Source organism: Rhodnius prolixus, unplaced genomic scaffold (genome assembly GCF_049639745.1).
Source record: "Rhodnius prolixus isolate KJV_2025 unplaced genomic scaffold, Rpr scaffold_5, whole genome shotgun sequence".
Classification (NCBI taxonomy): Eukaryota; Metazoa; Arthropoda; class Insecta; order Hemiptera; family Reduviidae; genus Rhodnius; species Rhodnius prolixus.
The window spans coordinates 36,055,552-36,199,730 of NW_027411624.1; the positions used below are offsets into that span (position 1 = coordinate 36,055,552).

At 31.2% G+C, this 144,179-nt stretch overlaps 6 protein-coding genes and 4 long non-coding RNA genes across 16 annotated transcripts; 7 read left to right on the top strand and 3 right to left on the bottom strand.

Moving 5' to 3' along the window:
* Nucleotides 1-2,956: 2,956 nt before the first annotated feature.
* LOC141457669 (RING finger protein 207-like) lies at nucleotides 2,957-21,737 on the bottom strand. Of its 4 annotated transcripts, none has more exons than XM_074134877.1 (18): nucleotides 21,134-21,737; nucleotides 19,027-19,175; nucleotides 18,440-18,546; nucleotides 16,382-16,543; nucleotides 16,124-16,296; nucleotides 15,851-16,042; nucleotides 14,940-15,055; nucleotides 14,735-14,865; nucleotides 14,330-14,581; nucleotides 13,798-13,964; nucleotides 13,626-13,714; nucleotides 12,423-12,511; nucleotides 12,148-12,310; nucleotides 11,953-12,062; nucleotides 10,813-10,960; nucleotides 9,313-9,457; nucleotides 8,984-9,224; nucleotides 2,957-8,418 (listed from the first exon to the last, which is right to left on the bottom strand). In XM_074134877.1, exons 1-18 carry the CDS (start codon nucleotides 21,430-21,432, stop codon nucleotides 8,299-8,301), a joined length of 2,853 nt encoding a protein of 950 aa, XP_073990978.1. In that variant the 5' UTR covers nucleotides 21,433-21,737; the 3' UTR covers nucleotides 2,957-8,298. The 4 variants fall into 4 exon arrangements, with proteins under 4 accessions (XP_073990978.1, XP_073990980.1, XP_073990981.1 ...); XM_074134879.1 differs by lacking the exon at nucleotides 21,134-21,737 and adding an exon at nucleotides 18,751-18,811 and having other exon boundaries at nucleotides 19,027-19,167; XM_074134880.1 differs by lacking the exons at nucleotides 19,027-19,175; nucleotides 21,134-21,737 and adding exons at nucleotides 18,751-18,811; nucleotides 18,956-19,003.
* Nucleotides 21,738-21,847: 110 nt separating this feature from the next.
* PrBP (Prenyl-binding protein) lies at nucleotides 21,848-26,034 on the top strand. Its single transcript, XM_074134891.1, has 5 exons — nucleotides 21,848-21,988; nucleotides 22,909-22,971; nucleotides 23,825-23,960; nucleotides 24,076-24,197; nucleotides 24,342-26,034. The coding sequence occupies exons 1-5, from the start codon at nucleotides 21,912-21,914 to the stop codon at nucleotides 24,421-24,423; spliced, it is 480 nt and encodes a 159-aa protein (XP_073990992.1). The 5' UTR covers nucleotides 21,848-21,911; the 3' UTR covers nucleotides 24,424-26,034.
* A 2,450-nt stretch (nucleotides 26,035-28,484) lies between these two features.
* On the top strand, nucleotides 28,485-33,022 carry LOC141457677 (homeobox ARX homolog alr-1-like). Its single transcript, XM_074134889.1, has 6 exons — nucleotides 28,485-29,028; nucleotides 29,479-29,590; nucleotides 31,225-31,348; nucleotides 31,531-31,678; nucleotides 31,775-31,822; nucleotides 32,415-33,022. The coding sequence occupies exons 1-6, from the start codon at nucleotides 28,959-28,961 to the stop codon at nucleotides 32,582-32,584; spliced, it is 672 nt and encodes a 223-aa protein (XP_073990990.1). The 5' UTR covers nucleotides 28,485-28,958; the 3' UTR covers nucleotides 32,585-33,022.
* Nucleotides 33,023-34,891: 1,869 nt separating this feature from the next.
* Cul2 (cullin 2) lies at nucleotides 34,892-45,364 on the bottom strand. 2 transcript variants are annotated; one of them, XM_074134882.1, is made up of 16 exons: nucleotides 45,117-45,364; nucleotides 44,806-44,933; nucleotides 42,831-42,936; nucleotides 42,645-42,739; nucleotides 42,398-42,504; nucleotides 41,203-41,384; nucleotides 40,927-41,093; nucleotides 39,890-40,121; nucleotides 39,619-39,789; nucleotides 39,280-39,495; nucleotides 39,043-39,189; nucleotides 38,306-38,383; nucleotides 38,042-38,108; nucleotides 37,680-37,879; nucleotides 37,148-37,363; nucleotides 34,892-36,600 (listed from the first exon to the last, which is right to left on the bottom strand). In XM_074134882.1, exons 2-16 carry the CDS (start codon nucleotides 44,922-44,924, stop codon nucleotides 36,472-36,474), a joined length of 2,232 nt encoding a protein of 743 aa, XP_073990983.1. In that variant the 5' UTR covers nucleotides 44,925-44,933; nucleotides 45,117-45,364; the 3' UTR covers nucleotides 34,892-36,471. The 2 variants fall into 2 exon arrangements, with proteins under 2 accessions (XP_073990983.1, XP_073990982.1); XM_074134881.1 differs by having other exon boundaries at nucleotides 44,806-44,955.
* A 435-nt stretch (nucleotides 45,365-45,799) lies between these two features.
* On the top strand, nucleotides 45,800-57,188 carry vas (ATP-dependent RNA helicase vasa). Its single transcript, XM_074137627.1, has 10 exons — nucleotides 45,800-45,960; nucleotides 47,717-48,465; nucleotides 48,587-48,772; nucleotides 48,885-49,106; nucleotides 49,221-49,397; nucleotides 52,191-52,389; nucleotides 53,889-54,086; nucleotides 55,457-55,629; nucleotides 55,721-55,846; nucleotides 56,311-57,188. The coding sequence occupies exons 1-10, from the start codon at nucleotides 45,954-45,956 to the stop codon at nucleotides 56,365-56,367; spliced, it is 2,094 nt and encodes a 697-aa protein (XP_073993728.1). The 5' UTR covers nucleotides 45,800-45,953; the 3' UTR covers nucleotides 56,368-57,188.
* A 787-nt stretch (nucleotides 57,189-57,975) lies between these two features.
* Nucleotides 57,976-66,554, top strand: LOC141458984 (uncharacterized). Its single transcript, XR_012461326.1, has 4 exons — nucleotides 57,976-59,384; nucleotides 60,674-63,766; nucleotides 64,536-64,596; nucleotides 66,472-66,554. It is a non-coding gene; the product is annotated as an uncharacterized lncRNA (long non-coding RNA).
* A 19,435-nt stretch (nucleotides 66,555-85,989) lies between these two features.
* LOC141458140 (uncharacterized) lies at nucleotides 85,990-92,251 on the top strand. Its single transcript, XM_074135732.1, has 2 exons — nucleotides 85,990-86,593; nucleotides 87,469-92,251. Exon 2 carries the CDS (start codon nucleotides 87,548-87,550, stop codon nucleotides 92,249-92,251), a length of 4,704 nt encoding a protein of 1,567 aa, XP_073991833.1. The 5' UTR covers nucleotides 85,990-86,593; nucleotides 87,469-87,547.
* Nucleotides 92,252-93,908: 1,657 nt separating this feature from the next.
* Nucleotides 93,909-98,077, top strand: LOC141458987 (uncharacterized). Its single transcript, XR_012461328.1, has 2 exons — nucleotides 93,909-96,967; nucleotides 97,805-98,077. It is a non-coding gene; the product is annotated as an uncharacterized lncRNA (long non-coding RNA).
* Nucleotides 98,078-105,404: 7,327 nt separating this feature from the next.
* Nucleotides 105,405-113,498, top strand: LOC141457752 (uncharacterized). Of its 3 annotated transcripts, XR_012460520.1 has the most exons (5): nucleotides 105,407-105,908; nucleotides 107,290-108,194; nucleotides 109,049-109,297; nucleotides 111,086-111,232; nucleotides 111,867-113,405. It is a non-coding gene; the product is annotated as an uncharacterized lncRNA (long non-coding RNA). The 3 variants fall into 3 exon arrangements; XR_012460519.1 differs by having other exon boundaries at nucleotides 105,405-105,908; nucleotides 111,086-113,405; XR_012460521.1 differs by having other exon boundaries at nucleotides 105,412-105,908; nucleotides 107,290-107,378; nucleotides 111,086-113,498.
* Nucleotides 113,499-113,526: 28 nt separating this feature from the next.
* Nucleotides 113,527-118,298, bottom strand: LOC141457751 (uncharacterized). Its single transcript, XR_012460518.1, has 4 exons — nucleotides 117,650-118,298; nucleotides 117,524-117,556; nucleotides 117,306-117,439; nucleotides 113,527-116,622 (listed from the first exon to the last, which is right to left on the bottom strand). It is a non-coding gene; the product is annotated as an uncharacterized lncRNA (long non-coding RNA).
* Nucleotides 118,299-144,179: the final 25,881 nt, after the last annotated feature.

Consider the following 144,179-nt stretch of genomic DNA (forward strand, 5'->3'; position numbering starts at 1 on the left):
ACACTTACGCACACACACTCACAGAGAGATATGACCAATAAACTATTTGACATAAGCTAAAGTAACGATAGCCAATCTTACCATTAAGCAGAATAGATTCACAGGATAAATTCTTTAATAAATTATTTAATAACATCAATTACGGCAGGGCCGTAGACGAGAAGACTCGCAGGTCAACAAGAGGTAACACAGGGTTTTCCAAACAGTTTTGTCCTTGTCTTACTTCCAGCAAGTCCCAACTCAGAATGAATCAAAAATAAATAAAATCCTTTTTTTTCCAAATAAAATACACAGCTGTAACCATAAGCATAGCAACTAGTTCCAGTGCCCCGTTACACCTCCGTCCACGACACCTAATTTGGTAGTTGGACGTAAAGACTGCCTGAAAAAAGTAGGTATATATTTTTGTTATTATTTTATTTGTGTGGTCTTGATGGTATTTTGGTAATAGTACATTAATTTTACAGTAAATTTTACAGAAGTTTGTACCCGAATTCAAAGGTTGATTTTAAGCTTCCACTACTCTTCAACTGAATTGTATTGGTTGATAGCACTAATTATACGGCCTATCATAAAATAGAGCATTAACATAATAGGCTATTTCTGAAACTATTTTGTCTATAAAATTAATTTTTTTCCCTGCTTACATGGAAAGAATCACGTAGGATTTTATATTTTTAGCTAATTCGCCAGTAAACAGATATGTATTTTCAGATGTCAACAAAATTAATAGTTTAGATTGTTCTTTGCATAACATTCACATTTAGCATATACATATCGTTTATCACTGTGATTATCATTAATATAGAAACCACAAAATTTGGTAAACAAATTCTCACAATATCCATCATTAACTTAAAAGTTGTCTATGATAACAAAAGTTTTATTTATTTTTTTCCTTTCTAAGAAAAGAATTTAAGAGAATTTTCATTTACCAAAATATATTTGGCTTAAACGGTGGAAATGTGGGGCAAAAAATAAATACATTTTGGCTTACCTTAAAATATTAATATTAAAAATAAATTAAATTATTATAAGATTTAACCGCAGTTCTCTTGTCTTTTTTAAATATGTGTTTGAACTAGATTTGTTTCATTTAGTAGGGCTGTTCTGAAGAAGGAAAAGCTTTCCTCAAAAATATCATTTCACTGTGTTACATGGTTTTACAGACTGTTCAATGTTAATATGAATTAAATATGTCTCAGAAATTTGGAGGGTGATAAATTTAAAAAGATAAAACCTTAATAATTTATGGACTCTTGAGAATAATCAAAGACAAAGTCGTGTAAGTAATCTTGCCATTTTTTTTTTTTTTTTGGAATAGAATTATTTTAATAGAATCTTTCCTTCACTTCTAATATCTAAAAGTCTTCAGAAAAAACACAGATTTGAGAGAGAAGCGTTGAACAGGTTAAGTAGAAGCCGTGCTATATTTAAATCTTTACTCGAGCACACGAATTGAAGTAACAGTCGCTATCGACTACTTAAAAGATAACTCGTCGACCACGATCTATCTCTCACTTATTAAGAGCCAACTGATAGTAATATACGTATCCGGTATTGAATTGAAACGAAACGCTCCAATCTTCAAAGAATTTTATCTCTTCGGTTTATAAATTTCCGCATTATCATTTAAGCTCCATTTTAGGTTTCAAATCAAACCATCCATACTAATTGACGAATGGTACCCAAACTACTTACCAAATTCGGAGGTGTCTGTGACTTTTTTTTTGTTTTGAGGCCAAAAAAAACATTCTTTAAATTTATGTAATATTCGTGGAAATCTCATTTTCAAAAAACTTTATCTTACGTGCGGTAGTATGCCAGCTGTAGATAATAAGGAACTAAAACTAGGTCATTGTTCTTTAAATAGAAAGTGCACTGAGTTGCAAGTATCTAAGGTTCATTGGACAAACCTTCAATTTTTTTTGTTTGTTTGTTCTGTCTAGGTTGTTCTGTGTAGGTCATTCTGATGAATTTATTTTACAATCTTTTGTTTATTGTTAATTAGACAATGCAACATTGTTAGGCAGATGGATGGGGTCTTCACAAAAGATTTCTGTAGGTATGTTCATTTACCGAGAGAAATCTGTGCTTGCATTGTCTATGTTTTTGGAAGTACCTAATGCTTAGTTGTTTTAATTGAACCGCTATTAAAATTAAATGCTTGTCTGAGGAATAAAAGAATGTAAAATTATGGTCTCAATCACTTTTGATCAGGAAAAATGTTAGGAATATGACCCCGACCGGTCACAATGCTTAATATAATTGTCAGGTATTAGACCATTAAATTTCATGGCAGAATTTTTCAAGATAGTGAAGTCTTCTCAACCATGCTGACATTTCTTTGGCAGAAATACTGGCAAATTTTCCCTCTCTTTTATTAAATAACTGATTAAGAACGCCGGTGATTTGCTAAGACAATCGCAGATGATGCTGCGATTCTCTCACGAAAACTTGAAACCAGTCTCAGGAACCAGTTATCTGCAAGCTTATCTTAAACCTTTTAAAATGGAAAATTAACAAAGTGAGTAAATTTAAATATAAAACGATTCCTTTAAATCACAAAACATACAATGAATTCTCAGACGACATATAAATGAACTGAACTCAAAAAAAAAAAACATCGTACAGGCGTTTTTCTTAACTGTTCTGTGACCATTTATTTTTGCTCGCTAAAGAAATAGAAGCTGCAGTTTATACATTAGGAGAGTCTCTGGTTCATGACACGAAAATCTTTCAGCCGAAAAAGTTTAAAACGCCCTCGTATCCCTCATGTAACTATCATCACTGAAGTGATACTTCGTTCTGGTAATCAAGCCACTTATTAATCAAGTTAGCTTTTGAATTTCTAATTGAATCGTGTGACTTGATATGCTTTTCATTTCTGATTTCTTTATATTTAGTGTTTAAAACGATAAACACACCAGCTTTAGGAAAGGTAAATTAAAACACATTTTAACAGTAAAAGATTTATTTATTCAATGTGTAGGTTAGTGGCAGTATTACAGTATAGATCATTCAGAGCATTTCACAATTTCATATAATATAGATATCTAACAAAAAAAAAATAAACTGAAAGATAATCTATAAATATTTGAGTATTATTACATGAGTAACATAGTAGGCCGCAATTAACAATATAACAATGCACAATGATAGTGGATTAGGAAATTTGTTAGTCGTTACAATGTAAAAAATGTTTTTATCAAAAATTAAATCACTATTTTATAAAATGAAGATTAAAATAAGACAGTTTTTCAAAACACTCGAGCACTATATCTTCAATGATTCCTTTTCAATTATCTGTTTTCAAAATATCCAATAAATAGTTTGAATAAAACTTAAGGGCAGAAAAGGGTGTTGTTAAAATGTGACTTTTATCTCAAGTTATTACTTTTTTCTACTTCAAGGCAATCATACTAAGTATTAACTATTATTTCTTCTGACTTAAATAATGCAATAAATAAAAAACTTATTTTTATAAATATCGAATGAATATTTCAGCCAATATTTACTATTTAATTGACAGGAAAATACTTGTTTTTGTTTTTTCTATATAAACAGGTAATTTCTCTATTTGTCAAATGTTTCGGCATTTATGTGGGTTATCATCTTTACTGGCTCTGTTTGAATACAAAAAGTAGACACAATTGTACAATCTCAGATTCAAAACTCAATCAAAAAGTCAGCCGGACAACATGCCGGCAATTTCAAACACCTGGATGTAACCATAAACTAGCACTACATCCAAAGGGATGATACTTCTCTCATGTAGCTTGCCCTAACATAATCTTATCAGTTTCACTGAGAGGATCACAAAGCCACACCGAAACGTTAAGCAAACGGAGAAAAATGCTTCTGTAAGACCCACTTCTATCAAACCAGTGGTCAAAAATAAAATATCACTGAATAATTTCAATTAAATAGAATTTAAAAGAAGAAAAATTAACAGAATTAACTTAATTTTTAATTTAACCATTATAACTTAATAACAAATCCTGTTTTGCGTAAGTAACTGGGTGTTTTTGAAAAAATTACTTCGCCTTCTCAATAATATTAATCAATTTATTAATGTTTCTTCATTCAACTTTCAAATTTCTTTTAGCATTCAATATTTTTTTTTTCTTAATTTATTTGAAAGGTGATAATATTTAGGTAAAATTTTTATTTTTGGCACTTATCTACTAAATAATTTGAATTAGATTCCTTTTTTGGGAAGTTTATTAGCTCAATAAACAACTCTATTGTTTCATATTATTCATTACACAACCTTAATTATATTTGTAACCTAATTATGAATTATTTGAAGAGAGTATTTTAAATTATAAAATCTTATATTTGTTACGATTAGTTAATATATAAATTGTAAGAACGTGGGAAAAAGAGTCCTCGATTTTATTTATTTATTTTAAAGATAAACAAATCAATGGTTACCACTCAATTAATTATCACAAAGCTTCAATTTCAATATTATTCCTTCCATTATTAAGCATTACCAAGAAACACTAAAAGTCTTTTTAGCAAAAAATCTTTCTAATAATCAACTACGAGAACTAGGGAAGCCATTTGTTGACAATTAAAGAGTATCAAGAGAAAATTGAATTGAGAGTCAAAAGAAGAGTGCAAGAGCTGAGATGCTTTTACTAGAATTATCAATTTCTACAGCTAACAAGAGCCGAGAGTATCACGAATGAATAAATAAATAAGACTTCTGCCAGTAAACTATTAATGAAGACAAAACGTGATAAGAGAGAAATGGAAGGTAGTCTAGCCTGACTTTGGTTGTCAGGCTGTCTTTCCGTTTACAACTTGGAGTTAAAACATAAATACGTACATGGATTCAGATCGAGGTAGGTAATGATTTAAAGGATCGTATTACCGTATTACTATCGCGTTAATGTCTTGCTCATATAAATATCAGATTCAGAAAAGGCTTATAAAGAAAAAAAGGCGGTGGAGGTTCAAGATTTAGAATTAGTGGTTTTTTTTCCTCGTATTACAAAGCGAATATGAACAAAACGAAACCTTTTTTGCTGGGAAACTTCGATACAACATTTTGAATGTATACTTTGAAAGCTGGAAACTATTTGCAAGTTTTTTTTGTGGAATTAGTGATAATTATGTAAACACAAAAAAAGGAAAGAATAAAAAGGTAGAACGAAGCCATAGAAAAATCAAAGAAATGGTTGGTTTTGGAAGATATAATTAGTAAAACATTACGACAAAGTGACTATATTTGTTATCGTCGGCCAAGAATATGAGGAATGCCAATCAAGGAAGATAGAAGAAAATAATCAGCGCTTTTTTATATTATACAGATTAATTAATTTTCCAATTTAAGCATTGATCAAAATTGCAACACAATGGAAGCACTCTTCTTTTTCTTGTTGACTTCTATCATTTACAAAGTGGTTTTGTAATATTAGATTAAGAAAAAAAAAATACAAACGACACTTCAGAGGACTCTTGGAGTACATATTTTAGAAGTAAAGATTGCACAACTTAACAAAAAAAAAAATAAATAAATAGAATAAAAATGTTTGTTTCTCACAAACATATTTTTTCAAATGTATACATATTTATTGTTGTTGCCTTTTTTTTAATTTCGTCTTATTTTTTTATTGTCTACTATGCACACATTCGTACCACTTTTTTTTTTTTTTTAATTTAATTGCACACTACGTATGACAGGAACTAAATTGTTTTTTAAATTATAATTTCATTAAAAGTTTATTTAAAATTCGGTCCTAGTCTTTAAATTTCCCTTTTTAAGATCGATATTTAACAGTAATTGTTTATAGGGCAAAAATTATTATCTTCTACGGCCATCGCCAACGTAAAACATAGAGGAACTTCTGAGTCTTTGGGTCAGAACCGTATAAAAGGTTTGTTATAAACTGACGCTTTTTCTGGATGAGATTCTATATCTAAGTAATTTTAGGGAAGAAGAATAAATGCAATATTCTGATTCTTGTTGACGAACAAATAGCAAAAAGCAACAGGAGAGTAGAGAAGAGCTTAATTCCTTCGACATTTATTTGCCAACACTTTTCGGGCAGTTCCTGGGCATATGATACCCCACATGTTTGATGGTTTACGGAGTCAGAAGAATTGATAGATAAAATAAAATGAAAAAACGTGAAAGACAATCATTTTTGACTGTTCATACAAAAAATAATGAAATAATACTGGCACGTAAAAATTCAAAATTTCTTAATGGGCACATTCAGTGCGTTTGTTCTCAGCTTGTTGGGCAAATTCAACTTGTAACTACAATTGAACTCTTCTAATATGAATATGAAGGCTTCGTGACCGTAAATTATTAAACTAAGGATTCCTCGCCAATCGTGAATCCTTAGTCTTGTAATACATTTCTCCGTTATTCAAAAAATTTTCCAAATAAATCCTTGATATAATGTGACTCGTGAAGAGGTATATAAAAATTGACTGACATTATAAATACACAAAACTGACTTATAATTAGGAGGTCCGTATGGCTTTTATGAATTCCGCAAATGGATTAGTTACAATGTCCCTTTAATTGCGCTCCGGCAAGCTTGAGCAATCTCGTTAAAGAAAATAAATCCTATAAATGTTTTACATTAGAACTGAAGCCCAAGATAGGATCGATTTAATGGGTTAATTTCGATTATTGAAGAACTTGAAGAAGGAAGGAGGAAAAAAAAAAATGAAAAATCGTAAAGTGGTACTTTCCGTTTTGCTGAGTTAGTCCAAAAACTTTGTAACCAGGCCTCACAATGGGATGCAATGAACGTATCAAATTTGAATTTTCTACGGTTTTCCCGATTTTGTGAGTGAGAGCAGAGTAAAAAAAAAAAATATATATCTAGCCAAAAGCTGTGTCTTCTTCAAAATACATCAACGATCCAAAGACTCAGTGTTACATAAAATAAAATTCAGGCGCCCAGATAATTTTTCAGTGCACTACCGACCTCCGGAAAATGAACTGAAGAGGCTTCTAGGATAAGAACATCTAAGGGGAGCCAGTGTTCATAATTAATTTAGCTAAATCTATTTAAATTTTCATGAATCAAAGAGTAGTGTGTATTGATGATTACAATCTTAGGATATGTAATATTCATTTTTAAATTTAATAAATATTAAATCGGTTACAATCACAAACAAGAGTATCTTGCTGATTACAAAATTAAGCAGATTTAACTTTCAGCTTGTCAATAAATACTTTTTGGTTTGTTCTAATGGAAAAGTATTTCAAAAATTTGAGCAATTTCCCACTGATTCAAGTTATTTGTTTTCTTTGATTACAAGTAATATTTCTTTTGCAGTCCCCAAAACAAAAGAATTACACATAATAATTAGAAAAAATAATTCTGGATGGATTGATCGGTTCCTCATCGAGTTTTTTCCTCTTTATAAAGAAATAATAATATCAAGTTTCAAAAAATCGCATCTATAAATTATTTTTCGATTTATTAATTTTCTTTTTTTAAATATTTATTAATTTATTTAATTATAGAAGACACAATATATCTTTTTCTTTTTTTTTTAATAGACAACCTTCATGTGTTCATAAAATTTTCCACATTCGAAAAAAGGTTTCAGCTAAAACCAATGAGATCAATTATATTTATACGTAGTAATAGTTCATATATCTTTTTTTCCTTTTTTTAACGACATATTCCTTATTGACTAATATATAATTGATGTAAACAACTTATATTTTTACGATAAATTTTTTCCAATAATAATAATACTGCAATATCTAAATCTACTTTTAATAATTTTTCTTCAAGAAATAATTTTCTTCTTGTTTTTGATATAATTATTAATGAATTCTAATGTTCTATTTAAATTTTTAACATCTTATTTGAAAATGTAAGATGCAGCGTTCAAACTAGGGCCTCTACAGAACTAATTTTTCTCATCTTAAAAAAAATTAAAGTAAATTAAAATTAAACAAAAAAAAACATGCTTAAAATGATTATTTTCCAAGGTTCCAAGATGTGGTTTTAGGTAACATTATTCTGTTATCTCAGTAATTCAACATGCAGAAACCAATACTAACTCGTGAAATAACGTTCATTAAATATCCAAAAAATTATATTAGCTTTTTTTAAACATTTAAATTAATTAAAATTAATGAGATCATTAAAACAATTTCAAAATCAAAAATAAAAAACAAAACAAAAAAATCTGTGCAGCTTTACCCATTAATCTCTTGAAACATCAATGATCTAAAACGTAAAATTTTCTAGATAAAATTAACATATATAAAAAAATATAATAACTAGCTACATAACGAATTGTATAATTTCAGGCAGAACCATGATCCGGTAGTGAAGGTGGGGGTTTTGGTTTTCTCATTGTTCGAGTTTCTTGTACGGCAGCCACTAAGGTACGAACAGCTTCTTCGTGTCCTTCAAAACTGTCAGCCTAAGACATTAAATTGGCATGCAAACATTACGAAGGTTGTACCAATCTTTTTAGAACCATATAAATAAAAAAGAAGGCATTGACAAAAACGATTTAATTAAAATTTATAAATAGAAATGGTTATTAATGGTGCGGTTATTCAGTTTCAAACAAACTTAAGAGATGTTATTATCCTCACATAAGAATAAAAAATTAAAAGTGACAAACTTACTAAATACGCAACCTTATTGAAGGAAGTCATAATCTTTTACAAAATTTGGAAAAGAAACATTAGTTAAAGAACAACCTAATTGACAAATGTGTGAATTACCCATAATAATTGTACTAAATGATTCAAAATATGGGTTCAATGTCAATTCTCATTTAGAGAATTACTTATAGAGGTGACTACTTGGTTTATTACCCATAAAAATGTTAGGTTTAAGAGAAACGTTGTCTAAATTGGCCTAACGAGGTATTAAGTTCATTAAATGGAGCTTCAATATACTGTTCATAATACTGAGGTTGAAAAAGATATAATTTGATGTAGAAAATGTAGGAATCAGAACAAAATCTAACGACTAACCTTTTTTAGGCCGTTCAAATCGAATGCGCCTCTAAACGATTCTGGATCTCTGCAAAATTTTGTCTGCTGTGAAGCAGCATGATGATGGTGATGATGTCTTCTTTTTGGTGGAAATGTCTCCCAAGATCTTTGCTTTTGCATTGCACCACCACGACCTCCTTTTCCTTTAATACCACCACCATGACCTATCACTACCACTAATGTCTTTCGACGATCTAATAGATCGGTTGACGAACGTCGTCTACAGAAAAAGAAAATAATGTTTAAGAGGCAGCAACAAAAAAAATGAATATTTATTGTTTAATTATATCAAAGATGGGTATATTTACCCTGAAGAAGGTGTATCCGGATAGAATACTGAATCCTCTGTATCTGAATGAGGATATACAGCTGGCGGGGTGGCAGATTTATGAACATGCGCTCTTGTATGAACCGTAGTAGCCTCAGATATATGTTGATAATCACTATCTTCATCTGAAAACAACATAACTTAGTGAATTAAGTGACTAGCGATGCTTTATATTTACTTTCGTAGATGTAAAAATAGCAACAGTAGGTAAATCATGCTAAATCCGGGTGGTATATCTATTTCGAAATAGGAGCAACAACTAGGTCTACTATATATTAAACGCCTTATGGGTCGACAAATCAGAAGCCATTCTTGCAACAATTCAACAATAAAAGGAATTCATAAGTGATACGATTAAACATTTTTTAATATTAATACTCTATTTATTAAGAATATTGGATTAATATAAATCTGATTACATCAAATTAAAATTCCACGTCAGTGCTACGTGATGTGTGGTTGAACACAAAAAAATATATTTTCATAAAAGTTTTCAACATTCGCAAAAAAATGTTCAGGCATGATTTATTTTTTAAATAATAATTTTTGCATTAACAGCCAAGTTAATTTATTTAATACACATTAATTACTTTTTAAAATTTATCATTTAGTTGAACATAGGTTTCCAAACTTTATTCTCATTTTGACAATTTAGAATGAGGGAGGTGTACAGCAATCTTTGATTATGTAAAAGGGGTTTTAGGGGAAACAAAAACGATGTCGTCTTAACTAATCCAACTCCTCTTCATCCATGTTGATGGATTTTGGTAAATATAAATGTTGATGATTCATGCTTGAATGAATGATTCTGTGTATGTATGGAACATTTTTCGTGAAACCGTCTGTAAGAATAATAACAATTTATATGAAATAATTAACAGGATTTTTAAAAAAAAAAATAAAAATGAAAAGATTGAGCTGTAATGGAAAAATGCCCAGTTGTGAAGACACGACCACAAATTTGTCTTACAGCTATTAGTTTTCTTCATAGTATTTTCCTATACAAATTATTTAAAAGAAAATTGTTAATTGTGAAAACAGTTAAGTCCTATGCTGTCCCGTTATCGTGCCCAATCTAAATTCAATGCGAGATTGCAATGATTTTTTGAGCACCTCAATTCAGGCTATTTTCTAACAACCTCTTTATTGAACCCAGGATAAAAATATTATCTAGAATACAGGAAATTTTGTCATCATCCAATATTTTTTTTGCCGATGTGTGTGTGTGTGTCTGTAAGACAGAGTGAATTCACTTATGTGCCCAAAAAATGAAATACAACAAATAATACCTCTCAATTTCCATGTGAAACGGTACGCGCTTCAAGTTATTTTTTTATTAATTTGGAATATTTGTTTTCGAACTTAATTTTTTTCGAAATTTTATTTATTTTTTTTGTTATGCTATAGAAACCAAAACGTTTCAAATGAAACTCAATTTGGAACATGTCACGGCAATCGCAGTAGAATAATTAAGACAAACCTTGATATTCCTTATGCTTCCCAGAAGATTTGGCTCTAGTTTGTGTCATTCTTTGCTTCGCTTGTTCTTCTAAATGTTCCTGAATACACTTTTTCAAAAGGGCTGCTTCATCGGCGGAAACAGGAGTTGTTTGGCGTTCCACCTGGCGCTAGAATAAAACAAATAATGATGTAAAATAAGCATTGGTTTCTTAACTAATAATATACAACATATAATGGCAAGTGGGTGTATTTATAATATCTTTAACGGTTTATTTGAATGGCCTTTACAACTTTTTTTGAATTTCCTATTCTGAAAATTTTCGGTGTACGAAAATAACCTTCAACGCAAACAATCTTGCTTCTTCTAATCGCAGTACCAGGAATTGCCAGTTCAAAACTGTGATACGAAACATTCACTGAATACGATAGAAAGCACTCTTACAACAATGGCCGGAACATGCAAATTGGTTCCAGTTTAAATACATTCTTCATACTTCGGGTTTTTATGCAAATTGTTAGTTGGCTCCAATGCAGGTTATCTAATAAACAACGGCTCTTTTTTGAGGGAAGATATCGTAGTGCAAGATATCTTAAGTGCTTTTTTAAATAAAAATTACTGGTCTTTGTCAGGCTAGAATGAAGTGAAAAAATAACGAGATTTACCCTTCGGTATAGCGCTTTCTGCAAACTCAGAATTTGTGCAAAATATTAAAATATTACGGGAAACCTTTCAAGAAATCGTTCTTTCGATTAAACTATACTCTTTAAACTTGGTATTTGAATAACTCAGTTACACTGAAAAAAGAGAGACTCTTCAGAGAGATGCGTATAAATAACTTTTCTAAAAATCCCCATAACTGAATTTTGCTGGAAAAAATTTGGTTGTAATCTCAAAATCAGTAAGATGTTTACTTTCAGTTAAATAATTTCGGCCAAAATTAGTCAGAACCATTGAGATAAGAACTAATTATTTGAGACTATCCGTCATTAAGTTACGCTGACAACAAATGGATATTACATTCACATTGACTAAGTAAAAAAAACTTTTTCTTATGAGATAACAAATCGCAAGACTTAGAGATACTCGTATTATCAAGGGTGAGATAATTTTTCTCTGAGATTCTAAAATATGTCAGATTATTTTTTCCATTTAATTTACCTGCACTTGAGCTTGCAGAGCTTTCCCACTCAGGGTGTGATAGATTGAACAACTTTTACCGGCTCCATGGCTACTGCTTACACCGGCACCAACACTTTCTCCACACTTGCCTAAAAATGCGTTTATACCAAACTTCATCATATTCATACGCAAAATGTGTACTACATTTCGGAGTGTAAGAAGTAGAAACAATACTTTGAGTAGATATACTTTTCGTAGATACAACAGATTCCTTTCTTTCTGGCTTTGTAATAACGTGTTGTTGTTGTGAAACTTGTGACAATGGTACGGCAGTTATCATTGGTCTATCCTCTTGAATTGGTGACTTTTTGCGATGATCTTGATCTTTTGTACGGACCTGAGGTTATTGTTTAAAGTTTTTGTTTTTTTAAAAAAAAGTTACATTACCAATATTTTTTGTTTTGTTTTAACAATGGAATATATGAAAAAGCGTGGATATCTCTACTTACTTTGTCCATTATGTGACTAATAACACCTCGAATTCTATGATCTTGTGCTCTGACATATTCGCTTTTAGTTGATATGTCTGTGGCACTATCTGTTAATAAATAAATATTAAAAAGTAATTTAGGATTTGTAAATAGTTTACAAAATGTTTCTGTTTCAAATGTACTGCTAATAAATATTAATTTAGCTAGGGGTACTGAAAATAGTAAGCATCTGAAAGTTGATTTACAGAAAATGATGCGAGTTGAGGCAGCTGTAAAACTAGATGAGAATAGTTTAGTTAATGAGGTTAATGAAACAAACTATCATGATAACGATCTCGACACAATACTAGTTGCCACTCTGAAAAATAGATCATCCGTACAAGAACTAGAACTAAGCAAAAATTTGGAAATAATTCAATACAAAATAGCTCTAACGTTAGACGATTCTGTAGTTCCAGAATGATGATAAGCTCAGCCTGTGACCTACAAGGATTTAACGAAAACCCAAAGATGATTATCCAACTGTCACTAATTTGACAACCAGAGTTGCCACAAGTGCTGTCGAAAGTAATTACTACATAGCAAATGCAACCCTCTAACTAGCAAGATAAAACTTTGAAGGTAATTACACCTTACAAACTAAGGCCACATCTTTTTACTAATTCTGAATGTATTTATAGCTCCCAAAATTAATTTAACTTATAAGAATTATCATTATTTTTTAAATAGCTCTTAATAGAACCCGCAAAAAATATAAGTTCTGCATGGACAAATATTTTTTTTTATTTTTCTTCCAATTATTTTAGCATTTTTACTTTGTGATAAAATAAAGAGCCATAATTTCGTTTTACACAAAGAAACTTTTGGGAATCGAGAAACCGATCTTTTGTGCAAATCGTGGACAGTTGTAATTAAAATTTAAAGGAGCCTGTTGGTATTGTGCATAAATTAGCTAACCGAATAATTTTGTAAAATTATTCACTTCATACATACACACTTATAAACTTCGAAAATTTTAATGATGATTCAATTTCTTTGTTTAAAAATATTATTTCATGATTAATCTTTTAAACATAAATAATTAATATCATGCCGATTTCTTTTACGAGAAAATTAATGAGATTCGCAGCTAGGAAGGGCTTTTTGAAAAAAAGCACCGACGAAAATTTTTTTTATAACTTTTTAAAAATAAATATTAAAATAATATAAAATAATCATTGCCTTTAATATCTTTTTCCGGAGGTTGTGGAGTGGTCGCTTGCGAATGGAGAGTTGAACCTTTTTGGGAATCTTGATCTTGCAATAAGTACCTAAAGTAATAAATTAAAGAACCAAATAAATAAGTGATTATCTAATGTCATAAAATTCAAAATTTCTTAGTAAATCACCATACTTGATGTCAGGTGAATGAATATTCGCAATTTGATCAATTAAGGTGTTGATGTTCACCATATCATCTAAATTATGTTGGGAAGAAAGTCGTTTGACACATGGCTCTAACTCTTGCGCCACTGATGCTAACTGTTTAACTTCACAACGTACCCGTACAACTTCACTTATCTTTAACAAGAATATAAACAATTAAATTAATAACATACTAAGGATTGTAGGATTGCACAAAATAAGAGGATTTTATTGAAAAATATGGGAAAGATATGTTATAGTTAAAACTAGAAGAGACAAAAAAAGGATACTAGGGTTAGGAAGCACAGGTTAGGATCCACAGACATAAATAAATTATGAAAAGAAAATGGAAACGAGAGATAGTCTACGAGATTAATAGAATGGTTATTAAGAGAGTGGAAAAGAGACCAGGATGAGGAAATGAGGAAAATCTGACATGGCATCAGCGGCAAGTAACATTATGTTTCAAAGTAAACTGAATTGTAAATGAATTAGAACATAATAAATCACTTTAAGTTAACCTGCGACTGTAGTATATCCTGCTCCAATCTGACTCTAGTTAATTGTCCTTGCCATATCGATTCAAACATAGTTCTTGTTCTATCAAGTTCGGCATGCAATCGATGTAGAGAAGTACCAAGCCTTATACAATCCTTTGCTATAGAAGATTGTCGTTTAGCTAATGGTTGCATTGCAGTACGCTTTAATATAGCAACATCTCTCTGCAGTTGTGTTAAACGTTCTTTAACTCCTGTAACTTCTGAACTTAATTCCTAAAGGAAGATAAGAATTTCGTTTTCCCTTTTTTTAAAAAAATGAAGTTCATTGAATATTAATAATAAAATAAATTAATTGATTTAACCAAGTTTTTACTTACAATTATTTATCTTACGATTTTTTTTTTTTTCAATTTTAAAAGTAGATACCTTCATTTGATTTTCAAAAGTACGGCAGTGATTAGTAAACTGTCCTTCATCTAAGGTCTTCAATTTTGCCATTTGTTGTTTCTTAGCAGCAGTAACGGAACTTATTCCACCGTCTTGACCTTCTTCATGTCCTTTATCCATCAAAAGTTGTAGAATAATTTCATTTAATTTCAATAAAAATGATAAATAAAGACTGTAAAACTACCTTGTCCAGTCTGTTGAGCATTTGGAATAGGTGGTAAGGGTTTCCCAATCCATGGTTCAAGGCTCTGAGCAAATTCCGACTTATAATTCGTTTTTATCTGACTAGACTGTAAAGGCCTAGAATTAATAACATGAAATCAATTATAAATCATTAAAAAAAGTTAGTAAAAAAAAAATGTCCGGCAAATAAATCTCAGATTTTATTCCCCACAGAATTTTCATTATTATAAGAAAATGTTTTTTAAAAATCCATCGTCTCAATTAGGCAGAGCGGACAGAAAAGTTACAAGTTTGATAAGCGTTTTTTTTGTCGTGTAAAATTATGACCGTTATATATGTTGTAGTGCAATGGTTTTCAAAATTTCTAAATCGCCTCTTCTTGTTCACCATAAATTGTCGCGTCCACCACTGCATTTTTGGAAACAATTTAATTTGTAAATACTATTGTGTTACTATAATTAAATGGATCAATATTCTATATTTTGTACAATTCTGAAATGAAAAGTAACGTATGAACTCATACGACTTTCTCGTACATTAAGTTCCAAAGTTCTGACGTTTAATTTCCTTTAAACAGGGAATTTTAAAACATATTGAACTCCATTTGTGTTTTGTAGTTCGCAAAAGTAGTCCATCATAGTAATCTAATAATGTAGACTAGAGACTGTAGAGTTATCTCCATCCCACCCATAAATGCCACAAAATAAATTATCCTAGAAAAATTATTCAATAAAAGTTATAGATCAATGAGCATGCTACATAATTAGGAAGTTTAGTCGAAATCGTTGAAGCCATTTTCGAGAAATACAAAGGAAATGAAAAAATATTAAATTTACTACTTTAAGTAATAGTATTTATTAGTATTACTCTAGTTATAAACTTTTGAATTAAAACAACAATTGAAGTTATTACCTTAGTGGCTGCGACATTTGCGATATACTATTCAAACGATCAACCATAGGATAAACAAGGTCTAAAAACTGGAACTTTGTAGTCATGCTTGAGAACTGGTGGCAAAGAACTAGATGAGCCTGTAATACCGGTATCACACTACTCAGTGATACTAATTGCGAATGAAGTACTCGTTCTTTGCTTTCATATTGCCTGAAAGAAAATAAAGAGGTTATGGTCATTCACAAACTTTTTTTCTTGCAAATAACTTTTAAAAAACTTTAAAGTTGATACCTTTGAACTTCCAGAAGCATAGCCGCCTGTGTCTTAGAAATTGCATCTTGCATTCCTTGGCAAAATGAATGAATAGTTGATTTCTCTGTATTTGTGTTGTGGTGCAATTCATCTAATAATGTTCTACAGGCAACTACACCAGCTCGTACTAAGCCTTGCATTTCTCGGACACTCTACACGTAAATAAATAAATCAATTTCAAAAATGGTTTGAATATGCATAACCTAAGAAGTAAATTTAACAACAAGAGAGGCTTACCAATAGAGATCTCTCCAAATTCTTACAACCTTGCGTGTAAGCTGTGTCAATATCCACACAATGTAATCTTGCTTCTGGTGGTGTATCTCTGAAGCAGTTCACACAAAGCATGCTTCTTTGTGAGTTAGAAAACATTATATACTGCTCTCCATGCGCCACACACTATAAACGAACCCAAAAGAAGCATTAAAAAAAAAAAAAATCGTCTAAACAGAAAACTACCATATCGATTCAGTAAATATATCTCTCGGAAACCGTTGATAAATAATTTAGAAACTGAAAAAGTAAGACTCAGAAAGATCACACGCCCAAGAAATTAAGACATAACCACAAAAAACAAATAGACCGACGCAATAGATTAACTTCAACTTCACAGACAAGGATACTAAGGAGATTTCACCAAATTTGGAGTATAAAAAGTTCTGAGATAGATGTGATAGAAAACGACACACTCATTATCTCTCGCCACTTCTCCCCACACCAGTAATCCTAATTTAACAGACCAAGTAAATGAAAAATACAATAAATAAATAAATGTACTAGAGATGATTGGGCAGTTTGTCTGTAACGAGAGAACACTGTCAAATCAAGAAGGCAGCAGCAACTGACCGCCATTACACTCTCTGATGGTAACCACAAGAGAGTGTTACCTCTACAGTAGGATCATAAAGAAGCCACTCAGAGCACACTCCCATATTGAAATATTTGACAGAGAGAAATGCTTAATCATGTCCTGCATCTATAAATCAGAGTTCAAAATGGAGCAAAATGTCTGATACAACACTCCGACTTTCTCACGAAACAATATTATAACTTTGTTTGTACGAATCTTTTTAAAATTAAACCTAAATGTTTACATTACAGAAAAAAGGCTGGTGTAGAATGGTAGTTACACGTTTCTGGCTAAAATAGACATGAAATAGAACTTTGGTCTACTTTCTTAACTTGGAATTTGTGCTTAAACCAATCACGAAATGAACTATCAGGTTCTCAATATTTTCTCAAAAATCAAAAATAATTATTTATACAGTTAGTATAGGTTTGTGAAAAAAATGGTCGAACCGTTTTCCACGTAAGAAAATGTTAAAAATCCATTTAGTAAGGTCACATCACCAGTTTTCAATCAGACCTTAGTATCTGAAGCCACGATTAAATTAAAGCGAAATGTCAGTTTGAACTTTCTACGACCTTTCGACACAAAATACGCCGTTCATACACATAAACACTCACAAAAGCTCCTACTAAAACCGACGTTTAGCGTTTAGAGGTCGCAAATTTCTAATGCTGATAAAAACTTAGAATTTAGAACATTTAATTCGTTAGCAATAATTACAAAACTTAAAAATAGTGAGCAATGAAACTGCTCAGTGAATAGCAGTAAGACTCGCAGTGTTTATGCATTTTCCTCTTGCAGCCATTAAAAAAAAATCCGTATACACTGCAGAAAACAAAAAATCATTATAGAAATCTCACGGGAATTGCATTCTTAGAAGAGAGCAATTAGCAACTATCTTCCTAAATTTTTGGAATTCTTTAGGCATATCGTCATCAACCTCTCAATGGTAAAATGTGTTCTATTAAAGACAAATTCCAACTGTGTAACATCATTTATTATACTCTTTTGGTAAGGAATGTAAATAAGACTCCAGAAAAAGTTTCAGTTCAAATAACTTGAAAGCAATTCAAAGAGTTTTTTAAGAACTATTTTTTCAACTCTTCTGTCAGGTAGATCTTGCTTTCCTGATGAAGAATAGAAAGTACCTGATTGTTGTTCAGTTAGAGAGCTATGGATTTTGTTTTTTACTGGAAGGCAACACCCCATATTAAAGAAGCGTTTTTGTTTTATTTTAAAATCAATATAATTTTACGAATTTAAAGTTCTCACTCAGACATTTATATCTTTGATTGATCCTTAATAGAATTCACAACAAAAACCAAGGTGAAGTTAGGTTTGCATTAAGGGTTGTGGCTTTTTTAAGAGGAACATAAACACAGACGACTAAAGGAACTAACAATCTTGTTTGTCAATTCGTTCTTTAAATTATCAGTAAAACTTACTCTTCTATGGCCATCCTTTGCACACTTGGACATGTGTACTACTTCATGGGTTGAAAACATTTTCGCTCTGTGAGTATTTTCTCTGCAATGGGTACATAATGCCTGCCCTAAAATTGAAAACACATAGATCATTAAATACTTTTTTTTTTAAATAAAAGTTTATAAAATGATGAAAAAGATAGGTATACAGCGTCGAAAAAAATTGATTAATTAATTTTTTAAAAAAAGACAAGTGCCAAAAAATGTAACTTGGAAGTGAAAATGTAGAATTTTACATAAAAATTGTTTGTCTATTCATTTAAAACATTCACCTCCAGATTGTAGAAATCCATTAAATGAGGCATAATTCAAATCTTGACATTACACATGCTCCTACGCAAATTAATTAAAAAATAAATTTAAAGAAACAAAACAAAAAATGCACATAAAATAAACATTGAAATGTAGTAGAAACAAAATATAGTAAAGTACAAAATGTATTTAAAATTTTACTTTAAATAAGAAAATAAAACATACATAATTATAAACAGGTGAAATATAGAAAATTGAAATGGCTGCAGGCAAACAAGCTAAATGAAGTTACAAACCACAGGTACTGCAGAAGAACATGGAAGGTCTATCTCTTTTGTCGCAATTCGAGCAAGGAGGATTATCAGTGTTCGCTAGATCAATCAAATGACGCATTAATGTATCCGGAGGAGGCAACTGGCAGTTATCTTTCAACAGTGTCACAGATCTGCAATGTTTAGATTTTAAGGTTTCAGTGAACGCTTTAGAAGAATCAAGTTAAGTTACATACTACTTTATTTTCTTAAGTTGATCTGTAACGTAAAGGCTGCCACAAACAAAAGTTTTCTCTTTCTTAAAATTGGTCTTATTTTATAGACAAATATTTTGGAAATGCCAAGTAATATATTGTTTTCCTTCAATTGCTGTAGAAAGGTTGCTAGACAGAAAAGCCACAAAAAGAGTACAAGGTGTTTCAGTGAGATACATTTTGAGAAGGAAAATCGTTCGAAATACTGCTGAAGTTGACATCTAATTATTCGCTGAGAGCCATCAAGTAATTGCAATGCATTACCTTTCATCTTGAATTCTACTATCCGTGTTTTAACTTTTAAACAACACACTTTTACAGAAACCAATAATGAATCGAAAAGTTCGGAAGGTTTATACATTTCTATCCAGAATATATTCAAGTACTTTCCCTGGTCTGATAGCTAAGGACGGAAGATTGCAGTGAAGAAAAGGCTAGAAAAGTTCTGAAACTTTACTGTCACAGTAGCTAGTCCGGCCCAAGAGCACCACTCCCAAAGCAAATTCTGGAAGTGATGATGTAGTTTTTTTTTAGTTAATAATGGCTCGATGGAAGCAACATGTAGATTAGCCTGCACATGCAATTTGCAAATATATAACTAAAGAGGTTGTGAAAATTTTGGGGGTCTTGGGAAGACCCCTGAGCAGTGCTTGGAAGAAGATCTAATTAACCTAATCTGGACCTCGTTTCTATGTGATATGCCTCTTTATGTTTGGTCTCATGTCAATAAGAGGTGGACCTTATACCCTACGGTCAAGTCCAAGAGAAAGAATGAGAATGAGGCAGGTGTACATAAAAGCTTCAGGATCAATGTTGGGAGTAATCAATGTAAGAGTTAGCATTTTCAGAAGTATGTCGTTCTGCCATCAGCACATCTCTTAATACGATCTCAAATAAATTCCTTAGTCTCTCCCTTGTAAGGTCCTTGACTCAATTGTACAAATCTATTCAGAATTGATAATTTCAAAATATTATGAATAATGAAAAGATATTAACAGGTTTGCATTCTTTAAATCGGCCTATCGTAATAATGAACATAAAATAATAAATAATCTCAAATTATGAGATTGAATAATTTGAAATAGTCAAATAACTTTTAAATTGCAAACTTGGTCGTAGTTTTTGCAGCAAAAATGAAAATTTCAATTTGGCTATTTTTGACATTTCATTTTACTTATATTTCTCTATACTTCTCAGATACGAAGCTATTTGCAACGGTTCCTAGGAGGGTGCCTAATTAGCGAAGGTTGTTAATTTCATTGATTTTCTGGTAGGAAACAGTTATGTGTGTGGTCGAAACATACATTCTTCATGGTGATTCACCGTTCGACTGGCAGTTAAGAAACAACTGTTATGAGGTAACTTATACTCTTTCCTCGAAGGAGGTACGGAGCCATTGAGGGTCTGAGGAGTTTTTGAGACTTTAAGATGTATATATTTTTAGCGTTCAATTTAATCAAACTTTTTTGTTTAGGTTGTAATTCAGAATCATGTGAATCTTTTGGGAACAAAACAAATCTTTGCCGAAAAGTGATCCCCTTAATTTCGTGTTGAAGCTGTTTTTTTGTCTTCTCTATCAGCAACATTACAGTGTAAAATTATTTTGCGATTCCTATGTACTAAAAGAGGTTTTAGCCCTTCTTTTACAGGCGCGAAACGCAAAATATTAAAACTACCCAAATGGGATAGAGTTTTCCAAAACTTTTATATACCTAAAGCGAATATATCTTCTTAATTTGGATCTAATTGAACAAGGGAATAAATTCGCCGAAACGTTTAATTTTTTTTTATTCCCAAAACACTTTTAGACAGCTGACTCAATTTTCCTATTCAATTATGTTACAGTAACATTAATATTCTTAAATCTAAAAGCTTACCCACAAATAGGACAACTCAATTTGTTGTCGGTCACTTTGTTCTGAAGGCACCTGGCGCAAAAAGTATGATAGCAAGCAAGGAGACATGGTTCCGAGAAGTAGTCCTTACAAACGTAGCATAAAAGAGGATTTCGGCTCTGAGTAGTACTTGTAGTTCCAGCTTCCGATGGCACAGACGTACCTTCTGTTCCTCCTCCAACACCGTCCCCGCAATGGTACATACTTCCAGGGATCATCTCAGTTCCCGGTATTAATAGTACCCTGATAAAGTCACACAAGCTCTGATAATTTCCGCACATAAACTACATTTTTCGCCTATATATTATGTATATATACAATAACGTGGAAGGACCTAACGCAGACAAAAGAGACCCCACTTCCCCCCTAATTTGTTTTGTTTATTTTCCTTCTGACCCACTTTCCGATATCGACAAAAACATATGATGGCTCGTACAAGCAAAAAAATGTCACTTTTATATCTCTCAGAATATTTTGTACAATCTTAATTATTTATGCATTTCAGTTACAGTAAAAAAAATAATATTCTCAATTTTTCAGCATCTTATTATATGGTTTCTCTTAACTGTTTTGCATCTACAGATTCTGTTACAGATGGTTGAAACCTTTGAATAAATAAAGGTAGAGATTGCTGTTAAGGCGCTAAGTAAGGTTATTAAGGTTGGTGTTTGGAGGTTAACTAGTTGTCCACTGTGTCTCCCAAAGATCGTAGCAAGTGAGTTTATCCTTTTTTCGCTTTATCTCTGTTAAATCCTGAAATATGGAAGCTGAGCGAGAGTTAGAAGTTGATCCCGAAAGAGAACACAGAGCTCAAGAAATTTTAAATGGTTTTCAAGTGTATCCTTTTGAGTCAATACTGTAAAATGTTCTAAAGAGTTCTTTGTAACGGACGTTTAAAAACATTGTGCTTTTCATCACTTTTTTATTTTTATTACTGGTTGTATTGAGTAATTGTTTTCATTTTCATTTTTGTGAAGTTCTTTTGCTGCTATTCAATATTCATTGATATTTACTTAATGACGTGGAATAAATTCTGGTGTTTATTGATCAACATTTTTATACCGAAATATCTTGTCAGTAGTCAAATATTGTTTCAAATAGTTTATTGTTTAACAAAAATAATGATTAAATTCACAAGTTTCAAATGCTTTAGTTTCAGAGAAACTCAGTTTTACAAATAATCAATTTTTTTTTCGAAGAGCTTTGCACTGTTAATTTTTATATTTAATACTTGTTACTAATTCCATTCTATTATTTTAATAAAAACATTTTACCATAACGTTCTATAAAAGCTAAAGGCTCGATCATTATATTGAAGTTAATAATTGCTAAAGAGAGGATTCACTTTCAAGTTCTTGATTGATATATAAGAAGATTGTCTGTTTAGATTCATTTTCTGATGCAGTCTTGACAAGGTTCAGTGACTTTTTATCACATTGTCAAATAACGTTTTTGGAAGTGAATTATGAAAAAGATAAATGTAAATTAATGTTTACTGAAAATAACTCGGATCATTTTGTTCCCCAAAGAATGGCCACGATATTTCAGAGAGCCTATAATCTTATAATAAACCAGGTGCTGCAGACATTCCATAATCAATGAACTAATATAACTCTCCGGCTTACCATTAAAGTTTTCTCAAGATATTCGATGTAACAGTTAGGACTCTGGAAATTTTGTACATGCTACATGTTTCCACAGTGTACGTATTATATAAATTATGTATTTTTGTTGTCCTTAATTCGAAATATTCACAGCAATTGGATGAATTTAAGAGACGCTGATACTGGAAAAATTCTTTGGCAAGGAAATGAAGATTTGTAAGTTTATTACATTTATATTTATGTCTTCTGTTCCCTCTTCCCTCTTTCACTGTATTTAATTAGAAAATAAGAGAAAGTGTAGAATATGTCTAGAAGTTAGAATTTATCTGCAGTCGATATTCCTGATTGGCCTCTGAAAACCGTAAATACTCAAGGTACCACACTCATTCTATAGACTAGCAATAAGTTACTATTTTACCAAACAACAAGCCGCGTATCCAATGAAATACGGTGCCTGCAAACTTTTTATAGGTAAAAAATATATTTTCTCATTTTCTAGCAGCGTATGAGAATTATCTTTTAAAAACTAGCACAAGCATTCTGAAATGATGTGTTCGCGTTTTCCTTTTCGTTACGAATAAACGACCATCTCTTGGTCACTTCAAAGCCTCTTTGCACAAGCGTGAGAGAAATAGCGTATCTTTATAGCTAAAACTATTTCCGCTGACTATTATACGCTCAGTTGAAGCAAATTCATTCTTTAGAGATTTCCCGCAGTGTCAGAAGCCTTGAAACTATATTTTTCTCAAACATGCAAAGCCTGCAATAACAACTGTCGGCTGGAGCTATGTAAACTATGTGTTTCATAAAGCCTTCAATACTGGGTCGCTATGTTTCTGGGATTTTCTCCCAATACTCCTTCGCTTGCTTTTGGAAGTGGTATTAAGCTAATAGACCGTAATTTCAGTACATTCCTAGGGGCACGCTGCAAGTAGGATTTTGGTGCCTTAAAAAAAAAAAATTATTTGAGTTTCTGAAAGACTGTAGATGAAATAAAAGGTCAAACCAGTTTTACATGCCTTATTTTTTAAATAGTTGGTTTCTCTAAGATTTTTTTGTTTTTTTAAAGGTCTTTACCTGATAAAGAGCACGAAGCAAGGGTTCCAAAACAAATCCTTAAATGTCGAGCCGTTTCAAGGGAGATAAATTTTTCATCAATTGAACCAATGGAAAAATTTAGACTTCAGCAGAAAGTTCTGTTTAAGGTTGGCACTGTTTTTACACGCATTTTTATGGCGTCTGTTTAAGTCACGATGGCTGTGTTAAATAGTGCCTGGATTAAATACGTAATTAAGCCTGTTAAATTCATTCTTTTTATAGGGTCGTTGCTTAGAAGAATGGTTTTTTGAATTTGGTTTCGTGATACCGAATTCGACAAATACTTGGCAGTCCTTGATTGAAGCAGCTCCTGAATCTCAGATGATGCCAGCGAACGTACTTAAGTGAGTTTCTTCATAATTTACTTATAGTTCTGAAATAATAATTATTTTAAAGAATTAGAACAAAGTTGAGATAAATACCCTTTTAAAGTAAGCGAGTTGCATCATCATTGGCAACAGAATAAAAAGCATATTTTTATTTTCCAGTGGCAATATATTAATTGAGACAAGCTTTTTCGATGATGATCTATTGGTATCAAAATCTAAATTGAGACTGTATTATATCTGATCTCCTTGAAAAACAAAATATTAAGGCTTGTATATCTAGTCACTAGAAAAGTCGGATATATTAAATAATTGGTTTACTCTAAGAACATTTATAATTGTGGCTTTCCTCACAACTGATTGTTTCTGAACGTTGGAGGAAGTAGCAGAAATGTGTTTAAAAACCTGCTATCACATAATGTCTTCTAGTATACTTAAATTCAGTATTGATTAAAATAGCAAGACAAAACATTGAAATAAAAATACATTCACTTTTTGCACTGGTTGGAGAATTGAAAGAATAATGTTTATTTTATTAGTAAAGGGAATGTAGTCTTAATTTTTTTTCAATTGTAGTTCCTTACAAATTTGCACTACATTCCTTGTGAGTAGTAATTTGCTTATTCATTAATTATTTTCTCAGCGGTGACGTACTTTAAAGTTTTGTAGTAATTTGGTAAATAATTTAAACACTGTGATTTATATAAATAGTACAAATTATTGCATATTGCACAGAAACATGTTATTTAGCAGATAGTTAGTTTTTAATAGCTTAGGAATGCAATTTTGGAAAACTATGTGAATTATTCAAATTATTTGAAAATGCTGAACTATCCTTCTTCAAAAAAGAAAATTATTTAGGTTAACTGTTTCCATTTTTATTGGTATGTATGCTAAATAACTAGAATTTATCAAAGACAAACGAAGAAGTTTTGTCATTAAAAAAGTAGCAACGAAGCATCAATTAGTTTAGTGTGTTCATAGTTTAAAATCATTCTGTCATAACTTTTGATGAATAGGCGATTACTTTACTGTCTCTTATCGGTTTTAATGCAACTAATTTTGCTCTTGGATTCTGAGAAGCATTCATATCTTACGCTTCCTCTAGTGTATTTACATAAAGCTACAGACTGTTAGGGATTTAGAAAAATGTGTATGTAATTTTATGGTTTACTTACATCTTTTTTTATAATGAAATTTAAATCTATGATGCAGTTAGCCTTTTCTTCTAATAACAATGACCAAACTTGATTTGACAACCAATACAGATGCCATACTTTTTTTTATAATTCAAGAGCCTTTGTTAGGTCACTTAGTTTTTTTCTAATGGTTTATACAAAATATCATTTTCGCTGTCCATTCATCAATTCTGAATTCTGCTGTTTGAATCCAGCATTTTGACCAATTTACCTTTATTTTGAAGCATATTTAAATAGGTTCCATTACAATTATTAGTTTTAAAAGTACCAAGTACCTCTGTTTGATATCTGATGTCAATAATTTTCGATGGTGTTCTGGCTTTATCATATTATTTAAAGTTAGTTCAACTTTTATTGCCTAGATTTAAACGAACATTCATGCAATAATCTATTCATAGAGGAACCAAAAACATCATTTTGAGTTGACATTCCAACATATTTATATAAAATTCCACTGTGATATAGTTACTTGATGGTTTGTTTTGGCTCATGCGAACTCGAAAATGTTTTTATGTTGTGAAAGACATATCATTAGAGCGATTATAAACAACAATAATAGTTGTAATTTCACACAAGAAATGATTATTACTATTTTTAACTGTTAGTTAATTATCAAATGATTCAAATAACAATAGTTGAATCTAACAAAGCACCAATTTTTTGAGATTTTGGATTTCTTAATTGCCAAAATGATGACTAAATTTGTTAATAGACAAAAATCGAGTATTTGTCCATTTCGTCTTTTTATTTAATTTTTTTTTTTCTTAACCCTTTATTTGGGATTAGAAAGAAACAAAAAAGGACTTCTAAATGAAATTGTATTTCTCCATAGATCTGCTGATAATTCAATGCAATTCCCCAAGTAAAAACTAACCAAATAGGAGTTCTCTTATGGATGATGGTCTTCAGTATTGCACATGTTCACTATATTATTAAAATGATACTGTTGATAGAAGTGTGATGTTATGTAGTAGATGTAGCTCCCCCAATTCGCTTAAGAAATGCTTCTTGAGGGATAAGTGTCCAACCGAAATGCTGGCCCAACACAAATTAAGTCGAAGTTCGAATGTAAATCTTTGATGGCAGTCTTGAAAATTGCAGAAAAATTTAAAAATCCATCCATACAATTGCACTCTTCAAACTATCAATTTTAGTAAGAAATATCATACTTCTACTAACTACCAACATATTAACTTGGTAAAGATTCCTTCTCAAACACCTTTAAGAAATATAAAATTTAATTTTCCGTTTTTGAATTACGATAGATATAGACTGGAGGACACATAAAATTAATAAAAACATATTTCTTAATATATTTCTGGTCCAATCTCAAAATAAGAAATCCGCACAATTAAAAGAAAATAGAGAAATAGAAATATATAATTTTATTAAAAGGCATTCATTGTTCAGCATTTTCATTTTATGCTATTATTAATTAGATAAACTATTTTTGAATAAGTTCTCTTCAATTAAGATTCCAAAAAATGGAGATATTTAAAAAAAAAACCTATATAAATAGAATTTTTATTTATTCGTGCAATGAATTATTTTTTAGGACAATTATATTCACATTAAATTTTTGAAGATTTGGTTTAGGTTGTACATATTTATATATTGAATGGATTGTTGTGCCTTAAAAATTATATAATGGCACTTAAACATTGACCTAAACAAAATTTGCTGTAAACAAATTAATTTTATTAAGATTTAGGTATTACGTGGTCCAAAAATAAAAAACAAAACAAATATAAAGGATATATTTATTTAAAAAACTAATAAATAAACAAATTTATTATGCTTTTGAATTTAAATACGTAAGAGAAGTAAATATTGTGTTAAGCACAAAAGTTGTACAACTGATACTTTTTCATTATTCAAAAAATAATTCAGTGATTTGTTAGTGGCGTCATTAAGGTTTTTCTTTTAAAACAATTACCATTCTAACACTATCCAAGTACTTACAACAGTACTTTACAGTTATGAATTTGTTATCCGAAAGTAAATTCTTTAGCATAACTTTTTGCTCTCTAGACGAAATTTACATGTTTAAAATTAATTTTATGCATTGTTTATTCTTGAAACTAGATTTTATTTTTGTAAATAGTACCCTTCTAATAATGGACATTTTTCTAGTTGCCCATGTTTGCTTGAAATTCAGAAATAGTCCAGTATTTATTAAAGAGAAATAAATTTGTGGTTCCCCATAAATAGAATAAAAAAAAAAAAAGTTACTGTACATTCAGAATGAAAACGTACGCTTGGCCTAAATATATTTCTTTTGTTATTAATTTAAGCTCATTTTTTAGAAGATGATTTTCTCAATTCTGAAATAAGTTATTTGTGTATAAGTGATACTTCATCACAAGCAATCGGAAATGTCAATTATGTTTTGTATTGTGTGTTGGACATCATCTATCAGAAAAGCTCCTTTGAAGGTACTGATCAGCAACTCTTCTACTTATCTTTCCTAAACTCTCTCGCGCTGTAACCTAGAATTTCGGGTCTACAATTACTCCTTCTCGATAAGTTTCCGCATGCTATATTTTCACCATAGCATGATTCTGCCCACATTTCGTTAACATAGATGTTAAACATGCTGCCTTCTCTTAATAGTTTTCAGACAAAATAAAAGCCATTTACAACAAAAAAAAAAAGAAGTTCTATTTCATTGATGAAAGTGAAAAATTAGGAAATAACTTAGTGTTCCCAAATTGAAGCATACCATATCCCCGGCATTGAGACGCCATATATAAATAAAGTTAAGATGTAGACTTTTGTGCTGAACAATCAGGGTAATTTTATTTAATTTTTGAACTTGTTTATTTATTTGTACAAAGAATTATGGTTAAAACTAAAACAAAACAAAAAAATATTTTGTAATACAACGTTTCACTATCAATCTTCATATAAGTTCAATTTGTGTACATAATATAAAAGCTGAAAATAGTTTAAATATTGTATGCATTACAAAACTAAACTGCATTAATTTATTGTAATTACTTACGCAAGGTATGCAGTATCTGCAAATATAATTTATATTAAAAAAAAAAATATTTAGGCAAATTCAGCAAAAATCTAATTGAAAACAAATTTTTGTCTGAAATAAATAGATTTTAAATTTTAAAAAAATTTAATGTTTTTATGTTTTAAAATATTTATTTTATTTTTTATTTTTATTTTTGTATAAAATCAATTTTTTTACTTATGCAACTAACTTATTTTCTTTTTTTATGGTTTCACATCCCCAACTGGTCTAACGTTTCACACTCAATCCCTATTCTGTTATATTTATATTTTCAAAGGTTTCTGAAACATTTAGTCTCTCTAGACCATAGTTAATAGAAATTCGTTTGAAACTATTTTTTTGTGTGCGTGTATGTATCCATTATATTAGTTCGTGATCTATTTACAATGAGTAGTTTAGAATTAAATATTAAACATTTTTTGAGATATTGGGTGGGGTTTAATTTATTTTTTAAGGATTCAATAAGTTAAAAAATCGAACTAATTAAATTTAACTAAGTTTTATTAAAAATAAAAAATTAAAATGTATAAAATTCAATGAAAAATAATTTAAATTATGAGTGAAATGGATAATGAATTTGACAGTGATCATCTTTTAAATGGAATTCTATCGCCCGATAAATTGAGTAAGTATTATTTTCTAATCTACTTTCGTTCATGATTTACATGATAAATCATTTTCGCGTTTATTTCAAAATCTATAATTATCAAAAAATCAACATTTTAAAGCATTATGTTCACACTTCATTTTATAAAACATCGTTGATAACGTTTGATTAAAAAAAAGTCATTACTCTTACAGAAAATCATTCTCCACTCTGATGGTCACTACTTTTCCTTCTTACTGGTTTATAATATGATGCGAGAAAACATTTTTAAAGTAGGGATAGTTATTAAATTAGTAGTAAATGCATTAGTATAAAACAAAACAAAATCCAAATTTAATTTAAAACTTGTATAATACAATTTAACTGGATTTCGTTAAATTAGTGGTCTCTCTTTTATTTTATTAGATTTAACATTTTTTTATTCTTTACCCCCTTAATTTGTAATTTAAAAAATTTAAAAAAATTTAGGTTACCAGTGTGAACAAATTGATGAAAGTTTACCCAGCACTAGTGGTTTAGACGTATCACCTTATGGAACTGAATCGTCACAAGGTGGAAAAAGAAAACAAAGACGTTATAGGTATTGTTAAACTTGAAATATGATTTCAACTACAATATAGCGATATAAATATAAATTTGCTTCATTATTTATTTCTTATTCTTCGTGAGATTTGCAAATAGCACATTAAAGATGACTTTGTTGCATTATGTAAGCGAAACTGCACGTATTTATTGTAATAAGTTCACTTGGTATGCAGTATATACGAGTACACATACTGTTAGTTAAAAATGCCCTTTTTTTTATTCTTTAGTTCTTACATTTCTCTAAGGTATACAGGAGTTTACCTCTGAATACATTTGCATTCAGTACTTGCTTGCTCGTTTTAAAGCATAAACAATAAATGTAAGTCTTGTTAATTCAGTTCCTTAAAAAAACTTCTTATCTGGAAGTGTCCCTTTTTTAATTCATAATTAGCTTTTATACCATAGGGATATTAGAACAACTCACACAATTTCTGATCCTTATAAAAAAATATTTAAATAACATTTTTTCGTAATCACCATTATTCGAAACATCATTTCTTTGGAAACATGATGATCGTGAAATAATTCTTGCTAAAAGGAAATTACTTAAAACGGAAACTAGGGGTCTTGAAGATACTGCATGGTCAAGAGATTAAAACTTTCTGCATCAGATTCATCAAATTTCTTTCAGCGTAAGTTTTAAGTGAATTCTTTTAACATAATTGCTTAAAGGTTTATTATAATGTTTATTAAAACGAACATTTGATGAATACAAAATTGGTGACAAATTCCTTCTTTGAAATAATTTAGCGTAATTCTTTCCACGATTATTTAATATAGGTGCCGTTTTTATGCATAAAATTTACTAATTTGTTTTAGTATTGTGTTCCATTTCATTTTCAAGGCGGTCTAAAGTACCTGGAGAAGTTGATCTCGCATTTATCATCCAGTTCTTTTCAAGTAACTCCATCCGTTTGAGATTTGATAATAATGGTGACCAATTAGAATCGCGGTGTATCTAGTTTGCCAAATAATTTCACTGATTTTTTTCTTGTAGATAAATATTCTTGCAAATAAAAAATACACCGCTTACCAGAAGTTTTGAGATCTAGCTTGGATACCTCTTTCCCAAGTTCGTTCCTCCTTAGTTGGTGACCCGATCTCGATGTTTAAGAGTCCCATTTAAACTGTTCTGCTTTTTATTTTATGAACTGAACAAAAATTTGATTTAGAGCGACTAGTCTAAGGTAATACGTACATATTTCTGTACAAAATATAAAACATAATTATAGTGTAGATTCATATGTGCCTCATACTTTCTGTTAATAGTGTTCATATTAGCATTAAGTTCTTTCAAATGTTATATAAAAATTCCTAATTTTGAAGAGGATTCACAATTGGAAAGATAAAAGCGGTAGCATTGTTTCAAAGCGAAGATGGGCTGCAATAAGTTACGGGCTGTACAAAGCTCCTTTCTAATAAATAAAACGCCTGGGCAGGCTTAACTTTCATGCATAATATCGCACTAGTGTGAAATCATTTTAATATTTTGAGTATAAAAAAATTGGAACCATTGTAATTATAAAAGAAAGCATTTTGGTTATATGTCACTAAATTTTTCTTTTATTTGATAAAAAATGTAAATACATGATTTTTACAAAAAAGTTACAAATTTTGTTTTGTTTTCAGAACAACTTTTAGTAATTTTCAGTTAGAAGAATTGGAAAGAGCCTTTCATAAAACGCACTATCCAGACGTCTTCTTCAGGGAAGAATTAGCTATGCGGATAGATTTGACAGAAGCAAGAGTTCAGGTAATTATTATCTGGATTTTTGAAAGTTTACTGTAATTATTAAAAAATAATTTATTAGAAGACAGTAACAATTAATAAGTAGAAAATGTAAATTAATTTTAAGGTTATTAATAATGAAATTTATTATAATAGATACATTGTCTAGAAAAAAAACTAGCTTCTTACTTCTATATATTTTTCAGGTTTGGTTTCAGAATCGGAGGGCTAAATGGAGGAAGCAAGAAAAGATTCTAGCAAAGCAAGAACTGCAGCAAATTATTCCAAATTCACATCAAGCAGCATCTTTCTCTATTAGTGGGCAACCGACTGTTGGTATAGTCAATATGCCAGGTAAAAACATTTTCCAAATTTCTCTTTAAAGCTTTGTTGAGTACATCCCTTCTTATCATATTTCTAATTACATCTATTTATAATTTTTTTTTTTAGTTTGTAGCAGTTCTAATAACGTGTCTGATGTAAACCCTTCTCTATCAGGTATGTTCTACGTCTGTTGATTTAAATTTCCAAGTTTCTGCTTTTCATTATTATTTTATTCCATTAAGACAAATCTAAGTTTGAGTTCATTGGTGTTAGACCCTTCTTTCCGCACTCCCGGCCTTATGCCCAGATGCCTAAAAAAATAGTAGTCGGTAGTTGAGAGGTCTGAGGAGTAGGGTAGCTGACGCAGAATCTCATATCCAAGCTTCCGTAATTTTTCAAAGTAGGTTTCTTAGCAGACTCAAGGTCGAGCGCTGTCGTACAAAATAATAATTATTTAATTATTTATTGGTCCTTTCCGCTTCACCAAAGATAGTTTCAGTACAATCAGTACTGATGCATTGATCAATTTGAGTGCAATACTTCACGGCATTTATGTTTTCGCCAGGATTTAAAAAGTGGAAATGAATATTCCCAAACAGTAAGCATTACCTTTTCTGGTAACTTGCAATCAGTTCACCCAAAAACAACTATATTTTTCTGAATCTATTTTGAAATTTCTTTTTTCGAAGAAAATCATTACTGAATAAAGTCTTGCATCTTGGGTGATCGATCACACTAGATTTATTTAATTATTTTTATTTTTTAGTGAGAAGCTTCAGCCCTGATAGTGTTGGATCATTATTTTTGGGTATGGAATGGGGAGGTATGTCAATGGGCAATACTTCAGTGAATAAGCCTTTACCAAATATTGATCCGGAACTATTACGTCTAAAACCATCAAATAAACAAGATGATGTGCTAATGTCACCAGAATAATTTTTGCCACTACCTATGGTAAGAATTTTGTTTGGTATAAAAGAACAGATTCGTTAGTGATGGATTTACATTTTCTCGCGAATTAGAGAAAGTTATCATGAAATTTGGTTCTATTTCACGAAAAACCTTTTTATAGATAATTTTACATAATTAAAATTATGGTACTAATTATGTAGTTCAAATTATTTTACGAAAAAAATTGTTATTTTTTTCTTATTAGAAAATTATTAATACAGATAAATTAAGTGCATTAATCAAAAGAATCAAAGTTTGTTTAATGACAGTTTATTGAAGAAAAGTGCCTCAAAGGATGCGTTGTTTCTTTAAAATCATGTATCAGATTGTATAGTGACAAATTTTGTATAGTTTTTTTTTGTTTTTCTTCAGCTTAAAATATGTAATTTCTAGCTAAATAAAAGCAATTTATTGTTCATCGTTTTTGGTGACTGATTCATTAATCCAGAAGGAAGATGGAATATTGCCAATTACAGTCTTATTTTTTTTGCAAGCTCTCGACCTAGGAACTACGTCATCTTCTTCAGGGTTATGAAACATACGCTACCCCTTATTTATTAGAACCGATTTAATGAACAAAACAATTTAGCAAATAGCAACAGATGAAGTTGTGAATAATGGAACAAAAAAATATGGTGGGCAAATAATTTTGAGGATTAGGTAATTTGCAACAGTTATCGTGTTCGTACATAAATTTGATAATAATTAAATACCGTATGATATTGACGATTATATTTTTTTGATTATTGGCAACACAGTCCCCAGGCAAAAACTTGGAATAAAAATTAATGACTGAAATTGGTAATATTTTTTCTTTCTTCTGGAAAAGTAATTTAATTTTTATGCTGTTTATTCAGAAGCGATTTTGCCCATCTTTTCAAATAATGCAATGTTTATAACATTTAATGAAAGCTATTGCTTCTATTGCCCTCTAAAATGAACAGAGTGCAGATCCTGCAGAATTTCAAACTGCATTGATCCATCATCAACTTCCAAGTTTTAAAATGGATGGCCACAAGAACGAAAGTCATTTCCGACGTAATAGTCTAATGGTCTAAATAGTGCTAATTTAGACCATTCATAAGGATAAATTTATAAAAACATCATTGCATCGTAGAAATCTCAGAAAGAAGTACAACATACTCTCCAAGGTTGTCCTCTACCCGTGCCCTACTAGGCTAGAAACGTACTCTTTTTTTAAAAAATGTAAGCAACTAAAAAACATCTTAATACATTTATCTCTTATTTTGGCTTTGTCATTAGGATCATTAATGAGTGTAGTTTCAGTTACTTAAAACGGTTTTCATACCCAAAAGTATTAATTTTATACTCTACCTCACCATTTTTCTTCAAACCTTCCCTTCTGCTCAGGTTTCCGCTCGTGTTTATTAGCACGATTTGTAAAGTATTACTTTCAAAGTCCGTTGTTGCTGCTGCTATTCGTGCACCAGCATTTAATATCAACGAGTTTTTCCATACACTTTTCCTATCGATGCGATCATGTTTATTGACCTGTTCGTTCTACGTTTCAGTAATTTTCAATTCTAATTTAACTTCTAGGGCAATCGTTCACCCAGACATCTCTACACACGCTATTGCTTTTGCACACGTTGTTGGTTGGCTATTCTATCTTTTAAACTTGGTCACATCATTTAATTCAAGGTACAGAGTCGAAAGGAATGTTAACTCCCTAATTTTGGCCTTCATCTTCAGTATTGGCGCCTGAGATTTTACCAAGCAGTATCTCTCACTAAGTGATCAAAGAGTCAGCGAACTGAATAAGTTCCTAAAATGCACTATTCCTAGATTCGAGTTCTTTCTCAACTAAACAGCGTTCTGCATTGAGAAGTATTTAGCCTTAATTATGCACACTACAACAGAATTATGCAGGACAGTAGAAGAAAGATACAAAATAAGTGAGTCTATTGAGTAAGTACTTTATCTTGTTCTTTTTTATCTTTGATTTTATCCGCCAAAGTAATCATGTTTATTGTATCCCTACCTGGTTTCGGTCTTTCATCCATCATGAGAGGTAGATTAGCCAGTTTGACAAGAGATTTAGTTGAGTCAACAAATTGTAATGCGGGACAGAATTTTTTTTTAATTCCGAACGGTTTTGGATTAATTTTTCACATCTTTCAAAAATTAGGATTACAATTTCCATGTTTACAGAAACTGTTAGAAACCAAAGTGTTTTTTGTTTTCGATCCCTTTTAGTAAAATTTATATTAAAGGAAAAGTATTTTATTAGAAAAATTTCAAGTGACTTTTCAATATATTGAAAAAAAATAATTCGGTACTTTTTTTTTTAATTGGCAAATACTCTGGTACATCTTTGAAAACAAATAAATGGATTTTTACTTCTTAATTATTACATTTGTTTTTTTAAATAGTTGATTTCACTTCTTTGTTTTTCATACACTAAAAGTTTTATTAGGAATCTTAATTAATGTAACAAAGCCCTTTTTTTTACTACTACTTTACTTTTCTGAGAACGTCATTTTATGGAATAAAAAATATATATTTGTTTTTATATATATTTTGATTATATATATAATAAGAAATTTACAGTTTATTTTTTATTTTTAGTATTTTTATTGAACAATTATTAATTAAGCTTTCTTTTTTTTTTAATAACAAATATTTACATAAGATAAATATATAATTAATTATAGAATGAAGGAAGTAACGCGTACACCTACTATGAAATATTTTTATCCTAAGTGTAGGTATAATAATGCAATGTCTTAATTCTTTTTTTACATTTAAAAAAGCAAATTTTTGTAAAAACTAGGCCATTGAAAATACAATGATTGTATTTGATTACATCTAGTCCACTATATTTATTTTAGTCCATCCCCCCCCCCCCCCCCAAGAAATTAATATCTAAAAAAATAGTACCCAATAAATTGCGCCACCAGGAAGAAGTAAAATTACAGGCTTAGAACTTTTATTTTATTGAGATTGAAAGTAAATAATTTTAATGTTTTCGTGAAGATTTAAGACAGGGTTTCTTTGCGAGTAAGTTATACTGCAACGTTCAATCTTCACGCCTACCGAACATGTCGTAGGGCCATTCACATGAATTCAAGTATGCCACGTTCCATCCATTGAATTAATTTATTTCCTAGAATGTAAGTTAAATATCTCAGTTTCAAGCCTATTACTTACTCCTTCTTGGTGGAGCAATTTCTTTGGCACGCAGTGTAATGTGTACATTCATTTAATCACTAATTTAATCACAATTGCTGGCGATAATTTCTTAAGAATTCCAATTTCTCTTACAAAATAAAATAAAAGTATTTATTTTACACTTTCAAAAAAAGAAACAAAAATATTTACTTTAATAATCTACAAGGATAATAATAGTAGTCCCTTTTTGGCATTATTTACTAATTGTTTTTCTTTTCTTGGTTTTGTGTTAACTCACACAAACAACATCAACACAAAAAAAGATAGTAAGTGGCCTCATTTCCATGTAGTACATTTAAATCGCTTCACTTAGATAATTAAACAACTTTATTGAAAAGTTATACGCAATACTTCCTTCAATGTTCTAAAAGTCGTAAAACGAGTAAAACGCCAATCACAACTTGTAATTTTAATATATATTAAAATATATATATAAATCATGGTAAATTCGTAGTCATTGTTCTGGATTACGTTCCACATTTACAAAATAGAGAGAGAAAAAAAAATGCGTTAACTGATTTTCTGGAATAGCGACTTTTCCTTTGTTCACAAAATTAAAAAAAGAAATAAAAATAATCTCGAAACTAGGAAGTAAAAAGATCGAATATACGGTACGCTCTTCAAACGTTTCCTAAATAAATTAAAATAAAAAAAAAACCTTATTTTTGTTTTTGGCTCATTTACGCTACATAACTGTATTCGTCTGACGAATTTGGCGTCCTCTCGATATACTGTTTATCTATTAATGCTTCGATGCACTTTTTTATCATACTAATTGCGGGGGCAAAGGCTTTTGATTGACTCAAAACCTAAAAAAAAGAAAAGCAATAAATTATTAAAAATGGTTCATAGAAAACACAACATTTTAGACTTCTGTAGACAGGCATATCGCAAACTGTTGACGATCCCTTTGAACTTTTCCGCAGTGTAACTTATTCGCTGGATAGTGTCAGATTACAGTTATGTTACTAGCAAAGTTTACTTTTGTAGATTCGTTAGTATCTTCTCCAATTGTAAAAAAAAAAAAAATTAAAATTAAGTTTATTCTACATCTCAGACTGCTGGCAGACATTTTAGACTGGCTAAACGATGCAGCTGTATATTTACTTTACATGGCAAGGTACTAGGGGTCCGTAAGTTCTCTTTATGTTAAGAAGTGATTCTTCTCATTGCAGACGCATGTAATTGAGAGGGAAGTCACTTCCAGTAGACAAGAGACCTTTATACTTCAGAATTAATATTTAAAATGGCATCATCACCATACACGAACAATTTAAACATATTGAAGCGATACGCCTGTGGGCAGAAGGAAGGAGAAATAGGAAATTTTCAACAAATATTCTAAAAGAAATTTACCTCCTGTATTAAAGCATTATGTCTAAGTATTTTTCTAGATTTCATGATTCGTACTATCGCTGCTTGTAGATATAATTTCCTATCCTCATCCACGGCAGTTACGGTTTGTTCCAGTTCTTGCGGGCTTTCTTTTTGCATGGCAGTGCTTATACGAAGTCTTGTCCTTTTGTTACTATATTCCGTGTTTAATGACAGTACTGATTCAGCGGATAGAGTCTGATAAATTTAAGAAAGAAATTATAAAAAGCGTACGTATTCATTGACAAAAAGTGAAATTATATAGTAATTCATAGTTAGTAATTAGAAACAAAAATTAAGATGTATATGATTATGATAGATCATAATCATATACATCTTAATTGAGATACCTTTAAAGCACGTCACTGAATAACAACTTAGAAGTATTAGTGCTTTCTTTAACAATTAACACTTATTGTCATTTCTTCAGGGTGACAATTCTTACAAATTTCGAAAGAAGTAATTTTTCCACTTCCTCATTTAGTTAATTCCTTATTTATAAAAGTAATCTTACCTCTGTAGAACATATTAATAATTTGCAATCCACTAGGCTGGCTGCATGTTTATTGAACTGTTCATTATTTAATTGTAAATTCGACTGTATTTCGGTACATGTAAGTGAATCAGAATGTTCAAACATTAATAATATTGCCATCTGGAATAATTGCATTGTTACTATATAGGTCTTCTTTAAATAACCAAGTTTCAGTTCACCTAGTATAAAGAAAAATAAGCGTACAGACAAATTTGTATAACATTAGTTAAAAAAAGTTAACTATTTAAATATTACAAAATTTAATATTTATAAATTCATTGACTAGTCAAAACAAGTTATATGAACTTTTCTTTAATATTTTAATAAATTTTGTAAGATACCTTGACAAAGATGATGTAGCCAAGTCAATTTTCTACCGCTGAAATGACTATGATAGAACTTTTCAAACTGAAAACATAATATTTTATCAACCAAAAATTCCATTTCTAAAAAATTTCATTTTTATAAATCCCCACTTAAAAGAATTAAATTGGTAATAATTATATTTTGCAACTCTATTATACACAGGCTAAATATATTAAAAATTATTCATAAATATATGTAATTTTTATTATAAAGCGAATTAATAACCAAAAAATACTTACCATTTGGACAGATTTGACTAATTCCTGAGGTAAAGCAAATGATGTTAAATTTGTCTGTCCAAGAGGCCAAGCACCAGCCTATGTGAGTAAATGAAATATAAGTTAAATAGTGACGTTACAAAGTGAAATTACAAAGAATGTGATAAAATATTTGAAAAATATTCAGATATAAACTGATTCACAATTTAAAAATTGCCTTGAAGCGTAAGATATAACAAAATTAAGAGACAGTAAAAAAAATAACACTTTAAATTTTCCACCTAAGTTAATTCTGTATTTAATTACTACTTTAATCTATTTGTTTAAAATCTTATTATTATTCAATTTTTATATTGATCTTTAATTGTAACCTGATTCTAGAGAAAAGAAACAGTTAAATCTTATAAACCTTCAACGGATTGATGAGAGTTTTGATAAACCATATTAAACACAATCCGTTTCCGATACAATGCTCAATTTACTAAACAAAAAAAAACAAAAAAAAAGAAAAACTGGCTTGTAAGAGTAATAGCATTCTTGTAATATTCGACCGTAGGGGGGCAGTGGACTACAAACCACTTCCACAGGGATCAAGGCGTCTCTGCGGGTACCCCAGCCGAACGAAATCATTACTGCCATCTCTAATACTCATACAATACTTATGGCCAGTGTGACAGTTAATGTAAACCCACGGGCAAACACGTACACATACATCTCACATATCACATAAGACTGTATAAAACAAACAGCCAGTTTACCTGCAGCACATAAATTGAAAAATTTATTCCTAAATCAATGTTATCCTGTTTGAGAAAAGTAGTAAATTTATTGTTGAGATCATTTGACACAGAAATATCAGTGAACATACGATGAAGTTTATTTGTAAACTCATAACCACACGCTTGCTGAAAAGAAAAAAAAAAGAAGGAATCACAAAAAACTGAAGCTATGAGAAATATCTTCAAATTGTTGGAAGTGAAATTAAAGTAGCTTACCTTGAGCCTGTTGATCATAGCTTCTTCGGCATCCATAGACTGTGATTGTTGATGTATTAATCTTCTTGCCAACATTCTAGAATAAAATTTTTGAAATACATCTTTATCATCAATATATTTAAATATTGTGATTGAATTGGCCAAACGATCATCAATTTCCGATTCACTGGAACCTTTAGAAGATTTCTTCAACAGAGTATCACAGTATTTAGCTAGCTAAGATAAAAAACAAAATACAAAGATCTCAAAAGTAACAAGTTTCAAGATTTTACAGATAAATTAAATACCACACTATTTTCGTGTAACTATTGTTTATTTTACGAGCATAAAAACTGTTACCAATTCTGGAGAACGACAAGGTAATTTAGGATTGATTTTGTAGTTGATAACTGACGAACAAGCCTTATCTAAGGCGCCCATAAAGGCCTGATCAGATTTGAATACATCTTGAATGAGCTCCTTGTATTTCTTATGGACATCTAACATACTTTCAACAAACTGTATGTGCATCTGTGTATAGAGTAAAAACAATTTAAGAAGAAATTAATTAAAAAAGTGATATACAATTTGAATTATTTAAAATTATTGCAAAAGCCTACAACGCACGCACATTTTCTCCAGTCAACCTTTGTACTGCTTCAAGCCCTTTTTGAGTAATATGTGATAAAATATGTTGAACCAATACTCCTAGACCATTTTGTACGGCATGTAGAAGAGGATACATGTTTGCCAAATCTGTTCTTCGTTCTTCGCGTACCATTGCTTCACATTCACTATGTAAAAATTCCAAATGACCAGCTACCATTTCTTGTTCACATTTTGCTCTTACTGCGTTATACGAACTGCAATTATGTTTAGTTATCTTAAAGTGCAGTCTTTTTTTTTTTCTTAATATTTGTAAAAGCAAAGTAATCTAAAAGATTATATATTAAGAGTGACGTTTCTTCTTAGATACACATTCAATGACCTAGAAACTAGATATTCATAAAAATTTTACAAATAGAAACGAGAAAGAAATCAGTTTGTTAAAGAAAAAGTTATTATTGCTTTGAAGAAAATTTGATAAACGGAGAAATCTAAAGTAACTGCACTTTTTTTTTTTTGTTTAGAGAGAGAAAGAGAATTCAGAAATTTTGTCATAAATACACATCATTTTTTAGATTTAAAATGTAGGAGCCCTAATTTAAGAAGTAGACTAAATAGGTAATTAGGTAAATTCATGTTAAAAAACTAAACAATAACTGATGTGAATGCACACTATTTTATCTTAAGCTCAATAATTACGATTCTAATAGCCAAACTTCGTAAAAACACTGAATTTTACACAGCTTAAGCTTCAGTTATGACATAAATTAAACGTAACCATACAGTACACTGAAGATGTCTCTCGAGAAAAGAGCGATAGGTTAGTAGTTATCTCAGAATCCATCAAAAAATACATTTTTTTTTAAAGGAAAATACTAGTAATAAAGTGTTGGGCCTTCATCTGTATCTTCAGTACACGAAGATTTGGAGAGATCAGATTGAGTATTCTGCAACTTTTTATTGCAATACTTCTCTTATTAATGAAAATGAAAGTAAAAAAGATAGTGGTAGACATTTTTTTTTCTCTGTCAATTGAGTAAAAGAAATGAATATATTATCCACCTGTAATGTAGAAAATGATGACCTCTCATTGTCTCTTCGCTGAGCCTTTGCGTGACTTTTTCAACATACTGACTAACATTACACTCTTGAAGATATCGACTTGCTTCTCTTTTATAATACTCTCCAGTTGCCACTAGAAAAGGACCTTCGAAAACTCTTTTGTAGAGCTAGAATAACAATAACAAAAAGAAATAAAATAAAATACCGTTATCTATCAGTCTCACAAATAATGTAAGTAATCATAAAAATAAAAAATAAATAGGAATATATACTAACATCTAAAGTTCCCTTTTTCTTGTACTCCTGCATGCCAACGAAAGAATGAATTACTCCTTTTATAATCTCCGTCGAGGTATTTTGGGATTCACCAACCCTATCCTGATGAATACCTTCCAACAGTAAAGTCACTAGGCTCGCCTGTAGTGGTTCTATCATGTTCCGCTTCCAGATTTCCAACCCTTAACCCAAAATAGGTATTTTCATTGTGCACTTCATAACTTCCCTCCCATTTTTCATCATAAAAACCTACCACAAAAAATTAATTTATTTCGTACTTCCTCAAAATAGGAAGTTTAGGTGGGTTAATGGTAAACGAAAAAAAACTAAGTTTCTTTTAAAAACCGGAACCCAAATAGATTTTAAGTTAGATACCGCAATTATTGTTTTGGGAGAGAGCTTTAACTGTTGAGGTCATTAACGCTATTGTTACTATTATTATTACTGTAATCTTAGAATATAAAAGGAACAAAAATTTTTTTTTATAATTATTTTAACCTTTTTTCATTAAACCAATAATTAAGAGAACATCCTACATTAATTTTATACTTGACGAAGGTCACGTTTAAATATGTGTCTCCTAAAAAGTAAGATACATTTTCTTGAAATATACTGCCCTAAGAATAGTAAAAAGTTATCACTTATTATGTCAGATTAGGTGTCGTGGACGGGGGCGAAAGCACATACTTTTCTTAAAAATTAGTTACACACGGGATCGTAGTAAGGATCTCCCACTTACAAATCCTCGTTCGTAACCACTACACCACCCACCCCTAGCCCTAAGAATATCATGAACTATTCTAAGTAAAAAAAAAAAATTCATTTGATACATTTCATCATAAAAAAAAATATGAATTTGGTATTTTGAGGAGTCATCGGAATTAAGTCTAATTAAACTTGAGCTAAAAATACATTTTACGTTTACACTTGGACGTAAACCGAAAATAACATGACTTAGGACAATTGTGCCAAGGTGAATTCACACATATAAATATGAAAACAAAACAAATGATTTGCATTTGATTTTGAGACAAGTTTTGAAAATTTTTATAAACCATCTTTCTTCGAAAATCGAATATACGGTATTTTCAGAGGAACAAATTAGAACATCTTGGTTAAACATTTTAAATCTGTAAGTAACATTTAACTGAAGGCAAGTTACAAAAATGAAAATAAATCTTGGGAAAATTCTCACCTAGCTCTCCTATTTCCATTTGTTCTTCTGCATCTGGTGTCATGTTGCCATAAACTATTTCGGCTTCAGATAATTTATGCTTTTTAATGTGCTGCTGGTTCAAATATCTGAAATAAGAGGTGAAAATAGTTCTTAACTTATATTTATTTATTTTTTATCACACTGGGAATACAATTTTTAGACATTACTAAATTTTAAATAGAAAATAGTTTCAAAATACTATTCTAACAAAATCCACTATTCTTACAGATAAAGCCGATGTAGATAATTTATTCCTTGGCTGTATTCATTCCAGGCATTATAATAATTTTTTAATAAGTTACTTTCCCCAGCAGAGACAACCTGAAACGACCATAAATTAAGCGAAATAGTACTTCTCTGTTCTGGAAATGATATTCATTAATGAAACATTAGTGTTGAAAAAAAATCTAACCTTTTCTAATAGATTTTTCACATGGTTAATCAGAAAGCGTCGGGTTTCTTGATACAAACGATCTGCAAGAGGTTCTGGGTAAGCCACACACAACGAGTACACATCACTATAAGGGGGAAAAATAATAATATTAGATGACCAGAATCAGTTGACAGATGCAAATAATATGGAGTTAGGATAGAAGTTTTAAACAAGTTAAGCTATTTTACACATAGTAGCATAACATACACACATAATTCATTAAACACATGGAAAACCAATGAAAAATTAAAGCAAGCTAAAAATTGATAATTTAGTTTAGATTCGACCGGGACCCATCAAGAAGCTTTAGGTCAAAACCTACATATAAACAAAATAAATAAATAAAGGACGCTTTACAAAATAGATTTTCCTGTTACAGATTTTTCTTGAAAGTGACCTTCTTCAAACTTTGTATAACTTACTACACACATACTTGAAAAGTAGTAGAAACACTACTAGGGCTTTTCTCAGTTTCAGTTTAGAATCTTGTACGGTTTTAATAAAAAATTAACTATGCAACCTAATTTCAAAATTTTTAGAAAATCTTTAAAGTTGAAGTCAACTTTACTGTTTTTTAATATCAAAAATGGTTCCCATGATTTACTTCAAACTTTGAATACACATTAGATAGAAATATGTAGTCGTATTGAACTTAAACGTTCTTGCAGGAACTTAGCTTCAAGGAGGTTTTACAGTAAAGTGGAGTCAAGCTTTCCTCTAATGTTCGATCTAAGCGAATTTTATGGGTCTAAGTAATATTTATAACTATCAAACGTGTTCAGAGTTTAAAAAAAAAAAAAACTGAGTGGAAGCTCGATTATATTAAACATCTTTTTTTCTCGAATTTTGTTTGATTTTTTTACAAGATAATAAAGATAACCCAAATTATATGAACTTGAACCATATATTATTAGGCACAAAAGAATCTTTTCCAGAAAGTGTGTAACTGCATTTCTGTACGGGCTGAGACGTCTACTTCCTCTATTTCGTTTTGTTTGTTGTAGCATGCAACAATTATTTTCAATTACTTCTTCAATTCTAATTCTTAATTTTTAGAAATCCTAATTACTTAGGCAAAAGTGAGAAAATAGTTTGTTGTTTTCGCCATAAGAGTAGCCATTTTTACTATTTCTTACACTTTCATAACAATAACCAACAACTTTGCTCGAATGAGACATTTGAGAAAAAAAACAAAAAAAAATAGGGGCGCTGATTTTGAAGAGGATGCGGTAAAAGATAAAAAAAAACAAGTAACTTTCTAATCTAATCAGGGGATGAGGGCAAAGAGAAAAAATAACCAACTTTCTAATCTAATAATTAGTTATTTCACAAATGTGAACGATCTCTAGAACGGGTTCAAAACATTTTTTGGCACAAAACTCAGAATTAAATTGCTTGAGTCATGCTAACACGAACATCATTGCACATTAAATTTTAGAAATCTCATATAGAAAATGAGTCATTCACTAAATTGCGTTATAATCTAAAAGGAAAAAAAAGTTTAGTTATCCTTGATTCAGCTATTTATAATATGACCTAGATAATATCGGACAGATTTACTCATATTGAATTTAATTATGTTAACAGGGAATTTCCTGATCCAAACAACTATATGTTACAAAAATAAACGCCAAATATTCTGTATATTTCTACAGTCACATACATAAATAATAAATTGAAAATAAAATTCTTAGAAGAAAACGAATTTTAAAACTGTCTTGTAACCTTGTAAAGGTTCTTTTCTTTGTTTTGTATACTATTTGTGACAAGGGGTAGAAGTCCTCTGCAAGACAAACATGAAATTTGGCACAGACAAATTATCTATAATTTCTTCTTCAATTTAAACCTTTCTCAACTATTGTAACAATAATAAAATCAAAAGTAAGTTGAGCATAATGATTTTTTTTAATTAGGCAAAATCAAATAGACCAAGAAAATAAAAAAATCTGACTACCTGAATCGATCATTCCATGTAGATCGTGGGACATTACCAAGTGTAATAACACCTTTAACAGTTTCTTGTAGTACGTCCCATGTTTCATCAAAATCTACTTTCCTTGGTTTTAATGACATTTTTTATTCCTACAAAGATATGTCATACTATCTAAAAACATACACAAAATAGTTTTTTTTATTCCGCAAAAATCCAAAAAACCAGAAGAAAAATAACAGCTTGAGAATAAAATGATTGTAAATAATCGTTTTCAAATAACTACCATAAGTATATATGAAACCCGAAATATAATTTTAAAAAACTATAGTTACCATGAGTGGTCGTTTACTTGTAAAAAAAATAAAACTAAAAGATTTAAAACGAATTGATATTCCTCTATTTTCCTTTGAGGTGCAGAATGAACACGCACAGAACGTAATATTCGTGAATGACTTTACACCTTAGCTATCAACTTTAGTGACTATTTTCGACTCAGTTATACTTTCAGCTCTACTTTTTGTCACCTCACTTTACTTCCAAACAGCTAAGCTAGCAAGCCATCATACTACAGGTTCAGCAATGTAGTAATAAAAAACTAATTTCCCCATTTAATTTAATTTTTAATTAAAAATAATAATAATTAGTTATCTCCAACCTAAGACTTTTCGGTACCTTACAATTAATAGCAACTTGTAAACATTTATTCCTTGAAGTATGAAATTTACTAATTTCTGAAGTAGCATTTTTTGTTAGTAAACAGTTTTTATAAATCCTTATTACATTATTACATTAAGATTTTCTAAATTATTATCCTTTTATAAAAATTTAAAAAAATGCTAGAAAATCAACATTAGATTAAAAACTTTTGTATTTATTTTGTGTAATATAATTTACTAAAGGCGTTTGAAAAAATCTTTACTTTTTGGTAACTAATAATTTAATTAATAGTTTTTTTATTAACAAAAGTTGGAAACTAAAGATGTTATAAATCTCCCCTCCACATGTTAAAAAAGGCTCCATAAATGCTGTTACAGAATACAATGGAGTTAGCGGTTGCCATTTTAACATTTTAAGTTTATCACGGTAAGCACGTGTGAAACTGAATTCGGAATTAGAACTTGTCTTATGTTACCAGAGAATTGTTAATAAGTAGCATTCAAATTTCAATTATGTCAGGTATTTGAACATTTCTTTTTTTAAATAAAATTATACACAGCATATCTTGTTACTTCTGGACATGTAAACCAGTACCGGCTTTGTGGTTTCAGTGATAAATGAACCATGTTTTCACTTATTTAATTATTTTTTATTTTTTCAAGGCAGATAGAACTAATAAAAGGAATATAGAAATTATTGTATGATTTCTTACGGTTTTTGGGGTTCTTAGCTGTGAAGAGAAACATAAATTTGATTGCGTTAACAAACGATTTGTGTATGTAATAGAAAGAAAAAGTTACGTTCAGGTCTCTCTGTGTTTGCTATTTTTTAAGGAGTCCTTGGCTTGAAGTTGGCTATGTATGGTATTTCGTAAAGAAATTTTGGTTCCGAAATTATGTCTCAGAAATAATAATACCGTCTTATAAATAAGTGTCATTCCTCAGAGATTTATTGTTACCCGATATTTGGCATCCCAGGCTAAGAAGCTACCTCATTCCACTAATCCACAATTGTAACAATAATTATGCTTCATGCCTTTGCGTGGTGAAAACTATATTAGTACAGCAACTTACGAGAAATTATTTGTTATCTGATCTTAAATTTAGTGTTTGGTGGTATACTTAGGCGTAACATTTTAGAGAAATTAGTGACTTGTTAACTATTTGATTCCCAAGAGGTTAACAATGCCACATTTTTTAAATATCAAATTTCAGTAAAACTTGTTCGTATCTTAATTTTTTATGAGATGCAGTAAAAGCTACCTAAGATTCTTAAAATTAAGAAATTTAATAAATTCTGTTTCTGCAGAAGAAATTTTCAGAATGGCTCTTATTGAGCATTTTTTTTTTACTAAAAACTGATTAATTTGAATATATGATTAAATTACTTTAAAAAAAATAAATGATACGGGTTTGTTTTCTATTTATTTAGCAAAGTTTCAAATTGTTTTTGCTCAAGGTAGACATAGCAGTCAAAATGTATGATTACTGAAAACGGGCTTTTAAACTTAACTATAATTAACTTCGAAATGGGTTGTTTGAATAACAAGTTTACTTTTCCTCTAATGAGAACTCTACGTCTATATAAATCATCAAATGTTTCCAGTTCTTCTCTATTACATATTCTTGAAACCATTCTAGCACATTTCTTTTTGTTGGAATGTTGGTAAGTTCAGTTTTTCAACATTTATTTTGTTGGTGTCACGAGTCAACATAAATTGTACTCTCCCAGCAATCTATTGTATTTTCTTTGCCGCTCTGACGAGGACTATTTATTTTTTACTCTTACTTTTTTTGCTATTCCCCGTTTAAGTTAATGATCCTTACGCGTTTATACAGTATTTTATACTGTCATTGAAGATATTGTATCCAGTGAACATTAGATTAGGTATGGAATTACTTTCTTAACTGTTTTAACCCTTGGTCGTTGAGGAATTTCCATGATGTGTCAGATATATTCTGCGATAAGTGAGAATCAATGACTTCTAGTGCAGGATTATATCAATAGGAACGATTATTTTGGTTTCTTTCATACCACTTTCTGTTGCGCCTATTGTTGTTGACTTTTCTGAAGTTCACTTTTTAATATAATAATTTAAATAAGAATGAATAATAAAAAATTTCCATACAGTTTGGTGACTTTAATTAATTTGTGAACCTAACAATAATTGACTGTCTATTTCTCGAACTTGCTATATTATTAAGCGCATTACTAAGTAATATAATCATTTATTTTGAATTTTGAGATTTGATATTAAAAAGTCATGCTATTTCAGACGATTATGGAGGTAATCGCTTTGGGAGAGGTGGAGGAAGAGGAAGAGGTAACCGAGGAGGAAGTTTTAGTGGTGGAAGAGGTCGTGGGAGAAATGACCATGAATCTGCTGAAACTCCAAGTAATTTCTATAATTCTGCCAAGTATGAAAATAACGACGATGATTGGGAGGAAAACCCTAGAGACAGTGATCGTGTGAAGTCCAGCACCTTCAGAAGTGGCGGAAAAGGGTATGGTGGCTATGGTAGACAAGACCGTAATGTCACTTTTGATAATGATGATGATCAAGATAACCAGAGCGATGATGGTAACAGACAAAGAGGAGGTGGAGGTAGAGGATCTGTGTCACATGACAGGAGAAATTTCGGTAACGATTGGGACAGTGGTAGTAAAAGTTACAGCAGAGGTGTGGACAGATTTGGTGGTGGTGATGGTGGTGATTATCGAAAAGCTCGAAATGAAGATAGTCAAAGAGGTCGTGGGCGTGGTAGGTGGGGAGGTAAAAATGATAATAATGATTCAGGTAATTATTATTCGAGAAAAAGAAACGAAGATAATTCACCTAGCAGGAGTGATGATGGAGATAGACGTAGAGGTGGTCAAAGAGGTGAAGGAACGGCAGAAGAGAAAGATGAGAAAAAAAAAGAACGATATATTCCTCCGGATCCGACTGATGATGAAGAAGTAATGTTTGGCACTGGAATTACATCCGGAATAAATTTTTCTAAATATGACAACATTAGAGTGAAGGTTAGATTTTATATAAACTATTTTCTAAATTTGTAGTTTTCAATTATAAAATCAAGTATTCAGTTTGAGAGAAAAAAAACTTGATTTTTTTTAATTTTTTTATTTATTTTTTTTTTTTTAGGTTTCTGGTGAAAACTCCGTACCGCCGATAAATAAATTTGAAGAAGCCGGTCTAAGAGATCTAGTTTATAAAAATGTCAAGAAATCCGGATACATCACTCCTACACCTATACAGAAGTATGCTTTGCCAACAATCATGATGGGTCGAGATTTAATGGCTTGTGCCCAGACTGGGTCCGGCAAAACGGTAAGTTTACTTTCTGTTACTTTCACTTAATATGATTGCGGAAGAGAAAGAATTACTTCTCACTCAAAGTTTATAGAGATTTGTTTATTTTAAATCATTGTATTTATTCCAGGCTGCGTTTCTCATCCCTATAATTCATACACTTTTGGAAAGTCCATCCGAGTTGATTATCACATCAACTTCTGTGGAACCTCAAGCGGTTATCATGAGTCCAACAAGAGAACTTACTATTCAAATTTTTAATGAAGCTAGAAAGTTCGCCCATGGCTCCATTATCAAAGTGGCTATGGCATACGGCGGAACTGCTAGTTTCCACCAAGCTTCAGTCTTAATGGTAACTCTTATTTGATTTATTGTTATAGTTCAGTAGCTTTAATGGACCTATTCCTTCTAATAAACCACATTCGTACATATTAATCTACCTTTCTTATTTTCTTAAAATATCCAGAGAGGCTGCCATATTCTAGTTGCCACTCCTGGCCGACTAAATGACTTTGTATCACGTGATAAAGTCAAGTTTTCTTCTGTAAGATATTTTGTTTTGGATGAAGCTGACCGAATGTTGGATATGGGTTTCAAACCGGAAATTGAAAAAATGTTACTTCACGAAAGTATGGTACCTGTGGTAAGTGAATTTATTAACTAATTTATTTTATTTTTTGTTGTTAGTCATATTTATTATTAATTTAAGAACGTTCAAAATAATTCTATAGAAAGCAAGAGTTTCTAATGATTGTATAAGTCTTCCATTTTCATGTTGCCTCTTCGACTTATAAATATCTTTTTATAACCTCGTTAAATCGTCTGTCATTGAGGTTTCATTTTATTCTACCCATACAATTCTTGTTTAGATTAAATTTTTTCCATTGTCGGGTCAAGATTCAGGCCTTACTGTGGCTAACAATTTATTAGTATACAGGGTGTTCATTTTAAGACGGCTCAAATGCATTTCATGCTTAAACGGTTAATCTGAGCGAAAAATGGTAGAGGAAAAATTTGTTGCCCGTCACCTCTAGTTTCAGAATATGTGACTTGATTTTAGATTCCTACCGCATACGCGACTGACGCGCGACCAAAAGTGAGGGTTTGCAGTTGACCCCTATTTTCATATACACCGTTTTAAAGAGTATAAAAAGTTACGAAAGAAACCGGAAACCACAATTCGATATCTTTAAAATTAAAGCTGTAGGTCATTTCAAAATCTGGTATTTATATTTCAATTTTTTAACTTGTTATCAAAGAGAAAGAAGAGCACGCGATAGGTCATTTTTATGTATTTTTTCATCCCCTTTCTACTAAAAATATTGCCAATGCAGTAAAGCTAGTATTTTTCTTAATATCGGGAAATAAGTCGTTTTCCGAGTTATTTTTCTAAGAAAAATCAAATGTTAAGAGCTTTAAATGTTATCAAGCAGTACACAAAATGGCTAAAAATGAATTTTACATCTGTTACAAACAATAAGGTTTAATAATTATTTGGTAATTTTGGGAGAGTTGCGTTTAATTACCAAAAAAATTGGAAACCACCTGCCTCATATTTAAGTAATCATTATCTTTCATGTAAAGGATCAAATTTATTCCTTAATTTATCAAATAATGCACTTTACACAACTTCTGAAGCATGTACTGTGCCTTCAAAGGTGCCTCCTCTGGCTCGCAAGCCAGGTTAGCCAGGAGGTTATCAACTGTTCTCTGTATCTGAGGAGGCATCTTTGAAGGCACAGTACATGCTTCAGAAGTTGTGTGAAGTGCATTATTTGATAAATTAAGGAATAGGTTTGATCCTTTACATGAAAAGCCATTTTGTGTATGCTTGAGAACATCTAAAGCTCTTAACATTTGATTTTTCTTAGAAAAATCACCCGGAAATCGACTTATTTCACGATATTAAGAAAAATACTAGCTTTACTGCCTTGGCAATATTTTTAGTAGAAAAGGGATGAAAAAATACATAAAAATGACCTATTGCGTGCTCTTCTTTCTCTTTGATAACAAGTTAAAAAATTGAAATATGATTAGTAAATACCAGATTTTAAAATGGCCTAGCACCTTTAATTTTGAAGATATCGAATTGCGGTTTCCGGTTTCTTTCATTACTTTTTATACTCTTTAAACCTGTGTATATGAAAATGAGGGTCAACTGCGAACCCTCACTTTTGGTCGCGCGTCAGCCGTGTATGCGGGCAGGAATCTAAAATCAAGTCACATATTCTGAAACTAGAGGTGATGGGCAACAGAATTTTTTCTCTACCATTTTTTGCTCAGATTAACCGTTTAAGCATGAAATGCATTTGAGCCGTCTTAAAATAAACACCCTGTATAATGTTGCGACCATTTTTGGCTACGCTTGTAAGAGCTGGTACTCTACATGTGGAAGTATACATGCTGGTACTCTACAAATTATGATACGTGTTTTTCAAATTACAGTTTGATGCTACAAGATGTACTAAAATAGATGGTCTACATGGCTACTAGATCTTGCTAGTATTAAGCATTTTATCATTGTTAAATAAAACGTTTTATTTTTTTATACATGTTTATGCAGCATCAATCCTGAAATAAGATAAATCTCGATTCATGACTTCATACCCACATGCCAAATATTAATCAAATACAATTTAATTTAAGGCATTTTTGGAATAAGGTTTTTGTTTCAATATTTCCTTGCAAATGAAGGTTTTCTAATTCAAGTTAAGGTACATACAATAAGGAATGGATAATTGTATTACCCGGTTAAAACATCTAATGTTGCAAATGTTTATTTATGGGTAAATAAAATTCTATGTTAATCTGTAAATAGGCTTTAATTGAAAATAACGCTTCTGTATTATTAATATTAGGCACTCATCCGTGAATCATGGTTCGCATGATTTTCTTATCCTATCTGGTTTCATATTTTCGTCCACCTACAGAGGTGTACATCAGATCCCATGTCAAAAGTTTTGTCAAGAGATCAGTCATGTAATTGTGGCAAAAACTAGATATTTTTTAAGTTGAAATTGGAATTCAGATCAAAATTTTGTTTTCCATAACCCATCGGGAAAAAAACCCTAATCATAATATATTAGTACATTAGTAATAAATATGTTTCTTTTCCACTCCATTTTGTATGTAGTGCAAATCTCGTGCAAAAAGTAAAAAGTGTCATGAGTGTCGGTAGAGTTATTTCCCAATGGTAACTTAAAGCTTGTATACTTATTTCTTGGAATTTGAGTAATGATAGGTAATATTCACTCCAACTTATAATTATTAATTACTTAAGTTGGATCTTTTCTTTGGATTACACTTGGGTTCTTTTCATAATTTATAAACTTAACAAAATTTTACTTCATTGTTATTCTTATTTAACTTTAAAGGTGATTTTCATATTGCAGGTTATTATCACATAACACTTATATTATCTGCTATTCTCCTGCAGGGTCAACGACAAACAATGATGTTTTCGGCCACATTTCCTGAAGACATACAACGTTTAGCTCAAGATTATCTGAATAATTATCTCTTCATAGTTGTGGGCATTGTTGGAGGCGCTTGTACCGATGTACAACAAATATTTGAAGAGGTGGCACGCTTTGATAAAAAAGAGAAATTAAAGGAGATTCTGTCCCAGACAGATGGTTAGTTTTAATATGAGCACTTAATAAAAGCAAAAAAAAAAACAAAAATCTAATTTAAAAGGACCTTGAATAAGCTCTCGCAGTTTTTTGTTTTTGAAAATTAATCCTTTATTTTTAAAATTTGTGAAAAACAAATTATTGAAAAACATTTAATTTCATTAAAACATTTATTTTATATATTGTCCCTCGCTAGCCACTACTTTTTACCATCTTTCTGGCAGCATTTGAATGACACTTCTTTTGAGGAAATGCAAGAGTCGGTCCATTTTTGGATGGATTTTTTTTTGAATGGAGTGCTGCTCAGCCAAGCCATGTGCCATCGAGCGGAACAAGTAGTAATCAGAAGGGGCGGTGTCAGGTTTCCATTTAAGTGTTTCCAAATAGTTTTTCATCGGATGTGCGACATGTGGCCAAGCGTTGCGATGTAGCAACATCACTTTGTCGGATCTCTGCTGGTATAGTGGCCGCTTTTCTTTCAATGCGTGGCTCAAACGCATTAATTGTAAACGATAGCGATTTTCCGTGATGGTTTCCTTCGGTTTTAGCAGTTCGTAATGCCGAGTAAAATCTTAGAATCATGGATATTTGGCTTTGCTTTGATACATGCATGCTAGGTTTACCCCACGATCTTCTACGCCTAGGGTTATCATATTCTATCTACTCTTCATCGCCAGTCACAATGCGATGCAAAAAACTTTTACTTTTCAGCCGTTGACGCAGCAGTTCACACGTGATAAGACATCTCTCGTTTGGCACCCAATGTCCTTGCTTTTAAATCATTCCTACATGCTTTTAAACGTTTCGAAACCGTTGTGTGATCAACTCCTAATGAACCTGCAAGTACAGCTAGCGTCTGACATGAGTCTTCGTGAAGTAATGCTTCCAATTCTACACACTTAAATTCAAGTTTGGTTATAGGGATAAATTTTCACTATAAATATCCGTTTGAGCTACTCTTAGCCCAAAAAAGTGGTTATAAGAAAATGGTCCAGTTTTGTTTAAACAGTAGATCAGAAAAACTCCTAAATCTCAGTAATATTAATATTTCGTTTTGAGTACCGTCAAGGGATCTGACAGAATTTGACAAAGAAAGAAAAAATCCAAGTAGAAGTACTATACTGCTTTATAGAATTTATTCCTCAATGAGTATCCCTTAATTCTAAGGTTTAATTCCTGTAAAATGTACTGCTTACTAATAGTATAGGTTTTTGAAATTCGATGTTCGAAAAAATAAGTAACTGAGAATTGTAAGGAAAAGACGTGCGTTTTCACGCCTCCACAAAAAAAAAAAAAAAAACATGCAAGAGGGTTTTTTTGTTTTATTGACACGTGCTCAACTATAAAGCTTTCACTTAGAAAATTTTTTATTTTCTCATAAGTTTGAAGAAAATTTATTTAAAACTGTGAGTATGTACAATAGTTTGAGCAATTTGTATGTATTTCACGTAATTTTGTTTTAAAGATAACATCTAAAAATAATAAATTGTATTTATGAATAGATAAGGAAAAAACGTTGGTGTTTGTGGAGCAGAAACGAACAGCCGATTTCATTGCGGCATTTCTTTCGGAAAATAATTTTCCAACTACATCAATTCATGGCGATAGACTTCAGAGTCAGCGAGAATCTGCGCTTAATGATTTTAAAACTGGGCGTATGCCAACTCTTGTGGCAACAGCGGTCGCAGCAAGAGGTTTAGGTAATAAAATATTTGTTTATTTTTCTTAAATGTAATTGTTTTAATGGATGAACAATATTAAATGAAATCCACTTTTTGTTAATAAATCGAATTATTAGACTCCTGTGTTTAGGGATTAAAACGTTTTTGCTGTTTAACAAAACTATTGAACTTCATGTGCTTGTAACTTTAAAGTTACGTATTCACAACTGTTTCCGAAGTATACATCCTTCACCAGTTTTTGGTAATTTTGCCATTTAGTTAAATGCAGCTTTGTGTTAATTGAAACATTAGTGAAGTATAACTTGTGCCCTCAAGTTTCTGAAATAGAGACTGACTGATTGAGGTCACATCAATTCAATCCACATGCTCCACTGAGATAGTCATAACAGGATTTATCTAAAATTTGCTGTGAACAGTCACGTAGTTAGATCTGTAGAGCAAAAAAAAAAAAATGTCTACGATCTTTTCTGTGAGGGGCTTGCTTTATTTTATGATCAATGGTTTTCTTCAAGATGAACATTGTGGGAAATAGTGTTAGGTCAATGTGCCCTTCAAAATCAGTTTTGAAAAACCATCACAGTAGTTATAATAGATTAATTTGGAAATCCCCTGAATAAAAGAAATGAAAATGTTTTCTCAGAGCAATGGCAGTGTGTGTTTTCAATATTTATGTCTAAAAGTAAAAGTCGCAGAATGCCTCAAACTTAGTATTCGGCTTAGGTATTCTGTTTTCACTTCTGATAACCAAGGGTATTAATTACTACAACGAAATTGCGAATCTATTGATGCGAGTGTTACTTTTGTCTCAAAAGTTACTTCTTCAAAATGTTACACTGACGAATAAGATTATTGTTAGACTGGATATGAAATTAATAGATATTTTCTAAATTCTGAATTTATTTCGAAATCGGACTTAGCTGTTTTTATTTAACATGGAATAACTTTATGTAATTACCATATTTCCCAAAATCTGTTAGTTAACATTAACTAACAGATTTTTTAAGATACGAGTATTTAAAGTTTTTTTGTTTAGCTCTTTTCAGAAAATTCTGTTTGAAGTTTGAAAAGGACATGAATATGCATCACAAATACGCTTTTCAGTTAGGCCACCCCGCCGAAATAATCATGGCTTTTCAATTAATACATCTTTTATTTTTCTTTCAAAAATGTCAAATTTATTTAAGTTTAATTAAAATAAATATTAATGTTTTATATCTCATAAAAAATTTGCTTTTCTCACTTATCCTCTTTTTCAAAGTAACTGATTTAATTTTAGAAAATATGAATTTTTCATGACCTAATTTCGCGGAGTAAATTATCCATGTCAAAGCTGCTTGTTTCTAGTTTACAAAGTGCTGGTTAAAGCTAATTTATTTCTGTAATTACAGATATAAAAAACGTGAGCCATGTTATTAACTACGATTTACCAAGTACAGTTGATGAGTATGTGCATCGAATTGGTCGGACTGGTCGAGTTGGTAATCGTGGCAAAGCTACATCCTTTTATGATCCTAATCAAGATTCAGCAATTGCAGATCAACTAGTCACCATATTAAATCAAGTATTAAATTAATTTTTGTACAATCTGTGTCCAAGTAGCTTTCTTCAAACAATATAGTTTAATAACTTAATGATTATATTTTTATTTATAGGCAAATCAGCCAATACCTGACTTTTTGACATCATCGATGAGTGGAGCAAAATCAGAATCACGTAGTTTCGGCAATGATAATATTAATCAAGGCTTTGGTGGCAGAGACGTCCGAAGAGGACCTTCGGTTGGTAGACCTTTTGTTTTATTACTGCATTATTATTATAATTTGTTAGATGCTTCATTCAGATTCATTGCTTCTTATTCGTTACTCACAATTTGCTTCTTAGCATTTTTGTTAGTGTAATAAGGATGGTTTAAATATAAATAAGCAAGGAATTTTTTTGCTTCAAGATTAGTTCATTGTATAAAGTTTTGCAGTCGCAAAATTATGGAAAAAATATAAATATTTATTTGGTTGCGACATTAAGCTTATTATTACTTTGATAAAAATCCAGACTAAGTGCACTGTTCGCGTTTAATTTTTGCCTGCTCTTCAGAAAAACAGATTTTAGTTTTTGTTAACTTGCTACTGTTTAGAGGGCGGCCAGTATTATTGTTGAACTAAAACCACTTGTCCATTTCATAAATTTTTATGATTGTCCAGTAGGAACTTTGATAATTCTCTTATACATTCTTTTCTCTTTGCAGCAAAGTTACCAAGCAGATCGATCTCCTCACGTCCAAGAAGATTATGAAGAATGGTGAAAAGTGGAATTGATAAATAGATTAGCTCTGAATGCGGAGTTGAATTTTGAAATATAATATGTATTTTCTACTTATCTGACTTTGTTAAAAAGATACAAAAACTTTTCTTTAAAGTACAAAAAAAAAAGAGTAAAACTTTTAAATATTTAGAAGAGACTTTTTAGAGCATTTATTAGTTTCATGTTATTTTTTACATACATTTTTTTTTTTCAAGTAAAAAGTACGCGTGGTGCAGTGTGTTTTCGTTTAAATATTAAAAAATATGACTTTATATTTAGTCTTCAATGACGTGATAATGGTTCTTCTGTTAGATGCAAAATCTCGTTAAAAAACAAAAAACAAACACAAACAAAAGTGCCTTCAAATGTGATAAACTAGTTCCTTCATTAATAGAAATGTTGCTTTTTTTAAACAAAATAAGCATAAGAGATATTATTTTGAATAAAAATAAGAAATCTTCTATTATTAAGATAGATAAATCTCCTAAGTGATATTTAGTTACCTAGATACAACAATCGTATTTTTTTCACAAGGCAAAACATTATTTTTCTATTAAAATGAAAATATTTCAAAATAATTTTTTTTTTTTTAAGTGAGTTTATTTGTTGCATAGCTGAACTACTGTTTGTATTCCCAAGTACTTAGTACTTTCAGTTATCGAATATGTTTATCTTCCTTCTAGATTTTATTTAGGAAGATTTTTTCTATTTCATTAATTACAGTGCATTATAAAAATGGAAAAGAAAAAAGAAAACATTTAATTTTTATAATATTAATTTGTTTTTATTATATTTTCTAAATAAAATATTTTCTTTTCTATTTATCAGTTATTGTTCTCGTAGATAAATTTAAGATTCTCGCTTCGATCTTCGCGAAAAGCGATTCTGGCCAGTTCTGACCAAAAAAACCAGTGACCCAAACAACTGTCCGACATGGTGAATCACTTTTCCAGGAAGCCAGTCGTGCACTACTAAATTCACAACTTAACGTTGGATAGCAATGGTTTCATTTCAACATAAGTATAGTTTAATTTTAATAAAATTTATAGTAATGAATACAATGCAACAGTTTAAAAACAATTGAAGCATTATTTATATTTAAAAAAAGAAATTGATATGACTTCATTGTTTTTAAGAAGCACGTCATCTTCGCAGAAATGTAGCATTTTACGTTTCTAACCAGGCCAACCACAAAGATCTCAGTGTTCCTTTTGTAAGCGACCTTGTCATATCCCGGTACCGAAAATTTCTTAACACTGTCTCAGGCTCCACGCCCCGCTTTATGTGAGAACATTCTCAAGAAATTGAAGTATTTTTATATTTTTAATTTCAGGTATCCATGTGGCCTTTCCAAATTAGTACTCTATCCAAAGTGACACTTGATTACTTGGTGGAATTTTTGCATGGAAATTTAAAGTTAGCTAATGCCAAATCCATCGCAGACTCAATTTTCTCCTTTAGGAAGAAGGACAGAGACTGATTTAGATGCTTATAACGGTAGGCAATTTGAATCACACCAATCGTGTGTACCAATCCGTCATTAGCTAGGTAAAAGTTGTTAAATCTGAAGTACTTTTGTTTGACAGGTAGTTTCACTAAGAGCTATTACTTGGTCAATGTACTGTTGTACATTTAAATAGTTTAGTTTCTGTCTTAAAGTGTTTCTGCTAGGCATAGAAATGTTATTATTACAAATATGCCATCAGAAAGCCACTCACAAAGCTTGAATATACCATCACATTACATGTTCTGTGCTGATTAAAAGTTTTCCTTTAAAGATTTTACTAATTAAAGCATTTTTAAATGATTAGAATCACATATTCATTCATACTTTAGTTAATCAATAATTATTTCGCAGTGAAAATGCAACAATGTCCGAGTTCTAAACTTAAATTCTCGCGCCTCCCTCGTATAAAATACCTCCCAACTTTTCAGTTCTAAAAACATGCACAGAATTAAAAACAAAAAATTGAACAGAAGTTTTAAACAAATAATAGATTTCAATAATTTTATTTCATTATTTTTACAAATGTTTGACAATTCATTAATATTTTGGATAACACCATGTAACCTCCCTAACTCAGTCCATAAGTGTACGGCACAAGAACATTAGAAAAGTAGAAGTCTCTACATTAATCTGGTAATCCTACCTCCGAAATAGATGGAAGTCCGAAAACCTAAGCCTGTACGAAGACCTTTAAAAAGAAAAAAAAAATTGTAAGAAATAATACTTACGTAGTAGGGCACAGAATAAAATAAGAGGATACATATTTGTTCAATTAAATTACAAGAAGAGAAGAATAGAGAGAAAATATCCGATCAAAACTAGTACTGTGAAAACTAGTATTAAAAACCAGAATAACCACAGATGATTGATGAATCATTACGTACGACGCAGCTTCTGAAAAGTCAGACAACCAACATGAACGTGTACAAAGAACGTACTAACGAAGAGAAGTATGAGAAGAGTTAGTTCTACATTCAAGTGAACTAAAGAAAGCTGCAAGACGTGGAAAATAATTTCGTTAAGGTTAATTCGCATCTACAACGAGTTAGGCGATGAAATTGACTTTTTTATTTTACATTAGCAGTATAACTGTTGGGTCATTACACCAAAAGAAATAGATTTAATAAGATTGAGCCTTATCCAATTATATTAAGTAATTTATGTATGTATTACATTAATTATAATTACAATTTTCATTTCTTTATATTTTTGTTATTGTTGTTTATAATATTGCCAATTTAAGAAAAATAACAAGGTGACAATATGTATATATTATAAATTTTAGGATATATTATAAAAAAGTTGTTCAATTTATCGAAACGGGTATTTATACGTGATGGTGATTTCGGCACTTCAGTTGAACTATTGGATCAGATAGGTTCGTAGATAGGTCTGATATAAAATTATAACAGGAATGAAGTGCCAAAGAGCAGGAGTAGAATGAGAATTACTTGCTGGAGCAAGTGAGTGTTATGTGAACAAGACCTTCAACAATTCATCGGCTTCATAAGGTATTTTGCTTATCTTTGTCACTTGTCCCTTTTCTCATATTTACTTTAATATCCACCAAGCACTCGTTACAATTCAATTTTAATTTTTCTTACCAATATTAATGAAGAAGTGTTACGAACAAGTAAATTTAGTTATTCAATTTTCAACGGAAGTATTTGTTTTTGATAAATGTTTTTACGAATCAGCAAGTATGGTGTGCGATGAAAATTCATAGAAAATTCAAATTAGTTTATTTAATAGCGTACGTTCATTAATTCATTACGATCTTGAGTCCAGAGCTTGTATTGAAATGTTTACCTGCCGCCTTCTGTTCGCTTCCTTAAGCTGAACCTTTGTGATTGCCCTGGATATTACAAAGGTGTCCGGATGTGGAAGGAGTAAGGATCAAGAACAACTTTATCAATCCTGTACATTCCCCGTACGAGCTGGCGTTCAACATAGCTCAGTTCTCGGTCCCCTTATATTTATTATTATTCTGCTATGTCCTAATATAGGACTGTGTACCTTTGCGAAAGTAAGAGCCATAATTTTTTTTTCCAAATCTTGATCATTTTGCCACCCTCTGTTCATTTAAGACTCTTCACAGTGTTATGCGGACTTCGCTTAAGAAGAATATAAAATAAACGCGGGGAAATGCAAGAACATAAAAATTCTCTATGTGTTTGCGAAATTCTCCTTCACATAACTGTTTCTTGACTAAAGATTCACTTCGATCTCTCACACTAGAACGAAAAGAAAGGAACCAAACTCTGCATTTAACTTCTTTTAAGCCTTTTTGGCAGACGCTAAAAACTCTGTTATCAATCAGTGACTGCTACAGCTGCTGATTGAGGAGAAATCTGTACTTATGATAGACATCGTGGAGTACTAATTTTCTAATCGTCAGTGAATCCAGTTTCCCTATTCAAAAATCTAGGAAAATAGTACATGTTCTTCGGTTCGCATTGATCTTACTATGCATAGTGACCTCCATATCCCTTTTATCCATTATTTAGCAAAATTCTGTTTTCCCGATTTTATGGTTTCATATGATTTTATAATACTTAACATGTATAATAATATTGAAGAATTACTTCATATTATTTTTGTAAAAATAGTATATTTAAAGAAAATTGAATAAATTGAAAGTTGTGACCCGAGAAATTTGTTAATGCTCCCACCAGAATTCGTTGGTGTATACTAAACATCTAAGACGTTGGTGCAACCACCAAACTAAATTTATTTCTGGTAATTGTATAGTTATCTGGAGCATCATTATTATTTCGTTGTAAATGCTGTTTTGTTTCAGTAATCCGTTTGCAGTTATTCTAGTCTTCAATAAGCTGAAAGAAGCTGAAGAAAAACAAAATTTAGTTTGGGAATTCTTCTTTGCTTACTTTAATTACAGCTGGTTTTGATTGAATATTGGACACATTTAAAAAATAAATATATGTAAAGCGCTATGTTGAATAATCTAAAAGATAGGTTGAGATGCTTAGTTCTAGGAAGGATTGCGAAGTCATCCTGAGGTAAGACAAAATTAATAGTAAAACTTAAATTTTCGGTATCGAGTTAAGTTTTTATTAAGTAATAAGTGATATTATCATCCGATAAAAGTGCATTTAAGTTCGAAGTCACCTTTGAGCCAATCACCTTCAATGTATTTTCATATTAGCATAAAGTAATTGCAGAAGATTGAAGACTTACTGTTGATTGATGGATGCAATGGATTAGCATGGCTGAGAAACAACGTTAATTTGTCTTATACTCCACATCTTCAACTTCTTATGAAAATCGTTAGTTTTTATTGATTTACTTTTGGAAATTTTAGTTACGTTACTTGTAAATAGTGAACTATCAATACATCTTATGGAAATTTATTATGAATTTACTCGCTTGTTATACCAATATTATTGTCCTATAATTATTTAATAATAACATAAGATTGGTAACTTAGATTGATAGCTTGTGAAGAGAGTAGAATTTATAAATATATTATTTTGGTATTGGCTCTATTTAAATCAAAGGATAAATCAGAAATTGAAGTTCTTATATTTAAATTAAAGGGCAACCTTATTAGAAATTCTATACATTCTGTTCTTCCTTTAATTTTTTAGGAATGGAAAAAAAGACATTGTCATGCCAATGCTATCTAGCGGCAATTGCTTAAACTAGGGACATAATTACATAAAAGCAGTTCCAGTGATTACCGCTAGGTAGCATGAACATGCACTTTGACACTATTAAAATAAACATCAAATAACCTCACGAAAAAAACTGTCCAGTAAGGCAGTGGGTTAAAAACAATGGTAATTTGGTTAAGTCGAGATATTCTCTTTATCATGTAGCAACAATATATAATAATTTGCTTTACTTATTAAATGTTTTTTACCCAAGTTGATAAACATTTTATATCGTCAGTATTTTAAAAAGAAGTTTTACTCTAAAAAAAATTCCACATTTAAAATTTACTGTTTTTTTATTTATGATTGATAGTTTTGAGTTGATGCTGCTGTAACTAAGACAGTGAGAACTGTACATACCTTAGAAAACTGATTGTATTATCTATTTGCATTGAGCGATAACTTCCTAGGAAATTAAATACTTGTTTTTGCATCATTAAGGACTTCTTGCAGATAAGCAACATTTTTTGGGTATACTTTTATTTTTAATTGCGAGTTGATGTGATTAGAAGTGTTAATGAAATTGACAAAGACAGTTGATAGTAGATGCATTTTAAGTGTAGCATGTAATTTTAAAAAGTTGATTTTAGTCTTCATTATTTTGTTTCATAAAAATGTTTCAATGGTCATAAGTAGGTAGATTTAGTTCGTACCATGTTAATAATTTTTGGTCGTCTTCATTACTGTAAAAGTAAATTGCTAAATACGATTTTGTATTTGGGAATCGTGAACTTCCACATAAATATTTACATTTCTCTCATTTGAAGGAGAGAGTAATCAACTTGAAATTCAAATTAATAATGAAAAGCTTAATAACGCCCTAGAATTATGGACCTTGGATTTTGCAAGGTTCGCACCAGTAGATTTAAATTTTAACTTATTGAAAATTGATTTTTTTTCTAAATATCTGTAAATTACAATGAAAACAATTGCATAAATAATAGTTTAAATAATTTTTATTTATGTTCTCAGCGTTCTTTCGACATTCTAATGGTAATTCTGAACTAGTTCAATTCAAACAAATGGCTGGTTTGATTACATTGATGTCATTTTATCCAGTGTAACTCATTTTAACACCCACACCAACAGTAAGTGCATATTTTCAGCTTACAGCATGCTGTTTCTCAGTGAAGATATGTCTTATTATCTACAGTCCACTCAGTCCATGAACAGACAAGACAGAAGACACACCAAACCTGAAATGTAAAAGTTTTACTTTCTAAACTAGCCCTGAAGATGACCTAGTTCCTAGGTCGAAAGCTCAGCAAAATAAATTTTACTCGACTGAAATGGCAATTATTTTTTCATCCTATTCAAATTACATGTTATTTGTTTTAATAAACTGTTCAAAATGGAAGGGATTAGCTATGCGGTTAGCGTACTGGACTCCCACGCGGAGGTCCCGGGTTCGAATCCAGCTGCTGACCCTTAGACTTTCTCTTCCTAGGAGCTTCTTACAGCTCACTGTCCGGTGATGGACAGTGTTGTCTGTAACGAGAGAACACTGTCCGGAGGCCGGCAGTGCACTGAAAAAAGCTTCCGGGCGCCAATAACGTTAGATGTTGACGCGCCTTAAATCATAAATAAATAAATAAACTGTTCAATTTGCTGTATTTTAAAAAAATATATAAATTTAAAAAAATAATCTTATTTATTCTCCTTTTTATCTCAAAATAAAAGGAAAAAGTTCAAAAAAGTTCGATAGCGAACAGACAACAGGATGAAAGAAATAATTTCCAAAAATAAAATAAACTGTTAAAAATGATTTATTAACATGTTTGTACAGATTTATTGTTAAAAAGTATTTATTAAAAAGAAAAACATGAAAAGAGATTAGAAATTGCTGCGACAATGGAAGGAATAAAAAAGAAAACCTTTAAAAAAAGGAGAAGAAAAAACATTAGAAAACCTTCTTAATTTCGATGTAATTTTTCTGCATTTGATAGTTGAAAATCAAGAAGTAAAAACCATTGTAAATAGTAAAAAAGAAAAATTAGTTTCAAAAATTGCCATAAGGTAGCAGCAGTTACTGGACCTGTCAACTATATAAACACATTTTAGTTTACTTATTTGCCACCAGGTAGCACTAAAACTATGTACATCTGTTAAGTTTCTCTTCAGTACGACTTGAGCATTGAAGGGGAGAAGGTCGCTCTGTCGCTCGTCACCTCAAACATATCTACTCTTGTGCCACATCTCAATCATCAAATATGAAAAAGGTATGATAAACATATGTTTGTCTAGTCTAAAAATCACTGTCGTAAAAGTACATTAAAGTTCTTTAAGAATTTTAAAAAATTATTCCAATCATCAAATATAGATATCATTACATATGTCTGTCTAGTAAAAAGTAAGAATTATTCTAAAATATAATAATCACTATCACAAATATAGACGACAGTTCTTCTATAAGAATTATTAAAAAACTATTCAAATATGAAATAAGGTATTAATACAAATTTAAGATATTAATTAAAACCCCGCCCTCCCTCCCTGCAAAATCACTCACCTATATAGTCTGGCAGTACTACTGCACACTCGAGAAACAGGATGCATTTTATGCATTTTTCTCAGCATAGAACAATTTATTTTAGCTTACTTCCGGTGTCATTAATTAACACATACCTAATGCCATCTAAGTATAATGTTGCCTAATTAAAAGAAAGCTCGAGCTACATAATAATTAATAAAAACCATGGAGTTAATAAAGCATGAACTGTAGTTCGAACAGTCACTCCTAGCTAACAGAAATACACTATTTTAACGATTAGATTTCTCTTTCTGGACATTAGAGGCCTTTTTAACTATTTATTTTATGTTTTCTTTTTTCGTATTTTTGTCATTATTATTATTTTTTTCTTCTTATTATTATTTAAGAAAATAAAAGGAACAATAAGTACAACAATATTAATGAACTACTTTTTTTTATTATTATTTAAAAATAATTTATAAAAAAATCTTGCAATAAGTTTAATAAAATCTTTACAGAGTTTGGGAAAACTTCAATCGACTGGTGACTCACAAGACTCATACAGGACTAAGATTAAATGTGAGTGAAAGCAAGTCCTATATAAACCAATGCTAGATTGTAATTGTAAAGTCTATCATTTTTGAAAAACAGAAACTAAAAAGCAAATTGAACTTTTATCACCGTTTCACTGAGATGCAGTAGTTTCTGTATAAATTAGTTAATAATAAGGCTATTCTAGTTTATACAGCAAGGGATGATCTGTTGTGAAAAACAAGAATCAAATACCATATGTAGAAATCGTCCTCTAATTTCACTCGAACACTCCTGTTTTATGGTTGATAGTTAATATTAAGGCCGATGTAAGAATGAAGATGTTGGTACGTTTAAGTACGAAGAAATAACTATAGGAAAAAGTGGAAATAGCCTCCTAATTTCACTGAAATGCTGCGATTTCGTATTTGACAGTTAATAATAAAGTCAATGCTAAATTACAAATAAAGGGTCGATCTATTTTGAAAAAGAAAATGTAAAAACTATTTTAAATAGTCTCCTAATTTCTTGTCCTTGCCTAGTTTCGCCTGAATACTGCTGTTTCTGTATTTGATTGTTAATAATAAGGTCAATTCAAGTTGGTAAATTTTGCATCGATGTATTTTGAAAAACAAGAAGTAAAAACCATTGGAAATAGTCTCTTAATTTCACTGTAAATGCTACTGTTTCTGCATTTGATAGTTAATATTAAAGGCAATCCTAGACTGTATATGTGGGTCGATCTGTTTTGAAAATTAAGAAGTAAAAACCATTGGAATATTAACCATCACCAGTCTTCCAATGAAATTAGCAAACAATTTCTCCTATTTGCAATGGTTTTTATTTCTTGTGTTTCAAAATAGATCGACCTAATTAGTTCAATCTAGCACTGGCTTTAGTGTTAACTAATAAATCCAGGAGCAGCATCATTCCTATAAAGTTAGATGAAAAGATCCTCTTTTTCCAATGGTTTTTCTTTTTTGTTTCTCTAAATAGATTGACCTAGCGAATACAATCTGGCATTGCCCTTAGTATTAACTGCCTTATACGGAAACATGAGTTATTCTAGTGAAATTATGAGTAATGTTCATCTTTTCTAATCGTTTTTACGTCAGGTTTTTAAAATAGATCGACCTAGCTTACACAATCTAGCCCTGGTCTTAATAATTACGATCAAATACAAAAACCAGAGAGTTGCAGTGTAATTGGGAGAAAAATGAAAGATATTACTCATTTCGCATTTTTTAAATGATTTGACTAACATATTCATCCATATTTTATTTAACAATGATTATTTCGTATTGAAAATGCCATATTTTAAATTTCGTCCCCCTCCCCGCATAAAATACATTTCTTACTTTACGGTTCAGAGTACAGAGTTAAAAAAAAAAAGAAAAAGTTAAACGTGTAGAACCTTTAAACAAGTTCTGGATTTCAATTATTTTAATTCATAATTTTTACATATGTTTGACAATTTGTTAATATTTTGGATAACACCATGTAACCTCTCTTACACTGTTTGCTCAGTCGGGAAGAGTAGTGCGGCATGAGAGTGTAAGTGAAGTCGAAATCCCTACCTAATCTGGTTATTCTACCTCTGAGATGGTTAAAAAACCGAAACTGATAAGGAATATAAAAATACATCCTACTACGGACAAAATTGCAAATATTATTATGTACTGCGGACGTAACCTGATCCTCATCAGATTAGTAAATTCTTAAGCCTTTAGGAAGACCTGTAATAAGTAAAGTTCCAAAAGTGTTACCTCTTTATCTTTGGACCTTGGATTTTGCAAGGTTCGCACCAGTAGTTTTAAATTCTAACTTATTGAAAATTGTTTTTTTTTTTTCTAAATATTTGTAAATTACAATGAAAACAATTGTATAAATAATAGTTTAAATAATTTTTATTTATGTTCTCAGCGTTCTTTCGACATTCTAATGGTAATTCTGAACTAGTTCAACTCAAACAATTAGATGATTTGATTACATTGATGTCATCTTATCCAGTGTAACTCATTTTAACACCTACACCAACAGTAAGTACAGATTTTCAGCTTACAGCATGTTGTTTCTCAGTTAAGATACTATGTCGTATTATCTAAAGGTAAATAATAAAGTATACAGTAATAGATTAAATGCCTAGTAAGTGCAATGATTTTTCTAAATTCTAACTATCCAGACGATGCATGAACTTAAATTTACGTTTTTTTAAATAAAATAAAATTAAAAAAAAAAAAGTGCTTACACTTTTAATGATTCTCTATCATCTTAGGGGTTTTTAGCGATCAAATTGGTTTACTGAAGTGAATTATTGTCATAAACATTAGTGTTGTACAGATTGCACATTCAGAAGATTTAATTATATAATTTGTTGGTCTTTTTTACTTCTTCAAAACTGAACTTTTTTACAAGAATTAAGTCGAAGTATCTCAAATAGGCAGATGGGGCGTGTTGTCATCCGCTATTACAATATAATAATAAATCTTTATTTATAATTACATAAATTTGGCAAAAATTAAAGTAAATTGTACTATTAAAAAATAAAAACAAAAATAAACCAAGTTATGGCGATAAACTAAATTTATACACACTTTAATAAACACCAGCAAGATAAAATCAAAATTTCCTCTCCTTAGTTTTATTCAATAGGTTTAAACTGGTATCTCAAAACTAAATGTGACATCTACATAATACTCATATTTCTGCGTAAATATGCTGATTTACAATAATTAACAAGTGCCATCCAATCTTTTCCATTCAGCAAACCGACCATCTATCTCTACGGTGGAGAGATAAGTTCTTTTAAAGCATTTATATCTTAGATCACCACACGCTTTCAATTCAATCAAAAAGTGATGCAAATCTTCGACAAATGGTAGATCACATAATTGGAAGGTATTTTAAACGAAATGGATCCCAGATTCTCAATTCTTTGTAGGTATATTAATATTCAGGATTCTAGGTGGTATATTATTGTTAAACATACATTAATTTGCTCTAAAATTGCTATATTGATCAATCAGAAAAGTAAATGTTGAACGTATGTATTGAGTATTGGTTTTTGAGCTATCTTAGTGAAATGAACATCACATTTAGGGTCTTAACTGTTCTTAAGCTTAATATAACATGTATAAACCATGTAAATGATAAAAGTAGAACCTAAATTTAGTTTTTATTTATTAATATTAATCAATAGAAAGGAAATTGATTGAGTGTTCTTACGGGAAATAGGAAGATTAAGGTAAAGGCGGTTTTGAGTTATTTAAAAAATGGCTCATAGGTAAAAGTTTAAAAACTAAACGCCTAAACTTAACTATTATTCTTTAATATGATTTAAAATTCAATTATAAAGCGTTAATGATCAGCAATTGCGAGCTTAAATTTCATTATGAAAGAACATTAACGTAACTAGGTTTCCCACTCCAAGGCTTACATATGAAGCAATTTCAATGCAAGATTAAGATCTTACTACTAACGTAGAATTAAAGGCAATTAAGATTTTGTACAAATATTAACTTAAAACATAAAATTATCTCGTAGGTTCGTGGAAATTCGCCACTTGTAAGAGTAGGTAATAGGTTAAGTAGTTATTACGGATTTTCTTAAAAACTCCTTCAAAGATTTTGTTCAAACTTTGTGTGCTTCTTATTAAGGCAATATTTCATAAATTATATTTAAAACCGTTTTCTGAAATCTTATTTTGAGACTATTTTTGGAGTAGAACTTCAGCCCTAGGTCAAAATCGTAAACTAGCATTTAAATAAAATTTTAAGTTTCACCACTAATTTATTATTAAACATTAACTATTATTTAATAAAATTCCAAATTTGAAGGAAATCTATCGAGCAGATTTTCAAGAATTAGCCAAAGAAGGTCCGAAGTATAGGTGCTCATTTTCGCCTTAAAAAACTATTTCTAGTGGAAAATCAATTTTTAGCTACTTAATTCAACTCGATAATTTAATATTATTTCATTTTTTAATAGAAAAAAATTAGTATTATTAATTTTTAATTGGAACTACTTTTTGTATTCTTCCGCAAAACCATGTGCTTAGGTGTGACGTCATAAAGTAGTCCCAAATTAATTATTAAAATAAAGACTTTAAACCTATTAATAGGGTGGGAAAATCATTTTTATATTTAAATTAACTTGTTATTAATCCATTTTAAACGAAATTATGTTTAAATTTGATTTTATAAAAAATCCAAGTTCAAATATGGCGACTAACGGATTTTTGCAGTCAGTTGCCATTGGGCTCCCGACCAGTGAACATCTATGCAGTTCACGTAAGTAAGATTTTATTTTTTTTAAATTAAATTCAATCAAATTGTTATTAAAGTTAATAGAAATATAAATTAGTGATACAACTATATTAAATTTACTGAGTTTTAGATATTTTTTTTATTAAAAAATTAAAAAAATTGAATTAGCACGTGGTCGACCAATGAATCTTGCATGCCTGAACAAGCAATGATTCGTATTTCTTTAATTAATTTTCTATTTCACTTTATTAATTTTTACATTTTAACTTGAAATTAATTTTTATTATTATTTTAAATATTTTTTTACTAAAAAATTAAAAAAATTGAATTAGCACGTGGTCGACCAATGAATCTTGCATGCCTGGACAAGCAATGATTCGTATTTCTTTAATTAATTTTCTATTTCACTTTATTAATTTTTACATTTTAACTTGAAATTAATTTTTATTATTATTTTAAATATTTTTTTACTAAAAAATTAAAAAAATTGAATTAGCACGTGGTCGACCAATGAATCTTGCATGCCAGGACAAGCAATGATTCTTATTCCTTTTATTATTTTTCTAATTCACTTTATTAATTTTTAAATTTCAACTTGAAATAACTTATTTATTATTTTATTTATTTTTTTTTTTTAATCAGTGGTAATTTTTAAAATTCATTTTAGATACATATGTAAGTGCATTTAAATTAATATTTTTGAATTAATTTGTGCTTAGTTTTTTTTTTTTTTGCAACTTCATTATTGAAGTAGCTTCGTACCATGGGACATTTCTTTACAACTTTACTAAAACAATCATCAATAGTCCAAATTATGAAGTAAGGAGTCACACAGATCTTAAATTTTAGACAAAAACAAGTAAGTAATAGAATTCATTATATTATTGAATAAGAACTGCCAAGTTAAAAGTTTTAATAGAAATTCAATTAGTTTAAACTAAAAATAATTATTGAAATGATTTAAGAATTCAAGTGATACATGCTACAATCTACAATTTTTTAGTATGGAAAGTTTAAATTTAGATTTTACACGAAATTTTACGGAATTATGAAGCCATAATATAAAGTTAGATATTATCTGATAAGTATTTAAAATTTACCTATATAACAAAAAAATTAAAATAAGATTTTGAAACAATTTTAAAGCGCTAAATATGAAAGATAAACTTCACTTTCGGATTAAGCATTGAATAAAAAGTAAGATATAAATATCTTTGATTTAAAATACACTAAAAGAATTTATATGAGAAATGGGTAAGTTAATTACTTCCTAAAAGTTCATCTAACAATCATCTTTAAATTCATTGTTCAAAAACAATATCGAGATTATCAGTTAGTACATTGCACTAATAAGGAAAGTTATTCCTATAATTTATTGTTATTACGAAATTCGGGAGATAGAGGTTTTTGGGGAGCGAAAACTGATCTCTACCTCCTCGAGGTGCTCCCTGGGCAACTACTCCCGGGAGTAGGCTAACAGAGACAGTACACTTTTCCAACCTATTACAATTATTTTTTTTTTTTCCAAATTTAATTAAAGGTTGTACAAAATAAAAGTGTTATTTGGTGCAGTATCGCGAACGTTTGAGACATCTATATAAACACTATACAAAATAAATACTAGAATATTCTTTTATTAACTAATTCTAATCCATGTAGAAAAATTAGTTTTAAGAATTGACTCTATCATAAGTGGCGATAAAAAGTGATAAATGGCACTAGTTTTAGTTACAGTATTAGTGGTAGCTTAGTTTAAATAATACATTCGTTTTAGAGTAGCTAAAGAATTAGGTATCAGTTGTCAAAATAGGTATAGTTTTAAGAATTAGTTATAAAAGTAAGTAGATTTAAGAATTAGTTACAATAATAGGTAGTTTTAAGTATTGGTTATAAAAGTAGATGTAGATTTAAGTATTAGATATAGAAGTAGGTATAGTTTTAAGAATTAGTTATGAAAGTAGGTATTTTTAAGAATTAGTTACGAAAGTAAGTATAGTTTTAGGAATTAGACATGAAAATAAGTATAATTTTAAGAATTAGTTATAAAAAGAGGTATAGTTTTAAGAATTAGTTGTAGAAATAGATATATTTATAAGAATTACATATATAAGTAGGTATACTTTTAAGAGTTAGTTATAAAAGTAGATAGTTTTAAGAATTAGTTATAAAAGTAAGTATAGTTTTAAGAATTAGATATAGAAGTAGGTATAGTTTTAAGAGTTAGATATAGAAGTAGTTATTGCTTTAAGAATTAGTTATAAAAGTAGATAGTTTTAAAAATTAGTTATAAAAGTAGGTAGTTTTAAGAATTAGTTATAAAAATAAATATAGTTATAAAAATTAGTTGTAGAAATTGGTATAGTTTTAAGAGTTAGATATAAAAGTAGGTATAGCTTTAAGAATTAGTTATAAAAGTAGGTAGTTTTAAAAATTAGTTGTAAAAGTTAGTAGTTATAAGAGCTAGTTATAAATATAAGTATAGTTTTAAGAATTAGTTATTTATAACAGTAGGTAGTTTTAAGAATTAGTTACAATAATAGGTAAGTTATAAGTATTAGTTATAAAAGTAGGTATAAATTTAAGAATTAGATATAGAAGTAGGTATGGTTTTAAAAATTAGGTATAAAAATAGGCATAGTTTTAAGAGTTAGTTACAATAGTAGGTAGTTTTAAGAATTAGTTATAAAAGTAGGTATGGTTTTAAGAATTAGATATAGATGTAGTTATAGTTTTAAGAATTAGTTATGAGAATAGGTAGTTTTAAGAATTAGTTATAAAAATAGGTAGTTTTAAGAGGTAGTTGTAGAAATAGGTATAGTTTTAAGAATTAGTTACAATAGTAGGTAGTTTTAAGAATTAGTTATGAAAATAGGTATAGTTTTAAGAATTAGTTATGAAAATAGGTATAGTATTAAGAATGTTTTATAAAAATTGGTAGTTTTAAGAATTAGTTATAAAAGTAGGTAGTTTTAAGAATTAGTTATAACAATAGGTATAGTATTAAGAATTAGTTATAAAAATAGGTATAGTTTTAAGAATTAGTTGTAGAAACAGGTATAGTTATAAGAATTAGTGGTAGAAATGGGTATAGTTATAAGAATTTGTGGTAGAAATAGGTATAGTTTTAATAGTTAGATATAGAAGTAGGTATAGTTTTAAGAATTAGATATAAAAATAGGTAGTTTTAAGAATTAGTTATAAAAATAGGTATAGTATTAATAATTAGTTATAAAAGTAGGTAGTTTTAAGAATTATTTATAAAAGTAGGTAGTTTTAAGAATTAGTTGTATAAAAAAGTATAGTTTTAAGAATAAGATATAAAAATAGGTAGTTTTAAGAATTAGTTATAACAATTGGTATAGTATTAAGAATTAGTTTTAAAAGTAGGTAGTTTTAAGAATTTGATATAGAAATAGATATAGTTTTAAGCACATTTAAGGCCATCATATCAGTTTACATTCAATGAAAAAGCGCAGGTGTTGAGAGATTAAGTTTTAATAGATATTTGCAATAAAAGTAGTAGGCTTAAGCCAGCTTCATTCAAAAAATGATGCAACTTTCTTCATGATAGTTCCTCGATTTGATTTTTATTTGTTGCTCCAAACAATGCAACTAATAAAGGGGGGTTTTAAATTTGGTTTCTGTCATGAGATTGACACTAACATAGTCTTATAACAAATTAATATCTCAGATAACTGAATTTGATGCTAACTTCCAGACATGCAATTTTACTCTTTTATTCCTCTAATACTTTCTGCGCCTTACACATCTTTGCACGTTAAAAAAAAAAAAAATTGCTAGCTTAAATGTGAGACTTAATTCTTCTAGGGTTCACTAATACGTTGTATTTTAACAGTATGGTACCATACTACTAATATCCGAGCAACTAAATAATTTAAGAAACGTCTGTGGCGAATAAAACGGAGCCGTACTGGTGATATTAGTATTAGCGGGACTTCTAGGCAACGATAAAATCGAATATCCGGGTATTTCGATAATCCGAGAACGTCAAAATAATTCGGTATTAAATATCCTCCGTCTGAGCTAAAATTTTATTTTAAAGAGCTTAAAAGATTATTCGTCTTGGAACGTATTCGGGAAGTAATACGGTATGGCAAACGGAACTAAATCGGTTACTGGTGTTTTTCGATAATATGTGATCTCTAGAACAATAAGATACGACATATGACCGAACAATTAGTTAGCTCTTATTAATGTGCTAAGCAGAACTGGGCGCAGAGCAAGTAAAGAGTTCTAATTTAGTGAAATTGCTTGTCTTGCTTCGAATTCGTTCCTATATTTTACAGTTTATGTTAACAATAAGAAATAGCATGGAAATTTTTTAATTCCATGAAATTCCTTATTCTTGATAGGTCAGATGGGCATTATTGTATCATAAGTTCCAATTCAATATAGAAACGGTATATGTTCCTATATTCTTTATAAAAATGAATTGACGTTTTACATAATTTCCAAATGTGCTTTTATTTATTATGTTCAACGTTTTTGAATTTAATGTTTTGGGATGTATTTTCTTTCTGTTGAGAGTTTAATGTTCATGGAATTGTTTTCGCTGCAGAGATTAACAATCCATAGGGGTTAATCTCTCAATTGTGGAAATCCTTTTTTTTTTAAATTCAAAACGTGTGAAATAAGATAAAAGTATTTTTTTTATTGTTTTTCTAATGGATTATGTAAATTTTAAATGAATTACTAATCAAAAATTTAGAAGCACATGTACTTCTACAAACAGATAGTCGACAACAACGCATAAAGAAATGTAATATTTTCTTTTTGTGTAAACATTGACCTTGCGTTCAGATAGAACACTAATAATAATTAGTGAGAAGAACCACATCATTGGATTCTCAATGGATGCATTAAGTAATTAGTTTGGCAGAATGCATCCGCCATATAAGAATGAACCAAGTCTTAGGAATCATAATGGATCACTAAAGTATTAAGTTTATAAGTTAGGTTAACCTTAGTTGTAAGTGGGGCAGTATGCCCCTGCAATATGAGAAGAAACCACACCTTATAAATCTCAATGAATGGCTAAAGTATTTACTTTATAAGTTAGGTTAACCTTAGTTGTAATTTGGGCAGTATGCCCCTGCAATATGAGAAGAAACCACATCTCATAAATCCCAATGGATGGCTAAAGTATTTAGTTTATAAGTTAGGTTAAGCTTAGTTGTAAGTTGGCCAATATGCCCCTGCAATATGAGAAGAATCCATATCTTAGAAATCTTAGTGGATGGCTAAAGTGTTTAGTTTATAAGTTAGGTTAAGCTTAGTTGTAAGTTGGCCAATATGCCCCTGCAATATAAGAATGAACCAAGTCTTAGGAATCATAATGGATCACTAAAGTATTAAGTTTATAAGTTAGGTTAAGCTTAGTTGTAAGTGGGGCAGTATGCCCCTGCAATATGAGAAGAAACCACACCTTATAAATCTCAATGAATGGCTAAAGTATTTACTTTATAAGTTAGGTTAACCTTAGTTGTAATTTGGGCAGTATGCCCCTGCAATATGAGAAGAAACTATGTCTTAGGAACCCAATGGATCGCTAAATTGTTTAGTTTATAAGTTAGGTTAACCATAGTTGTAATTTGGGCAGTATACCCCTGCAATATGAGAAGAAACCACATCTTATAAATCCCAATGGATGGCTAAAGTATTTAGTTTATAAGTTAGGTTAAGCTTAGTTGTAAGTTGGCCAATATGCCCCTGCAATATAAGAAGAAACCATATCTTAGGAATCTCAGTGGATGGCTGAAATATCTAGTTTGTAAGTTAGGTTAAGCTTAGTTGTAAGTGGGGCAGTATGCCCCTGCAATATGAGAAGAAACCACACCTTATAAATCTCAATGAATGGCTAAAGTATTTACTTTATAAGTTAGGTTAACCTTAGTTGTAATTTGGGCAGTATGCCCCTGCAATATGAGAAGAAACCACATCTCATAAATCCCAATGGATGGCTAAAGTATTTAGTTTATAAGTTAGGTTAAGCTTAGTTGTAAGTTGGCCAATATGCCCCTGCAATATGAGAAGAATCCATATCTTAGAAATCTTAGTGGATGGCTAAAGTGATTAGTTTATAAGTTAGGTTAAGCTTAGTTGTAAGTTGGCCAATATGCCCCTGCAATATAAGAAGAAACCATATCTTAGGAATCTCAGTGGATGGCTGAAATATCTAGTCTGTAAGTTAGGTTAAGCTTAGTTGTAAGTTGGGCATTACGCCCCTGCAATATGAGAAGAAACCATATCTTAGTAATCTCAGTGGATGGCTAAAGTATCTAGTTTGTAAGTTAGGTTAAGCTTAGTTTTAAGTTGGGCAGTATGCTTCTGCAATATGAGAAGAAACCATATCTTAGGAATCTCAGTGGATGGCTGAAATATCTAGTTTGTAAGTTAGGTTAAGCTTAGTTATAAGTTGGGCATTACACCCCTGCAATATGAGAAGAACCCATGTCTTAGGAATCTCAATGGATCGCTAAATTGTTTAGTTTATAAGTAAAGTTAAGTTTAGTTGTAAGTTGGGCAATATTAACCCCCTGCAATATGAGAAGAACCCATGTCTTAGGAATCTCAATGGATCGCTAAATTGTTTAGTTTATAAGTTAGGTTAACCTTAGTTGTAATTTGGGCAGTATGCCCCTGCAATATGAGACGAAACCACATCTTATAAATCCCAATGGATGGCTAAAGTATTTAGTTTATAAGGTAGCTTAGTTGTAAGTTGGCCAATATGCCCCTGCAATATGAGAAGAAACCATATCTTAGAAATCTTAGTGGATGGCTAAAGTATTTAGTTTATAAGTTACGTTAAGCTTAGTTGTAAGTTGGGCAATTTGCCCCTGCAAAATGAGAAGAAACCATATCTTAGGAATCTCAATAGATCGTTAAGGTATTTAGTTTATAAGTAAAGTTAAGGTTAGTTGTAAGTTGGGCCACATGCCCCTGCAATATGAGAAGAAACCATGTCATAGGAATCTTAATGGATCACAAAAGTATTAAGTTTATAAGTTAGGTTAACCTTAGTTGTAAGTTGGGCAGTATGCCCCTGCAATATGAGAAGAAACCACATCTTATAAATCTCAATGGATGGCTAAAGTATTTAGTTTATAAGTTAGGTTAAGCTTAGTTGTAAGTTGGCCAATATGCCCCTGCAATATGAGAAGAAATCATATCTTAGAAATCTTAGTGGATGGCTAAAGTATTTAGTTTATAAGTTACGTTAAGCTTAGTTGTAAGTTGGGCAATATGCCCTGCAATATGAGAAGAAACCATATCTTAGGAATCTCAATGGATCGTTAATGTATTTAGTTTATAAGTAAAGTTATGTTTAGTTGTAAGTTGGGCCATATGCCCCTGCAATATGAGAAGAAACTATGTCTTAGGAACCCAATGGATCGCTAAATTGTTTAGTTTATAAGTTAGGTTAACCATAGTTGTAATTTGGGCAGTATACCCCTGCAATATGAGAAGAAACCACATCTTATAAATCCCAATGGATGGCTAAAGTATTTAGTTTATAAGTTAGGTTAAGCTTAGTTGTAAGTTGGCCAATAAGCCCCTGCAATATGAGAAGAAACCATATCTTAGGAATCTTAATGGATCGCTAACATATTAAGTTTATAAGTTAGGTTAACCTTAGTTGTAAGTTGAGCAGTATGCCCCAGCAATATGAGAAGAAACCACATCTTATAAATCTCAATAGATGGCTAAAGTATTTAGTTTGTGAGTTAGGTTAAGCTTAGTTGTAAGTTGGCCAATATGCCCCTGCAATATGAGAAGAAACCATGTCTTAGGAATCTCAATGGATCGCTAAATTGTTTAGTTTATAAGTTAGGTTAACCTTAGTTGTAATTTGGGCAGTATGCCCCTGCAATATGAGAAGAAACCACATCTTATAAATCCCAATGAATGGCTAAAGTATTTAGTTTATAAGTTAGGTTAAGCTTAGTTGTAAGTTGGCCAATAAGCCCCTGCAATATGAGAAGAAACCATATCTTAGGAATCTTAATGGATCGCTAAAATATTAAGTTTATAAGTGAGGTTAACCTTAGTTATAAGTTGGGCAGTATGCCCCTGCAATATGAGAAGAAACCACATCTTATAAATCTCTATGGATGGCTAAAGTATTTAGTTTGTAAGTTAGGTTAAGCTTAGTTGTAAGTTGGCCAATATGCCTCTGCAATATGAGAAGAAACCATGTCTTAGGAATCTCAATGGATCGCTAAATTGTTTAGTTTATAAGTTAGGTTAACCTTAGTTGTAATTTGGGCAGTATGCCCCTGCAATATGAGAAGAAACCACATCTTATAAATCCCAATGGATGGCTAAAGTATTTAGTTTATAAGTTAGGTTAAGCTTAGTTGTAAGTTGGGTAGCATGCCTCTGCAATATGAGAAGAAACCATGTCTTAGGAATCTCAATGGATCGCTAAATTGTTTAGTTTATAAGTTAGGTTAACCTTAGTTGTAATTTGGGCAGTATGCCCCTGCAATATGAGAAGAAACCACATCTTATAAACCCCAATGGATGGCTAAAGTATTTAGTTTATAAGTTAGGTTAAGCTTAGTTGTAAGTTGGGTAGCATGCCCCTACGATATGAGAAGAAACCATTTCCTGGGAATCTCAATGGATTGCTAAAGTATTTAGTTTATAAGTTAGGTTAAGCTTAGTTGTAAGTTGGCCAATATGCCCCTACAATATGAGGAGAAATCACATCTTATAAATCTCAATGGATGGCTAAAGTATTTAGTTTATAAGTTAGGTTAAGCTTAGGTTAAGCCTCCTTTACGACGCCATGCGTTCCTTCCTAGTAGGCAGACCTCACCAGGAAAGCTGATAATCAAAGTGGATTCTATCGACAGGATATCATCTTTTTATGTTTCAGGATATAACAGTGACCTGATTCTCTGTAGAGCATGGCTTCCCCCAGCATCAGGTAGTTCTCAAGAGTTTGATTGTTTCTGCATTAATAGCTTCGCAGTCAGTCGGAAATCTTTAGGAGTTTTATTATTAATAATTGATTCACTTACTTTTACAAATTTCTATCAATACCTTGGGTTTCAATAATAATTATAATTCCATTTATTTTACATTTTTATTTTCTATTAATATGGGGTAACTAACAGCATGATAATAATGCATGAAAAAAGTAAATCATTTCACTAATTGCATGTGCACTAATCACTTAAATGAATACTTGGAATTATAATTATTTAAAACATTTTAGTGGTAACTATTAATGTTTTTCTTCGGCTTTTTAAGGCCAAGTGTGAATCAATTATACAGACTATTAAAATATTGTAATAAATATATTTCGTATACACATTCTGCTCTACACTTCGTGACAAAATACACTAGCTCCGATTTTACACATTACACGTTTCAGTCTTTTTTAATTTGTGGTTTCTAGGTTGATTTGTTTAATTTTAGGCTGAGGTTTCTGTTGTTAATCGTCTTCTTGTTGTTTCTTGAATTTCGTTTTCTTTGTTTGTTTTGCAGATTTGGTTTTCTTCAAGTCTGTATCTTTTTGTATGTCCAATTACCCACAAGTCCAAAAACCCTTTTTTTCCGAACGCCTTTCTGATTATCCCTCCCTATTTACCAAATTGCCCCATCCTATATATAACCTAGTAATCTAGGTTTACGTCATTCTAGTCACTGGTCCATGCAGACAGATATCCCTCAGTCACTAAATGATTTATTTACCCTATTCCCTTATCCTCCAATTTTCCCCATATCCATTTTTCCATCCATGTGGGTAGAAAGGCGTTCTTTGGGGAGCAAAAACTGATCTCTACCTCCACGAGGTGCTCCCTGGGCAACTACTCCCGGGAGTAGGCTAACAGAGACAGTACACTTTTCCAATCTAATAAATTAAATTTTTTTCCAAATTTAATTAAAAGTTGTAGAATATAAGTGTTATCTGGTGCAGTATCGCGAACGTTTGAGATATCTATATCAAAACTATACAAAATAAATACTAGGATATTCCTTTATTAACAAATTCTCATCCTTGTAAAAAAAAATAGTTTTAAGAATTGACGCTATCATAAGTGGCTATAAAAACTGATGCATGGCACTAATTTAGTTACAGTATTAGTTGTAGTTTAGTTTAAGTAATGCATTAGTTTTAGAGTAGATAAAGAATTTAGTATTAGTAGTAAAAATAGGTATAGTTTTAAGAATTAGATATAGAAGAAGGTGTACTTTTAAGAATTAGTTGTAAAAATAGGTATAGTTTTAAGAATTAGTTGTAGAAACAGGTATAGCTATAAGAATTAGTGGTAGAAATGGGTGTAGTTATAAGAATTAGTGGTAGAAATAGGTATAGTTTCAAGAGTTAGATATAGAAGTAGGTGTAGTTTTAAGAATTAGATTTAAAAATAGGTAGTTTTAAGAATTAGTTATAAAAATAGGTATAGTATTAATAATTAGTTATAAAAGTAGGTAGTTTTAAGAATTAAACATAAAAGTAGGTAGTTTTAAGAATTAGATATGAAAATAGGTATAGTTTTAAGAATTAGTTATAAAAATATGTAGTTTTAAGAATTAGTTATGAGAATAGGTATAGTTTTAAGAATTAGATATAAAAATAGGTAGTTTTAAGAATTAGTTATAAAAATAGGTATAGTATTAAGAATTAGTTATAAAAGTAGGTAGTTTTAAGATTTAGTTGTATAAAAAAGTATAGTTTTAAGAATTAAGAAGAAGGTATAGTTTTGAGAGTTAGATATAAAAATAGGTAGTTTTAAGAATTCGTTATAAAAATAGGTATAGTATTAAGAATTAGTTATAAAAGTAGGTAGTTTTAAGAATTAGATATAAAAATAGGTATAGTATTAAGAATTAGATATAAAAATAGGTAGTTTTAAGAATTAGTTATAACAATTGGTATAGTATTAAGAATAAGTTATAAAAGTAAGTAGTATTAAGAATTTGATATAGAAATAGATATAGTTTTAAGCACATTTAAGGCCATCATATCAGTTTACATTCAATGAAAAAGCGCAGGTGTTGAGAGATTAAGTTTTAATAGATATTTGCAATAAAAGTAGTAGGCTGAAGCCCCGCTTCAGTCAAAAAATGATGCAACTTTCTTTAAGATAGTGCCTCGATTTGATTTTTTTTTGTTGCTCCAAATAATGCAAATAATAAAGGGGGGTTTTAAATTTGGTTTCTGTCATGGGATTGACACTAACATAGTCTTATAACAAATTAATATCTCAGATAACTGAATTAACTTCCAGACATGCAATTTTACTCTTTCATTCCTTTAATACTTTCTGCGCCTTACAAATCTCTGCACGTTAATAAAAAAATAATTGCTAGCCTAAATGTGAGACTTAATTCTTCTAGGGTTCACTAATACGTTATATTTTAACGGTATGGTACCATACTACTAATATCCGGGCAACTACAATAATTTAAGAAATGTCTGTGGAGAATAAAACGGAGCGCGTACTGGTGATATTAGTATTGGCGGGACTTCTAGGCAACGATAAAATCGGATATCCGGTTATTTCGATAATCCGAGAACGTCAAAATACTTCGGTATTAAATATCCACCGTAAGAGTTACTATTTTATTTTATAGAGCTTAAAAGATTATTCGGCGTGGAACGAATTCGGGAAGTAATACGGTGTGGCATTCGGAAATAAATCGGTTACCGGTGTTTTTCGATAATATGTGATCTCTAGAACAATAAGATACGACATATGATCGAACAATTAGTTAGCTCTTATTAATGTGCTAAGCAGAACTGGGCGCAGATCAAGGAAAGAGTTCTAATTTAGTGAAATTGCTTGTCTTGCTTCGAAATCGTTCCTATATTTTACAGTTTATGTTATGAATAAGAAATAGCGTGGAAATTTTTGAGCAGTACACCTTACACTGTGTAAGAACGATTCCTTATTCATGATTGGTCAGATGGGCTTTATTATGTCGTAAGTTCCAATGGAATATAGAAACGGTATATGTTCTCTTATATTCTTTATGAAAAATAAATTTACATTTTAATAATTTCCAAATGTGCTTTTATTTATTATGTTCAACGTTTTTGAATTTAATATTTTGGGATAAATTCTTTCTGTTGAGAGTTTAATGATCATGGACTTGTTTTCGCTGCAGTAGATTAACAATCCAGAGGGGTTAATCTCTCAATAGATAAAGTCCTTTTTTTAAGATTCAAAACGTGTGATGTAAAATAAAAGTATTTTATTTTTAATTATTTTTCTAATGGTTTACGTAAATTTTAAATGAATTACTACTCAAATATTTAGAAGCACATGTACTTTTCTTTTTGTGTATTCATTGACCTTTAGTGTAAATAGAACACTAGTAACAATTACTAAGAAGAACCACATCTTTGGAATCACAATACATGCCTTAAGTAAGTTTGGCGGAATGCATCCGCCATATAACAAGAAACCATGTCTTAGGAATCACAATGGATCGCATAAGTATTTAGTATATATGTATTTAGTTTATAGGTTTGCTTAGTTGGAAGTGAGGCAGTTTGCCCCCGCTACATCAGAAGAAACCTATCTTAGGAATCTCAATGGATCGCTTCAGTATTTAGTACTTAAGAATTTAGTATTAAGTATATAAGTATTTAGTTTATAAGTTAGATTAGTTGTATGTTGGGCAGTATGCCCCTGCTACATCAGAAGAATAGTATTTAGTTTATAAGTTAGTTTAGTTGTAAGTTGGGCAGAATGTCCCTGCTATATCAGATGACACCTACCTCAGGAATCTCAATGAATCGCTTCAGTATTTATAATTTAAGTTTTTTGTGTTTAGTTTATAAGTTAGCTTATTTGTAAGTTGGGCAGTATGCCCCTGCTATATCAGAAGAAACTTATCTTAGAAATCTCAATGGACCGCTTCAGTATTTAATATTTAAGTTTTTAGTATTTAGTTTATAAGTTAGATTAGGTTTAAGCTGGGCAGCATGCCCCTGCTATATCAGAAGAAACTTATCTTAGGAATCTCAATGAATCGCTTCAGTATTTAGTATGTATGTATTTAGTTTATAAGTTTTCCTAGTTGTAAGTTGGGCAGTATGCCCCTGCTATATCAGAAGAAATCTATCTTAGGAATCTTATTGGATCGCTTCAGTATTTAGTATTTAAGAATTTAGTATTAAGTACATAAGTATTTAGTTTATAAGTTAGCTTAGTTGTAAGTTGGGCAGTATGCCCCGGCTATATCAGAAGAAACTTATCTTAGGAATCTCAATAGATCGCTTCAGTATTTTGTATTTATGTTTTTAGTATTTAGTTTATAAGTTTGCATAGTTTTAAGTTGGGCAGTCTGCCCCTGCTACATCAGAAGAAACCTATCTTAGGAATCCTATCTCAATAGATCGCTTCAGTATTTAGTATTTAAGTTTTAGTATTTAGTATATAAGTATTTAGTTTATAAGTTAGCTTAGATAAAAGTTGGGCAGTATGCCCATACTTTATCAGAAGAAACTTATCTCAGGAACCCAATGGATCGCTTCAGTATTTAGTATTTAAGTATATAAGTATTTAGTTTATAAGTTTGCATAGTTTTAAGTTGGGCAGTCTGCCCCTGCTACATCAGAAGAAACCTATCTTAGGAATCTCAATAGATCGCTTCAGTATTTAGTATTTAAGTTTTAGTATTTAGTATATAAGTATTTAGTTTATAAGTTAGCTTAGATAAAAGTTGGGCAGTATGCCCATACTTTATCAGAAGAAACTTATCTCAGGAACCCAATGGATCGCTTCAGTATTTAGTATTTAAGTATATAAGTATTTAGTTTATAAGTTTGCATAGTTTTAAGTTGGGCAGTCTGCCCCTGCTACATCAGAAGAAACCTATCTTAGGAATCTCAATAGATCGCTTCAGTATTTAGTATTTAAGTTTTAGTATTTAGTATATAAGTATTTAGTTTATAAGTTAGCTTAGATAAAAGTTGGGCAGTATGCCCATGCTTTATCAGAAGAAACTTATCTCAGGAACCCAATGGATCGCTTCAGTATTTAGTATTTAAGTATATAAGTATTTAGTTTATAAGTTAGATTCGTTGTATGTCTGGCAGTTTGCCCCTGCTACATCAGAAGAATAGTATTTAGTTTATAAGTTAGTTTAGTTGTAAGTTGGGCAGAATGTCCCTGCTATATCAGATGACACCTACCTCAGGAATCTCAATGGATCGCTTCAGTATTTATAATTTAAGTTTTTTGTATTTACTTTATAAGTTTGCTTAGTTGTAAGTTGGGCAGTATGCCCCTGCTATATCAGAAGAAACCTATCTTAGGAATCTTAATGGATCGCTTCAGTATTTAGTATTTAAGTTTTAGTATTTAGTATATAAGTATTTAGTTTATAAGTTAGCTTAGATAAAAGTTGGGCAGTATGCCCATACTTTATCAGAAGAAACTTATCTCAGGAACCCAATGGATCGCTTCAGTATTTAGTATTTAAGTATATAAGTATTTAGTTTATAAGTTTGCATAGTTTTAAGTTGGGCAGTCTGCCCCTGCTACATCAGAAGAAACCTATCTTAGGAATCTCAATAGATCGCTTCAGTATTTAGTATTTAAGTTTTAGTATTTAGTATATAAGTATTTAGTTTATAAGTTAGCTTAGATAAAAGTTGGGCAGTATGCCCATGCTTTATCAGAAGAAACTTATCTCAGGAACCCAATGGATCGCTTCAGTATTTAGTATTTAAGTATATAAGTATTTAGTTTATAAGTTAGATTAGTTGTATGTCTGGCAGTTTGCCCCTGCTACATCAGAAGAATAGTATTTAGTTTATAAGTTAGTTTAGTTGTAAGTTGGGCAGAATGTCCCTGCTATATCAGATGACACCTACCTCAGGAATCTCAATGGATCGCTTCAGTATTTATAATTTAAGTTTTTTGTATTTACTTTATAAGTTTGCTTAGTTGTAAGTTGGGCAGTATGCCCCTGCTATATCAGAAGAAACCTATCTTAGGAATCTTAATGGATCGCTTCAGTATTTAGTATTTAAGAATTTAGTATTAAGTACATAAGTATTTAGTTTATAAGTTAGCTTATTTGTAAGTTGGGCAGTATGCCCCTGCTATATCAGAAGAAACTTATCTTAGAAATCTCAATGGACCGCTTCAGTATTTAATATTTAAGTTTTTAGTATTTAGTTTATAAGTTAGATTAGGTTTAAGCTGGGCAGCATGCCCCTGCTATATCAGAAGAAACTTATCTTAGGAATCTCAATGAATCGCTTCAGTATTTAGTATGTATGTATTTAGTTTATAAGTTTGCATAGTTTTAAGTTGGGCAGTCTGCCCCTGCTACATCAGAAGAAACCTATCTTAGGAATCCTATCTCAATAGATCGCTTCAGTATTTAGTATTTAAGTTTTAGTATTAAAACTGTCCGGTAGGACAGTTGTATAAGGGTTGATCGTCAAAAACTGCACGAAAAAGTGTAACGTTGAAAAACACCCAACTTTGACAATTTTTTTCTCTTTTTCTATAAAAGATAAAATTCCCAAATTTTCTTTAAATTATAGGGCAAGTCCTCCTTTATAACTGTAATTTTTTTGTCAAAACCCAGATTTAATATATTACGAGAAAAAAGTTACTGAAAATGAGCAAAAACGGCATTTTCAAAAATTGGTCTTGTTCTTGTTGTTGTTCTTCTTGTTGTTACCTTTTTTGTAAACAACGTAGCGCCTAAACGCGTGAACCGATTTTCATGAATGAGGTGTCATTCGTTTCGGAATGTTATGTAGATGTGCCTTTTGGGGGTCTCGATGCTGTACATCGAATAGGAGAGGAGTTAGCTCCATTTAAGTTAGGCCTCTTCCAAAATTATGAATTACTAACAACTCAGTAAATCTCAGCTCGATTTGGATAAAATTTGGCAGGATGAAAGGGTTAGGGCTCCCCTACATAACATTCTGCGTTCTGCTCTTACACCTATTTAGGGGAAGTTGGTAATCGTTTCAAATTATCGACGCGTGAACCGATTTTCATGAATGTAGTATCGTTTAATTTGAAATTTTATGTAGACATATGTTGTCGGTCTCGACGCTGAACAACGGAAAAGACAAGTATGTATGCCCAAAAACTATTAATACTATTTGCTGTGTAAATCTTTACCCGATTTTGATAAAGTTTGCCAGGAAGAAGTGGTTAGAGCTTCTCAACGTGACTTTAATGTTCCATACTGCTCTTACGCTCCTAAGGGAAGTACATTAATTGTTCAAATTATCGACGCTCCAACTGATAATAATGTATTGTTGTTATTATTGTTATTATATTCGATATTTTAAGTAGATTTGCCTTTTAGTTTTACAATTTAACCTTTCAACAGACAAATCTGTTTGAGGTCCCTCGAGCCCGCAAAAGTTGTAACTGATATAAAGCTTTAATTAATTTCTCACTTTGCAAGGATCCTTCGAAAACTGCTATTACGATTATTTTTAGGTTATTGAACTAATTTTGCATAGCTTTTATTCGAATATTTTTCCAGGAAAATTGTTAAGGGTATTTCTTAAAAAAAATGGGTATTTTTTTTTGTCGACTAAAAAGGAGGCTAAAATAGTGTAGGATGAACAATTAAAATCACAAAATTAAGTTTAAAATTAAAACAAACCAACAACAATTTTATTATTAATGGTTATCTGAAAATCTTTTTAATTATTATAAACATTAATTTTAAATGGACGTGTTTGAAAAGCCGCACAGCCAACGTATTATAATTTTTGTGTAACGTAACCTTTTGTGTCTTTAAACCGTATAGTACCTCCAACAACTAGCGCACCCCACAGTAACGACATACTTCCACATTTTTTTTTTAAACAATATTTACAACTAATCCCTAACTAAATTATTAATAACATAATATATTCTACGACTTTAATTTTTTACTTGAATGTGAAAGCAATAAAAATGGTTTTTAATAAAAAGAAAGGTACTAGTAGCGTGATTTCCCTCTCTTTTATTGTTTGGACACACTGTATAGAATTGAAGTAAAGATATAACCTGACCTAGTTCAAACGTCTTTTAACAATTGTTGAAATAAGTGCTAGCAATTTTTGTAATTTTATTACTTATTAGAAAACTTTGTTGAAGATATAGTTTACACAGATATTCACACGTCCTTGCTAATTTTGTAAGTATATGTTTTGAAATTATTTAGTTAAATATTAATAATTTTAAAATTAGCCGACTTAAGAGGTTTTTAGTACGATTGATTATTCTTTATTTGCTGATGCCTCGTCAAAAAGAGAGCATAGTTCTGATTGATTTTAAGATTCAAACAACTTCTTGTTTCGATAAGTTATTATGTTGCCTAGATCAAGTAATATTTCTTGGATTGCTTTCGTAGCTAGATCAAAAGAAAGTAATTATCTGCTTGTTGAAGATTAGTGATGCACATCTTCTAATTAACGTTTTATTTATTTATCTTTTTTTGGATTTTTTTTTTTTTAATAACTTGCAACATTATGTTTGCCTGCTAGTGGTGAGGAAAGTTTTCCGATAGTTTTAAATTTTTGACACAAATCATATTAGTTGATAATCAACTTGCAATGAAGGTTAGAACGTAAATTTGCATTGAAACCTTTTTTTATTGTTTGTATTTATTGTATATATTATTTATCTCCTCCAAAAGTACCAACTTAATTAAATGTTGTTCATTTTTAGGTACTTTCTAGAAAACATACATTAAATATACAGCTTTTATTGGAAATAGTCTTTAAAAAAATTATTAAAAAATGAATATGAAGAGGGTGCTAGGTAGGCTTGCCTCAATTTTACTTTTTTTACTGCACGAAAATCGCAAGAAGCAGGCATATTATAATTCTGTTAGGTAACCCCAACTGTTACTTAGCAAATGAAATCTCTCAACTGGAAGGTTCCTGGTACACTACTTAACTGAAAGGATTTCCCTCTTTTTCTGTTTTGTTTTCTCGCTTCTTTAGAAAAATTCATGTACTCATGTAGATTAACAATGTTTATTTGAACATTTACCAACACGTAGGCAATGTCGAGAAAGATCTGACACGCGGCATACTTCAAAAGTATTATTTGGTTGCAGTGAACATACTTAACGCTGAATAAACTCTTTTTTTACACAATTTCTAAACATTTGCGTTAAGAAAAGAAGTCGGGGTTCATATTATTTATTTTAAACAGCTAACTTTCCTAACTTTTTAGCTAGTCTTTGAATAGTCGCTTATATCAATGATGGATTACATTCTATGCAGAACTTATTTTACTATTTGGAAATAGCTTCTTTTATTTTCATTACTGACAAGTTCAATAAACTTGGTCTTTTCTCTGTCACTGTACCTCATTCTCGTTTTTATGAATTGCAGATTTTTTATTCACATTGTAATTTTCCTCTAGGGTTTTTAATGATTTTTGTAAGTCACAAATCTGTTTTACCCCATAACGCTTATTAAGTTTGGAATACTAAAAATTGCTATTCCCCCATAACTGTTTGTTGTGTAGACAATTAATGTTCTAAAAGTTACTTTTTTGTTCATACATGAAATTATAATATTCCCAATATTACTTCTATATAGAGGTTTTATAATTTTTATTGTATCTAGCAAAATTTACTTTTCTTTGTGAACCTAAGAATTAATTTTGTTCGTTTTTGTTTTCAGAGTATAAGAAAAAAAATACGTTAAGTATTTATATTTTATACTAATTATTAATCATTTATTATTATACTTATTTACAATAATGCCTTCTAAATACCGAAATAGAAAGCAAATAATTAAAAATTTAGTAACGGGTATTAGACAGACAATTGACAGCACTGCTGAGCTCGAAAACACTATTGTGACGCTCGCCACAACTAAGCAACAACGGTACTACGCTAAAAATCGCGAGGGAATCGTACGAAAACAGAGTCAGTATAATTTAAGACAAAAATTAGAAATAAAAGAAAAACAGAGGCTGTATGATTTAGCTCATAAAGATGATAAAAAAAAGAAACAGAGAGAGTATGATTCATCTCATAAAGAGGAAGTACAGAAGAAACAGAGTGAATATAATTTAGCTCATAAAGAAGAAATAAAGAAAAAACAGAGTGGGTATAATTTAGCTCATAAAGAAGAAATAAAGGAACAACAAAGAATATATAATGTTGCCCATAAAGTTGGTATAGCTAGGAAACAAAAAATAAAAGACAGAACAAACAGCAAGAAAAAAATTAAAACACAAAAAGAATATAATGAAATGAAAAGAATCAAAGTCAACTCTAGACAAAAAGAGTATGATAAAAAGAATCGGGCTGTTATTAATTTGAAAAAAAATATTCGGTACTTTTTGACTCGTCAAAACGTAAATAAACCCTCAGCTTCATTCGCAACTTTATTAAAAAAACGGATGCAGACGCGAAAGAAAATAAATACATTTCAAGCCGAATGCGCGCTAATAAACAAATTGTTTGTAACATTAAAACGGAATCGTAAGTTTAATAAACATCGGAGTGTAAGAAATAAAACCAAACGCACCGAGTTTTATTACCTGATAAAACATTGTAGTCATTTAGTCGGAATCGCTCGCTCTTTCTTCAGGTATCTAAATAAAAAATTAAAAGCCGTTGTTGACGAGGCCGCTAATAAGTTTGAAATAAATAAAATTAAAACTCTAACCCCTAAAAATATCGTAAAAGTTTTCGGCGGTAAACAAAAACACACTATACATTCTGAACCGTATTTCTACGAAACTTCTTACAGCGTAATTCCTCCCGGACATATATTACTCGCTGATAATCAGAACGTTTTCGTGAACGGACACAATTTTAAAAAGTACATTACTAAAGGTGATAATATTGTAGAATGGCCTTGCGGTATCACATGTAAATTTTCAAAACCAAGTATGAGCACTATTTTAAATAAATTAGTAGAATTTGTAAAAAGCAATATGAATGCAATGTCAATCAAAAAGCTTGCGAACACATGTAAATACAGACATCTCAATAAAAAAGGACACACCATTCACTGCGCTTCACACAATAGCATTTTCAAATGCAGTACACTTTTACAGCTTCTATCGGAATTATCGGTACATTACACCGCGTTTAGGAACATTAAAAGACAGATTTACACTATGCGTAATCTTTGTTTCAAAATTAATCGTGTAACATCGTGTATAAATAAAGCGAATAATGTCGAATCTATTTTACAGTCGGTTAATGATTTAAAAAAGTTCCTCGGGAATCTTAAAATCGACACCAACAAATTTAAAAAATATGTACCTTCCACTAGTTGCGACACTAACGAAATATACATTTTGAATAAATATAAGAAAAACTTGTCTTCGTTAAAAAGTAAAGTAACTTCTTTTCCGGAAAAATTCTGCGCTTGTTGCGATATGTTAATTTACGATGAGGAGCTAAAAGATTTCATTAATTTTCAGTATAATAACAAATCATGGCGGGCTATAATTGATTATGTTAATAAAAAGTATGATAATATTCACCGTGACGGTCTTAAAATTTGTACATACTGTGCTCGAAAATTGAATCAAAATTGTATTCCCGGACGCGCCGCGTACAACTGTTTAGAAGTAGATCCCGTGCCAGAAGAAGTTGGTAAGCTGAATATTTTCGAAACGATGCTGACCCAATTAGTTAAATCGTTTCAATGTGTTATTCGTCTCCAGCCGAAGAAAGGGAAAATTGCGGTCAGTGAAAAACTTAAAGGGTTAAAGGGTCGCGTCACTTATTTACCCCTCCCTTTGCAGAAAAACGTGGACCTTCTTCCGAACGAACTGCCCCAAAATCATGAAGTGGTTGTACTGGTTAATGGCGTACCTACACAAAACCGAGTCATATGGCAAGATTTAGTGAGCGCGAATAAAATTTACAAAGCGATTGCCGCTTTAAAAGAAATTAACCCGTTATACGCGAACGTAAATCTAAATGTAAAATTGTTACCGAATATTAACGGAAATATAGATAATAAATGTACTTTTAAGGATGTATCCGGGGCTTCCATAAAGAAAGTAGACAGTACAACTTTTTACAAAACCGGATTTTATACTTTTCACTCCCTTCATCCGATAAATATGAACGCTGTTGAATCGAGCGAAATCGAATCGTATCAAATGCAACAAATGAAGGGAGAGTACGTGTCGGTTTTCGATAAAAATTTAGATTACCTAACATTTCCTCATCTATTTCCTAAAGGCAGGTTCGGAAAATTTGATGTAAATAGAAATATTCCTCTGTCGGACGCTGAGTACCGTAAAACGCGAATATTAAATAAAGACGGGCGGTTTCGGCGGGATCCTTGTTATTTATTTCACTTGTTAAACGATAGTGAATTTAAATACCTAGGCGGGGCGATTGCTCACTTGTTAAACGTTCGCGCTTACAAACCGTACACGGTGAATGATATTTTGACCAAAGTTTCCGTTAACGATGAATTATTAGAACAACAATTAATCAATCTATTTAGTTCGTTGCGAGGTACTAAAGAGTATTGGCAACGTCGACGTCAAGAACTCAATGCCATGACACGCGATTTTGGGGCGCCGACTTTTTTTGTAACATTGTCGTGTGCAGAATATGATCATTCCGAATTATTGCAGTACCTTGTCAAAATTAATAAAGACGTACCTAACGTGGAGAAAATGTCCGCCGGGGAGTTATGTGCATTAGATCCGACTAGCGTATGCAGATATTATCACCGTCTCATCCGAAATATGTTCAAGTTCCTAATAAACGATAAAATAAATCCGGTATTAGGTTTCGTGGAACACTATTTTTGGCGCGTAGAATATCAAGAAAGGGGGGCGCCGCATTACCACATGTTATTGTGGATTCGGGATAGTCCGGAAATTAATAACGATTGCTTTAAAAAGGTTGCCGATTTTATTAACACATATATTTGTGCTCGGTTACCGGATCCTTTAGAGTCACCTGTCTTGCACTCGTTTGTCCGGAAATATCAATTGCATAAGTGTAACTCGTACTGTCAACGTAAATATCGCGTTAATCAAAAAATGTATACTAAATGTCGGTTTGGATTTCCGCGTAAAGTTACCGACGAATTGATAATTAATGACATAATTTCCACAATCGCGTCTAGAGTTAAAGGTTTCGGTCCGAAACGTGTTTATGACTTGCCCAGACAGAGAAGTGAGGTACGCATTAACGACTACAACCCTGTCCTTTTATTAGCTTCCGGCGGGTTTAACGTTGACGTGCAATTTGTTAAAGACGGAGATTTGAGATTAGTTATTTACGTAACTAGTTATATATCGAAAAATGAAAAAACGGAATTAGAAGATTTGTGGGCTGATATATGTAAAGAATCGAATAAAAAAGCGTTGTGGAGTTTAGGATTAAAAAAATTAACGCATCGGCAGATCGGGTTATACGAAACAGTGGATCGGTTACTCGGGCATCATTTGTACGGTAAATCGGAAGATATGAGATATGTCAGCACCACGTTTCGCGAGAATAGAAAACGATGTTTAAAACCGTATAACCAACTACAAAATATGCCGGCTAATTCCACGGAAGTATATTTGAAGTCATGGCTAGACGACTACTATCCGAATCGACCCGACGATCTAGAAAATTTAAACTTATACGACTTCTGTCGTTATTACGATCTTTCCCGCGATCAATTAGAAGCCGTAAACCGAATAAAATTAAAAAATAATGTTATTTTAAGAAAGCGCGGCAAACCTTACGTGATTCAACATCCGATGTACAAAACGTTAAATACAGAACAAGACCGAAATAAATATTATCATTCCCTTTTACTTCTTTTTAAACCGTGGCGAAATGAATCGGATATTTTAAGAGGTTTTCGGACGTACCAAGAAGCGTTTGACCATTATTCCGCGGAATTAAAACAGGCCATGACTTATCACGATAAATTAATTATGATTGAAGAAGGAATCAAAGAACTTCAGAGTAAAATTGCGGAATTCAAAGAAGAGAATTTCATTAATTTAGAAGAGGATAATATTATCCGAGAAGTGCAGGATGCAGACGTGGCGATGTTGGAAGTTTGCGCGGCGATGTATACCAGTATTGACGATCGCGATAATAAATTTAATTTAAACGAAGATCAAAGCCGGATTTTTAATAAAATAACTCAGACACTTATCGACCAAAGTAATAATAAATGCAATAGTCAAATAAAATTATTCGTTTCTGGTGTAGGCGGTACGGGTAAATCGTACCTCTTAAAAGCGTTAAAAGTTTGGATTAACAATACATTTCCGCCTAAGAAAGACACTGTTTCAGTGGCTATAACGGCTCCGACCGGCCTGGCTGCATATAATGTAAATGGCGTCACCATTTACCGGCTTTTGTCGCTCCCGGTTGAGCACCAACAAACCGCCGAATATTTTTTTTATTTTTTTATTTATTTATTTACAAGACGGGCAATCACCCAGTTACAAAGAAATATAATTTAAAATAACATTTAATAATAACTCAATATGTAATAATTATAGAATATACATACATCATACATTTATACATATATATATCGTAGAATAGAAATAAAGATAAAATAGAAATAATATATACACATAATTTACTTAATAGATAAACAAAATACTTCAAAATATGTACTATAAAATATACTTTAAAAATAGAAACTTTACTCAATTAATAAATCTTTATATCACAAATAACCGGTAAGTTTTCCCTAGTACCAATCACCGCAAAATCAGCCATTTAACAAATGTTTCAACTCGATCATGTTGGTGTTAAATATATCAAAATCAGCGGGTAGATGATTAACTTGATCCGCAACTCTTGGAAAATAACTGAACTTACGATAATTGGTACCATGGCACACTTTAGAAAACACTTGTTTTTGTCTAGTACCGTTTGTTGGCACGTGAAAATTTAACAATGATAAAAGTTCAGGGCAGTTTATATTATTATTTAGAATTTTGAAAATAAAATTTAAGTCTGTGGCTTGTCTACGAAACTGTAAAGTACTCAAACCAGTAAATTCCATTACGTCATCGTACGGTACCTCCGTCATGACTTTTGTCTCTCGATACCAGAGCAATCTTAGGAATCTTCTTTGAAGTGATTCAAGTTTGTTGACGTAAGTTTTCTGATAAGGAGACCATAAAGCAGAGCAGTACTCAAGAATAGGTCGCACCATTACTTTGTAAAGGATAATTATGGTTCTGACATCTTTAAAGTTTCGAGTAGATCTAGATATAAAGCCAAGCATTTTATTTGCCTTTGTGACTATGGAGTTCATGTGGAGGTTGAATGAAAGGTTAGCACAGAACGTAACACCAAGGTCCTTCACTACATTAGATCTACTTAGAGTTGCAGCATGAAGAGAATAATCGAAGTTTGTACACGTCCGACTACGATGATAGGATACTACCTTACATTTAGAGATGTTTAGGCTCATATCATTTTCATCGCACCAAACACTCAGTCTATGAAGAGAGTTTTGGAGGAGGAGAAAGTCATCCGCAGAGTTAATGGCAGTATAAATCTTTAAATCGTCAGCAAAAAGCAGAAAGTTTACTGAATTGAGACATGTAGATATATCATTGATAAAAATTTTGAATAAAAAAGGGCCAAGAATAGAACCTTGAGGTACACCAGATGATACAAGAAATTCTTCTGACATTAGTGATTTGTATTTAACAGATTGATGTCTTGCGGTGAGGTAGGAGTAAAACCAGTCAAGTAGTGATCCATGAATTCCACAATGGGATAGTTTATGAATTAGTTTGGAATGATTGACACGATCAAAAGCTTTGGCGAAATCGAGATATACAGCATCGACCTGCTTGGCAGTAACTAAGGCTCTCCGCAGATAGTCCTCAAATAGTAACAAATTAGTGAGCGTCGATCTACCAGAATGGAAGCCATGCTGTTCACTGAGGATGAGGTTGTCGAGTAAAGGTCGAAGAATGTCAATTACAGACTTTTCAAATATTTTCGCAATTGCTGATTGAATGCAAATTGGTCTATAATTTGTAACATCCCTCTTATCTCCAGATTTGTAAATCGGAACTACAAAACTTGTTTTTAGCATGTCCGGATAAATCCCATGTTTTACGGATTTGGTAAATAATGAGGCCAGAATATAATAAATTAAACGTTGAAAGTTGTCGGGCGATTAGGCACGTACTTAAAGATATGAAATTATTGATAATCGATGAAATTAGTTTAGTTTCGAGTCTCGTTTTTGCTTATATTCATCTTCGGTTGACGGAAATTGCCAAAAATAATGAACCTTTCGGTAATTTTAATATCTTACTTTTCGGAGATTTGTTACAATTGCAGCCCGTTAAAGGTAATCAAGTTTTTAAAAAGTTAACCCGCATCGAATGTAAATCCAAACTCGGATCCATCGGTTCAGTTGATCTTTGGTCGATGTTCGAATATGACGAATTAAAAATTAACGTAAGACAAAAAAATGATAAAAGCGGATTTATAAATACCTTGCTCAATATTCGGTCGGGTAATATCTGCGAAGAAGACATCTCACTATTAAACTCACGTGTTCTGCCAAATAACGATTTAAATAATGTAATTCAAAGCTATAAAGAATTAGTCGATTCCGGTAAAAATCCGTTATGTCTTTTCGCGACTAAAGCTCAATGTATAACTTTTAATAAACTTTATTCTGATAAATTCGCGAAAGAAATAGTTACAATTGATAGTATCGATGAAATTGATTATAATTCCAAATTGTCAAATAAAAAAATAAAAGATTTGAACTTGTTAATTTCTAAAATTTCGGAAGACGTCTCTCGCACAGCTAATTTATCTAAAACTATAAATTTATTTGTGGGCGCTAAAATAATGATTAAAAGAAACATTGATATTGCTAACGGAATTGTAAACGGAACAATTGGTGTAGTGGAACGGTTTGTTTATAAAGGAAAATTCGTTGAATCATTAATTGTCGTCGTAAATAATAAACCCTTTACTTTAGAAAGGGTACAAGCGCGATTTCAATTAATAAAAAATATTTACGTGCACAGGAAACAATTTCCGGTGTCTCTTTCGTACGCGGTAACCATCCACAAATCTCAAGGCTTAACCTTGGATTGTTTGTTCACGAGTTTAGGTAAAGAAGTGTTTGCACCGGGCATGCACTATGTAGCTCTCTCGCGGGTCACTAATTTAAACGGTTTGTATTTAATTGATTTCGATTCGTCAAAAATAAAAGCAGATACGGACGCGATAAATGAATACCGTCGTTTAAATAAAATGATCCAATCACCATGTTTGCATACTGCGAATAATAATATTTGCGTTTCCCCCACCATCAAGTTAACAAAAACAAAATGCCTTCCTCAATCATATGATAATCGCGAAATTTGTTCGAAAACGGAAATATTTGGCTTAACCAACTCTGACGGCGTTTCATGTTACGCGAATGTTGTTGCACAGTGTTTGATTAATATAGATCTCGTTAAATTTAACCTAAAAAATAACCTGTCCAATAATATAAAAATAAGATTTCCGGATCCAAAAACTCGCGAGAACTACCAAACAGTGAGCGTAACTTGCGAATTATTAAATATTTTAACAACCGGAATAACTCTTGGTACTAACAAATCAAATACTAAACGACTCCGCGAATTAATTGCTCACGATAGCGACATAAACTTCAACGCTAATATTCAGCAAGACGCGCAAGAATTTCTATCGTTCGTAATAAACGCTTTAGTTACAGAAAATAACATTCCGAGCAAGTTATTTGATTGTACAGTTAAATTCGTTCGAAAATGTTTCAATTGCAATAGTTATTGGGATGACGTTCCCACTAATCCTGAAGTAATGTACTTCCTAGAATTCGGGGTTGTCCAAAATAACGAGCCGGTTAGTTTTCAAACGTTATTGGACTATAAATTATCGGATATCACGTGTTCAGAATGCGGTGAAAATAAAATTTATATTCGAAGTAAATTAAATTCGGTATCGGATTATCTCATTGTAATATTAAAGCGTTATCAAGAAAATCGTGTTTTAAATGAAATCCGTTCTTTCGATGAAAATAATGTTAAAATTGACGGTTTTAATTTCTCACTGGCGTCCGTGATTTATCACTACGGTTCGGGCCTTAATTCCGGTCACTATGTTTGCGCGATAAAAAGTCAAAATAATTCGTGGACTTTGCTAAATGACGAGATTATTAATTATAATTTTAAATTTAATCCGGGATTGAAAGACGCGTACATTTTAATGTTAAAAACAAAAACAATGTGAAAACAAAAACAAACCCGATGTATTTTAAATTTAAAATCTTTAATTTCGGTCGTTAGAGAGCCAGCAGGTAACGGACATTTGGACTGACTGCATGTGATTTTTATTTAATGATATTATTAATCTGTTTGTGCATGTTTCTGTTAAAAAAATCATTGATATAAAATTTGTTTTTCGCAATGAATCTTTTTGTCCCGAAATATTTTTTTTCATCGATGTGAATGAAAATACATTAATGTTATTTTGTTTTATTGTAAGAAATGGTCCATCCTTTTCAAAGAAGAAATATATTTCATTGTAATTTACATTTATATTTGCGATTAAAACAAATTCTATGTCATATTCAACGATATTTATAAGTTAATTTCTTCATTTTATTAATTTGCATATTTTGAACAATTTTAGTCTATATTTATAAATTTTTGAAATTCTACGTACCTATAGATGAATCTTTCACAGCTGATGACTATAAACATTAAATTAAAAAGTTCTTGTTCAACTTCTTTTCCGATTTTTTTAAATCTTACGCTCGTTTTTTGTTTTTTTTTAATAATGCAGAAAAGTTTAAATTGCCCAACCAAAATTAATTTTCTGTTTGATGCAGTTGTCAGAAGGATTACATACCTAATTCAGAGGAAGCTAAATACATATTGTTTAATAAATACTCCTCACTGTGAATGGTTTGTTCTATATAATTATTTTTTTTACATCAATTGTACTTTTTTGTTATGTGTGACTAAAACTAACTGACGGACTAAGTCCGCCGAAGCCGGTCCCAAGCCCAGGTTGTAAAAGGATGAGGGGTCCGTTACATTATGTTGCAGATTAAAGGCAAACTGTACGCAGAGAGATCTTATTCAGAGATGTCTATGAAGTTTAAATATTGTTCGCCATAGGACTATGAAACTATAATTAACACTTTCTAAAAGGTACAAAAATCTCCTTAACAAAAACTTACAGTTTAAAAAGTTAAGTATAAGGGTTGATTAAACGACAAAAGGTACACAAATCAGCAAGTACCTATCATTTCAATCATACTACAGCTCGTATAATTTCAGCCATTTAGAAACATTTTCTAAAAGCTTATTTTATTTAAATTGGTTTCTAATTTTTCGCGATTTTTATAAAAGATTTCTCTTACTATTAAGTTTTCCGAGAACATTCCCCTGTGAACAGTGTCTTAATGTATCCTTACAGAAGATATTAGAAAAAGAATCCATTGTACTTTCGAAACAATTGATATCATTTAAGTATAACTTTACTGCATTAAATTTTCATTAATATTTTTTACATTCTATTACACGTCACAGACCCTTATGCTGGCCAAATTTTATCAATAAAATATTTTCTGCTAATATAAAAATGCAGTTTATATTACGGCTTAATAAATGTTAGTAAACAGGCATTTTAATTTAACTCCGTTCCCAATTATTTTTGTTTTATCTTTACTACGCTCTTTATTTTGAATAATCATCACTCGACCTGGCAAACCCTACTCAAATCACACGCACAATGAAATAGAAAAAGATAAAGCTAGAGTTTTTCTATAACTGTTAAAAATTGAATCACGGAGTTAAAAGGAATTCCACTGTTGAATGGCTAATAGCCAATATATACCTATTTGTAATAATAATCCATTCTAAATTATAAACAAATGAAGTCCCTTTAATTAAATACTTATATAGAATTTTAATAATCAAATAATTAGTAAAAGTAACAGTAATGTCCTGATCTAAAAATATACGTTATCTTAATCCATTTTACAGAGGAATCAAAAAGCTGTAGAAGGAGTGACAGGAGAGTAGACGGATAATAGGCAGACCTAAAAGGAGGGGAACTGAAGGAGCATCTCAGAAAGCTGGGAATCAGGCAATGGAAAAAAAGTTCTGGACAAAAATGCTTTGAGAACCATTACTGTGGAGATTAACGTCCTATGCAGACTGTTGCACTAAAAAACAAATAAGAAAATTCATATGTATAATCAGATGAGGACAGATTTAAAGGAAGCTGTATACATTAATATATTGTATTACTATAAATATTTGTAATTAATTAACTCTTATTTTTAATTAACATTTGACCATTTGGTACAGTATAGTGCCAATCCGTTTAATCAAAGGATGAACTTAAACCGACGATGTATAATTTCCTAAATTGCACTTAAATATAAACAAGTAAAAGTAATAATAACAATAATTGCGTAAATATATGTTGGTAAGGTGAATTTTCTTAAAAACGTTTTATGATTTTTTGAATTGTTTAATAGAATAGCGTCTCATTAAAAACCTATGCATTAATCGTTTAATAACTCCTATTACAATCAATATGAGCTAGAGGGGTGCTACTCTTCCCTGAGCAAAAATATTTTATTGATAAAATTTGGCCAGCATAAGGGTCTGTGACGTGTAATAGAATGTAAAAAATATTAATGAAAATTTAATGCAGTAAAGTTATACTTAAATGATATCAATTGTTTCGAAAGTACAATGGATTCTTTTTCTAATATCTTCTGTAAGGATACATTAAGACACTGTTCACAGGGGAATGTTCTCGGAAAACTTAATAGTAAGAGAAATCTTTTATAAAAATCGCGAAAAATTAGAAACCAATTTAAATAAAATAAGCTTTTAGAAAATGTTTCTAAATGGCTGAAATTATACGAGCTGTAGTATGATTGAAATGATAGGTACTTGCTGATTTGTGTACCTTTTGTCGTTTAATCAACCCTTATACTTAACTTTTTAAACTGTAAGTTTTTGTTAAGTTTAGTATATAAGTATTTAGTTTATAAGTTAGCTTAGATAAAAGTTGGGCAGTATGCCCATGCTTTATCAGAAGAAACTTATCTCAGGAACCCAATGGATCGCTTCAGTATTTAGTATTTAAGTATATAAGTATTTAGTTTATAAGTTTTCTTAGTTGGAAGCTGGGCAGCATGCCCCTGCTATTTCAGAAGAAACTTATCTTAAGAATCTCAATGGATCGCTTCAGTATTTAATATTCAAGTTTTTAGTATTTATTTTATAAGTTAGATGAGTTGTAAGCTGGGCAGTATCCCCCTGCTATATCAGAAGAAACTTTTCTTAGGAATCTCAATGGATTGCTTCAGTATTTAGTATTTAAGTATATAAATATTTAGTTTATAAGTTTGCTTAGTTGTAAGTTGGGCAATATACCCCTGCTGCATCAGAGGAAACCTATATCAGGAATCTCAATAGGCCGCTTCACTATTTAGTATTTAAGTATATAAGTATTTAGTTTATGTTTGCTTAGTTGTAAGTTGGGCAATGTGCCCCTGCTACATCAGAAGAAACCTATCTTAGGAATCTCAGTGGATGCCTTAAATAATTAGTAGGACAGTATGCCGCTGCCATTCTTTGACGGGATATTATCTTTTTATGTTTCAGGATATGACCTGGTTCTTTAGAGAGCATAGCTTTCTCTGCTACAGGTAGTTCTCAGGAGTCTGATTGTTTCTGCATTAATCGCTCCGTAGTCAGTCGGAAATCTTTAGGGATTTTATTATTAATAATTGATTCACTTACTTTTACAAACTTGTATCAAAATCTTGCGTTTCAATAATAATTATAATTCCACTTATTTTACATTTTCATATTCTATTAATATGGTGTAATTAACAGCATGATAATAATGCATGTAAAATTTTAATCATTTCACTAATTGCATGTACTCTAATCACTTAAATGAATATTTGGAATTATAATTATTTAAAACATTTTAGTGGTAACTATTAATGTTTTTCTTCGGCTTTTTAAGGCCAACTGTGAATCAATTATACAGACTAATGAAATATTGTGTTAGATTTATTTCGGTTACACATTCTGCTCAACACCTCGTGACAAAAAAACACTAGCTCCGATTTTACACATTACACGATTGAGTTTTTTTAATTTGTCGATTCTACTTTTATTGGTTTAATTTCAGGTGGAGGTTTTAGTTGTTAATTGTCTTCTCGTAGTTTCTTGAATTTCGTTTTCTTTGTTTGTTTTGCAGACTTGTTTTTCTTCAAGTCTGTATCTTTTTATTAGGCCAATTTCCCACTAGTCCAAAAACCCTTTTTTTCCGGACGCCTTTCTGATTATCCCCCTTTTTCCCTAATTGCCCTATCCTGAAAGTAACCTAGAAATCTAGATTTACGTCATTCTTGCCCCTGGTCTATGCAGACACATCTCCCTGTATTTCCCTCAGTCACTAAACCATTTATTTACCCCATTCCCTTATCCTGCAATTTTCCCCAAACCTATTTTTACAAACTCCATTGTTTGGAGTTTTACGTAAACCTTTGTCTGCTTAATAGACCATGTAGAATGTGGATGTGGGTAGAAAGGCGTTCTTTGGGGAGCGAAATCTGATCTCTACCTCCTCGAGGTGCTCCCCGGGCAACTACTCCCGGGAGTAGGCTAACAGAGACAGTACATTTTTCGGATCTCTAATGTATCTACAACTAAATTTTTTTCCAAATTTAATTAAACTTTATAAATGCAAAGTTGTTCGTTCATTAATGATAACAGATTCCGTAAGGGGGAAGTGGACTAGCTATTTCTTTTGGGACCTTGGCGTCCCTGCGGGGTACCCTATCCTAACTTCACGAACAATACACGTTCACCAAAATCTTGCCACTATATAGGCACACACACATTCTAAGTACGTACAGTATTTTTTTGCGTTTTATTTGTTCAACTTGTGTCACGTGTAGATTTCATTGATGTCCTGAAGAAAGGAGGCCTTCTAGGAAATGGGACTGGAGGATGATATTTCTCATCCCAATCGATATAATAAACAGGCAGTGGAATTTTCCACCTTTATGGCGAGCGAGGTTAAAAGTGTTTTCGCTTACCGCTGATTAATTACTACAGGTTTAAAAGGAATGTAGAAATCAAACTGTCCGGTAGCACAGTAGTGCAAGGAATGATCGTCAAAAACTCCACGAAAAAGCTTAACGTTGAAAACACCCTAATTTGACAATTGTTTTATATTTTTCAATAAAAGATATAATTTCCAAATTTTCTTTAAAATACAGGGCAAATCCTTCTTTATAACTGTAAATTTTTTGCAACATAAATTAAATGGATTTCGAGAAATGCGTTGCTGTAAATGTTCAAAAACGGCATTTTCAGAAAATGTTCTTGTTCTTATACTTCTTTTTCTTGTTACCTTTTTCTAAACAACGTACCACCTAAACGCGCGAACGGATTTTCATGAATGAGGTGCAATTCGATTCGGAATTTTATGTAGATGTGCAGAGACATTAATAAGTGACAGAAAAGTATCCATATTTAGACAGTTCATTACTTTTTTAATATGGTTAAATCCGCTATTATAACCCATTTAATTATTTTGAAGGATCCTTCTATACTTCCAGCAAGTACGTCCTTATTTATGAGGTAATTCGCATCCATTCTATTTTGATAATAAACTTAACGAGATTTTTTAAACTAATACTTTTTTCATATAAATGTTCATCTTTGTAAAAAAGTTTTAATTTGATTGAAATTCTGTTATATTTTCCAAACACAGAACATTTCAATTCTGTATAAAAAAAATTTAAAATATGACTAGCATGTTTCTTGTTGTATTGTTGATTCAGAGTAATCTTTTTTATAAATATAAGTATGTACTTTGAAAATATATTTCATTTCTTTGAAAGAAAGGGTTAGGTTCATTAAAAAATGATTTAAACTTTCATATCAATGCTTTAGTTTTATTGCGGTCACATTTATTTAATTTTTATGAATACATAATCAATTATTCTTTTTATTTTATTTTCTAGGTTCTTAATTCAAGCTAAACTCAGTAAAAACTAATTATTTAAAGCACATAAATATTGTTGATTGTACATAATGTTTATTTTCAGATTAAATACTTCTGATACTGGAGTACTGCCTGCAAAAGTGTTCATCAATAGAAGCCCAAGTGAAGTAGACGTAAATCATCTATCATAGGAAATTTTTGTGAAGAATCAATTAATAAAACAAGTATTATGTAGTTACTGTACGTAATATGCACATTAATTGCACAATATGATGTTAGAATTTTTACTTGAAATTGCATGTTCTGTTTTTAATAACATGTTTAATTTGTTTGCAATATATAAAAACAAATAAATAAATATAAGAAAGAATCTTATTTACTCTCCTTTTCATCTCAAAAAAAAGAAAAAAAAATTTAAAAGTTCAAAAAACTTCAATAGCGAACAGACAACAGGACGAAAAATATAATTTCCAAAAATAAAAATAAACTGTTATAGATGTTTTGTTATCCTTACATTTTCGCAAATATTTCAGTGGGATCAGAAGTAAATGCTTAAAAGGCTATTTGTAACCTTTGACTTCCTTATTCCTTCCTTATTTTAAGACAAACTACTTAAAAATTGACTACTGGTCCATCTAAAAAAGTTTTCAATGAATTAAACAACTTGAAAAACTAACATTGTTGAGTGCTCGTGAACACGTTTTCTTGCAGAACAAACGTTATTTCTCATACGAAGATAAAAGGAATCCTGGAAAATGATATACCGTTTAAAAGCCCATTAGGCAAGGAAACTTTATAAAATGTGCCAGCACCTAGGTCTGATAATGATCACATAATGGCCTAATAAGTTTTCATAAAAATTTCGATTACTTTTATTTTTCCAGTATCCGGAGGAGATTGAGGCTGTTTGGAGAATGACTTATGCTTCGAAATGGTGTCAATTTTTAGAAACTTTATCTGTCTTTCTAACCGTGTCATCAGAATCGAATTCGGGCTAAAACTTTCTGAGTAATAACATTTTTATTGGAAAAGAGTAATGATTTTAGAAAACAAATTTAAAGTGACGTCACTCAAGAACAGTGGAAAGGATGAAGTTGCCAATGCATCATTGAACTCCACTTTAGATGTACTACACACAGTAGACCTATGGACAATAGTTACTGGTTCATCCTGTATATAATTTTTTCTTTTATTAATCAAGACGTAAAAACTATTGGAAAAAATGGAAATGGTCCCCTAATTTCACTGAAATGCAGCGATTTCCTACTTAATACTTAATATCACATGAATTCATTCCACCTCTGTCGTAGTTATTAATACGCTAAAGCAGAAATCTTATTCTTTTGCACAAAACTAGAGAAGATTTTTTCAATTTTCTATTAATTTTGCAATTTTAATTTGGAATATATGTAGGCTACTCTGTGTGAATGAACAATACTCCTCTGTCTTAAAAGTATGAAGGAGAACATCGCAGTCATATTGCAGATTACTTATCAAAAAAGTGCTAGATCAACCGTGTAAATAAAATGTATAAGACTAAGAAAGCTCCTTTGGAGAAATCCAATCTGGGCAACTTGTATGTCCTATAATGCATTGATTATTTTAATGTACAATCGTTCTTTCTCAATTGATTCAATTATATACTTTATGAACGAATTTCATAAAGTTTCTGTTTTATAAAAACTGAAGTGTTTCTGCTACGGATAGAAATGTAAGTATTAGTAATATGCAAACAGAAAGCCATTCACAAAGCTTGAATATACCAGCATATTGCATGTTCTACGCTGATTAAAAGTTTTCCTTTAAAGGTTTTACTAATTTACCATTTTTTAAATTATTTGAATCACATATTCATTAATATTTCACTTAACAATAATTAAGTTGCAGTGAAAATGCTACAATGTCCTTGTTTTAAACTTAAATTCTCGCGCCTCTCTCGTATAAAATACCAACTTTTCAGTTCTAAAATATTACGCGCAAAGAATTAAAAGAAAAATATATTTATTTTTAATATGTAATAGATTTCAATTATTTTTATTCATAATTTTCACATACATACACTGGGCCAAAAAAGTCTGTGAACACTAACCTAAATTTTATTACTTTTATTATTATCTTATTAGAAACTTCTTTTATTTTCAAATGAAATATACTATTCGATAGACAGAAACCAGAGTTTTTCATTTTATATTCAATCTTTTATTTTTGTTCAGCAGGAATATCACAATTAAATGTTTAACAAAACAACACCCCAAACGAATGCAAAAAAAGTCTGTGAACAGCTGTATAAATATGTAAAAACATTAAGATAACAAACAGAAAAACGATTGAATAAAGTTTCAAAGTTCTCTATTGTATTGTAGAAACCACAACAGTCAGTTTTGTGAATAAATAATCTAATTAGTACATATTTAACCACTAATATGGAAGTTCCCAGACCAATTCGAGAACTTATTGTGACGTTGCGAAATGAAAGAAAAAGTATTCGAGAAATAGGGAAGATAGTTCAAAAAAACCCTTCAACGGTGCATAATATAATTAAAAAGTACGGAAATGTGATTAGTAGGCCACGCAGTGGACGGCCACCAAAACTTAATTCCTTTCATAAACTGCAAATTCTGAAGTCTGTTCGAGAAGAACCCAGGACAAGCGCTCAAAAAATCAGTCAAGAATTATCAAGTGGTTATGTGTAAGCGTAACACCACAGACAATTAGAAATAAATTACATGAATACGATTATTGCGGTCGAGTCCCGAGGAAAAAACCTTTAATCAATAAAATAAATAGTAACCGCCGATTGGATTTCGCGAAAGAATATGTTTCTAAGCTTTCTAGTTTCTGGGAAACCGTAATCTTTTCAGATGAGTCGAAATTCAATGTATGTGGGTCTGATTGACGACAAAAAGTGTGGCAAAAAAGAAATGAAGCTATGAAAATGAAAAATATGAAGCCTACTTTTAAGCATGGGGGAGGCAACATTCTGGTGTGGGGTGCATGAGTGCTAAAGGAGTGGGCAAGTTAGATCTAATTAATGGTATGATGGACCAATATGTGTATGTGGATATATTAAGACGCAATTTAAAAGAAAATTCAAAAAAATTAGGGTTGGAGGGAACGTTTGTCTTCCAACAAGACAATGACCCGAAACATACCGCACTAAAAACTCGGGAATGGCTTTTAAATAATACACTCTGGCGCCTAAACACCCCTCCACAATTGCCAGACCTTAACCCAATAGAACATTTGTGGGATGAAATCAGCCGCGAAATAAATAAACGAGGAATAAGAAACCGTGAACAATTAAAAAACGCTATTTTAGAAGAGTGGGATAAAATTCCAACATTGACGACCACAAAATTATTAGGATCGATGAAAGCTCGCTTGTTGGAAGTGATTAGGAACATAGGAGGTCCTACAAGTTTTTAAAATTTATAATTCACGTACAATGTGTAAGAATGATTTATTTCTGCAAAGTGTTCACAGACTTTTTTTGCATTCGTTTGGGGTGTTGTTTTGTTAAACATTTAATTGTGATATTCCTGTTGAACAAAAATAAAAGATTGAATATAAAATGAAAAATTCTGGTTTCTCTCTATCGAATAGTATATTTCATTTGAAAATAAAAGAAGTTTCTAATAAGATAATAATAAAAGTAATAAAATTTAGGTTAGTGTTCACAGACTTTTTTGGCCCAGTGTATGTACATATGTTTGACAATTTGTTAATATTTTGGATAACACCACGTAACCTCCCTTATTCAGTGTGTTCGGCCCGAGGAGAGCTGTGAAGTTGATATCCAAACCATCATCTGGTTATTCTTCGTGTACATGAAATTGACTACTATTATTACATTAACAGTATAACTGAGTATAACGAAACTTTGGTATATATACATGATGGTGATTTCGGCAATTCAGATGAAAATTAAATGGCTTCATAGATAGGACTGATAAGAAGTTACTAGCTCTGTGTTTTGCTGGTAATGTACTATTTCCTAACAAGAATGAAGAGGGTAGTAGTGCCTAATGCAGGAGTAGAATGAGAAGTACTTGCTGGAGCGTGTGAACAAGACCTTTCCTTCTGTATCGGCTTCATAAGGTATTTTGCTTATCTTTATCACTTGGCCCTTTAATTTTTCACCTTTACGTACTTTAATATCCACCAAGCACTCGTTACAATTCAATTACTTTTTCTTGCCTATAATAATTAAAAGGTGTTACGATCAAGTAGAATGTTATTCAGTTTTAATCGGATACATTTGTTTTCGATAAATGTTTTGACGAATCGTCAAGTTTCGTGAGTAATGAAAAGCAATTACGGAAAATTCAGATATTTATATTTAGTTACTTTTGGCCATCTAACTACAAATTTACTGAATCTGATTTTTCGTATTTTCTCTTGAACAGCATTTACGATTTCCTGTAAACAACGTACTTTCATTATGTTATTATGATTATTATGTATTGAAACATTTCTCTCAAAAAATTGATAAAAACTAAAAACTGTCTGTAATAAATAAAAGACTGGTATGGAGCAATCTGTACTTTTACAGAAATCATGGGTACTTACTGCCTTTACAATTGTCATCAAATTCAGTCTCCCTAATCAAATATCTTTAGGACAATAGTAAATGCTCTTCGGTTCGCATTGATCTTGCCATTCATATTGACCTCAAAATCTTTTATCCTCCATCTAGCAAAATCCTTTTCCCCGATTTTTTATTATTATTTTGAGGAAGCTCTTACACGTCTCTTAAAATACTTATAATACTTAACATGTATAATATTGAAGAATTACTTCATTATTACGTTTAAGGAAAAGTTTATATATAAAGAAAATTACAATACGTATGTTGTGACGAGAATTCGTGAATGCTCTCAACAGAATTTGTTAGTGTAGCTCATTAATGCATCGAGTAAACTTCGTAATGAATGTTATTTTCGAAGTTTGATTAAGTGTTTAGATTGTGTAGGCCTTTAATCGATCTTGTAGGTTACACCGAGTATTTTTTTTTTTAGTTTTATTTCCGCTTAAAGTTGATTAAACATTTTTTACATATCATTAAATAATTGGGCAACTTATTCGGTGTAGCGAACCCTTAGTGTCAAATTTCTACCTATTTTCACCATTTCAATTCTACCTATCTATTTTCAGACAGCAATGATTTTTTAATATTTTTGAGCTGTTATGTGCAAATTTTATTTCTATAATAATTTTTTGTCAGTATTGTAGTGAAGTTCAGAGTTTGGTAAAACGTAATCGCGATTCACGACTAAATTAGTCACAAACAGATAAACGTCCAATGAAAAGATTTAGGTTTTTAAAAAAAGATCAGTTCTTTAGTTTAATCGTAGCCTTTATTTAATTTTCATAATATACATTAATTGTTAAATAATCACGAGATGTTTTTCTCGTGATTCTTAATACTAAGTAAAACTCAGTACACATTTTAATTACAATAAATAATGTTGATTTTCAGGATTAAATACTGGGGTTTTGAGAGTACTGCCTGAAAAACTGTCCATCAATGGAAGCCCAAGTGAAAAAGACGTAAAACATCAATCCAGCGTGAATATTCCACCAAATTTGGATAGGAATCTATTTAACCCTCAAACCACAAGTTGCGGGTCGGATCCGACCCGAGGCGAAAACATATTTCCATTGTTCCCCCCACAATTAACTTTTAGCGATTAGACTCGGTATACCCTTTCTGTGAGTCCTTAGGAAGAGGCCACACTGTTTCCGCCGATTCGGTAAGGGTCTCTCCGCTCTCTAGGTTTGTATTTCTTTCAGTAAGTCAGATTCTGGGTCGGATCCGACCCGACCTTGGTATTAACGTTATACGTTTTGTCCTGCACAAGTGGAACAAAAATGAAGAAAGTTACTCTGGAGATGCACGTTCGACGTTTCTCAAGAATCTTGCGTTTGCCTTGACGCTTCCTCTTGTAGGAAAAAGACTGAAAAACAAGCGTTTTCCAAAGGAATTACTCCTTACGATTGGAAAATATGTCCTACTTGTTCCCACTGATAATGGCGAACAATCAAATGATTTTTTTCCTTAACAATGCGATAATTTTGTTACCACACCACTATTTTACTTTAATTTTCATTCAACCTTTTTGTAAACTGTTTTGTTTTTATTGAAACAAAGTTCCTTTTTCAATTTAATTTCTTCACTTATTAGTCCATTCTAAATAGACTAATGCCATAAAATCATACAATTTATTAAAAAATTTATACATTTTATATAGAAATAAATGTGTTATTTTGAGTTATATTTGAGTTTTTCACTGTAAGCAAGAAAATATAGTATCGGGTCGGATCCGACCCTACCTTGGTGTTCGTGTCGGGAAAATTCATCTTGTGGTTTGAGGGTTAAAAAAGGTATGTAGTTATTATACGTAATATTCATGATTTTATCACTATTAGCTTATTTGCCTTTGGGCTAGCAAAAGCTAAAATTTTGTTTATTGCATGTTTAAAAAAATATAAGTTTGTTTCTGATTAAAAAAAGTCTTAAAAAATTATGTTATTTATTTTTCAATTTAATCTGTTAATTATTATGAAAAAGTAAAAATAAAACGAAAAAATGAATAATACTTTATTAATATTTCAAAATGACAAAAAGAAAAGTTGATGTTTAATTTAAATATATAACATTAAACGTACATGTGAATGCATGATTTTTAATCAAATGAAACTCTTATACAGCCAGATTAAACTTTTTTTCAATAATAATAATTTCTTTATTGAATTCTAACTTTTTGTTAACTTAAATTTCGTGGAAAAAGTTATTTTATTTAAAAAATGGTATTAATAAATGATATTTATTTAAGAATTTAAAAAAATGGTATTTTTCTTAAGACAAATAAACCTAATTGACAATAAAATAATGCAATTATGAAGATTTAAATTGATTTTATTGGTATAAAAAAAGTAAATTCTTAAAATTCTGTTTATTAAAACATGTCAACTCTAGGTTTATTTCGTCCCAGTTCATTTATTTTGTTACAGAAGTATGTGATACTTCGTTACTAAGTCGTACCTTTTTCTGGAATAAACGCATTGTGAATATTATAAAATTTTATTTTAAGCAAGTGAAGAGAATATTTTCCAAATATTTTTTTGAAAAAAGGTTTAGTTTAACTGATAAATTCTGCGTTTTAAATGAAGTACTAATGTATTGTGATTCAAATTCGTATTACTCCTACTTATGTTTAATGTAATATTTTTTTCAGTTCATGCAGTGCTACCATCAATGGGCTTGTCAACTTGCAGTCCCGTTAAGCTCAGCTTTTACCTGAGATGAACTTTTAAGGGTCCTTCTGTACTTACCGTTCATTATTTTTGGTGACTGAATCATAGTTTCAACAGGATGAAAAATTAATGCCAGTTTCAGTCATAATAAACTTCCAGCAGCATCTTCCAGAGTCCTTCTGTACTTCCAGCAGCACGACCATTATTAATATGAAGTTATTCGCATCCAGGTGAGTCTTATCTTATTATTTATTATGTTGAGGGTGATACAACAAGAACCAAAACTTTTTTTTCATACAAATTATTCTTTTTTTTCTTTTCTATTTGAAAGAAGTTTTAATTTTTGTGATTGGAGGTAGCAGTAATTTAATTGAAAAATTCAACATCAAGCATGCATGTGTATTCTGCATCAATTTCCAAACATATAAAACTATTTTTATTCGAGCTTATAATCTTTTAACTCATTTTCATACAAATAATTTCATAATAATAATGCTGGTAGATTGTGAGTTATATTTTTCCAGTCAAATTACTTTTTTTCCTAAGAAATAAATGTGTATTTTAGAAATATTTTTCATTATCATTGAATGAAAATGTTTAGGATTAAAAAAAAAAAATCATTCTTGAGTTCAATTACAGTCTTCTTTATTTAATCTTTATAATATACATAAATTGTTATAGATGTTTTACTTCAAACCAACCCTATCAAACGATGAGTTGAAGTGGCTTTTTCCTGTCTATCGCCGCCAATATCTTTTGGCTTCTTTCCTTTTTCAAGTCATCCAGTCTCAAAGGCCTTCCTATATTTTTCAACTCCTTAAGTTTAAATCCTCCATCCATTCCCGTAACACTAGATCTCGCTCATCTGATCTCTATATTCCCTCTCACCGTACCTCATCCTTTGACAAGTCCTTCCTAATACGTGCTACCTCTCTCTGGAACTCCTTGCCTTCATCTGTCCGCCATGCTCCTACCCTATCCATCTTTAAATCCCGTCTATTCAGTTATCTCCTTTCTATTCAGCTTCCTCCGAAATTCTAATTGTTTTAATTTATTTCCTTAATTTCTGCTGTTTTATTATTTTATTTTTACTTTCATTTTCACTTATTATATTTTCACTTTTGTGAATACTTATTTATTTATTTATTTTCTGTTTAATCACAGGCCAAACTGTTAAGGCCTCTATTTGTTCCTGTATTTATTCTTAGGGGACAATTGTCCCAGAATAATAAATTTCTTTTCTATTTCTATTTCTATCTGTACGATATACTAGTGGCTGAGAAATAGTTAAGTAAGTAAGAACATTCACTATTCTTGGCCAAAGTAAATGTAGTTTCCTATTTTAAATTACATTTTCTTTACTGGTAGTTCCAAAGCAGGCCAACCCTGCTTCTGTTCTGATAATCTGTTCAAGAAATAATTTATTTTGGATCTTAATGATCCAAAATAAATCGTAAGTTCAAGATTGTAAGGCTTACAATCGTAAGTTCCACAATTATTAATGGACCGTAGCATTTTGAGTTGGTTACTAAGAACTATTTAAATAGAAGCCTCCTCTCAGAAAGTACAAGGTTCATTAGTTCAAAGATTAGAAGTGGCATTCTAAGGTTAAACTAGGTACCTTTTAAATTAGGTACAAATAATCTATACTCCCTTTGTCATTTAAATGACGTAGGATGGTTGCATCACTTCTTAGTTGCATGTACGCGCTATGGTGATATTAAAAGTAAATAGTTTAATAAAAAAAAAATTTATTGGTTGAAGAAATGATAAATCTTGTCAATGGAGCTGACTAGATCGCGTTGATAAATTATTGTAGAGGCTTACCAGCTTCGAGAGAAGTTGTTAAATGTGCTCGTATAATGACTAATTTGTCTGCTATACATTATATTAGACTGATGTAAAACGAGCAGGCAACATTTCAGAGTCTAAATTGCATAAAAAAGGTTTACAACAATCAATTAAAAACCTGTTTATTTATCCGTGTGGTTTTTATAACAGAGCTCAATTTTTTCTAGATCCAGTTCTCTTCGCTGATTCGAAGTTACCATGGTGATCATTTATCACAGGACGTCTCACATGAGTTGAAGTAATTCGCACCCCTTACTGCGTTATATTCAATTAAGGAAACTATTATTACGTTATCTTATGGACCTGTTTTTCAGGTAAATTTATCTATTATTTAATTTTGGCTACACTCGACACTTACATACGACTACCTTACACTCACATTTAACGATGCTGGCGACTCTCTAGACATCTATATAGGAATACATTGCACTTACAATTAACCATGCTGGTGACTCTCAGGACTTATATAGGACCGCCTTGCACTCACATTTAACCATGTGGTGACTCTCTAGAGCTACATAGAACTACCTTACACTCACATACTTAACCATACTGGTGACTCTCTAGACCTATATAGAGACTAACTTACACTTATCTTTTACCATGACGAGACTCACAAGACTTATATAGGATTGCTGTACAATCACAATTAACCATGATAATGACTCTCAAGACCTAAATAGAATTACGTTTGACTTACATTTAATCATGCTGGTAAGATATATAAATCTACGTTATACTTACCATTTAAATTATTTTTCATCGTGTCAAATGTAACCTATTTATGTATTGGCCCACATTTTTATTAATTTATCTACTATACACCACTTTAAGTATCAATTAATAACTTATTGTCTACCTTTGCGAATTAAATATATTATAAACACAATGCAAAAAACAAACAATATATATTCAGATGAATATATATTTATATATTTTGTAATTCAGTTCCCAGTCTCTACCAAGGTTAAGTGTGTGTAAGGCAGCCCTATAAAGGTCTCGACAGTCATCAGCAATACCAGAATGTGTGTTTAAGGTAAACCTATCTAGGTCTCGAGAATCACCAGCTTGGTTAAATGGAAGTGCAAGGTAATAATAAGTAAGACATGAGTCACCAGCATGGTGAAATATGTGTGCGAGTTAAGAATATATAAGTCATGAGAGTCACCAGCATGGTAAAATGTGTGTGCGAGTTAGGAATATATAAGTCATGAGAGTCACTAGCATGGTAAAATGTGTGTGCGAATAAGGAATATATGTCATGAGAGTCATCAGCATGGTAAAATGTGTGTGCGAGTTAGGAATATATAAGTCATGAGAGTCACTAGCATGGTGAAATATGTGTGCGAGTTAGGAATATATAAGTCATGAGAGTCACCAGCATGGTAAAATGTGTGTGCGAGTTAGGAATATATGTCATGAGAGTCACCAGCATGGTATAATGTGTGTGCGAATTAGGAATATATGTCATGAGAGTCACCAGCATGGTAAAATGTGTGTGCGAGTTAGGAATATATAAGTCATGAGAGTCACCAGTATGGTTAAATCTGAGGAAGTCATGAGAGCCGTTAGCATTAGATATGAGTGCAAGGTCGTACATATGTCATGTGAGTCGTTAGCATGGTTAGATATGAATGCAAGGTCGTGTATATGTCATGAGAGTGGTTGGCATGGTTAAATATGAAGAAGTCATGAGAGTGGTTAGCATGGTTAAATGTTTGAAAGTCATGAGAGTGGTTAGCATGGTTAGATATGAGTGCAAGGTCGTATATATGTCATGAGAGTGGTTGACATGGTTAAATGTGTGGATAGATGTCATGAGAGTGGTTAGCATGGTAAAATGCGTGGAAGTCATGAGAGTCTTAAGCATGGTAAAACAGGGCATGGGAGCGATCTAGCGGCAGTTTGCTGAATGTTTTGTGGTTGTCATGGTGATGGGACGCGTTGCTATGGTGATATGATTTCCAGAGGGTATATAAGAAAGTTCGTCGCGGGGGTGGGGCAGGGTGGGGAGAATAGTTGCTTTCTGACCGTCGAAGCGACAACATCTTCATAACCATTACACTTAACCATCATGATTCTTTGGGAGAGAGGTGTCGACAAGAATATCGATGTTTTTGGAGTGTACGAGCGAGAAGCGATATACCCCCCTGCATCACTCAAGTCGTACTGAAGAAAATTTGTGTATGTTTACGTTTATATACTACAGGTAACAGCTGTGCTATCTGGTGGTCATTTTTAGAACTACTAACTGTCAAAGTTGTTTACATATGTAAACAAACTACCAAACTTACCTGTTTAGTGGCGCCCGTCCTAGCGGATTTTTTTAGAACTAATTTTTTATTAACTTTTTTGATGTTTTGCGTACTCTTACGCATTTTTTTAGTACTAATTTTTAATTTTTTATCTTTTTCGATATTTAGCGTCCTCTGCCGGATTTTTCTTGAACTAATTTTTTATTTTTGATGTTTTTTGTTCCATTTTGTTCTTGTTTTTAGTTTTTAACTTTTTTAAGCACTTCTTTTTGCTTTTTTAGTAATTTTTCTTTGTACAATATTAGAATATAAATATTAAGTCTATGTAAAAAATAGGTATACAAATAAATAGATTTTTTTTTAAATTAAAGTGTTTTCTTTATTCTCAACCAAGATGTACATTATCTTTACAAAAGTAAAAGTTTCATATAATTAATTATATTGTGACATAAACTTACATATTATACAACTAAATAATACATTTTTTAGTAGCTGATTCATAAGTTTTTTTATATTTCCGTTCGGAAGATGTCATCTCCATGTCTTTTTCATTTTAACTTCATTTGATGAACAGTTTTGCAGGAAGTACTCCCAGTAATGGCTGTTTCAATCTGAAAAGCATCATTATTGAATGAAATAAAGTGTTTATAACAGTTAATCTTGAATTATAAAGCATTCTACCTAAAGATACTACAATTAAAACTCTACCATTATTGAAGAGAAACGTTTATCTTACAGGAATTAAAAAAATGAATTAAATGATAAAAAATAAAAGTTTAAGTTTAAATCTTGTAAACAGCTATGATCAGTTTTTTAGAATGAACACGTCGCATTGTAAAAATGGTAAATTTAGTAAAAAAAGTATATTATTTGAACTTGACCTACTCCTACGATGTAATTTTAGTTTTTTACTAAACTTGTATTATATAATTACCACTTTTCTAACAAATTAAATACTTACAACAAAATTAATATTCAGAGAAAAATAGGTTTCATTTCAAAATAATAGTTTTATTAGTTAATTTTAGAAAATGCCACAGCCTACGAATTTAAGTCTAACGTTGAATACTTCAATCAAATTTTTTTCTTTTCTCCAACCAAAATTAGAACTACCAAGGTTAAATGTCAATGGGTTAACTCGTTTATAACACAAATTTTAATTTTGAAACACTCTAATGCTACCTATCTTGACTAAAATTGAATCTTTTTCCATGAAATTTAAGTAAAAAAGTATGGTTCAATTAAAAAAAATAATATTTTTGAAAAAAGTTTAATTTGGGTGAATAATTTTGCTCAATGATTAAAGATACAGGACTGATATTACATTTAAATAAATCTTTAAGAACTACACCACTTTTTGATTAATATAAATGAATTCTTTCAGAATAAAAATACCGTCATTTTTATATGGTTTAAACATTACCTTTTTCTAACAAGATTGTAATTTTTCGAAGAAAATATATTTTTAAATAATAGATCAGATACAGCGAGATTAATTTCAAAAAGGTTAACCTGGCTAAAGAATGCAGTTATAATGAAAATGCTACAGAATTCGCCAATTTTTCAAATCAAATTTTACACAAATTAAAACATTACTTACTCCGATTAAAAGGGAAAGATTATTTATGAGAAAGGAGCTTTTAGTTTATGTTGCTATACTGATATGTATGAAATAATAGATAAGATTACCTGAAGAAGTCCCACATAGGCTGAGTGGCAAGTGGATTGTTAACCTTGACTTCTTTATACCCCAGAATAGAATTGATGAGAATCACCTAATAACGGCGTGCTGCTGGATGTAAAGAAGGGTCCACAGAGGTAATCATTTCCACAAGAAAGCTAAGCATTTCTGGTAAACGTTTTGGAAAACACTGGATAAAAATAGAACGCTTCTGATTACAGATTATAGACTCTGCTCGGCCATCCCTACTCATCTATCGCACGGCTTTGTTTCATCAGTTTCATTTCTTTGTCGACACTCATATATATAACTAATTAAACCAACATTGGGCTTCGAGTTTATCTTTAGACATAACTTGAGGATTTTTCGCTGATGGCTAAGCCATATGATGACCTAGGTACACTTGGACATATCGGACCCAAAGACATTTCCATACAGTTTTATTTTATATATTTTTTAGTTTAATGGGTCAAATTTCACTGTTGTATACATTTGTATTTAAACAGTTATTAATAAATAACTAAACCAACATCCCAAACAAAATCTCAAAACTTTCATGTGACCTTCCTCACTCAGACAACATTCATGTCTTCATGAAAATAAAAACTGTAAATAATAACATGACAAATGAAGTTTGACCTATAAAATTTTAAAGTTGGAGTTGAACTTTTCTTATGAGAAGGGTGCGAATTAATGCAAAATCAGAATTACAATGATTTCATTTATACTAAGAAATAATTATTTTTAAATTAAATAATGATAAATAAGTGATTCAAATAATAAGTACGTAAATAAGTAAAATCTTGATAAGGTAATTTTATGATAATCAAAAAACAAGCTAGCTGCTAGCACATTCTTCTTTGTGTTTGAACATTTCACATTTAATCAAGAAAAAGAACTTATATTATCATATCAAAAATAACCACATCAAAGACATCGAGCATCTAACGATCGACGCAGGAATGGCAGTAAAATTACTTCATGATAAAAAAAAGTACGCGAACGACATTTAGCGGCTGAAATTATCAAAAATATAGATACTAAACTGAAGACATAGAACTAAACAAGCAATCAGGAACACTGAACCACAAAAAACCTAAATCACAAAAGAAGACAATAATCACGAATTAACAAAGCAACTCAGATCAGATTATTAAGTTAATATAGTTCACTCTATTTACAAAAAGATGGAAGACTTCATCGTCAAAAACAGATACATTGAGGTTAACAACGACCCGGCATCATATTCCAACAGCAAATCTAGTAAGCTACATATAAAAACATCCACATTATGTTTAATATTTCTAAAACCAAAACCCTGATTGTAGTAAGAGCCAAAACAACAGTTCCATTTTAAACATTACGGCAGAACAGAACCCTACTCCATACGTTCTTATCAGCAAAATGTTTAGGTGTCACAATCACAACACATCGTGTAATAATCATGTTAATATCCTTTCTAAAATATTGCAAAAACGTTGTACCACATAAAATATATTTAAAACATTCAGTATATTTCACTACATGAACAGTTCGTCGCAACAATATTTCCTTACCTTGATTTCTGTTCGCTGATGTATAATGATAACCTGCAGAGCTGATTTAAAATTGCCAAGGTCTCATAATTTTTACGTCCTTTATATTTTGAATTAAAAAAGGCATGAACATATTACCCTTCACTTCATCTTTCTTCGTTGGCTATGTGTTAAGTACTGAAGCAAGTATTTCCTAGGTAACAACTTCATCTAATGCTCTTCAGGAATAAACACTTGAAATATTTATTTGATATTCATTAGATTAGTTCTTAGAAACACCACAGAAGTTGATACTTAATACTTTATATCTCTATTCAGAACCGTTAGTTGCAAAAATTCATTTCTAATTCAATCCTCTTTATGATGGAAATCTTTACCTCCAACATTTACCCATAGTACTACGATAGCAACATTTAAAACTGAATTGTATAAATTATTTAATGCTATTAATAAGTTGAGTTAATTTTATTTATACTGATAATTTAAATTTATTTTAACAGTTACTTAACAAATCAATACTTATTTTTTTGTTGCGTAATTAAGTATTTAAGACAGTTTATCATTTTGTAAAGAAAGCCTACCATGTTAAGTGTCTTTATGTAATATATTTCTTCTTTCTGTCTCATAAAACGGATACATTGCAAATATCTGAACATTCTATTCAGATTAGTGAGCTACCAAATCAGTGATCAGTTTCACCCCACAATCCGCTTTAATTTCGTACCGTACAATTTTGTATCAATGAATGTTACTTTTGCTTGTAAGGAACAAGGGCAACCCTTATAATAATGAAATCTTGAAGGCGACGAAGCACTTCAATTAACTAATCAATTAAATTTGTGATTTACGAATCTAAACAATTAAACTTTATTGTTTATAGGAATTTTAATTATTTGAATATTTTATAACTACATACCCTGTTTAAGTACACTCTTGCATAACCCTTGCCACCTTTAGCATTAGTTGAATCTTGCGTATCCTTCCGTAAAGTAATTTATATTACAATGCCATTTTTCTCGCTCGTTTTAACCAATAACTCAACACCCACACCTTCAAAATTATCGATAATTTTAATTACAATTCTTAAATTAATAGTCTTGCAGAATCATTTTTAATTAAAAATTAATTTCTTACCGCAAAAAATCTGTGATCTGTTGTTACCTCCACCTTACGAACAGTAAGTTTTACGTAAAAATTTATATTATACTTATTTTTAAAAGCAAAAACGTTCTTAAGTATTATTATTATTATAAAACAAACCTTATTTCAAGAAAGGTTTTCCCATTAACATAATTCTTCCTTATTGCTATAGCTTTCCAAGGAAAGCTAGCAACACATGGATCACACTGGTTTGCAATCATCCCATCCACAGATCAATAGTGTAACACCAAAAGTAAGATCTTCTCTGAAACCTAAATAATTAAGAAGTCAAGATTCTCAAAAAATAAATGTTTTTTTTTTTTAATTATTCCTCCTTCCTAGGCCTTCATCAGGAGTTTCTGAAAGTGATTCTGTTGCCTTTTATTGTTAACCACTGACCACTAAACCTCTCGAAATTTCATGATGAATGATACAATAGAACCAGAGACTAACAAGAAAATCATTGATTTTTTTTAAAAGATTTTTCTGGCAACAGCAAAAATAAAAATTCAACACTGAAGAGAAGTTTGTGATAAAATCCACAGATCTTTTAAAAGCAGTGGATTATATATATTGTATCCCTCTATCCATCCAATAATAATAGAAATATTTTAATAATAATGAAACTTTTATAGTAAAGTTTTGCCATCAACAAAATTCTTCACTCCTGCGGCTTTCAAAGAAATACATGCACTTGATGAACCACACTGGAATAAAAAAACAAAAAAATAATAACAGACTGAACAGATTGCTCCTGCATAAATATTGATAAAAGTGGAAGGTTATTGCAAACATCTAAGTTTCCAAAAGTCACCACTGGAGTGCTCTGCAAACTGGAAAAAAACTCTCTTTTTTTACAATTTTATTTAAATATTTGACAAATATAATATAATACAAATTATTTGTATTCCTTAAAAATAGGTTTTTTAAAATTCTATTTAGTAACAGTATTGTGAATTTTAATTAATTCAGAGTCTAAAAGTTAAAAAGAGCTGCCCAATTTTTATGATTTTTTTTATTTAAAAAGAATAAAATGTATCTATTACAGGCCTTAATTTCCTTAAAACTACTTGATATTATTAATTTTAGAAAGTATTTAAAAGAGTATGAGAAAGCACTAATTCACAAGCTGTCAGACGCAAGGAATTCTTTTTATTTGTTTTCCTTATAATTTTGAAAATAAAAATGTACGCAGTAAAAACGGTAATGCACAATAAAATATTTTGTAATCCCGACTTTTTCAGGTGAAGAGATGTGGCTTTTGGTACAATTTTTCAAGAGAACGTAGCTCACTTTGGGAAACTGCAAAATTAGTGTAATATATCTCTCAACCCTAATTTATTGATATAGATTTTAAAAACTTTTTAGAATAAGGAAATCAATTATTAAAATCCTTCCCAGTTCTTTGAAAAAAATTAAAAATCAAACTTTGGAATGATTTAGGGTCCTACTCTGAGCATTCCCCAAAGAATACTTTAATTATCACATTATGATCAAAAGTGATGGGTTCTTGTGGTTTGTAGAACGGAGATTTCAAGTACGTATCTAACAGCAAGTATATTTTTTCAAGAAAAAAACAATTCGTCAGAAATGTCCAATTTAAATGGGTACAAATTTGTAAGTCCCTCCTTATCACTCTGTAAACTAAACAGTTAAAAGACTTAAAAATAAGTAGAGACATGACTCATTTACTTATTACCTGCAGCTAATGTGGTTTCAAATATTTTACATACTATAGATACTAACTTCTAATCTTTAGAAAATAATATAAAAATTTAGGGACAAAACCACATTTGATAGACTTAATTGCCATATTTTACTTGAAAACAACCATTATTGTATTTATTTGTTATGTAAAATATATTCCAATTTTCAAGAAGATTTGAAGAGTTTTCTTTTTTGCTCCCTCTCTATTTTCACTTTCACCTTACATTAGGAATGTCGGTAAAACCATTTAACTTGTGCTTTCTTTTTTATACTGATCCAGTTAAAGAAGAAAGGCGTATAATGTCTTTCTCTGAGATCTGAAGAACGATATGATTTACCTACCTACCATGAATGAAAGAATCGACTACTGGCATAAATTGAACACTTCACGTCTTCTAAGCTTTCAATTTGATGAGGTTTTAGCTTGGATTTAATTTTTAAGAAAACTAATAAAATGTTTTTCTGGCAGAATTACTATTCCCAAGGTACTTTCATCATACTTAAATCGCGCTTCATCACAAACATCAACTTCTATATTATCGGCTACCATTTGATTTGTAAATCCTTCCATCAGTGTTAGATTAGCTGAATGTACAGTTCCAATAACTCGGAATATAAGTAATATTGGATTATGAGAGTCAACGACTTTATGGTATTGGAGATAAGAAGCACCCGAATATTAATGCAATTCTTTTGCATGATTAAAAAAAGATATCTTTCTCATTTACTCTCTCTCACTCTTGCTTTCTCAAGAACAGTCTCTTGGCTGAAAAAATGAAATTAAAAACAAATGACTGAAACTGGCAATAATCTAACGTTCCATTTTATAAATAACATTTTAAAGGTCCGATAAGTCCAAGTGTACCTAGGTCCATTATACGGCCTAGCTCTTATAAAATTCACTAAGAATTTTGGCATGAACAGTTTAATCAACATTACGAAACTCCAACACGATATTATTAGTAGAAAAATAAAACAGGTAGAATACTGATGAGTTCCTGGATGAATAAATGCACAAATAATTAAAAAACTTCTGTACCCGAAGACTAACAAAGTATATAAATGCTAAGGATAAATATAGAGGATCAGTAAAGATAAGAATTCACAAATCTACTTCTCAAAATATTCCCCACCGATGAAGATTAGCAGGGATTATTAATCAATCGATATTTATTGCGACTGGGTCAGAGACTGAAGGAAAGATTTATTTTCTTAAAGTCCATGTGAATAATCTTTTTGGAGTATCAATTCAATAACTAGGACTCAAAGCAAACACGAGAATAAACAGCAATAGATCCAATCAACATTTTAATAAAAAAAAGAATAGAGAAAAACATCAACTATAAGATTTTGCGACCACGAAAGAACCAATTTCAACACACACCAAATTGTGTAGTACTAATTCATTTCTCCATTGTCCGCTAAGCCATCTGCTATTACATCCAAAATATTTGTAGGTTTATCTAAATTCCACTCCTTCATCCATATCCACATTGCCAATCCGTAACGTCATCATTTAAAAAAAAAAAAAAAACCCAACCTCATTAAAACTAAGTTTTTTTACCTGGATGAGAATGTTAATTTTAAAAAAATCCTTGTATTTGTTTTCCCATATGGAAAATTATTGTAGAATAAAAGTAGATTCCTTTTTCTATTTATCCATCTCCTGTGTGACATCAAAGTTTGTGTGAATCATATAACTTATTATATAACACAGTTTTCACATCACAGCCTATGTTTTATACTTACATAAGAGTTAGTAAACTAATATATTAACTACGTTTAAAAGATATTTTGGTATTCACATCATCATGAGATGATTATAACTCTCTTATAAAACTAACTAAATTACTTTTAAAAAAATATTGGTTTCCACATAACTGCATCAGAAATATAACTATTATTAGAAACTAGCGAACTTAATTACTGAATGATGTTTGGTTTCCTCATCCCAGCATTAGCGTTTGCGTTTTCTTAAAAATAACATAACTAACTAACCAATAAATTATGAATTGTTTCCACATCCCTGCTTCTAAAAAGTAACTTAAAACTAATTAGCATTTAAATGGTATTTGGTGTCCCCATCAGAGCTTGGAATTAGCGTTTCATTGAACTATCTTATAACTAACTACTAAACAAAAATAGGTTCCCAGACTAATTTAAGTTTTTTTCTAAAACTAACTTATGTTAACAAAATTGTTTTGTTTTCACAACACTGCATCACAGTTATAGCTAGCTATAAATTTACTAAATTATTTTACAATGATGTTTGACTTCCACTTCACTGAGTGTCAGGATTTGGCTCACTTCTGTAGCTTCTTATTTACTTAATTCGTATTAACGATTTTTGCCTTCCATATCATAGCTCCCTTGTCTCATAATAGATATCTCCAAAGTTCGCGATACTGCACCAGATAACAATTTTATATTCTACAACCCTTTAAAAATTGTCATAATTTATAGTAATTTCAAGAGAATAAACATTTCGCTTTATTTAAAACAAGTAAATACGTCGCGTAAATTTTGGTGAACGTGGATTGTTCGTGTAAGTTAGGGCTAGGGTACCCGCAGGGATGCCAAAGCCCCCTGAAGAAGTGGCTAGTCCACTTCCCCCTTACGGGAGGTATTATCGTTGATGAACATCTTTGTATTTATAAATTTTAATTAAATTTGGAAATTTTTTTAATTTAATAAGTTAGAAAAGTGTACTGTCTCTGTTAGCCTACTCCCGGGAGTAGTTGCCCAGGGAGCACCTCGAGGAGGTAGAGATCAGTTTTCGCTCCCCAAAGAACGCCTTTCTACACACATCCACAATCTAGTTGGTCTTTTAACCAGGCATTGGGTTACATAGGACTCCAGATAATGGAGTTCGGAAAAATGGATTTGGGGAAAATTGGAGGATAAGGGAATAGGGTTAATAAATCGTTTAGAGATTGAGAGATATACAGCGAGATCTGTCTGCATAGACCAGTGACTAGAATGACTTTAACCTATATTTCTAGGTTATGTATAGGATGGGGCAATTAGCGAAATAGAGAGGGATAATCAGAAAGGCGTTCGGAAAGAAAAGGGTTTTTGGACTTGTGGGTAATTGGATTTACAAAAAGGTACAGACTTGAATAAAACCAAGTCTGCAAAACAAACAAAGAAAACGAAATTCAAGATACAACAAGAAGACGATTAACAACAGAAACCTCAGCCTAAAATTAAACAAATAAACCTAGAAACAACAAATAAAAACAAAACTGAATCGTGTAATGTGTAAAATCGGAGCTAGTGTTTTTTGTCACGAAGTGTTGTGCAGAATGTGTATACGAAATAAATATAATACAATATTTTATTAGTCTGTATAATTGATTCACAGTTGGCCTTAAAAAGCCGAAGAAAAACATTAATAGTTACCACTAAAATGTTTTAAATAATTATAATTCCAAGTATTCATTTAAGTGATTAGTGCACATGCAATTAGTGAAATGATTTAAGTTTTTCATGCATTATTATCATGCTATTAGTTACACCATATTAATAGAATATGAAAATGAAAAATAAATGGAATTATAATTATTATTGAAACGCAAGATTATAATAAAAATTTGTTAAAGTAAGTGAATCAATTATTAGTAATTAAACTCCAAAAGATGTCCGACTGACTGCGAAGCTATTAATGTAGAAACAATCAGACTCCTGAGAACTATCTTTTGCTGGGGGAAGCCATGCTCTCCAGAGAATCAGGTCATTGTTATATCCTGGAACATTGAAAGATGATATCCTGTCCATAGAATCCTCTTGGATTTTCAGCTTTCCTGGAGTGGTTTTCTACTAGGAACGTATGGCGTCGTAAGGGAGGCACAATAGCTATTTCCCAATTCAGGGCATCGTTATATACCGAAAAATAACAATGTAATCATGGCGATAAATTTTGAAAATACGAAGCTCGTAAAAAAAATATACTGCAATTTCTTCAAGAATATTAATTTTAAGAATAACCGTAAGGAGGGAAGGGATTAGCTATGAGGTTAGCATACTGGACTCCCACGCGGAGGTCCCGGGTTCGAATCCAGCAGCTGACCCTTAGATTTTCTCTTCCTAGGAGCTTCTTACAGCTCACTGTCCGGTGATGGACAGTGTTGTCTGTAACGAGAGAACACTGTCCGGAGGCCGGCAGTGCACTGAAAAATGCTCCGGGCGCTAATAACCTCAGCTGTTGATGCGCAAAAAAAAAAAAAAAAAAAAAAAAAAAAAAAAAAAAAAAAAAAAAAAAAAAAAAAAAAAAAAAAAAAATAACCGTAAGGAAAAAGTTGCCAATTCAGTAGTAATAAAAGCGCTTGTTTTCATAGATAAAAGAAAGAAATCGTTTAATTTGATAAAAGCTAAGCAAAGTGAACACTAACTTTAGATTCGAATAAACTTAAAGATACTAGACATTAAAGAATTACTTGATAAGCCCAAACGAAGCCTTTGATAATAATTACTAGAAAAGATCACCTATCCTTGGACGAATTTGAAATGAAACCTTCTCGACAAGATTACCAATAACCAGCGAACACAATCAACCTTTTAAACCGTTTCCTCCTTCTAATCAATGTCACTCTTTTACCTAAATACAACCTTCTTTTATATGATTTTATGCAGGGGCATACTGCCCAACTTACAACTAAGCTTAACCTAACTTAAAAACTAGATACTTCAGCAATCCACTGAGAATCCTAAGATATGGTTTCTTCTCATATTGCAGGGGCGTAATGCCCAACTTACAACTAAGCTTAACCTAAGTTACAAACTAGATACTTTAGCCATCCACTGAAATTCCTAAGATATGGTTTCTTCTCAAATTGCTGGGGCATACTACCCAACTTACAACTAAGCTTAACCTAACTTACAAACTAGATATGTACTACAGCCATCCACTGAGATTCCTAAGATATGGTTTCTTCTCATATTGTAGGGGCATACAGCCCAACTTACAACTAAGCTTAACCTAACTTACAAACTAGATACTTCAGCCATCCACTGAGATTCCTAAGATATGGTTTCTTCTCATATTGCTGGGGCATACTGCTCAACTTACAACTAAGCTTAACCTAACTTACAAACTAGATTCTTCAGCCATCCACTGAAATTTCCTAAGATATGGTTTCTTCTCATATTGCAGGAGCATACTGCTCAACTTACAACTAAGCTTAAACTAACTTACAAACTAGATACTTCATATATCCACTGAGATTCCTAAGATATGGTTTCTTCTCATATTGTAGGGGCATACAGCCCAACTTACAACTAAGCTTAACCTAACTTACAAACTAGGTACTTCAGCCATCCACAGAGATTCCTAAGATATGGTTTCTTCTCATATTGCTGGGGCATACTGCTCAACTTACAACTAAGCTTAACCTAACTTACAAACTAGATTCTTCAGCCATCCACTGAGATTCCCAAGATATGGTTTCTTCTCATATTGCAGGAGCATACTGCTCAACTTACAACTAAGCTTAAACTAACTTACAAACTAGATACTTCATATATCCACTGAGATTCCTAAGATATGGTTTCTTCTCGTATTACAGGGGCGTACTGCCCAACTTACAACTAAGCTTAACCTAACTTACAAACTAGCTACTTTAGCCATCCACTGAGATTCCTAAGATATGGTTACTTCTCATATTGCAGGGGCATACTGCCCAACTTACAACTAACCTTAACCTAACTTAAAAACTAGATACTTCAGCCATCCACTGAAATTCCTAAGATATGGTTTCTTCTCAAATTGCTGGGGCATACTGCCCAACTTACAACTAAGCTTAACCTAACTTACAAACTAGATATGTACTACAGCCATCCACTGAGATTCCTAAGATATGGTTTCTTCTCATATTGTAGGGGCATACAGCCCAACTTACAACTAAGCTTAACCTAACTTACAAACTAGATACTTCAGCCATCCACTGAGATTCCTAAGATATGGTTTCTTCTCGTATTGCTGGGGCATACTGCTCAACTTACAACTAAGCTTAACCTAACTTACAAACTAGATTCTTCAGCCATCCACTGAGATTCCTAAGATATGGTTTCTTCTCATATTGCAGGAGCATACTGCTCCACTTACAACTAAGCTTAAACTAACTTACAAACTAGATACTTCATATATCCACTGAGATTCCTAAGATAAGGTTTCTTCTCATATTGTAGGGGCATACAGCCCAACTTACAAACTAGGTACTTCAGCCATCCACTGAGATTCCTAAGATATGGTTTCTTCTCATATTGTAGGGGCATACAGCCCAACTTACAACTAAGCTTAACCTAACTTACAAACTAGATACTTCAGCCATCCACTGAGATTCCTAAGATATGGTTTCTTCTCATATTGCTGGGGCATACTGCTCAACTTACAACTAAGCTTAACCTAACTTACAAACTAGATTCTTCAGCCATCCACTGAGATTCCTAAGATATGGTTTCTTCTCATATTGCAGGAGCATACTGCTCCACTTACAACTAAGCTTAAACTAACTTACAAACTAGATACTTCATATATCCACTGAGATTCCTAAGATAAGGTTTCCTCTCATATTGTAGGGGCATACAGCCCAACTTACAAACTAGGTACTTCAGCCATCCACTGAGATTCCTAAGATATGGTTTCTTCTCATATTGCTGGGGCATACTGCTCAACTTACAACTAAGCTTAATCTAACTTACAAACTAGATTCTTCAGCCATCCACTGAGATTCCTAAGATATGGTTTCTTCTCATATTGCAGGAGCATACTGCTCAACTTACAACTAAGCTTAAACTAACTTACAAACTAGATACTTCATATATCCACTGAGATTCTTAAGATATGGTTTCTTCTCGTATTACAGGGGCGTACTGCCCAACTTACAACTAAGCTTAACCTAACTTACAAACTAGCTACTTTAGCCATCCACTGAGATTCCTAAGATATGGTTACTTCTCATATTGCAGGGGCATACTGCCCAACTTACAACTAACCTTAACCTAACTTAAAAACTAGATACTTCAGCCATCCACTGAAATTCCTAAGATATGGTTTCTTCTCAAATTGCTTGGGCATACTGCCCAACTTACAACTAAGCTTAATCTAACTTACAAACTAGATATGTACTACAGCCATCCACTGAGATTCCTAAGATATGGTTTCTTCTCATATTGTAGGGGCATACAGCCCAACTTACAACTAAGCTTAACCTAACTTACAAACTAGATACTTCAGCCATCCACTGAGATTCCTAAGATATGGTTTCTTCTCATATTGCTGGGGCATACTGCTCAACTTACAACTAAGCTTAACCTAACTTACAAACTAGGTACTTCAGCCATCCACTGAGATTCCTAAGATATGGTTTCTTCTCAAATTGCTGGGGCATACTGCCCAACTTACAACTAAGCTTAACCTAACTTACAAACTAGATATGTACTACAGCCATCCACTGAGATTCCTAAGATATGGTTTCTTCTCATATTGTAGGGGCATACAGCCCAACTTACAACTAAGCTTAACCTAACTTACAAACTAGATACTTCAGCCATCCACTGAGATTCCTAAGATATGGTTTCTTCTCATATTGCTGGGGCATACTGCTCAACTTACAACTAAGCTTAACCTAACTTACAAACTAGATTCTTCAGCCATCCACTGCAATTTCCTAAGATATGGTTTCTTCTGATATTGCAGGAGCATACTGCTCAACTTACAACTAAGCTTAAACTAACTTACAAACTAGATTCTTCAGCCATCCACTGAGATTCCCAAGATATGGTTTCTTCTCATATTGCAGGAGCATACTGCTCAACTTACAACTAAGCTTAAACTAACTTACAAACTAGATACTTCATATATCCACTGAGATTCCTAAGATATGGTTTCTTCTCGTATTACAGGGGCGTACTGCCCAACTTACAACTAAGCTTAACCTAACTTACAAACTAGCTACTTTAGCCATCCACTGAGATTCCTAAGATATGGTTACTTCTCATATTGCAGGGGCATACTGCCCAACTTACAACTAACCTTAACCTAACTTAAAAACTAGATACTTCAGCCATCCACTGAAATTCCTAAGATATGGTTTCTTCTCAAATTGCTGGGGCATACTGCCCAACTTACAACTAAGCTTAACCTAACTTACAAACTAGGTACTTCAGCCATCCACTGAGATTCCTAAGATATGGTTTCTTCTCAAATTGCTGGGGCATACTGCCCAACTTACAACTAAGCTTAACCTAACTTACAAACTAGATATGTACTACAGCCATCCACTGAGATTCCTAAGATATGGTTTCTTCTCATATTGTAGGGGCATACAGCCCAACTTACAACTAAGCTTAACCTAACTTACAAACTAGATACTTCAGCCATCCACTGAGATTCCTAAGATATGGTTTCTTCTCATATTGCTGGGGCATACTGCTCAACTTACAACTAAGCTTAACCTAACTTACAAACTAGATTCTTCAGCCATCCACTGAGATTCCTAAGATATGGTTTCTTCTCATATTGCAGGAGCATACTGCTCAACTTACAACTAAGCTTAAACTAACTTACAAACTAGATACTTCATATATCCACTGAGATTCCTAAGATATGGTTTCTTCTCATATTGTAGGGGCATACAGCCCAACTTACAACTAAGCTTAACCTAACTTACAAACTAGGTACTTCAGCCATCCACTGAGTTTCCTAAGATATGGTTTCTTCTCATATTGCTGGGGCATACTGCTCAACTTACAACTAAGCTTAACCTAAGTTACAAACTAGATTCTTCAGCCTTCCACTGAGATTCCTAAGATATGGTTTCTTCTCATATTGCAGGAGCATACTGCTCAACTTACAACTAAGCTTAAACTAACTTACAAACTAGATACTTCATATATCCACTGAGATTCCTAAGATATGGTTTCTTCTCGTATTACAGGGGCGTACTGCCCAACTTACAACTAAGCCTAACCTATCTTACAAACTAGATACTTTAGCCATCCACTGAGATTCCTAAGATATGGTTACTTCTCATATTGCAGGGGCATACTGCCCAACTTACAACTAAGCTTAACCTAACTTAAAAACTAGATACTTCAGCCATCCACTGAGACTCCTAAGATATGGTTTCTTCTCATATTGCAGGGGCGTAATGCCCAACTTACAACTAAGCTTAACCTAACTTACAAACTAGATACTTCAGCCATCCACTGAGATTCCTAAGATATGGTTTCTTCTCATATTGCAGGGGCATAGTGCCCAACTTACAACTAAGCTTAACCTAACATACAAACTAGATACTTCAGCCATCCACTGAGTTTCCTAAGATATGGTTTCTTCAATTAATTATCTAACTAAGCTAATTGCAGATGATGTGATATAATCATTGAATATCGCTTACTAGAGTATAAGCTTAAATTATTTTATTCCCATAAAAACTAATAATATGTGGCTTTTATTAATAGTCCTATTGTGCGGGTTTCGTTTTAAATGGCGAAAGTTTAGAGGTTGCAAATTGTTTACTTTTAAATTACTTTGCAAGTGATGTGAACACCAATTGGTTAAGTCTTAAAATATAAACGCGAACTTTGAAAGCTTATTCTAATCCATTACTTTATAAACTGAACACCTGTCACTCCCAATGATATTCGTAAAATGTGAATTTGGTGTGGCAACCTTTGCGATTCGTAAGATATTACATTTATCTGACATAATGGGTTCATTTCTCTCTTGCAGCAAAGTTACCTTAGAACTGATTTTAGCATCCATTGGGATACCAATCATGTAGCTTTCTTCTGCCATAATAGGTAAAATTTCTTAAACTTATAACTATGTAAACTTAAAAACTAATTCTATTCTAATTTTCGCTAAGCTTGAGTTTCAAAAGACGTAGATTTACGTAATACGGTGGTTTGGATTGGTTCCATGTGTTAGCTGCTCAGCAGAAGTAACAGCCTACAAAGAATCTATGAACCAAGAACATCAAAGAAACAAAACAGGAATCAGGTTTACTTCCATTTGCTATCTACATTACAAAAGTAACTGCCTTTAAAGGTATAATTAATTTCCAATGGACCACTTTTACTGAAGAACAGCTATCGAGAATTCACAAAGAACACAAACCAAACAAAACGATGCGCTGTGTTCGCCCAACAATCTCCTGATTTCGCAGATCCAGGTCAACGTAAATAGAAAAAGAAAAGAAGTACATGAGCTTCTAAATATTTGATTACTAACACATTTAAAATTTACATAAACCATAAAAACGAAAATACTTTTATTTAACTTCAAACGTTTCGGATCTAAAAAAAGGATTTCATCTATTGAGAGTTTAACCCCTATGGATTGTTAATCTACTGCAGCGAAAACAAGTCCATGAACATTAAACTCTCAATAGAAAGAAAAACTATCCCAAAACATTAAATTCAAAACGTTGAATACAATAAATATAAGCACATTTTTTGAAATTATGTAGAATTTAAATGCTACATAAATGTTTAACCAAAATCCTAATATACACATAAATCCGTACAAATGGACTGTTTGAGACTGAGGCTCTCAAAAATTAGTCGCAGTCATGATTTTTTGCATAAGAATTGTCTCATCAAATCAATATCTTTAACAACAATCTGTGTCAGAATGTGTAGATAACCGAATTCGAAACAAGGCAAGCAATTTCACTAAATTATTACTCATACAAGCTCTGCGCCCAGTTCTGCTTGGCATATTAATAACAGTAAATTACTTGTTCGGCGACATATGTCGTTCTAGAGATCACATACTATCGAATATACACCGGTAACCGATTTAGTTCCGCTTACCACACCGTATTACTTCCCGAACCCGCTTTTCGCCGAATAATCTTTTAAACTCTTTAAAATAAAATAGTAACTCGGACGGTGGATATTTAATACCGAATGTTTTAATGTTCACGGATTATCTAAAAACCCGGATATCCAATTTTTATCGTTCCCTAGAAGACCCGCCAATACTAATATCACCAGAATTCGCACCGTTTTATTTTATATTAGCCGGGATATTAGTAGTATGGTACCATACTGTTAAAATAGTATCGTATTAGTGAACCCTAGAAGAATTTTGTCTCACATTTAAGCTAGCATATATTTTTTTTATTAACGTGCAAAGAAGCGTAAGGTGCGGATAGTTTTAGAGGAATAAAAGAGTAAAATTGCATGTCTGGAAGTTAGCATCAAATTCACTTATCTGAGATATTAATTTGTTATAAGACTGTTAATGTCAATCTCATGACTGCTACCAAATTTAAGATACCCCCTTTCTACTACTCTATCTGTAGTTTTGTACAAGTTAGTAACCTAATGTGAGAGGAGTAAGAATTTTAAACAAATTAGGTTAATTATCTAGTAAAACTGAATCTCACAACACCTGTGTAAACTGATATGATGGCCTTTAAATGTGCTTAAAACTATACCTACTTCTATAACTAATTCCTTAAACTATATCATCTACTTCTATAACTAATTCTTAAACTATATCTACTTTTATAATTAATACTTAATTCTATCGCTATTCTAAAACAAATGCTATACTTAAACTAAACTGCAACTAAAATAGTGCCATCTATCAGTTTTTATTGTCACTTATCATTGAGTCAGTTTCAATTCTTACTTCCTAACACATAAGGGAAAGATTCACTAAGAAAAGTTTAAACAAGTATCAAAGCTGAACTTTACGAAATTCCAAAGTGTGTCAATACTGATGAGTTTCAGGAAAAATAAATGCCTAAATGATTGACAAAGTCAAAGACTAATAAAAAAAATATATAAAAGCCAGAGATAAATATAGAGGATCAGAAAAGATAAGAACAGAGTTCACCAATCTGCTTCCCAAAATATTCAATGATGAGCAGGAGTGATTATAATCCAATCGAAGTTAATAATCGACTGGGCCTGGGACCAAAGAAAGAATTGTTTTTCTATAGACCATGTGAATCATTTTTTGGAGTATCAATTCAATAACTAGCACTCAAAGCAAATGTGAGAATATACAAACAGCAATAAATCCAATCAACATTTTAATAAAAAAAAAGAATAGAGAAAAACATCAACCATAAGATTTTGCGGCAACGAAAAAACCGATTTCAACAAACACCAAATGTGTAGAACAAATTCTTTTCTCCATTGTCCGCTAATCCATCTACTAATTACATCCAAAGTATTTGTAGGTCTATTTAAACTCCACTTCTTCATCCATATCCATTTTGCCAATCCGTAACATCATCATTTAAAGAAATACCCAGTCTCATTAAAACTAATTCTTAAAACTAAGTGTTCTTTTACCTGGATAAGAATTTGTTCATTACAAAGAAATCCTTGTATTTCTTTTCCCATATATCAAATATTGTAGATGAAAAGTAGATACCATGGTCTATTTATCCTCTCATGTCAGACATCAAAGTAGTCACAACTTCGAATCATATAACTTCTTATTATATTACACAGTTTTCACATCACAGCTTCTGGATTATACTTAAATGAGAGTAAATAAACTAACTAACTTAATGTACGTTTGAACGATTTTTTGGTTTTCACATCACCTCATAAAGATTAAAACTAACTTAAACTAACTAAAATTAAATCTCTTATAAAACTAACTTAATTACGTTTTAAAAAAATATTGGTTTCCACATCACTGCATCAGAGTTATATTACTTGAAACTAATGAACTATTGTTGGTTTCCTCATCCCAGCATTAGCGTTTGCGTTTTCTTAAAACTAACTTATAACTAACTAACGATTAAATTATGAGTCTTTCCACATCCCATCTTCTTAAAGAATTAGATTTTAAATTAGCACTTAAATGATATTTAGTTTCCTCATCACAGCTCGGAATTAGCGTTTGCTTAAACTATCTTATAACTAACAACTAAACAAAAAATAGGTTCCCAAACTAATTTAAGCTTTTTTCTAAAACTAACTTATGTTAACAAAATTGTTTTGTTTTCACACCACTGCATCACAGTTATAGCTATAAATTTACTAAATTAATTAATTTAAAACGATGCTTGACTTCCACTTCACTGAGTGTCAGGATTTGGCTTACTTCTATAGCTTCTTACTTACTTAATTCGTATAAATGATTTTTGGCTTCCATATCATAGCTGCTTTCTTCTTAGTCGTACAATTCATCATACTGGTGCTTAATGTAAAGAGGATTAGGGAGAAAAAGAGTGAGATATCATTTTTTTCTTTTAATGAAATATACAAACTTAAAATATCTTAAAACTAACTTAACTAAACGAAGTTAGGTTTCCTCATCACAGCTTGGAATTAGCGTTTCTTAAAACTAACTTATAAATAAGTAGCATTTAAATTTGTTGGTTTCCTCATCAAAGCTAGGTACCTCATCTTCATTATCATTGACGTTCTTCATTATCCTTGATCTTAATTATTATCTTAACTATACTTAAAACTAATTGTTTGGAACATGAATAGTTTAATTTATTAGGTAAACTATAATGTTATTTCTGTGAAACGTCACTAAATAAACTAGACTTAAACTAACGAGAGGCCTTCTTTAATTCTGTCAGGTCAGTATGTTTATTCTGCCATGAAGTATCGCTATGTATATATTTTTCTGTTTATCACTTTGACTTGTTTTGTAAATATACCATTATCGATTTATAACGAACCCTGATTCCAAGATTAGTACAAAAAATTGTATACTTAGCTGGCATTAAATTTTTGCTAGTTAATTTAAGTTTCGCTCATAAAAAGTAAACAGCAAATTTAAGTCAAAAGAAGACATCAGTGCAAGAAAAAGTTGAAAAAATTCAGCCCGTTTGCTGGAGAAGAAGAAATAACTTGACGAGATCTTATTAGTTTTATTTCAAGCTCGGACTGGAGCAGTAGAAGTTTATTTTTTAAAGCTAGTTTTGATTTAGATATCTCAAAAGTTTTCGATACTGCACCAGATAACACTTTTATATTCTTTATATATCTTTGTATTTATAAAGGTTAATTAAATTTGGAAAAATGGTTAATTTAATAAGTTAGAAAAGTGTACTGTCTCTGTTAGCCTACTCCGGGGAGTAGTTGCCCGGGGAGCACCTCGAGGAGGTAGAGATCAGTTTTCGCTCCCCAAAGAACGCCTTTCTACCCACATCTGCATTCTAGATGGTCTTTTAAGCAGGCATAGGGTAACATAGAACTCCAATGGAGTTCGGAAAAATGTGTTTGGGGAAAATTGGAGGATAGGGGAAGTGTTAATAAATCATTTAGTGACTGAGGGAAATACAGGGAGATCTGTCTGCATAGACCGGTGACTAGAATGACGTAAACCTAGATTTCTAGGTTATATATAAGATGGGGCAATTTGGGAAATAGGGAAGGATAATCAGAAAGGTGTTCGGAAAAAAAGGGTTTTTGGACTTGTGGGTAATTGGACTTACAAAAAGATTCAGACTTGAAGAAAACCAAGTCTGCAAAACAAACAAAGAAAACGAATTTCAAGATACAACAAGAAGACGATTAACAACAGAAACCTCAGCCTAAAATTAAACAAATAAACCTAGAAACAACAAATAAAAACAAAATTCAATCGTGTAATGTGTAAAATCGGAGCCAGTGTTTTTTGTCACGAGGTGTTGTGCAGAATGTGTATACGAAATAAATATAATACAATATTTTATTAGTCTGTACAATTGATTCACAGTTGGCCTTAAAAAGCCGAAGAAAAACATTTAGTTACCACTAAAATGATTTAAATAATTATAATTCCAAGAATTCATTTAAGTGATTAGTGCACATGCAATTAGTGAAATGATTTAAGTTTTTCATGCATTATTATCATGCTATTAGTTACACCATATTAATTAAATATGAAAATGAAAAATAAGTGGAATTATAATTATTATTGAACCCAAGATTATGATAGAAATTTGTAAAAGTAAGTGAATCAATTATTAGTAATTAAACTCCTAAAGATTTCCGACTGACTGCGAAGCTATTAATGTAAAAACAATCAGACTCTTTTGAGAATGCTATCAGTACAAGCTACAAAAGATCACCATCCTTGGACGAATTTGAAATGAAACCTTCTCGACAAGATTCCCAGTGAACGCAATCAACCTCTTCAACCGTTTCCTCCTTCTAATCAATGTCACTCTTTTACCTATATAAAACCTTCCTTTTAGGATTAAAACCCAGATTAATTAAAACAATATATTGCTAGGAAATGTGCTCTATCTGTTCCCAAAGAAACAAAGTCCTTTATTTGCACCAATAATGCTAAGTGTACAAAAAAAATAAAAGCGAAATTTAAACATATACCAATACTTCAAGAGCACTTCAACAGTCTGCAAAACAAAATTGAAGTGCTCAGTTAAGTTAGTTTAGAATGTGTTATTAGATGAGGTATACTGAAATTACTATTATAGTTAGTATGAAACTAATTAAACGATCTGTTCCAAACAATTTCCTTAAAATACATACTACTTATGAACTAATGTCAGATCCACTATTACGATTCCAAAGATATGGTATTCTTCTGAGCTAAAGGATGGATACAGCACATACTTAAACTAAGCTAACTTATATACTAATTCCTTTAAGCATCCTTGAGGTTCTTAAGATAAGGTTTCTTCTCATATTGCAGGGGCGTAATGCCCAACTTACAACTAAGCTTAATCTAACTTAAACGAGATACTTCAGCCATCCACTGAGATTCCAAAGATACGGTTTCTTCTCATATTGCAGGGGCGTAATGCCCAATTTAAAACTAAGCTTACTCTAACCTACAAACTAGATTCTTCAGCCATCCACTGAGATTCCGAAGATATGGTTTCTTCTCATATTGCAGGGGATTACAGCTCAACTTACTACTAAGCTTAACCTAACTTACAAACTAGATTCTTTAGCCATCCACTGAGATTCCTAAGATATGGTTTCTTCTCATATTGCTGGGGCTTAATGCCCAACTTACAACTAAGCTTAATCTAACTTACAAACTAGATTCTTCAGCCATCCACTCAGATTCCTAAGATTTGGTTTCTTCTCATATTGCAGAGGATAACAGCTCAACTTACTACTAAGCTTAACCTAACTTACAAACTAGATATTTTAGCCATCCACTGAGATTTCTAAGATATGGTTTCTTCTCATATTGCTGGGGCTTAATGCCCAACATACAACTAAGCTTAATCTAACTTACAAACTATATTCTTCAGCCATCCACTCAGATTCCTAAGATTTGGTTTCTTCTCATATTGCAGAGGATAACAGCTCAACTTACAACTAAGCTTAACCTAACTTATAAACTAAATAAATTAGCGATCCACTGATATTCCTAAGATATGGTTTCTTCTCATATTGCAGGGGCGTAATGCCCAACTTACAACTAAGCTTAATCTAACTTACAAACTACATTCTTCAGCCATCCACTGAGATTCCTAAGATATGGTTTCTTCTCATATTGCTGGGGATTACAGCTCAACTTACTACTAAGTTTAACCTAACTTACAAACTAGATACTTTAGCCATCCACTGAGATTACTAAGATATGGTTTCTTCTCATATTGCAGGGGCGTAATGACAAACTTACAACTAAGCTTAACCTAACTTACAAACTAGATATTTCAGCCATCCACTGAGATTCCTAAGATATGGTTTCATCTCATATTGCAGAAGCATACTGCCCAACTTAAAACTAAGCTTAACCTAACTTATAAACTAAATAATTTAGCGATCCACTGAGATTCCTAAGACATGGTTTCTTCTCATATTGCAGGTGTGTAATGCCCAACTTACTACTAAGCTTAACCAAACTTACAAACTAGATACTTTAGCCATCCACTGAGATTACTAAGATATGGTTTCTTCTCGTATTGCAGGGGATTACAGCTCAACTTTCTACTAAGCTTAACCTAACTTACAAACTAGATACTTTAGCCATCCACTGAGATTCCTAAGATATGGTTTCTTCTCATATTGCAGAAGCATACTGCCCAACTTAAAACTAAGCTTAACCTAACTTCTAAACTAAATAATTTAGCGATCCATTGAGATTCCTAAGATATGGTTTCTTCTCATATTGCAGGGGCGTAATGCCCAACTTAAAACTAAGCTTACTCTAACTTACAAACTAGATTCTTCAGCCATCCACTGAGATTCCTAAGATATGGTTTCTTCTCATATTGCAGGGGATTACAGCTCAACTTACTACTAAGCTTAACCTAACTTACAAACTAGATACTTTAGCCATCCACTGAGATTCCTAAGATATGGTTTCTTCTCATATTGCTGGGGCTTAATGCCCAACTTACAACTAAGCTTAATCTAACTTACAAACTAGATTCTTCAGCCATCCACTCAGATTCCTAAGATTTGGTTTCTTCTCATATTGCAGAGGATAACAGCTCAACTTACTACTAAGCTTAACCTAACTTACAAACTAGATATTTTAGCCATCCACTGAGATTTCTAAGATATGGTTTCTTCTCTTATTGCAAGGGCGTAATGCCCAACTTACAACTAAGCTTAATCTAACTTACAAACTAGATTCTTCAGCCATCCACTGAATTTCCTAAGATATGGTTTCTTCTCATATTGCAGGGACTTAAAGCCCAACATACAACTAAGCTTAACCTAACTTATAAACTAAATAAATTAGCGATCCACTGATATTCCTAAGATATGGTTTCTTCTCATATTGCAGGGGCGTAATGCCCAACTTACAACTAAGCTTAATCTAACTTACAAACTACATTCTTCAGCCATCCACTGAGATTCCTAAGATATGGTTTCTTCTCATATCGCTGGGGATTACAGCTCAACTTACTACTAAGTTTAACCTAACTTACAAACTAGATACTTTAGCCATCCACTGAGATTACTAAGATATGGTTTCTTCTCATATTGCAGGGGCGTAATGCCCAACTTACAACTAAGCTTAACCTAACTTACAAACTAGATATTTCAGCCATCCACTGAGATTCCTAAGATATGGTTTCATCTCATATTGCAGAAGCATACTGCCCAACTTAAAACTAAGCTTAACCTAACTTATAAACTAAATAATTTAGCGATCTACTGAGATTCCTAAGATATGGTTTCTTCTCATATTGCAGGGGCGTAATGCCCAACCTACTACTAAGCTTAACCTAACTTACAAACTAGATAATTTAGCCATCCACTGAGATTACTAAGATATGGTTTCTTCTCATATTGCAGGGGCGTAATGCCCAACTTACAACTAAGCTTAACCTAACTTACAAACTAGATATTTCAGCCATCCACTGAGATTCCTAAGATCTGGTTTCTTCTCATATTGCAGAGGATAACAGCTCAACTTACTACTAAGCTTAACCTAACTTACAAACTAGATACTTTAGCCATCCACTGAGATTTCTAAGATATGGTTACTTCTCTTATTGCAAGGGCGTAATGCCCAACTTACAACTAAGCTTAATCTAACTTACAAACTAGATTCTTCAGCCATCAACTGAATTTCCTAAGATATGGTTTCTTCTCATATTGCAGGGACTTAATGCCCAACTTACAACTAAGCATAACCTAACTTATAAACTAAATAAATTAGCGATCCACTGAGACTCCTAAGATATGGTTTCTTCTCATATTGCAGGGGCGTAATGCCCAACATCCAACTAAGCTTATACTAACTTATAAACTAAATAATTTAGCGATCCACTGAGATTCCTAAGATATGGTTTCTTCTCATATTGCAGGGGCGTAATGCCCAACTTACTACTAAGCTTAACCTAACTTACAAACTAGATACTTTAGCCATCCACTGAGATTACTAAGATATGGTTTCTTCTCATATTGCAGGGGCGTAATGCCCAACTTACAACTAAGCTTAACCTAACTTACTTACTAGATATTTCACCCATCCACTGAGATTCCTAAGATATGGTTTCTTCTCATATTGCAGAAGCATACTGCCCAACTTAAAACTAAGCTTAACCTAACTTATAAACTAAATAATTTAGCGATCCACTGAGACTCCTAAGATGGTTTCTTCTCATATTGCAGGGGCGTAATGCCCAACTTACAACTATGCTTAACCTAACTTATAAACTAAATAATTTAGCGATCCACTGAGATTCCTAAGATATGGTTTCATCTCATATTGCAGAAGCATACTGCCCAACTTAAAACTAAGCTTAACCTAACTTATAAACTAAATAATTTAGCGATCCACTGAGATTCCTAAGATATGGTTTCTTCTCATATTGCAGGGGCATATGGCCCAACTTACAACTAAGCTTAACCTAACTTATAAACTAAATACTTTAGCCATCCATTGGGATTTATAAGATGTGGTTTCTTCTCATATTGCAGTGGCATACTGCCCAAATTACAACTAAGGTTAACCTAACTTATAAACTAAACAATTTAGCGATCCACTGAGATTCCTAAGGCATGGTTTCTTCTCATATTGCCCAACTTACAACTAAGCTTAACCTAACTTATAAACTAAACACTTTAGCCATCCACTAAGATTTCTAAGATATGGTTTCTTCTCATATTACAGGGGCATATTGGCCAACTTACAACTAAGCTTAACCTAACTTATAAACTAAGTACTTTAGCCATCCACTGAGATTCCTAAGATATGGTTTCATCTCATATTGCAGAAGCATACTGCCCAACTTAAAACTAAGCTTAACCTAACTTATAAACTAAATAATTTAGCGATCTACTGAGATTCCTAAGATATGGTTTCTTCTCATATTGCAGGGGCGTAATGCCCAACCTACTACTAAGCTTAACCTAACTTACAAACTAGATAATTTAGCCATCCACTGAGATTACTAAGATATGGTTTCTTCTCATATTGCAGGGGCGTAATGCCCAACTTACAACTAAGCTTAACCTAACTTACAAACTAGATATTTCAGCCATCCACTGAGATTCCTAAGATCTGGTTTCTTCTCATATTGCAGAGGATAACAGCTCAACTTACTACTAAGCTTAACCTAACTTACAAACTAGATACTTTAGCCATCCACTGAGATTTCTAAGATATGGTTTCTTCTCTTATTGCAAGGGCGTAATGCCCAACTTACAACTAAGCTTAATCTAACTTACAAACTAGATTCTTCAGCCATCAACTGAATTTCCTAAGATATGGTTTCTTCTCATATTGCAGGGACTTAATGCCCAACTTACAACTAAGCATAACCTAACTTATAAACTAAATAAATTAGCGATCCACTGAGACTCCTAAGATATGGTTTCTTCTCATATTGCAGGGGCGTAGTGCCCAACATCCAACTAAGCTTATCCTAACTTATAAACTAAATAATTTAGCGATCCACTGAGATTCCTAAGATATGGTTTCTTCTCATATTGCAGGGGCGTAATGCCCAACTTACTACTAAGCTTAACCTAACTTACAAACTAGATACTTTAGCCATCCACTGAGATTACTAAGATATGGTTTCTTCTCATATTGCAGGGGCGTAATGCCCAACTTACAACTAAGCTTAACCTAACTTACTTACTAGATATTTCACCCATCCACTGAGATTCCTAAGATATGGTTTCTTCTCATATTGCAGAAGCATACTGCCCAACTTAAAACTAAGCTTAACCTAACTTATAAACTAAATAATTTAGCGATCCACAGAGACTCCTAAGATGGTTTCTTCTCATATTGCAGGGGCGTAATGCCCAACTTACAACTATGCTTAACCTAACTTATAAACTAAATAATTTAGCGATCCACTGAGATTCCTAAGATATGGTTTCATCTCATATTGCAGAAGCATACTGCCCAACTTAAAACTAAGCTTAACCTAACTTATAAACTAAATAATTTAGCGATCCACTGAGATTCCTAAGATATGGTTTCTTCTCATATTGCAGGGGCATATGGCCCAACTTACAACTAAGCTTAACCTAACTTATAAACTAAATACTTTAGCCATCCATTGGGATTTATAAGATGTGGTTTCTTCTCATATTGCAGTGGCATACTGCCCAAATTACAACTAAGGTTAACCTAACTTATAAACTAAACAATTTAGCGATCCACTGAGATTCCTAAGGCATGGTTTCTTCTCATATTGCCCAACTTACAACTAAGCTTAACCTAACTTATAAACTAAACACTTTAGCCATCCACTAAGATTTCTAAGATATGGTTTCTTCTCATATTACAGGGGCATATTGGCCAACTTACAACTAAGCTTAACCTAACTTATAAACTAAGTACTTTAGCCATCCATTGAGATTTATAAGGTGTGGTTTCTTCTCATGTTGCAGGGTCATACTGCCCCACTTACAACTTAGGTTAACCTAACTTATAAACTTAATACTTTAGTGATCCATTATGATTCCTAAGACTTGGTTCATTCTTATATGGCGGATGCATTCTGCCAAACTAATTACTTAATGCATCCATTGAGATTCCAATGATGTGGTTCTTCTTACTAATTATTATTAGTGTTCTATCTAAACGCAAGGTCAATGTTTACACAAAAAGAAAATATTACATTTCTTTATGCGTTGTTGTCGACTATCTGTTTGTAGAAGTACATGTGCTTCTAAATTTTTGATTAGTAATTGATTTAAAATTTACATAATCCATTAGAAAAACAATAAAATTATACTTTTATCTTACTTCATACGTTTTGAATTTAAAAAAAAAAGGATTTCCACAATTGAGAGATTAACCCCTATGGATTGTTAATCTACTGCAGTGAAAACAATTCCATGAACATTAAACTCTCAACAGAAAGAATTTATCCCAAAACATTAAATTCAAAAACGTTGAACATAATAAATAAAAGCACATTTGGAAATTATGTAAAATGTCAATTCATTTTTATAAAGAATATAGGAACATATACCGTTTCTATATTGAATTGGAACTTATGATACAATAATGCCCATCTGACCTATCAAGAATAAGGAATTTCATGGAATTAAAAAATTTCCATGCTATTTCTTATTGTTAACATAAACTGTAAAATATAGGAACGAATTCGAAGCAAGACAAGCAATTTCACTAAATTAGAACTCTTTACTTGCTCTGCGCCCAGTTCTGCTTAGCACATTAATAAGAGCTAACTAATTGTTCGGTCATATGTCGTATCTTATTGTTCTAGAGATCACATATTATCGAAAAACACCAGTAACCGATTTAGTTCCGTTTGCCATACCGTATTACTTCCCGAATACGTTCCAAGACGAATAATCTTTTAAGCTCTTTAAAATAAAATTTTAGCTCAGACGGAGGATATTTAATACCGAATTATTTTGACGTTCTCGGATTATCGAAATACCCGGATATTCGATTTTATCGTTGCCTAGAAGTCCCGCCAATACTAATATCACCAGTACGGCTCCGTTTTATTCGCCACAGACGTTTCTTAAATTATTTAGTTGCTCGGATATTAGTAGTATGGTACCATACTGTTAAAATACAACGTATTAGTGAACCCTAGAAGAATTAAGTCTCACATTTAAGCTAGCAATTTTTTTTTTTTTTAACGTGCAAAGATGTGTAAGGCGCAGAAAGTATTAGAGGAATAAAAGAGTAAAATTGCATGTCTGGAAGTTAGCATCAAATTCAGTTATCTGAGATATTAATTTGTTATAAGACTATGTTAGTGTCAATCTCATGACAGAAACCAAATTTAAAACCCCCCTTTATTAGTTGCATTGTTTGGAGCAACAAATAAAAATCAAATCGAGGAACTATCATGAAGAAAGTTGCATCATTTTTTGAATGAAGCTGGCTTAAGCCTACTACTTTTATTACAAATATCTATTAAAACTTAATCTCTCAACACCTGCGCTTCTTCATTGAATTTAAGCTGATATGATGGCCTTAAATGTGCTTAAAACTACATCTATTTCTAAATCAAATTCTTAAAACTACCTACTTATATAACTAATTCTTAATACTATACCTATTGTTATAACTAATTATTAAAACTACCTACTTTTATAACTAATTCTTAATACTATACCTATTTTTATTACTAATTCTTAAAACTACCTATTTTTATATCTAATTCTTAAAACTATACCTTCTTCTATATGTAATTCTTAAAGCTATACTTTTTTATATAACTAATTCTTAAAACTATACCTATTTCTACAACTAATTCTTAAAACTACCCACTTTTATAACTAATTCTTAAAACTATACCTATTTTTATAACCAATTCTTAAAACTATATTTATTTTTATAACTAATCTTTAAAACTACCTACTTTTATAAATAATTCTTAAAACTATACCTATTTTCATAACTAATTCTTAAAACTACTTATTCATATAACTAATTCTTAAAACTATCTATTTATATATCTAATTCTTAATACTATACCTACTTCTATATCTAACTCTTAAAAGTATACCTATTTCTACCACTAATTCTTATAACTATACCCATTTCTGCCACTAATTCTTATAACTATACCTGTTTCTACAACTAATTCTTAATACTATACCCATTTCTACCACTAATTCTTATAGCTATACCTGTTTCTACAACTAATTCTTAAAACTATACCTATTTTTATAACTAATTCTTAAAACTACACCTTCTTCTATATCTAATACTTAAAACTATACCTATTTCTACTACTAATACTTAATTCTATACCTACTTTAAAACTAATGCATTGCTTAAACTAAACTACAACTAATACTGTAACTAAATTAGTGCCATGTATCAGTTTTTATAGCCACTTATGATAGCGTCAATTCTTAAAACTATTTTTTTTTACAAGGATGAGAATTTGTTAATAAAAGAATATCCTAGCATTTATTTTGTATAGTTTTGATATAGATATCTCAAACGTTCGCGATACTGCACCAGATAACACTTTTATCTTCTGCAGCTTTCAATTAAATTTGGAAAAAAAAATAATAAGTTTGAAAAGTGTACTGTCTCTGTTAGCCTACTCCCGGGAGTAGTTGCCCAGGGAGCACCTCGAGGAGGTAGAGATCAGATTTCGCTCCCCAAAAACCTCTATCTATCGAATTTCGTAATAACAATAAGTTATAGGAAAACTTTCCTTATTAATGCAATGTACTAACTGAAAATCACGATATTGTTTTTTAATAATGATTACTCATTTCTCATAAATTTCTTATATATTTACTTAGTGTATTTTAAATCAAAGATATTTATATCTTTCTTTTTATTCATTGCTTAACTCCAAAGTGAAGGTTGTCTTTTATATTGTGCGCCTTAAAATTATTTCAAAATCCAATCAATTGTAGATTGTAGGATGTTTCATTTGAATCCTTAATTGATTTCATTAATTCATTTTATTTTACACTATTTGAATTTCTATTAAAAATTTTTAATTTGCAGTTCTCATTGAATAAAGTAATAAATGTTACTTGTTTTTTTTCTAAAATTTACTTAACCCCTGCGTATTCAGTTCAAGGTAGGTAAAGACAATCGCCTGTTCGGGGTGACTTGCTTCACAATTTGGATTATTGATTGTTTTAGTGAAGTGGTTAAGAAATGTCCCAAGGTAAGAAGCTATTTCAAGAGTGCAGTTAACAAAAATAAAATAAAATTAATTCAAAAATATTAATTTTAATGTACTTAAGTATCTGAAATGAATTTTAGAAATTGCCACAGATTATAAAAAAAAATTAAATAATAAAAATTAATTTCAAGTTAAAATGTAAAAATTAATAAAGTGAAATAGAAAAATAATTAAAGAAATACGAATCATGCTTGTTCAGGCATGCAAGATTCATTGGTCGACCACGTGCTAATTCAATTTTTTAGTAAAAAAATATTTAAAATAATAATAAAAATTAATTTCAAGTTAAAATGTAAAAATTAATAAAGTGAAATAGAAAATTAATTAAAGAAATACGAATCATTGCTTGTTCAGGCATGCAAGATTCATTGGTCGACCTCGTGCTAATTCAATTTTTTAATAAAAAATTATCTAAAATTCAGTAA

Excerpts from the sequence above, each read along its gene's own strand:
- Cul2 (XM_074134882.1), bottom strand. The coding sequence starts at position 44,924 with ATGTCATTAAAACCAAGGAAAGTAGATTTTGATGAAACATGGGACGTA. Across the intron at positions 37,880-38,041 it reads GCTACATCATCTTTGTCAAG|GTGAACTGAAACTTGGTTAT; the intron begins GTATCTTACAAA and ends TCTTTATACTAG. Across the intron at positions 37,364-37,679 it reads TATTAATATGTTCTACAGAG|ACTCTATCCGCTGAATCAGT; the intron begins GTAAGATTACTT and ends TAAATTTATCAG.
- vas (XM_074137627.1), top strand. Across the intron at positions 55,630-55,720 it reads TAGTCACCATATTAAATCAA|GCAAATCAGCCAATACCTGA; the intron begins GTATTAAATTAA and ends TTTTATTTATAG. Across the intron at positions 55,847-56,310 it reads ACGTCCGAAGAGGACCTTCG|CAAAGTTACCAAGCAGATCG; the intron begins GTTGGTAGACCT and ends TTCTCTTTGCAG.
- PrBP (XM_074134891.1), top strand. The coding sequence starts at position 21,912 with ATGGAAGCTGAGCGAGAGTTAGAAGTTGATCCCGAAAGAGAACACAGA. Across the intron at positions 21,989-22,908 it reads ATTTTAAATGGTTTTCAAGT|CAATTGGATGAATTTAAGAG; the intron begins GTATCCTTTTGA and ends AAATATTCACAG. Across the intron at positions 24,198-24,341 it reads ATGCCAGCGAACGTACTTAA|TGGCAATATATTAATTGAGA; the intron begins GTGAGTTTCTTC and ends TTTATTTTCCAG.
- LOC141458140 (XM_074135732.1), top strand. The coding sequence starts at position 87,548 with ATGCCTTCTAAATACCGAAATAGAAAGCAAATAATTAAAAATTTAGTA.
- LOC141457677 (XM_074134889.1), top strand. The coding sequence starts at position 28,959 with ATGAGTGAAATGGATAATGAATTTGACAGTGATCATCTTTTAAATGGA. Across the intron at positions 31,349-31,530 it reads TGACAGAAGCAAGAGTTCAG|GTTTGGTTTCAGAATCGGAG; the intron begins GTAATTATTATC and ends TATATTTTTCAG. Across the intron at positions 31,679-31,774 it reads TGGTATAGTCAATATGCCAG|TTTGTAGCAGTTCTAATAAC; the intron begins GTAAAAACATTT and ends TTTTTTTTTTAG.
- LOC141457669 (XM_074134877.1), bottom strand. The coding sequence starts at position 21,432 with ATGTGCGGAAATTATCAGAGCTTGTGTGACTTTATCAGGGTACTATTA. Across the intron at positions 13,715-13,797 it reads ATTCATTCACCTGACATCAA|GTACTTATTGCAAGATCAAG; the intron begins GTATGGTGATTT and ends TTATTACTTTAG. Across the intron at positions 10,961-11,952 it reads CTCTGCAAGCTCAAGTGCAG|CGCCAGGTGGAACGCCAAAC; the intron begins GTAAATTAAATG and ends GTTTTATTCTAG.